The sequence below is a fragment of the Labeo rohita genome, chromosome 5, assembly GCF_022985175.1.
Source record: "Labeo rohita strain BAU-BD-2019 chromosome 5, IGBB_LRoh.1.0, whole genome shotgun sequence".
NCBI classification, from domain to species: Eukaryota; Metazoa; Chordata; class Actinopteri; order Cypriniformes; family Cyprinidae; genus Labeo; species Labeo rohita.
The window spans coordinates 9,853,240-9,996,921 of record NC_066873.1 but is presented as its reverse complement, the minus strand read 5'-3'; the positions used below and the strand labels follow the sequence as shown (position 1 = coordinate 9,996,921).

Here is a 143,682-nt window from a genome sequence, read left to right as displayed (position 1 = left end):
CAAATTATTTTTAGAAATAAAAAAGTTATAATATTAAATAAATAAATATAGATTTGTGCCTGTTTGGTTTGCTTATTTACACAAATGTGAAATAATCTGTTTTTCAGGATACGGAAATTAAGTATAACCAGCTACGCCAAAGGCTATCAGAGGAAACGGCTACTGACACAGAGGAAAACAAAGGTAGCGCATCTTTTGTACTTCCTGTTAATGGTTTGGTGTACTGTGCTGCATTTATAGATGCCCTAAAAGAGCTTTCATTTCATTTGGTGCCTATCGAATTTAGTCGGAACAATTATACTTACGAGTTAAATGCACATGAATATCAACACCAAGTCATAATTATGAGTGGAATTTCCCAGTTTGTACATGTCAGTGCGAAAACCTTCTCATTACGGTTCAATTAATAGCACCATCAATTTTTTTATTATTATTATTATTATTTTAATGTTCCTTGAGTACGTTACTTAAGTTTTTGCACACCAAAAAAAAAAAAAAAAAAAAAAAAAAGGGAAAATTATTATTTTCAACCCTCATTCTGAACATCTAAAACGAGCTGGTTTAATGGTTGTGTCCTTTAAGGCTTCTTAGTAATTGGCCACTTATGATTGGCTAATGTCATTGCACAAGAAACAGTATCATTGCCCACTCACTACTGCATGTGATTGTACTGAAAACATGATCAAAAGAAACTGTAATTTCCAGACAAAGCATTATGAAGTAATTTACTTACCATTTGTGATGCAGCTGCAGTCAGATCTAGTACCGCTTCATCTTTCAACAAATGTTTCTTTGTGAATTCTCCGTGACACTGTGTCTCGATTACAAACAAACTCCTCCAAACAGTCCTCAGACATGATCCGGCATGCATTTAAAAAAAAAAAAGCTATCTACTTGTTCTTTACACTGGGGTCCTTCTGATATCTATTCAAAAGACGTGAACGAGCTGTTTAAACCAAATGTGTCAAAGCAAAACGTTCTTTCACTCCATCTGTCCTACGGATAACAGACTCGAGCACATGGACTGTGTCAAACCGAACACGCATGTGTGTACTGTGTCCAGTTTGTGGAAGTCATTGTAGTTTCTATTTGCTTTTGACACGGCACCACACTCGCATTCAGCTCATTCAAGTGATAAGTGGGCGGGGCCTATGGTGAGAAGATGACTATTCGTCGATGCCTTGCTCTGGGGGCGGTGTTTATGCAAATGTTTGTGCCCAGAAGATGTCACCTTGCACCTCAGATCCAAACAAGCTGTTTTTGGAGCTTGATTAAATAAATGCTTTGTTTGTAATGAGGAGGACATGTTAAGCTATAGAACTTGCAGGATGTTTAATTGGTACAAAGATCAATGCAAATTTGATTTCTCATGTCATGATGCCTTTAATCATATCTTTGTAATTGTTGAGATGAACGCACCTCATGTTGTAACTGACTTCTCAACTTCTCTTATTTTGTTTCTCATTTATCCTTCTTTCAGATAAAAGTTAGTGAAGCAGAGCTCTTTTTCTGTTTATTGAGATGGGAGGAGACACAGAGACACTGGGCTGCTCCAGTCCTGCTCCTCCTCTACCAGCGCTCATGCATGGACAGAGACAGTCAGAATGGACAGCAGATCTGGAGTTTCTGTTCACACCACACTACAGGACGACCCCAATCACTCACTCCAAATCTCTGTCCATCTGCACACCAGCATGGTCATGGTACTTTGAGAAAGTTTGCCATATACGGACGTTTTACCATCTGCATTCAGAGGACAGAAGACACATCATTCCTTCAGCAGACCTCCGTCACTGTCAAAACCATGTGATTTGAGGGTAAACTCAAGCGTGGATCTATAAAACTTCCCCAGGTGCATGATATTTTTTCATGAAGTTTGATTGGATGACACTAGTCAATATTAGCCAATGAAAGTACAGCATGAGTGGTCACATGATCTTTGACCTGACTGGCATAATGATGTCAAACAGACAGATATTCACATAAACCAAACGCCTGACATCTGTTTTGATACGGCGTGCGGTATATGTGATTTTACAATGTAGAAACCACATTTGACATCGACGGTAAGTTGTGATAAACTTCTGATTGAAATCCTGTACTGCTAGAGCACGTTAATAGATGTGCAGAGAATATTAATTATCACGTGAGCCTAAAATGAGACGTCTTGAAGAGGAACTGGCGATGTTTGCTGACTGATGATGAAGGCAAATGATACTAGTAGGGTAATGGGTCTGAGGATGGGCTGATGATTGTGGTGGTGTCTCTCCTCATTCCTCCTCTCTTAATAAACCACATGCTATTTAATGAAGCTACTGAAAGCGTTTTCTCTGGCTCACGGCCACGGGAAAACCGGACCTTTCGCAATGTCGTCGGGTCGAGCTGACGCGACGCGTTTCAGGCAGCTCGGCCTGATCCGTCTTTCGGATTTTCTTGGTTTGGAGAATGAAGTTAAATAGAAAGAAGCTTCAATGCAGGAACTTGATGAAGACCCTTAACGGTCCATTTTAAATGTAATGTATTGTACAATTATGACCAACACTGCATCTCTTACAGAGACCCTTTTTTTTTTTTTCTTCTTTTGCGTTCTAAAGCGTTCAGTCATGTATTATTTTAACAGAAACTACTAAAAAAGAAGAAAAATAAAAGACTGCAAGGTATCCTTTAATATTAATGTAATCTGTATTTTTATTATTCTGTCTAGACGTTTGAGGTATTTTATTATATTATTGAACATTAATATGGTCTTGGCTTTCCGTTGAGAACATGAAATAGCTCTAATAGACGAGATTCTATTAAATTTGACTGAACTGATGTATTTGTTCAAAATGGAAAGAGGATATTGCACATTGTGTCTTCATTTTATCACATTTACCTTTTTGAGGAGAGTGGGAAGGATATTTTGTTTTGGATTTATGACCAAAAAAGGAAATTACACAACATCTGTAGCAAAAATGTATTCAATAAACTGGAAACACAAATGCTGATTTCTTGTACAAATTCTTCCTAATTGTTTCAGAAATGCACAAGCTGAAACAAACATCTAATAAGAAATAGTAATTCTCAATATGAGAAAACCAATATGCCATCTTTCAGCTACTCCCAGTGTATCTGGGGCATCCATTTCATAACGCTCCATTACTGAGGTCTTTTTGCTTCTTTGTTGCTTTCCCATCATCTTCCCACTTCCTCTTTCCCTTGGTTTTTGCCTCCTCTTCTCTGAACTGACGTCTGAGGAGGGAAAAGAGTGTCAATAATATATACTGCTATCCATAAAAAAAAAAAAAAAAAAAAAAAACTAATTCTTTTATAGAAATATTGTTTACAAAAGCAATTTTGTACTGAACATTTACATCAAGGGTGAGTTCACCCAAAAATGAAAATTGTGTCATTAATTGCTCACTCTTATGTCATTCCAAACCTGTAAGACCTTCATTCATCTTTAGAACACAAATTAAGATCTTTATGATGAAATTCAAAAGCTTTTTGACCCTGCATAGACACCAATGCAACTGAAACGTTCAAGGCCCAGAAAGGCGCTCTTGTAATCTCATATCGAAGACTGACAGTGAAGAGAAGAAATTGTTAAATAAAGTATTTTGTACAAAAAAGTATTTTTGTAGATTCATAAAAATAAGGCTAAAGCACTGATGCCACATGGACTATTTTATTAATGTCTTTACTACCTTTCTGGTACTTGAACAAGGTAGTTGTGTTGCTGTCTATGCAGAGTCAGAAAGCTCTTGGATTTCATCAAAAATATCTTAATTTGTCTTCCAAAGATTAATGAAGGTTTTGGTTTGGAATGACACAAGGGTGAGTAATTTGACAAAATTTTCATTTTTGGGTAACTATCCCTTTAAAGGACACAACGATCTATTATTAAAAACCCCGCAATGAAACAGCTATTGTGAAGTAGTTAGAGCTCACCTAGACTGCCAGCGCCTGCCACTATTCCACACACGTCCAAAAGATGGCAGCCAGTTGGCGTCAGTATGTGAGCTGTGGTCAAAGTTCGCACCCACACGGTTGGGCGGAAGCTTCTTGAGCTTCTCTTGCTCTTCTGTAATTCAAAATTCAAGATACATTATTGGAACATGCACATTTTTATATATAGGATACGACTTGGAATGAAATGTAAACCTGGCTAACTTCTTAGACTGTGCATTAAAAATATAAATAGTAAGATCAAACTAAGATACACCTTAAAAGAAACACAAATAAAAATATAGCTGCAAGCAGCAATTGTGGGGCCAAGCACAAAAGAGGCAGAATGAGAAGCTAAGCTTGGCAAGGAGCAACAGACTGACTACAACTAATTAAAGCCATTTTAGGATGATATCAGTTGAAATGGATGAAAAATCATAAATACAACAACTAATCATATAATTTAATGGGTTATCCCTTTTGACCAATAGGTGGTGCTGTTTTCAAACTGATGCAATGTGTTCTGTGTGAGGCGACAATGACACACAAAGTTTGGTGTCATTATGTCAAAGCTTTACAGACATACAGCCTCAGAGTCATTTTTCAAATGACTTTGTAATGGCGCTGTATGAAAACAGTAATGGCGCTCAAATTTGTAATGGCGCTGTATGAAAACAGTTTTGTCTATCGACACAAAATCCATAACTTTGTGTAAACACAGTCTGAAGATGATTTGAGTCAAATTTGGTGAAATCAGACCAACGGCCTAGGAGGAGTTTGAACAAGTAAGTTTTGTACACCAAAATGGTAGAAAAGGAAGTTGGGCTATCTATGTATAATTGGTATGTATGTTGTCAGCATGACCCAAAGAATATTTTTAGTTTATTACAATAGGCTAATCCAATCATAAGTTATTAGCATTTTTGTAAATTTCATTACAAAAAATTAAAATTAATTAATTAAAATGCAATATGGCTGACACCCAAAATGGCTAACATGGAAAAATTATGGTTTGAATCTGCATGCTTTGTGATTTTTGGCTGAAGCATTCAGAAGTTATAAGCAAAAATAGCCATTTTTCATATCTGTTGACCACTAGGTGGCACTGTGCTGAAACACTGCAGGAAACCTCAGGTCATGCCTGTTATAACACACACCAAGTTTGGTCTCAATACGCCAAACCATTGCAGAGATATAACCTTACATTCATTTTTGCGTGCTTTTTGTAGAATTCGTTTGTGCGTTATTTGAGAATGCTTTGACTAATCAATTGGAATTCCATAACTTTTTGCCAGCATGGTCTGAAGATGATCAGAGCCAATTTTGGTGAAAATCAGACAAACCACCTAGGACAAGTTCGAAAAAGTAGGGATTTTCAAAGATTTTCGAATTTCATTCGACTTGGCATGAGCCAAGAATTCGGAGGAAAATTTTCCATCTGTGCCTTACGGTTCAAAAGTTATTAGCATAAAATGATTGAAACTTTGGACAAGTGGTGGCACTAGAGAGTTTAAGAGTCCAAATTTGCTATGGTTGTTTAATGTTGGGACTGTCCTCTATCTGTTTTCCAAATTTCACAACTTTCCCACAAATGGTTCTATGAGCTGCCATACACTTGAGTGGAAAAAACGGACGAAGAAGAAGAATAAGAACGCCAACAGATACAATAGGTGCCTTCGCACCTTCGGTGCTTGGCCCCTAATAAAAATGGGCAAAAACATAAGAGGAAAATGGTTGATGACTGTGGAAGGTTTCATATATATATAAACATAAATAGAAAATTTTATTAAAATATAAATAGTTAATACCACTTTTGTTAAAAAAAAAAGAAAAAGAAAAATTAAAGATGACTACTGGATGCCACTTATTGAACTGAACATGCAACTTACAGGATTAGTTTACTTCCAGAACAAAAATTTCCTGATAATTTACACACCCTCATGTCATCCAAGATGTTCACGTCTTTTTTTCTTCAGTCGAAAAGAGATAAAGGTTTATGAGGAAAACATTCCAGGATTCCATTCCATGGAATTCAATGGGGATAAACAGGTTGAAGGTTCAAATTGCAGTTTCAGTGCAACTTCAAAGGGCTCTACACGATCCCAGATGAGTAATAAGGGTCTTATCTAGCGAAACGATCAGTCATTTAAAAAAAAAAACAAAAAAAAACACATGAAATAAACATTTATATACTTTTTAACCACAAACGCATCTTCACGCATTACATAATCACAATTGGAAAGGTCACGCGTGGTTAGTTCTTTTTCTGTGCAGTTTGTTCAAAAAAGGTAGGGGAAGGTGAAAAACTCAAAAACTCAGATCATTTTCTCCTCCAACTTTAAAATTGTCAGAAGTTGTTTTACCTTTTTTTGTAAAGGGCATTTGACTTTCTTTGCACATTCGCTTTGTCAACACTGGGTCGGTACTTCCACCTACATCACACATGACCTTTCCAACACAATTAAGTAATGTGTGAGGTCAAGCTAGTGCAAGACGAGCATTTGTGGTTAAAAAGTATCTAATTTTTTTAAATTTAGAAAATGAGCAATCGTAAAAATAAGTCTTATTGCTAGATAAAACCCTTATTCCTTGGCTGGGATCCTGTAGAAGCCCTTAGAAGCTGCTCTGAAACTGCAATTTGGGCTTTTATCTCATTGGCCCCCACTGAAGTCCACTATATGGAGAAAAATCCTGGAATGTTTTCCACAAAAACCTCTCTTTTCAACTGAAGAATGAAAGACATGAACATGTCAAATGACATGGGGGTGAGTAAATTATCAGGAAATTTTTATTCTGGAAGTGAACTAATGTGATGTGACTGTAAAAATATATAAATAAATAAAATAGAAATGGGTTGTTCACCCAAAAAGAACATTTAATCATCTACAGATCCTCATGTCATTCCACACCTGTACATCTTAGTTTCTTCTGTGGAACGTGAAAAAAGATATTTTGAAGAATGTTGGTAACCAAACAGTTTCAGTCCCCATTTTTTTTTTTTTTTTTTTTACATTGGGACATACAATTTTGTCTAGTCAGTGGGAACTGAAACTTTTGACTACCAGCATTCTTCAAAATATCTTGTCCTGCAGAAGAATGTCAGTCATATAGAGTGTGTAAATGATAGAATTTTCTTTTTTGAATGAACTATACCTTTAAGTGTTTTATACAGGGCGTGTGAGAATGAGAGTGAAGTACATACTGTGTTTGAGGAACTCCTGAAGTGAGGGGCCCATTTCCTGCTGTCCAGTGCCTGTGGCTTCATCAGGCTCGTCCAGTAGCCATGGCGGTACAGCTCCTACAATTTAACACAACCTGCTCAGTATCTCAAAGAATAAACTCTAACCCAAACTAAACATATTTTACTCACCAGTATGAACATTTCCACTGCTGGATGAGTCCTGCAAATAGAAGCAGCAAACCTAAATGATCCCTGACCTTGTTTATTAACCTAGTCCATCATTGTTGCATATATATACACACTGTGTAAGAAAGATTACCTGGTAACCAATGAAAGTTAAGCCGAGTCCTGGTTCATTCCACTGACTGTGTGAGGCGAAATCCTCATGGCTCGGTCCGGGTCGTGCATCCATTTCATAAGAGCGACTGTGGGAACTACTTATCAAACATCAAAACTAATGCTTTAGACATTACAAACTCTGTTAAGTTTCAGACAATATAAAGAAAACACATTCTGATCTTCTCATGACACTAAAGCAGCATTTAAACACAATTTCTGTTTTTACCTGGCTATGTGTTTATTGTTGTGCTGGTCCACTTCAGCAGGTTGTACCAGTTCTGGATCAGGCTAAGTTTGATTCAGGAAAGTCAACAGTAATGCTCCATATCTTTTTAACATCATTTTCCCATCAAAGGAATTACTTTGATAAATGCATGCTTTTTTTAAAGGCTAATTACTGTAGCATTTCCAATAATGTTTTCACCAAACAAACAAGTACTGAGATATGGATACGTTTGGAGCATCCCAGGAAAACAAACCTCTGATAATGACTGAAGGACTTCCAGTCTGTGCTGCTCCTGGGATCGGATCACTGCAGCTTGCTGAGGATGAAAGAGAACAAACGTTTTGTAGCTCAGATATGGTTAAATCAACAGTCATTAACATCGAAAGTGCCTGTAAAGTCTTTACCTGTTTAATAAACACATCCTCTTTTTCTTCAAACTGTTCCAGAGCCTTGGAAACCTCAGTCTTGAATCTATAAAAACAGCATTCGTCATTTATTTCTCTGTAGAACAATGTACTAATGTACTACAGAAAAGTTGTTTGGAACACATCCGTGTACCCAAACACAAACAAGCAAGCACTAACCTCTCAGTTTCCTCTTCTTTTATGATAAACTTGTCTCGCAGTTTGGGATCCGCTTTATTATCCCACCAGAACTTGTGTGTGTTTGTCCGATGCTCTGGGCTGAAACGAGAAGTACTCAGTAAATTCACTGCAAGCTCTGCATGACTTTCCACAGGTTTTGATGTGTGATCTTACGTGCTCATGTGTTCCAGCAGTCCTCCGTACAGCACACTGATGTTACTGTCAGTCACGTGTTTCTGCACCTCCAGCGCGCAGCAGTAACACCAGAACTTCTCATCATGATCAGGACTGTATTTCTCCACCTGAGGATTTTTAATGGTCCGCCGTGCTTCTTTGACCTGTAATAATATGAAGAAATGTTATAAAACATGCAGATGCAGAGATGCAAATACGTTTATTACAAGTCATGAGACCAAATAGTATTTCAACACTCAAGACACACTTACTATCAATGACATTAAGAGACATTTTGTGCTTTGTAAAGTTAGTTGTCAACCATAAGCTGAACTTGTTCTTAGTTTGAGGTATATCTGAACTGACTTCATAAATTTAAATCCACAAAATTTCTTTTAACCTTTATTTAAACAGGAAAAAATCTTTTACAGAAGTGTCCTGGCCTAAATAGGCAGCCTAATGTAACTTGTATACACAAAACCTATACAATCAAAACGTATGCGACATTAACAACATTTATAAAACATTGACTCATCCTCCAGTTCTCACTACCACAAAAAGTTACTTCCTCGCATGTGTTATTATTTTATATGTAAGCCAATGAAGTGCAAACATTATGTGTGGCCAAAGCGTATTTTGAGCCGCTGTTGGCAGCATATTTAGCTAGTTGTCTTGTTAGCAGGCTTACCTTCTCCATGAATTTGACGAGAATTACTTTAAGTTTGCTCTGGTGACTTTTCCCATAAATGTGTCCTTTTCCAGAAAAATCTGTTTTTCTGCAGATTGGGCAATAAAACGCGCCCATTTGGCTGTTTTGTGTTTGTCTCTTTAGCGACTGCAAACGTGATGTTGTCCAAACATAGTGACGTTATAAAATATCAAGAATGCAGTAGCGCCCTCTTGCGATTGGGATGATTTTTTGTCTTCTCGAATAAACCTGCATTGTTATTAAATCTCAACGGAAATAAATCAAAACAGCGGAGAGATAGAAAGAAATCTGAGAAGTCTTATTTGGTGCTCATGATTCATTTCTTATCAATTTTAAATATATTTGGGGTAAGATTTTAAACAATGTATACTTTTGATCTGCAAGGACAAAAATACTATTCTTTTGAAATTCTTATTCATCAAAGAAACCTAAAAAAAAAAAAAATGATCATGGTTTCCACAAATCTATTAAGCAGCAAAGTACCTAGTTCTAGGTTAGTTGATAATAACTAAGCACCAAATCAAAATAGTATAATGATTTCTGAAGGATCATGTGACACTGAAGACTGGAGTAATGATGCTTTAAAAAAAAAACAAAAAAAAAAAACAGCCTTGTCAACACACAAATTAATTGCATTTTAAAATACTTTTAAACCGAAAACGTGTTAATAAATTCACAATATTACTGTTTTAACCAAATTATATTGCATGGAAAGCACTTTTGCCTGCATTGGCTTAATTGGAAAACGTATATATTACACAGAGAAAACTTAACTGATACTTTTTTTTTTTTTTGGACCAAATGAATAAAGCCTTAGTGAGCAAAAATAAACAAACTAAAAAAAAAATTAAAATAAAATTAAAAAAAATTCCAAAGTACAACAAAAACAATCGTTTTTTATATACACTTTTAATATTTAAATTAACTGGTTTCTATTTAAATTTATTATAAAAAGTAAATTATTCATGTAATTAAAGCCAAATTTTCAGCATCATTACTCCAGTCTTCAGTGTCACATGATCCTTTAGAATTTTCTGTAGCGGTTTTTTTTTTTAAACAGCAAATCAGCATATTAGAATGACACTGAAGACTGGAGTAATGATGCTAAAATTCAGCTTTGAAATCACAAAAATAAATAACATCTTAAAATATATTCAAGCAGAAAACAGTTATTTTTAAATTGTAAAAATATTTCAGAATTTGACTGTTTTTGCTGTACTTTGGATCAAATAAATGCAGGCTTTGTGAGCAGAAAAGTCTTCTTTAAAAAAAAATAAAATAAAATAAATAAAAAAAAAACACATTACAAACAATTATTGATGAATGTGTATAGTTAATTTAGATTTTTTAATGCTTTAAGAAATTATTATTATTATTATTATTATTTTATTTATTTAGTTTCTAGCTATCAGCTGCTTTAAAGAAACTACAACAGCACATAAATGCATTTGTTTATTTTATAAGGCACAATGTGACAATGAAGAAAGAAAAAAAAAAAAAAAAAAAAAACAGACACAAAGAAAAGGTACACAATAATAATAGTAATAACAAGAAAAGTGCAAACATTCACAAGTTCATAAACAAACAAAAAAAAATTAATTCAGGCACAGCAGGTCCGGTTCTCCAGCTTGATGATGTCATTTGTTAGGAGTCAAAGTTGAATTACAGCTCTAACAGCGCTTGAATCATATCTGTAACATGGACACAATTGAGAGTGATGTCAGTTCAAATTCATTTTGCCATTTACCTCACCACTCAGCCCCTTTCAGATCCAAGTCCTGACCTGGATAGTTCATGCTCCTCTTCAGCATTCTGAAGGAGTCTCCCGTGAGTGTATTAATCTCATCTCTCAGTCTCTGTCGGCCATCCATGGTGAGGTGCCACAGACACGACTTCCTCTTGCCATCTCCAGATACCTGCTGTGGGGTCTTTTTAAAACTGTTGCTGAAACACAGATTATGGCGGATAGTGTTTTTCCACCCATCTGGAGCTGTTAGGAAAAAAGGGAAGTGCTCTCTAGAAAGACAGAAAACGGAATAATGAGAAACAAATCTTTCATAATTTGGGAGCGAAGACATACTGAAAAAGAAAATCAATCAAACAATCAATAAATAAATAAATAAATAAATAAATAAATAAATAAATAAAAATAATTTAGCCTCTTTATGGGCATTTTTGGTCCATACGGAAACTTCCATCCATGGAATCTTTCCATTCCATAAATTGTGCTTTATTGTAAAACTTGTTCTTTAAGGGCAAACAATGGTTCTTTGGGCAGCCAAAAATGAATGATATCCTTTGGCAACATTGCAAAATAATAGTTGAATTTATAAAAACAGCCCTGTTCAAAAGTTTGCCTACGCTTGATTCTTAATACAGTGTTGTTACCTGAATGATCCACAGCTGTTTTTTTGTGTGTTTGTTTGTTTGTTTAGTGATAGTTGTTCATGAGTCCCTTATTTGTCCTGAACAGTTAAACTGCCTGCTGTTCTTTAGAAAAATCCTTCAGATCCCACAAATTCTTTGGTTTTTCAGCATTTTTGTGCATTTGAACCCTTTGATTTTTAGATCCATCTTTTCACACCGAGGAAAACTGAGGGACTCATATGCAACTATTACAGAAGGTTCAAACGCTCACTGATGCTTCAGAAGGAAACAAAATGCATTAAAAACCTTTCTGAATTTGAAGATCAGGGTAAATTTAACTTATTTTGTTTTCTGGGAAACATGCAGGTATCTTCTGTAGCTTCTGAAGGGCAGTACGAAAACAAATGAAAACAAATGATATTTAGGCAAAATAATAAAAATGTACACATCTTCTATTTAAAAGATTTCACCCCCGGCTCGTAACGCATCATTTTTCCTTCTGGAGCATCAGTGAGTGTTTGAACCTTCTGTAATAGTTGCATATGAGTCCATCAGTTGTCCTCAATGTAAAAAGATGGATCTCAAAATCATAGTCATTGTTAGAAAGGGTTCAAATACACAAAAATTTGTGGGATTTTTCTGAAGAACAGTAGGCACTTTACCATTTCAGGACAAACAAGGGACTTATGAACAACCATCACCAAATAAAAAACACACCACAGCTGCGGATCATTCAGGTAACAACACAGTATTAAGAATCAAGTGTACATAAACTTTTGAACAGGGTAATTTTTATAAATTCAACAATTATTTTCTCTTGTGGACTACATGTAAACATCTCTTATGTGAAGTATCTTATTCAAGTCAGTACTAAATACAAAAAATAACATGCATTTCGTATGATCCCTTATATTTTGGTTAAATAATTAACATTTAGCATATTCTGCAAGGTGTATGTAAACTTTTGACCTCAACTGTATATAATAGAGACCTGGTAAAGTTATAGATCTGCTGTACGTTGAGACTGCCATTACGACTGCTGCTGAGGGCCATGGCGATGAGGATGCAGTAGTTAACAGGAGGCCGAGGCCACCCGCCGCTCTTCAGGTTGATACTGTCCTGCAGGGCTCTCTGAAGCCTCCTGTTCTGCGTCAGACCCAGTTTGCGAGTGGTCGCTTTGGGTGTCCTCCCCTTCCGTGCACCCTTCACCTTACGACAAACAGGCACATCTACAGAGGAAGCGTCATCTTCATCTGTGAGCTGGGACATAGTGGAGATGGATCAACTACATTAGATATCATCTATGTCTTTTTCCTAGACATAATTTTTTCAAGTTTATATGATGTAATATCAGGGTGACAAACAATCAAAGTATGCAGTGTTGCTTTACTCATACCTGATACTCGCTGGAGAGGGAGGTGTCGTGCATTGACTCATTCAGGCAGGTCTCATCAGGCAGTATCGCTGGGCGCAAACGGTGTTCCTGAACAGGTGTGGCCGTTCTTGGCAACGCTGACTGCGGTGACGGTTTTGGGGGTGTTGGGGTTTTAGGGTAATTACTAGGGTACTTTATGGGGCAGGCTAAACTGGGATTCACCATCAGCCACAGATTAGGTTGTATTTCAGGCTCTTTAAAAGACAGAAACGATTAAGTTTGAAGGGCACAGTAACAAGACTTTAAGAAACTGTTAAAAGGAGTTGTTCTTAAATCTTAAAGGCACATACACCAGATTCTTTTATAATAAGGAATCAATCAAAAAAATAAAAAATAAAAAATCTTAGATAATAAACGTATACGATTCTACAGAAACATCTGGAATTTTTAGAGTCTTACTTGGATACATTGTGTACTATTTAATACTACTTTAATGGAATAATCACATAAGGAACTATTTACCTTATTTTGCGGAAGTGAAGCCAGTGGGTGAGGCAAAGTGCAATAAACTGTACAAATATTTATCCTACAAACCAGTCCGTTTATAATTATGATGATGCATATCAATCATAATAACTGACTATAATAACTTTAAAAATAAAATGGACAGGAGTATAAATATCTATAGATTTTTTTCTTGTTGGTAATCCAAACAGTACTGGGAACAACAACAACAACAACAACAACATAATAAACAGTATAAAAAAACTGCTCCAAACAAAATGTATTATCTTGTATTTTTAATGATCATTTCGTAAATTTATTTGTGGTTTCTTGCATGAGAATAACAAGATATCATTTATTCTGTGTTTTGTTTTGTTTATTTCTTTTATTTGGCACCTCCCCCTTCCCACCTTCTTTCTTTTGTTTCATCAATGTTTAATTGTTTGCCCCTGCTCGTTATTTGCCTCCCAGCACTGTTGCATACACACACACACACACACTTAAATGTTATTTCCCCATTTACCCCTGCTCCTGCCAACTCTTAAAAAAAAAAAAAAAACAACACGTAACAGTCATCTATAAACACAAATAATTTAATTTATTCACTTTTATTTTCTGTTCATTTCTTGTTAGGTGTTCTCCAAACTCACCAGGGATTATAGGAGAAAATTCAGAGCTGTTATCTTGGGAAAAGGACTTTGCAATAACTGGGTGCCAATAATTGTGGCCAATGTGAACTAGACAAAAACATTTATTTCATAATGAGATTCTCCCCCCACTTATCTTTTTACTTTAGTGAAATATTAGAATTTTGTGATTTGTTTTAACGAAAGATCAAAAGGATAAACAGTACAGATTTATTTCCACAGCTGCCTTTGCTCATATTTACCAAGGGTGCCAATATTTGTGGAGGGCACTGTAAAATAATTTGTTTTATACATTTTAAACATAACACAACAAACATAATACATACTTGTAATAAAATAATTTATTTTTCAGTACTAATTTTATTATTTCTTAAAATAGTTTTTCCCAACTAATGTTACGTATTTGTGTGGTATTGTATTGTCTGAGGCATCTCATTTTGTAAAATTATTTGCGGTTTCCCACATGAAAATAACGAGATATTATTTATTGTCATCTATAAATACATCTGAAATTAATTTTAGACATTTATAAACAACACTACAAAAATAATACATAACATTTTCATTGTTTTTCAAATGATATATTTTCACAAGTAAACAACATTCAGTTGTGTTTTTCATAACTAACATTAATTTTTATGCATGATAATTATTTTTCAGGACTAACTTTTTTGTTTGTTTTATATATATATATATATATATATATATATATATATAAAAAAAAAAAAAAAAAAAAAAAAAAAAAAAAAATCACAGGTTCCAAAAAATATTTGCCAGCACAGCTGTTGATATTATCCAACATTGATCATTCTAATAATAAATCCGCATATTAGAATGATTTCTGAAGGATCATGTGACACTTAAGACTGGAGTAACAGCTGATAAAAATTCAGCTTTTCATCACAGGAATAAATTCTATTTTAAAGTATGTTAAAATAAAAAACATTATTTTATATTGTAAAAACATTTTGCAATATTACTGTTTTTTTTCTATATTTTTAATCAAATAAATGCAGCCTTGATGAGCATAAGAGACTTCTTTAAAGACTATTACAAGTCTTACTGACCCCAAACTTTTGAACGGTAGTGTATATATGTATATATGTATATTATATATATATATATATATATATATATATATATATATATATATATATATATATATTTTTTTTTTTTTTTTGTACACTGGTTTCTCGTAATACCTTGTACAGCAGTTCTTATTAGACATTTAAATGCATACAAATGCTCAGTACACAGCTAGTTAGTGTTATGTATTTGTGTGGTATTGTATTGTTTGAGGCATCTCATTTTGTAAAATTATTTGTGGTTTCCCACATGAAAATAACGAGATATTATTTACTGTCATCTATAAATATATAAATACATCTAAAATTTATTTTAGACATTTATAAACAACACTACAAAAATAATAATAACATTTTCATTTTTTTTCAAATGTGACCCTGGACCACAAAACCAGTCATAAGGGTCAATTTTTCCAAACTGAGATTCATACATCATCTGAAAGCTGAATGAATAATCTTTCCACTGATATATGGTTTGTTAGGATAGGACAATATTTGGTCGATATATAACTATTTGAATATCTAGAATCTGAGGGTGCCAAAAAAAAAAAAAAATCAAAACACTGAGAAAATCACCTTTAAAGTTGTCCAGATACAGTTCTTAATAATGCATATTATTAATCAAAAATTAAGTTTTTATATATTTACAGTAGGAAATTAACAAAATATCTTCATGGAACACGATCTTCACTTAATATCCTACTGATTTTTGGCATAAAACAAAAATCAGTAATTTTGACCCATGCAATGTATTTTTGGCTATTGCTACAAACATAACCCAGCGACTTAAGACTGGTTTTGTGGTCCAGGGTCACAAATGATATATTTTCAGAAGTAAACAACATTCCAACATTCAGTTGTGTTTTTCATAGCTAACATTAATTTTTATGCATGATAATTATTTTTCAGGACTAACTCTTTTTGTTATATATATATATATATATATATATATATATATATTTTTTTTTTTTTTTTTTTTTTTTTACACTGGTTTCTCGTAATACCTTGTATAGCAGTTCTTATTAGACATTTAAATGCATACAAAAGCTCCATTAGTGTGCTGTCATGAGCAGGCTAGTGTTGTATGAACACACCTCTGCTGCTGAGGGGCAGCTGGTAGCTCCTGTGTGCCGCTGCTGCTGCTGGTAAAGATCTTCTGGAGATTCTCGCGTAGTGCCATTGAGCCAGATACTGGTCAGTCCGCTTATCATCTGCCAAACCACGACACCTCAGCCATACTGGAAAACACCTCGGTTTCGCATATTTGAGTGGATTACTCACTAAATTCTTTTACCGTGGTAAAACTGATCAGTCGTCGTCGTCAACTTGATTTCCTCGTTCATGTCCCAGTCATGTAAACCGCTGGTTAAATGAAGGTCGAGGAATCTGCTTTTGGATTGAAGCTGTAAATACATTTTTTCGACTAAGAATAACCAGCAAATGTTTGTGAATAAAACGCAGTATCTCCTTTATTAGAAAACAATGAGGTCGTGGTATCAAATAAAGACCCAAACTGTGGCGATATCGTTCATTATAACAGGTGAAAATCATTACGCTTCATTATTAGCAATCAGGTGTGTTCAAACCTTACAAACAAGTTTTCACTGATCACTATTGTTTAGTATTACTTACTTATTTATTCATTTATTATTTTGAAAGTCAGTTTATCTGTATGCACGTACGTTTGACTATAATTGGATTTATTGTCCAGGAAAAATAGGCCTACATTTTTTTAAACACATGCAGATTGCACCGCTATGTATGTTTTTTAATGGCACAAATTTGAGTATTAGCTTACCTTTATTTTTAGTACTATAAATAAATAAAAATAATAAACAAACAAACAACAGAAATTTTATTTTATTACCTGTATTAAAAACAAATCATGTGACAACTTGCCCCACCCTGGTGAAAAAAACAGCATATGCTGGTTAGGTAGGTTTTGATGCTGGTTTAAGCTGGTCCTTTGCTGGTTCATGCTGGTCCTTGACCAGCAACATGACTAGCATAAACCAGCAAAGGACCAGCTTAGACCAGCAAAGGACCAGCTTAAACCAGCATCAAAACCTACCTAACCAGCATTCCAGCATCAAAACATACCTACCAGCATATGCTGTTTTTTTCACCAGGGCAACCTGACATTTATTAAAAAATCACCTCTCCCGAGAATGCATTTCAGTCTTTTTGTTAAAATCTGCTTTCCAGTTATGATGAAACGTCTTTATGTGTTAAAAAAAAAATCATCAAATTGCGTATTTAAGGAACGGAATTTATTTTGAAATGCAGTACACCACAATTTTTTAAAATTCAGTTTGAAATTTTAAAATATATACATTTGTGTAATTCCCTGTTACAATATAGACACATTGTTATTTGTATTGACTTAAAGTAAAAGAAAGTCATCTCTCAAAGAATCTGAAATATGTCTGAGTTCATTTTGAAATGAAACAGACAGCATATATATTGTTGAAGTGCATTGTGTTCAGCCTAGGAGAAGAAGATGCTAATAATGAGGCCAACGAGGAGAATCACCATAGCCAGAGACAGAATGACGGTGATGACCACCATGGCTCCGCTGCGCCTTTCAAGACCACTGTCTATCTGCTCGTAAGCAAGAGCTGGGAAGAAAGGCAAGATATATTACAATCATGTATCATGTAGGCCTACGTCATATATTACAAGATGCTTAAAAATGACTATATATATATTACTGTTACCGTTGGTAGTCGTCGCAGTCAAGTTTGCGCTTGTCTGATTTGTGCCTTCAATTTTGTACTCCATTCTGAAAGACAATTAGAATTGTTGTTTAGCCTTCAAATGATGAGATTTGATTTGCTTAATTGGTTACATGCACACGCACACACACACACAGACTGTAGACATTATAGTGAACTCCCATGGATTAAAAGGTTTTCATATTAATATAAGGGTGTTTATTAGAGTATAGCTACACCATATCCCAGCTTTGATTTAAATCAAAAGCTGATATGTGAGATAAACCCGTACAAACACACACTTACATGTATGTTGTTCCATTTTTGAGGTTTTGCAGAAGGAGCCCTGGCAGACTGGCAGTACAAGATGGAACGGTGAAAATCTGTGTTTCTGCAAGACACACAAGTCATAATGCTTAAGATCTAAACAACAACACGTGAGCCACATTCAGGATGAAAGTTATGCATACTGTTATCATTCGTTGGCAGTTCCGTGTACACCAGTCCAGCACTCCTGTTTCCGTAAAGAGTGCAGTCAGGCCACCTCAGCAGAAAAGCATTTGGGAATACATTTGCCACCACACCGTCATTTGTAGGATCCAGCAATTTAATTGGTATTTCTAAAATGAAAATCATAAATAAAACCTTAGAATAAACTCTTATTAAATGTTTAAACACTATTTGCTGACAACAAATATTAGGCAACAGTAGTAATGTGAAGCTGTAAAAATATTGTTTTCTACCTGCAGAGTTCAGGGGACAAAGCATCCCCAGGATGAAGAGAACAGCCAGCATGTTGTCACAGTCCAGGTGTGTGTACAACTCAGAATGCTCTGGATAAAACTGTGGGATGGAAAATAACAGTATAACAGTCTAGCCGAAACCGGACGAGCAGGACAGAACGGCATGATTGAGCCAATCAGTGGGCACAGAGAACAGGTTTGTCCGGGTGCGTATAAAATAGCAGCCCTTCCCTGCGATCCACCTTTGGGAGGCCCTTCAATCTGTATGTGTGTTTTAACTGACATGCTCAATCCTTCATTATATCAAGGCTATTTGAGGGACAGTGACTAACTAACATACGTTATATTCCGATCAAGTAACACCTGTTTCCGGAACAAGCAGGATAGTCACTTGTGACTAGGAGAAAAAAAAATGACACTTGAGTTTCTTTTACATTTTTCCAAACCTATGGTCTTATGTGGAACATAAAATGAGACCTTTTCAAGCTTCGAAAGCAGGTGCCATAAAAGTGGTCCATACAGCTAACACACTATATTCCACATCTTCTGAAGCCAAACCATAGCTTTGTGTGACAAACAGATCAGAATAATTATAGGGGAGAGCGTGGTGAGTTGAGCCAGGTGTTTAAAGTGAGCACATGACAATAATGGGTCCAACTTCAATATGTACATACATTTCAGGATGTGGTGCATCCTTGGGAATAATAATCACATTGGATCTAATATGAACTGCTTTCAAAATATGTCCAAAAAAAAAAAAGAAAAAGTGGTCTCTTGGCTCAACTTGCCCCCAGTGAGGGGTAAGTTGAGCCACACGGAGTTAAGCTGTGCTATTGATTATGCTGAAGTAAAACTAAATATTTTCACCTCGTGCTATATCAAAGGAAGAGAAATTTAAAAAAAATGACTTCTTAAAATCTATGTGTGAGCCTTGTGATGGATTGACCATCCTTACATTGTTTCCCCGCCTGTGGCTTAAGATGCTGGGTAGGGCACTAACTCCTTTAAGCACAAAGCAGTACGGATAATGGAATGAATGGATGGAAGACTTTGTTTTATTTAAAGATACAGTTCACAACTTTGAAGGCATTTGTTAAATTATTAAAACATTTTAGAGCAAAATACAGTTCAAATTGAAGAATTAAATAAAAGAAGGAAGCACTACAATTGACCTTACAGAACTGGCCAAATAGTTCTCAACATCCCACTTCTAAATGTTAAAGGGAAATACAATTACATAACTTCAGTGGGCAGTTTTTTTAAGTTATATATTTCTGGGCTTTTTTGTGGCTTTAATGGACAGGACAGTAGAGAGATAATAGGAAAGTACTGGACAGAGAGAGGGGAGCAGATCGACAAAGGACCTTGAGACGGAAATCAAGCTCGGGTCGCCGCAAGCACAGTTGCGCTATTTGTCGGCTCACTAACCACAAGGCTATCGGCGCCGACCAATGGGCAGTTTTAATAAACAAGGCCCAGTTAAAATTTTCAAAACAAAGAACACAATCAGAAATCTTTGGTGTAAAATTAATTAAATATTATCTAGAAGTACAGTAAAGTCATACTTCATAATCTTAAGAATGGGTGAGCCACTGGCTCAACTTACCCCACTGCTAACATTTTAACAAACTTGTATGATCCAGCAGTTTAGAACTAACGTCATGTTAACAGTATAGCCTCATATTACCTCATATTAACTTCATAAAGCACAAACACACAATATTTTTTTAGAATTGTCTGTAATTTTTCAGACACAGGAAGCATGAGTCTCTGAACATAAAAAATCAGTCTGAACAGCAAAAAAATGTTTTTTTTAACTTATGCAGTTACTAATTATTCCATGGGCCTCTCTCCATCACAGGGTGAGTAAAATTGGTAACTTAATATATTTGTGGTCATATCATTAATTTTGGTTAAGGTTACCTAAAAACTAGGGGTGGCTCAACCTCCCCACAGGCTCAAATCACCCTGCTATTGCAGGATCCATGTCTTGTGAAATTAGTATTGATTATTAAAAACATATCGGCTAATCTCTTTATTGCCATTATATGCTTAAGTAGGCCTAAAGTTACAGCTTGACATTTGTCGTCCTGTAATTTTTGTATTTATCACTATTTATTATCTCTGATAAATTCTAAATTTTTATGTTAGGTTGCATGCGATGGATTAATGGTTTGTCTAAGGATCATGTTAATTTACTCATGTTTTGTTAATGCATTAATGCCTTTACGTAGATGATGATTTGGTGGTTAAAGGTTGTGTTAAATCATTGTTACTATCATGTTATTTTATTAGAAAATTGTGTTAAAAGTCAAAATTATGATGAAAAATTGAAATGATATACAACTGAAAAAGTTGTAAGAAATTATACATTTGAGGTACAAAATCATAATTATTACAAAAAGTTTAATGTCATAATTTTGATTGTTTTATGTTATTTACCCCTAAAGCCTAGTCCCAGACTAAAATGTAAGTCTGAGCTGTTTAAATCAGAGGAATCTTGCACTAATTCATCTTGAAATATGTCAGTGCCCTTGTTTTGTCTCAAGATGCACACCAGGAATAGTTATTCTAATGCATGTTTATAAAAATTACTTTAATGTCTTAATTGAACTATGGCTTAATCCTGTCTTAGTCTTTAAAACCAGCCCTTAAACTTTTTATGTCACACTTACACTTAATATTTTATAATTTCTGCTTTTATCTCATAATTATGACTTTATATTTCATAGCTATAATTGGCCAAAGCATTGTTTTTTCTTATGTGGCAGAAATGGGCATTTATATGTGTGTATACAGAGCACAATGCAAAATTCCTCAGTTTATATAAAACAATCTGTTATATTACAACAAAGCACACTGCACTGCACCCATAAAACCATAACAACTTATTAATTGGAAGGTGTACACTACATTAGGGTTGAATAGTGTAAAAAAGAGACAAATGTAAGTGCAAATTTTAATAACAGTCAAACAGTGAAACTGAAATGTACAACAGTGTTATTCAATTTTTTTAAAAAAGCAAAGAACAACCAAACAAACAAACAAACAATATTTTGATAATATTAATCTTACATAAAAGCTAAAATGTGAAACTCAAAGGCACTTCAAATGTTTTGGACAATGTTGCATAAAAATAGTGTGAAATGCACGTATTCCACGCCAGGCATATAAAAAAATTTCCCTGCCAGAAATCCTTACAGAAACACAAAACTAGGTGTATGCTGGAAATATATTGAGAACTGTAAACTGTGTTGACTGATCCACTAAATGTTGTCTCAACATTACTGCACAAGTCAGAGCCAGCTGTTCCAGTTTTGACCTTGAGCAGGGCCAATAACGCTCAAGAGACACTAGCATATGAAACTTCATCACAAAAGAATCCTGTTACGTAATATAAAGCAACAGAGAAAAAAAAATCTAATAAAGCAGTATGTAAACAAGATATTCAAAAATCAGTGGTTTTGTATTTGGTTGCGTGCAGTTTTTTACATGAACGTTACGAATACACATAAAGCCAGATTTGAACCTTCATCTCCAAACAAATTGGCACAGCGATTTAGCACAGAAAGTAAAATAAGGTTTCATGCACAGATTTGTAGCAAGACTGCATATCTAAACAATGTGCCGTTGCATATTAGTGCTTTTTCCCTTCGGTAATTAGCGGTGAAGCTCTATTCACAAGCCCTTTGAACATTAGACCATGAGAAGCAGAGCAGTGGTTCTCTGCGTTCTGCCTCCTCATTTAGTGCTGGTTGTAAACATTACAGAATGAGTATTCCTCTCTCGTTTGGTGAGTTACGCAGTAAAGCTGTTGCCTTCAGAGGGGCTCAGTGGTGATATGATGTGGTGTTCCAGCGATACCAGGATCTGAGGAAGAGTCAAATTCATTTTTTTTGTAAATTTTACTCGTTCTCTAGTTAACTTAAGATGGTAGTATGTGTGAAGGTACTCGCTGTGGTTTTACCCTGTGTTGAACGTCTGGTTGACCCCCTGTGCGGTCAGTGGACTGGATGTAGTGGACAGAGTGCTGGGGGAGGAGCCTCGACTGGGGCTGCTGGGGGAGGAGCTTGATGACACTGCAGGACAAACAGTAATGACAAATTCATTTAGCCTACACAGCACTATTCACAATACGTTTAGTTTCAAAGCAGGAGTTATTCTGTTATGTTTTTAATGCCTGAGTGCTCAAACCTGTACCTGTACTTGTAATACCTGTGCTTTTTGATTGTCAAAATGTACGGGTATTACAGGGATAGTTCACCCAAAAACTTAAATACTGTCATTATTTACTCACCCTCATGTCGTTCCAAACCCGTAAGACCTTCATATTCAGAACACAAATTAAAATATTTCTGAGTAAATCCAAGAGCTTTCTTGTAAGACCCTGCATATACAGCAGCGCAACTGACACATTCAAGGCCCAGAGAGGTAGTAAAAATATTGTTAAAATGGTCATCGGATGCCCATTTTCCATAAGTTGAAAAAAAACCTCATACTCACTTCTGCTGTAAGTGAAGCTGGATCACGAATGATTTGCGCAAACACAGACGCATTTATGTAGATCGGGAGGCGCATGCCCTTCACAAACAAACATAACCCACTGCATCTTCAGCTGCTCAGATGTCGGGAGTAAATGACGCCCACTATGTTCATTATTACATCCAGCAACACAACACCTCAATCGCTCAATCTGAGATATTACAGGGAATTTACATCCCTGCTCCGGCATCGAAACAGTGGAGGTAGGACCGTTACAGGTGATGTAAGGCGGATCTGAGGTAAGACGCTCATGTCAATCAACTATCCTGGGAATGGCCTCTGCTGGTGTGATGCCACAACGACAGGCATCTGAGAATGGCTCGATTTGCAAAAGGGGATATTATTTTTACAGATTAATTAAAAACCACTGCATGGATTTTTATCATTGTAGGATAGATGTGTACATACACTGCCAACACACATTAATGTTCTGCTTTTTGTGTACAAAAATAACTTAAATTTCTTCTCTTCCATCATGGTTCTCTTGTGAACAAGCATCAAAGACTGACACGGAAAAGAAATTGTGAAATAAAGTCCTTTTTTTGTTTTCTTTGTGCACAAATAGTATTCTCGTAGCTTCATAAAATTAAGGTTGAACCACTGATGTCGACTACTATATAGATGTCCTTACTACCTTTTTGGGCCTGGAACGTGGTTAGTTGCATTGCTGTATATGCAGGGTCAGAAAGCTCTCAGATTTCATCACAAATATCTTCATTCGTGTTCTGAAGATGAACGGAGGTCTTATAGGTTTGGAACGACATGAGGGTGAGTAATAAATGACAGAATTTTCATTTTTAGGTTAACTAACCATTTAAAGTTATGATTGGATATTGCAAGTTTATTAATCTCCCAACATTACATTTTCCTTCAACGGCAAGAGTTTGGACTGTCGAGGCACCAGCTCAATACTTACCACCTCCAGTGGCGAGTGGACTGAACGAGCGAGAAGTTGAAGGCTGAAACAGGAAATGAAACTGATTAGTAGAAAATCAGATTTATTTTTTTAAATAAACAAACATCCCTTCAACCACAATCCTTCCAAAACATGGATGATAATCTTATAAACATGCCAGGAGGATATATTATTAATTTATGATTTATTATAACATATTGTGGCTATTAATTAATCTCATTTCATCATGTAGAGATAAAAAAAATCATGAAATACACTACACAAAAATACAGAAAAACAGTAATGTATAACTGTCTTTAAATAATGTTGCAAAATATTACAATTAAAAGTAATTGTTTTCTATTTAAATACATACTTAAAAATGTAATTTAATGTTGTGATGGCAAAGCTGAATTTTCAGCAACCATTACTCCAGTCAGCCTTAAGTGCATTTACTGTCACTTTTGAGCAATTAGATTTTTCCTTGCTGAATAAAAGTATAAATTTCTTTTAAAAAAGTCCTACGGACCCCAAACCTTTGAAAAATAAAATAAAATATTTAGGGCTGTTTTCTAGTGGAAGATATCACCAAATCTCAATGGTAAATTTCATAAATTTCAACATTCCTTAAAAAATGTATTTAATGTTTATTTAACAATGTATGAGTCATAATGATATGATTTTTCTTTTAGACCAAAAATCATTAGGATATTAAGTAAAGATCATATTCTATGAAGATATTTTGTAAATTTCCTACTGTAAGTATATCGAAACTTAATTTTTGATTAGTAATATGCATTGCTAAGAACTTCATTTGAGCAAGGTGAATTTCCCAATATTTGGATTTTTTTTTGCACCCTCAGATTCCAGATTTTCAAATAGTTGTATCCTGGCCAAATATCGTCCTATCCTAACAGGCCATCAATGGAAAGCTTTCAAATGATGTACTAATCTTAGTTTTAAAAAAATTGACCCTTATGACTGGTTTTGTGGTCCAGGGTCACATACAGTTAATTTCCTCTGAACTGGATTGAGGTATTCAAGACAGAGAGCAGTTCAGTACTGAATGCTCAGACTTACCAGACGAGGGTTGTAGTTGTGAGACTTAATGGGTGAAGTGGAGACGGGGCAGTATATCCTTTTCTCTTTCTGCCGCCGGTTGCAGAACCAAACCCGTACTACTTCCTTCTCCATGGATAGCTGCTCAGAGATAAGTGTGATCTCTTCAGAGTTGGGTTTTGGGTTCTGTATGGGGTAGAAAATGTGTTTATGTATCACAGCCGGCAGGGGGCGCTGCAAACAAACTGCTACACTTTGTCATCGCTAAATGCAAAGGACCTGTTACTCCATGTTAGTAAGTACAGTTTAACAGGAGCAAGCTAAGCTTACCTGTCTCGAGCAAGTAGTGACATCTTATAGTTTTCTAAATCTTACGATAGTTTAAGGAGAAGTCCACGTCCAAACCAAAGATTCACATATAATGTACTCACCCCCTTGTCATCCTTGATGTTTATGTCTTTCTTTCTTCAGTCGTAAAGAAATTATGTTTTCTGAGGAAAACATTTCAGCATTTTTCTCTATATAATGGACTGATATGGTGCCCCGATTTTGAACTTTCAAAATGCAGTTTAAATACGGCTTCAAATGATCCCAGCTGAGGAAGAAGGGTCTTATCTAGCGAAATGATCGGTTATTTTCATTAAAAAATACAATTTAAATACTTTTTAATCTCAAACGCTCGTCTTGTCTTGCTCTGCCTGAACTCTATGTATTCTGGCTCAAGACAGTTAGGGTATGTCGAAAAACTCCAATAATATTTTCTCCCTCGACCTCAAAAATCATTTCAAAATCATCTTACATCGCTGCAGAAGTACTGACACAGTCTTTGCAAAGTAAACATGCAAAGAAGATCAAACACCCTTAACAAAAAAGGTTAAACAGCGATATAGGACGATTTTGAAGTTGAGGGAAAACATGAGATGGGAGTTTTTCAACATGCCCTAACTGTCATGAACTGGAAAAAAACAGTCCAGGCAGAGTAAGACAAGATGAGCGTTTGGGATCGTTTGAAGCCGTATTTAAACTGCATTTTGGAAGTTCCAAATCGGGGCACCATATCAGTCCATTATATGGAGAAAAATGCTGAAACCTTTTTCTCAAAAAACATAATTTCTTTACGACTGAAGAAAGAAAGTCATGAACATCTTGGATGACAAGGGGGTGAGTACATTTAATATGAATGTTTGTTTTGGAAGTGGACTTCTCCTTTGAGATTAAACCTCCACATGCTAATATACAAAGCGGACGAAATCAACTTTAAGTAACAGATTATAAATGCTACAATATTGTACTATATTGCTATTAATTATAACTAATCTCTGTCCACACTAAAAATATAAATAATTTCTTCTTGCTCTCACTTTTTATTAATCAAATGCTCTCTGGATTGTGAATGTCCATCTCCTTAAGCAATACCACCTGACATGACAAGCATCTGAAAGTTGCTAAAATAATAGTAAAATACTAAAATAATACAGACTCACATCTATGAAGCGTTTCTCTAGTGTGAGTTTGATGTTAGTTTCAATGCTTGTTCTCTTTTTCCTCTTCCTTCCATAACCCTCCATGAGGGGTGGTAAGGTGGTGGGGTTGGTCATGGAGTCAGATGGCGAGTTCTCTGAGGAGAGGGAAGATAAGGTTTAATATTGCAGGTATTTATACTGCAGTCCACAAAACAAAGGGCTACCAATGCTTACAAATAAACGTTGGTTAGTTCTGTCCACAAGAGGGCAGCACCACATACCTGCATCACTCAGCCACTTCTCCAGCAAGGGCTTGAGTTTGCACATGTTTTTGAAGCTAAGATTGAGAGCCTCAAAACGTGAGATGGTAGTCTGACTAAAGTCATTTCCATACAGCTTTCCCATGGCCAGACCCACGTCACCCTGCAGCCACAACGCAGAAGAGTTTGAGAACTGGATCAGGTTCACAACAGGGTTGGGTAACATAGAGTAATAAAATAATTGGCTTCTTTTCAGATTAAATATGGGTTTCTAATACCCACAGACATTTGAAATTTAAAAAAGACATTGTTATATAATGTATTTTGTAAATATAAATCCAATCTAATAATACTTAATATATTTTTTATAGTACATAAAATGGTAACACTTTACAATAAGGTTCCATTAGTTAATGTTAGTTAATGTATTAACTAACATGAATGAACAATGAGCAATACATTTATTATAGAATTCATTCATCTTTGTAAATTAAAATACAGTTCTTTGTTATCTTAATTCACAGTGCATTAATTAATGTTAAGAAACACAACTTGTGATTTTAGTAATAAATAATTTAATAATAATAATAATTAATAAATGCTGTACTAGTAGTATTAGTATTCATTCTTAATTCATGTTAACTAAAGTAGTACTATATATACTTGATGCTAACTACTGAACCTATATATATATATGTGTGTGTGTGTATAGGTTCATTAGTTAGCATTAGTTATTAGTTAACTAATTTTGTTAACATCAAGAAACATGAACATTAAGAACATTAAAGAAAATGTAATAAAATACCAATAATAAAAAAGTCACAATATATATGAGTTTCATTGGTCTGACAATCACTAATGCTCCATAAATTTTGTAAATGTATTAAATATAATGAAATGTATTTTAATTAAATGCTAATTTCTATAAAATACATATTTCCCATATGTTGTGGTGTTGTGCAAAATGCAGTAAGAATGCAAAAAATAAAAAATAAAATTTACAGTGGTTATATGAATTTATGTAAGCATTGTTCTATTGCAAATATACTTCCTCAAATTCAAATATGAATTATAATTATGCATAATGTTTACTGCTTTACATTTAGTTTAATTTCAGGAACTGAATCAATGCTTTTTTATAAAAAGAAATGCATTTAACATGCGTTCTCAGTGCAGTTTTGCTGCTGTTATAACTTATAGTCTGTTTTCAGATAGAGCTGAATGAATGAAGAGAATAATAAATGAAAAGATGTTCATATAAATGGGAAACTGATGTTATTTATTATTAATGTAAAAAAGATTTATATAATCTACAGCTAAAAGTGTTATAAAATCAGGCACAAAGTCTGACCTGAGTAAAGCCGAGTTTGATGCGTCTCTGTTTGAAGGCTTTAGCAAACTGCTCGAGTTCCTCCAGGTCATTGGGTTCATCTTGAGGTGATCCCACATGTTTAGGCACCTGTAAGTGAGACATGTCCAGGTGTCCATCCATAGAGGACCCGCCCAGACCTGACCTGCCCATTGCCTTATGAGAAAATTAGAAATATTAGAGTGTAGGAAATCAGTTGTTATCATTTTGCTTACATGCATTTTTTTTTTATTTTCTCACGATCTTAAATATCATTCTTAGTAATCCAGCATTAGGCTGTGATGTACCTGAGGAGTGAGTGCGAGACCAGGCTGGTGTGGTAGGAGTCCTGTCTGCGACTGGGATTGCAAGGAAAGCAGGTTGGGCTGCAGCAGTGCTGTAGAAAACATTATACATATGTACTGTAGTTACATCAGACAAAAAGATTTTTCTCATTGATTGAAGCATACTGATGAACAGCGTCGTCCCTAATATAAGTCAGTACATCCACTGACCTTGGTGTCCTGATTGGGCCTGTGAGAGGAGAAATGATGAAGGAGAGGACAGGTGAGATCCAGGCATCAGGACAAGCTGGGGCAGAGGGTGCAGGGAGGGCAGCTCCTAAAAAAACACCAATCATCAGTCATTACGTGCTTTGTCTTTTAACACAATCACACTTTGTGCAAACTTTAGACTGAATCCCACAAAAACACGCTCAGGTCACATTTCAATCGAAACAAAAACAAAAAAGAGAGGAAAGTAGTAAACATATTTTGCATAAAGTCTATTAAGATGTTTTGCATCATAGCAATATTTTCAAGACAGTTAAAGGAGAATCCACTTCCAAAACAAAGATTCACATATAATGTACTCACCCCCTTGTGATCCAAGATGTTCCTGTCTTTCTTTCTTCAGTTGTAAAGAAATTATGTTTTTTTAAGGAAAACTTTTCAGCATTTTCTCTATAATGGACTGGTATAGTGCCCCGAGTTTGAACTTCTAAAATGCAGTTTAAATGCGGCTTCAAACGATCTCAGCCGAGAAAGAAAGGTCTTATCTAGCGAAACGATCGGTTATTTTCATAAAGATACAATTTATATACTTTTTAATGTCAAACGCTCATCTTGTCTTACTCTGCCTGGACTGTTTTTGTTCTGGTTCATGACAGTTAGGGTATGTCGAAAAACTCCCTTCTCATGTTCTCCCTCAACCTTAAAATCGTCCTATATCGCTGTTTTACCTTTTTTGTTAAGGGTGTGTGATCTTCTTTGCATGTTCACTTTGCAAAGACTGGGTCGGTACTTCTGCAGCAATGTAGGATGATTTTGAAATGATTTTTGAAGTTGAGGGAGAAAATATTATTGGAGTTTTTCGACATACCCTAACTGTCTTGTACTAGAATATATAGAGTTCAGGGAGAGAAAGGCAAGACGAGCATTTGACATTAAAAAGTATTTAAATTGTATTTTTTTAATGAAAATAACCAATCGTTTCGCTAGAAAAGACCCTTCTTCCTCAGCTGGGATCATTTGAAGCCGCATTTAAACTGAATTTTGGAAGTTCAAAATCGGGGCACCATATCAGTCCATTATATGGAGAAAAATGCTGAAATGTTTTCCTCAAAAAAACATAATTTCTTTACGACTGAATAAAGAAAGACATGAACATCTTGGATCACAAGGGGGTGAGTACATTAAATGTGAATCTTGAATACAAGACAGTGAAATACTAACAAGCTTTATGAATGAATGAATGAATGAATGAATAAATAAATAAATAAATAAATACATATTTAACTGAAATAAAATAAAATACGTAAAAACAAAAACCTCTTTAAATTCAGTTAGTTGGAAAATTACTTATTTTCTCAACTTGATTCAAAAAATGACTAAAACTGAAACTGAAATAAAAATGGATTACAAAAACTATGCAGACATATTATAAAAATGAAACTAATAAAAGGACAAAAACAACAAAATTACTAAAACTTTCAAACTGAAATATGAACAGAAAATATTAAGAAAAACATTATTCTAACATATTTTAAAAAGTGCATTATGACATTATTTTCAAGCACATTTCATCGAAAATCTCACTACCCCAGTGATTTTTCCTTTTTCTATTAGATTATATTTTGCTGTATTAAAACAATTTATTTTATTTCAATAATTCATTTAAATCATTACTAATACAAGACAATCTAAAAAAATAAAATAAAAAACATAAATAAAAAAAAAAATATATAAATATATATATATATATATATATATGTATTTTTCCCCCATAAATACCTAAACAATAAAAGTGTTTAATATCTCAGGTTTTGAATACTATAATGAATACTTGGATGATAGAATACATTTTTAATATATATATTTTTTAATAAAATGTGACTGTACTAGATTATCTTTTACTGTATTAAAACTGTATTATGTTTTTAAATTATTATTTTAGGAATTTATTTAAATAATTCTAAATTAAAGACAGTTAATAAATACTACCAAATTTGATAAATACTTGAATAATAAAATAAATAAACACTTGATACTTTAGAACATGTAATACTTCACAATGTGTCATTTGTTAACATGAACAAACAATGAACAATACATTTATTGCGATATTTATAAATCTTTGTTAATGTTATTAAAAATATGTTAATGTTAGTTAATAATGTTAGACATTCATCGTTCATGTTGGTTCACAGTTTATTAACTAATGTTAACAAAAACAACTTGTGATTTTAATAATGCATTTGTAAATGCTGAAATTAACATTGACTAAGATTAAAAATGCTATAGAAGTATTGTTAATTCTTAGTTCATGTTAACTGATGTAGTTAACTAATGAATCTTTTGTGAAGTGTTTCCCAATTGATTTTATTTAAAAAAAATATTTTAATAATTATGAATTAAAGACAGTTAACAAATACTACCAAGTTTATAAATATTTAAATAATGAAATAAATAAACACAATAAATAAATGTTTCTCAACAAACCTGAATTAGTAAAACAAATAAATTTTTAACATATCACCTTTTTTCTCATAAATGAATACATTTTAAAATTGGAATTAGTTGCTGAAGTGTTGTTTAACTATTATCACTGTTACAGTGCCAAAGAGTGTAGTGTTTTTTTTTTTTTTTTTTTTTTTTTTTTTTAACGAGAAACACATTTTTTTGTGTGAAATATATGACCTGAACAGGTTCTTGATGGATTTCATGATACCCTATGACAGGTTTGATAAGGATGTACCCCAGTAAGCTGTCCACCAGGCACGGGTGATCCCTGAGTCAAGTGGCATGTCTTATGTGACGATCCAGAATGAGGTGAATCATTCAGGTTCTCAGTCTTAATCTGTACATGAAACAAAGACTTCATTAGACAACATAAACCTGGCGTACATTTCAAGATGTGAAGCGGTTCGCTTTTATGTTTTGGTCCTCAGGCATGTGTGTTTATGCGTGTGTGTATGTGTATGTGCTCTTTGTGTGTACTCAGAGACCAGTAAGGCTGCTGGACTCGTTCTGCCAGAGAGGGCCTTTAACAAACATTCCTTCCCTTCCCGCAGGCACAGTATGCAAATGCCCTCACAAGCCCGAAGCTAGTTCCTGTGCACGAAACTTTTGACTGTCCTCGACACTAGATCATATGACAGGCTGATCTGATGCACTAATCGAGCACACTAGAAAACTTTTGTAATCTTTCAAGCTGTCGAGTTTCTCTTCATAAGAGCTGCTTTGAATACCAAACCAGTCGTTTTCAGATGACAAATATTAAGTTAAACAGTGTTTGTACTTACTTGTCTGGTGAAGTCAATGCTGTTTTGTTCAATGTCTGGAAAATGAAAAGACAATCACGTTTAGTATCAAACTAAGAGTTATGCATTTGCATTCAAGCTGTCTCCCACTGGATCCAGCTCGTTTTAGAAAACATTTAGTGTTTTTATCATGATTTCTTTCAAGGGTTTTTCATCATAATGGACCATACCATGAAAACAAACTCCCAAATGTTCCATTAAACCGAGCGAGGAGGGTTAGTCGGGGGTTCAAAGGTCGTCAATACCAGGTAATCTCTCTTCATTTGAAATTCAAATCTATCTCTATGAGGCCGTGGTTAGAACGGCACTCACTCACTCCACAATATGGAAATCTACCCTTCTCCTGAGCCAAACTTCCAGTATGGAAATCATCAGATCATGCAAATGAGTTTCCATGGCAACTTTTAGAGGCCTTCACATTTGAATACTTACAGACCTCCAGGTGCATCTCTCTCTCTCTCTCTCTCTCTCGCGTTCAGACACACACACATTTTTAAATTATACAATAATATGATTATAAAACCCAGCTGTAACCCATTTTCTGTTTTAATGACATCATATCCTTTTAAAATCACTGATTTTAAAGTCAGAAGATTTAAGTCACATGTGCTTCCATAGACATTATGCTACTTTTAAAATTATTTTAAATTTGAATTTATTTTTAAATTAAGTTCTAAATAAAAAAAGAGAACTGATACTGAATCAGTCTTTTAGAATTTCAGGCTTAATTCAGTCTGTTACTTGCTTTTTTCTAATTAATTGTAAAATTTAGCAATTTCTAAATGAAAGCTGTTTCTAAACCAAAATAATAAAATATTTAAAAAATATTTAAAAAAATAGATTTATATATATATATTTATATTAGATACATAATAAAATATACTTTAGTATTTTTCAGTTAGGGTTTATGCAACACTATTTGTAAACATGAACAACATTTTCGCTCAGTCCAAATATTTGTAGTTATCACGTGACCTGATGGGACATCTGATAGGTTTAACCATAAACCCTAATCCGTACTCAAACATTTCACACCACAGAGGTGATGGAACATAAATGAAAAATATATTGAACATTGAGTGACAATACTCTGCTCTCTCTGAATTGACATTTCTCCCAAGTTCCTCATTTAAAGAAGACGGTTCCGTACAGAAGCCATTGTAACCAGACCATGATTCAGTACCGCCTGAGGCTATGAGCGCTTCACTGCAAACAAACCGCCACATACATCCTGGTAGACTTCTCATCCATCAGCCTGCCCTCATCACGCACCTAGATTCTGTATTCAACTGAACTTCAGTTGCAAAAATAACTTTTTAATATCTAAGTGTCAAAATATGGGGAGGCAAACAAAGTGTAAAAAGCAAATGTAGAAATCCACATTAAAACAGTTGGCATAAAGCCACTTGCGCAGGCTTGCCTGAGAGCGTGACCAGTGTCCCATCAACACAAAGAGTTAAACTTTTGGTCATAACCACAAACGGTTATTGTGAAGAAGCCCAGTGGCAGTTCGTGAAATTATGATCCTCATTTCGAAGGAACATAAAACGGTATGCGAACATTGCGCTCGCAGTTAACCACAGATAACTGGAACAGACTCGATAACTGGAATTTGTGAGAAAATTTCTGCACCACTACCTGAAAAAATTCACATTTGGATTTAAAAGTAGTGGAATTATTTAAAATATTTAAGAACGTAATCACATAATATGTGTGATTGGGCATAGAACATTTTACATATACCTTAAAATTTTCAAGACATTAAAAGCGTGAACAGAAACTATAATTAGCATGTGATATTTCAATGTTATTTACTTTCAAATGTCATCGTACATTAATTAAAAGGTCATTTTAGCATTTCAAAGCAATTGACAATATTCCAGAGAGTGAAAAGTCTGCTTACCAGCTTGTTCATGCTGAGATTCTGTCTGTTCAACAGCCTCTGTGCTCATCTTAATATCTGTAATGATAAATACAGCTGATTTTCCTACAGGATCACAACTTTATGCAGACACTGGGGCAATTCATGGCATGGCCCAGCCAGTAAAATGATCTTGAGGTTTATTCTAATGTGTCCAGCTTTCAAATGGTCTCCTTTATGTAAAGGGCTAGTTGTAATATTCATAAGAGCAAGGGTATCCCCATTCACCATTCACCACAATCACTCTGTCTCTCCACCCTAATCTCTTCTAGTCAAAAACATTTAAATCTGTCAATATAGAGAGCTGCGAACAGGTACAATGCAAAACAATATGATTCCACAAAACGGTCACTGCTTGAGAAGAGAGCTGGCATTTGGGAAACAAGATAAAAAAACAAACTTGGAGAAGCACATCTAACTGTACGCTTACCTTATGGCAGGAACGCTCCACAGATCCAGGCTCTGTAGATTATATCCTTGCGCCCGTGGTGCTTTTCTCAGGTCTCCGATGTCAAACTGAATCAGCCTTTCTCAAAAAGGTTCAGAGAAACACATTTAACAAAGTGGGTTAGTAGAAGAGCAATCACCTCTTCAGTATCCCACACCAGCCGATAGACACGTCATTTGCATAAGGCCCTCGGTGTGTCCTATCCAGACTCTGACTTTTTGCATAAAACAACAATAGGCAGACAGCAAACTTCGAAAAGCTTGAGAATAAGAGCATGCGTGCAGATCTGCCTGTGTCTATGTACACTGGCAAACTTAAAGTGTGCTTGGTCTTTGATTGAACATTGCTCTATTTATTCAAATACATCACTTCGCATGGAGGCTGGAATTATGGTTGTTCTTTTCACTTAGTTTATATAAGACAACAGATTCGGCTGAAGCATTTTATATAAAACCCTGAAGCGATGTAATGTTTTAAAATGTGTAATAAGACATTCAGTAACACCTCAGAAGTATGTCTCATTATTCTGGCATTAAAAGGGTTACAGTTCATTGCTCAACAGAGACCAAAAGGTTGTTTCAGAGTTCTGCGGAAAGGATTTGGAAGCAAAACTGAGTTTTCTGGGGAGGTTGACTCCCAAAATCATTGAGAGATGACGTAATGCGATTCAGTTTGTATTTTATTCTCATTATTCACGTGTTGTAGTTCATAAACTGGATCCAAAGAGATTTTGTTTATATCCCCCCTCACTATTCCAGTGAATTAGCCCACTAGGCTATCATGACAGCAGGATGTGCAGGGGTGTTAACTATATTAGTGCTTTACTGTTAGGAAGTCTGACTTAATTTCCGCGAAACAGTTCTTTCGAGCAGTTCGTTTGAATGAACCGATTCGTATCCAGAGGGAGTTTGCGTCATCATTCCAGGATTCACTTTAAACGCTGTATAGGCGTTCTGATCAACGGCTATGGAGACTTACTGTAATAATAATTATAACAATACTACTGATAATATACATACATACATACTACTACTACTACTACTAATAACAATATTTATTTTGCTATATTAATTGGTGTATGTATTTGAAATGTATTTCAATTAATTTGATACCGCCATCTAGGCTTAATATCCATGTCACATGTGGTGACAACGTGTCATTTTATTGATTTTGTAGATTTTTTGACAACTAAACGTTTAACCCAACGTTTAAAAAAAAACGTTAACCTGTCATGAGTAACATCGGTTAGCTAGTCAGTGTGCACAGCTGCGTTTGGTTTGTCGTGGGTGGCGGAGCGTGTCTTTGTGCAGATTTACACTCTTTCTGGTAAGCTCCACCTCGACATTACATTCACGAATTAACCCCCTTTACGTTAATAAGTTGTAACTTTACCTTCTAAAGATGAATTTTACTGTCTCACCATCCAGAGTGAACATCACAGAGGACTTACACTAGAGGGCAGCAGTCAGTCTCTCAGGAGATGATGAGACACAGCATAACGCTCATCAGGTTGACAATTTAAGGAAAATATGGTGATATTAAATGTGTTGATGTAAGGACATTTTACAGCGGTATATACAGTATTATAAAAGTAAAAAAGTACGACACATAAATTGCCAGTGTACTGAATTAGATGAAGTGCAGTTATGCACACTTGCACAAGTTACGTTACACACATTTCTAATGTACATACATTACAGATATTCTAGTGTTGTAGTGTATCAGTTTAATCCTTTCCCTTTAAAACTGAAATTAAAAATTACCCTGATATTTGTGAAAATAGTAGGTAGGTACTAAAGAATTTTAAAATGTTGTATTTCAAATAATTATAATGCAGGTACCGCAGAATTTTGCTTTAAACACAGGGAAGACCGGACTAGTCGTGACCTTGAGATGTTGTTATAAAAAAATTAACACATTTTATTATTTATTTATTGCTGAATTAACCCTTACCAAAAAGCAGTATACTTCAAGTTTATTTTATTAAGTATACTTAAATAAAGTTCAAGTATGTTTTTAAGTTTACTTTATGTAGTAAGTATTCAAATATCAGCATACTAGTAGTATACTTTTCAGTGTACTACTTTAATACTCCTTGGGACTAAATTGGCCCACTTTCTAGTATATAAAAGTATGCTTTTAAGTATAACAGTAGTAAACTTTGAGTACACAACTAGTTTACATCTATGTTTTCAGTTTGTCATGCAAGTATACTAAAAGTGAACTAATAGGTATACTGATAGTTTACTTATTAAATACTTTCTATGCATTTTTAGTACACTTTGAAGTAAAATACTAGATTAGTAGTTTTACACTGCAAATGTACTCGTAAGTTTTCTTTAAGTGAACTTTATATCATACTTTAAGTATACTACTATGTCCCTATTTAGATATTAATTTGTATATATTTTGTTATATGAATATCTGAACATACAAAACATTATGAATAATATGTAGACAATGTTGTCTTTGTTTGTAAAGCATTTTACAAGATTAAAATATCCAGGGAATGGATGTAAGTTGTTGAAAGTATCTAGGCTTCAAAACTAGATACACAAACCTTAAGAACGGTGGCAATCAGCAAATATTAAAAAGATGAGATCTTTATGTCACAGTACAACAAATAACTAACAATAATGACAAAACAACAACAACAAAAAGTTTAAATGAAGTCAGCAAACAGCAAAACAATAATCATATAACAGTAACTGGATTATTTATTATTTATTGCTTTGTAACTTACAAAGCCTTAAAATTTCAACAATATGAAATTCTTTGCTCAGACAACTGTGTTTGACTAGTTGGGACAACATTTGCGTAATTTTGTTGGTCTGATAAGGGTTTTTAGTTTCAAGAAAATAGCATTTTTTAGTATTTGAGACTCAAAATGGTTCGTAAAATGGAAAATATGTATTTGCATTTTTTGCAGTGTGGAAGCATCTGTTTTGGTTTCTTCTTCACTTGTGTTTTGGAAATTTTGTACAGAACGTGTAATAGCATCGCTCATGTATAACAATGAAAACGGATTCTCAGAGCACAAGTATAGCTCAAATATATTTAGACTTTTTCTAAGTATAAATCAAGTATACTTAAATGTCATTTTAAGCATATTTCTGAGAAGTACATAAGTAGTAGACTAAAAGTATACTTTCCTATTTTTAGTTTAAAAGATGTATACTAATAGCACACTTGAATAAACTTCTTTTTTCGTAAGGGAAGTTATAGTTTAATTGAGTATATTGTGGAGTATATTGTACAATACTATTTTACTCTTTTACTTACAGAATGTTGTGTTTAATGTTTTACTTGTGTTTCAGTTTCTTTATAATAATTAGTGAAATTTACTAGAAATTTGATCTGAGAGTTGCAATAAAATATAAAACGAATAGTTCCGGTCCTTGATTCTGATTGGTTGAGCCGCGTTCTAAGTAAATTACTCTACAAACATACACCCTTGTTTACGTTTGTGTGTTGCTCAGCAATCACTTTGTTGCAACCACAACCTTTTTTGAGGAACTACATTGTTTGGTGGAAGAATAATGTTTTTATTAATATCATTACATTTTATTTGCTGTGCTTTATTTTATGAAACCTTAATACATATATGGAATAACCATATCAGCAATAAGCCCTGTAAGGCCGTGGTTTACGGTGAATTTGTAACAGCCAAGGGGGGTTTTAACACCCCTTAGCTGTTATAAATTCACTGTAATCCACGGCTTTACGGGGCTTATTGATTTTATTGTTCACTGGAAGCAGAAAGACAGACAGTGGATCATGCATGTTTCACTCAATCTGACACCTGTCAAAAAAAAAAAAAATGTGTGTGAAAGTGTAAAAGAATGTTTGTTTTTTTCTTCTTTTAAATATTTTTATCATAATTCACCATAGATCAAAACAACAACAACAACAAAACCTTAATTCTTGAAATTTGTTTGTTGGGTATGCAAATAAAAGGATTACATGCCGAGATGCTAGCAATCTTCTTTATTCTTATAAAGTGCAAAAAAATGCTCAGTGCATATTAAAATCAACAAATGTTACAAAACGTTTGTTGATTTTAATAAGAATATTTATATTAATATGCTCTATGGTGAATTATTTTATTGACTTGAAATTGTGTTACATGTGAATGGAAGCAAGCACAAGATCGTTCTTTCTTTTTTGACAAATATTTTTTTTACCAGTCATCATTATTAAATGCACAAAATTTAATAATGTGTGCATGAATGCGTGAGAGAGATATTGACCACAAAAAGAATATAAACAAGTTTGACCTAGTGACCTTGTGAAGACCTCGGTCAAGCAAGACACCCAGAGGGTCTCCGCAGAGTGAACAGGTGTTCAGTGTCCCAGACAGACTTATAAATGCAGATGAGGGGTCATGATGACACACCTGATTCAAACTAGACAGGATGCAGTCTGAGCTGACTCTGTTAAGAGTTTTGTGTCTAGACCGTTGAAATAAAGGGTTCAGAAATTAGTATCAAAGTGATTGCAAATATGTAATAAAATAACTATAAATGTATACATTAAATAAATGTAAAAAAAAAATAATAATAATACTGAGGCCTCTTGTCGTGAATTGGAACACAACATTTGGTACAGTTTTATAAAAAAAAAAATACTGCATGAAGAACCACATTAACCTATTATGCTTTATCTTCTAAATATTTTTCATACTATAAGAAAAAAAAAGTTTGGACAAAAAGAAGAAATTAGAGAAACTAGCACATAATTTTAGGACAGTGACACAAGAGAAAAGAGAGTATGTGGGCCGTATCTTTTGAAAGCTTTGCCAGACCGAAGCTCACACACCCATGTTGTATATCACAAACCAAAGCAAAAGACTCTTCATAAGACAGCTGCAATTGAAATGTAAATTAGAATTAGTCAAGGCTATAGAGAACAACTTAGCCGAGAATAAGAAATTTGGCATCTACTGAATAAATTTGCAATAAATTGACATCACAATATGCCCAGAGACACAATCTTAGCTGCCACTTAGGCCTTTTGTAACAGCTTTACATTCCTAGCTTTATAAACACAAAAATGTGAATTGTCTTGAAAATGTTTATGCTGATATTGAAAAGTCAATGCATACTTTGCACTAGGCAGAATCGCAAGCTTCTGCAATACTACTTAAAGCAATAGTTCACCCAAAAATGAAGAAAAAAAAAAATAGTTCTTACAAGCACATAGCTTTTGACTTCATAAGATGTTAATTGATGGACTGGGGTTGTGTGAATTACTTGTGGATTATTGTGATGTTTTTATTAGCAGTTTGGACACACATTCTGATGGCACCCATTTACTGCAGAGGATTTCTCCAAAACTGTTCTGATGAAGAAAAAGTCTCATCTCATCTACATCTTGGATGGCCTGAGGGTGAGTAAATTTTCATTTTTGTCTGAACTATTCCTTTAAAGTGAAGGCAATATGGGCATGAGCCTAAGTAAGTTAAATTACATAAAAACTAAACAGAAGACAAGAGCTACAATACAGCTGCCCTAGGCAGAGCTAAACATACAACTTATAATAACACAATTTCCTGCCCTGAGGTACCATTGTAATGATGTCAAAAAGTAAAAAGATAAATGGCTTGACAATCCACATCAAAATATCCAGTCTTTCACTCCAAAGGCATACAAATCAGAAAATGTTCCCTGCAAAGACAAAATTTATAGCTGCTTTCAAAACACTCAAGTGCACAAGTAATTTCTTTATAATCTCGTTATCACAATGGTTCCTTGGTTCCAAAATTGGTTTTATTCCAGAGTACCTTGCCAATATGTTTTCCACAAAACATTTTTTTGAGAAAACCAAACGAGTAAATGTCAGGAGCTGCTAAGTGTCCTCATCCCAAAGGCACAGCTGTTTATGAGGTGTGTAGAAGCTGAAGCGGTAGCCTTTGCTGCAGCTCTTAATGCCACACTTGTAAGGGTTCTGTCCCTGGCCCCGGCAGTACTTCAGCTGACAGGGGAACCACTCCAGGTTTAACCTGTAACTGCAGGCGCAGGGCTGCCATGGGTCTGTTGTGGAGCTGCAGCTCTGCAAACCAGTCACATTCAGACTCTGAGGAAAGACCTCAAATACTGAACCTTCGACACCTGTAAAGAGAAAAGGACTTGGTGAAAAGGCCCAGCATGCAGTCATGGTCTTTTTCAGAAAAAAAAAATGTTGTAAAAATACATTTTTAACAAAAAAATGTTGTTCTTAGCACAAAACAAACTGACTGTAAATAATGTATAGCCCTATATTTGCAGGTTGAGGATCATTTTTAGTACTTACATTCAACACCCAAGCATTTAGGCCTACATTATGGTAAACAGATAAAAATATATGAAATATAGGCCCAGTTTCACAGACAGGGCTTAGACTAAGCCCGGATTACCCCATAGTTCAATTAGGACAATTAAAGTGGAAGTGCACTTCCAGAACAACAATTCACATATAATGTACCTTGTCATCCAAGATGTTCATGTCTTTCCTTCTTCAGACGCAAAGAAATTATGTTTTTTGAGGAAAACATTTCAGGATTTTTCTCCATATACTGGTATGCACTGATATGGTGCCCCGTGTTTAAATGCAGTTTAAATGCAGCTTTAAAAAAATGAGGTTGTAAACGATCACAGCTGAGGAAGAAGGGTCTTATCTAGCGAATTTAAAATACAATTTAAATATTTCTTTAATCTCAAACGGTCATCTTGCCTTTCTCTCCCTGAACTTTGTGTATTCTGACTCAAGACAGTTAACAGTATGTCGGAAAACTCTAATCGTATTTTCTCCCTCAACTTCAAAAATCATTTAAAAATCATCCTATATCACTGCAGAAGTTCCGACCCAGTCTTTGCAAAGTGAACATGCAAAAAAGATCAAACACCCTTAAGAAAGAGGGTAAAACAGCGATATAGGGCGATTTTGAGGTTGAAGGAGAACATGAGACGGGAGTTTTTCAACATACCCTAACTGTCATGAACTGAAAAAAACAGGGTTGAGACAAAGTAGGACAAAACGAGTGTTTGACATTAAAAAGTATGTAAATTGTATTATTTTATGAAAATAACCGATCGTTCCGCTAGATAAGACCCTTCTTCCTCGGCTGGGACTGTTTACAACTGCATTTGAGATCGTTTGAAGCCGCATTTTGGAAGTTCAAACTCAGGGCACCATAGAAGTCCATTATATGGAGAAAAATCCTGAAATGTTTTCCTCAAAAAACATAATTTATTTATGATTGAAGAAAGAAAGACATGAACATCTTGGATGACAAGGGGGTGTGTACATTATCTGTACATTTTTGTTCTGGAAGTGGACTTCTCCTTTAAGTAATTTTTATGAACATGCTCAGAAAAAACATTACTGACGTACATCTTGAGACAAAACAAAGGTACTGATATATTTTTAGATCAGTCAGTGCAAGTTTCTTTCAGCTGAAACAGCTCAGACTTACATTTTAGTCTAGGACTAGGCTTAAGCTTTATTTGTAAAACCATGGGATAGAAAACTACTGTTCAAAAGTTTGGGGTGGATCTCTCTAAAATATGTCTCTTATGCTCACAAGGCTGCGTCTGATTAAAAAATACACTAAAACTGTGCTACATACATGCGAAATATTACAATTTAAAATAACTGTTTTATAATTTAATATATTTTCAAATGTAATTTGATGGCAAAGCTGAAATTTCAGCATCATTACTGCAGTCTTTAGTGTCACATGATCCTTCAAAAATCATTGAAATTTGCTGCTCAAGAAACATTTCTTATTATTAATGTTGAAAACATTAATACACACTAAATTGAGTTATATTACCACAATTTACTCTATTCTATTTACTCTATATCTATTCGAAGTACAATTTTTTTGCTAGTGACATGCAGCGACATGTAAATGAAGAACAGCTTTTGAGAGCAATAACTAAAAGTGATTTCACTGTTCTACTACTGTAATGATTGGACTGTAAACACAAACATGGATACAAGAAAGTAACACGTGAACTGTCAGCATTCTTCTGTTTGATTCATACATTGATAGTTTTTGTTCTTGTTTCTTCTGCTCAGATATTCAGATGTGCAGTCTCCGGATAACATAAGAACGGCAGCACTAGGAATGCGCATGAACAACATTGTATAAACACTAGTGGAAAGCTAGTCTTAACAGGGCTACAGTAACGATCCTCTCATCTAACCTTTGTCCAACCAGTATTTGACATCTTGCTGTCGTGTGTACACCAGGTCTCGTGCATCCCTGCAGACATTATGAATATGAGTGCTGAGGTGCCACGAGCGACTCATGTTGAGCACCACATTCATATTTAACTCTTCCACACCACGTCTCTCATCTGCACTCCGCACCACATGTGGGTTTTTCTGTTGGGTTCAAATAAGAAACACAACATCTAAGTTAATACTTAGATATTAAGACACAAAACACAAAAAATACTGACAATACACCATCAGTGTTTCAATTTCAATGTTCTTTGTGGTTATACTTTTGAATTTTTAACATTTATTCCTGTGCTATACCTGGTCCATATGCTGACACTGTAAGAAAAATAAGTTATTTTTGTCTATACATCAAAATTAAAAGGAACAAAGAAAGAAATGTATATAGATTTGGAATGACATGAGGGTGAGCAAAATTTTTGGGTGAACTGTCTCAGTCACAACCAGCATGAAAATTAGCCTAAGCTGGTCTTTTCGGCAGGGTGCCACAGATGGTGCTTAAAAACCTTTAAATTTTGACCTGTCTGAGTCGAGCCATGGCCTCACTAGGGATGAGCTCTCCATGATCCAAATGTGAGATGAAGCAGAGGGCCTGGTACTGAGATTGGCCCTTCTCTGGCTCCCCAAGCACCAGAGCACGAAAGATCTTCACGTGCTATTAGAAAAAAAAGAAAAAAAGAAAATGTGCACTTATACACACAATCATGAGGCAAACCCAAATTTCATCCATGAATTAGGGGATTGTATTACCAGGATGTTTTTCCAATGATATTACAGGACATGCAAATTTGAAGAACAGGTTTCTAAATACAGACATACACTATTTTCCAGTAAACAAAAAAAAAATGTAATCCTTAAATAATATGCATTTTCTCGGGATTCGTTGAGAAGCATACTGCATAAGATTATAAGAATAAACCTGAACAAATGCTGTTAGATATAATAAAGGAAATACAGCAAAACTACATAAAAACTAAATCATTTTTTTTAGTATATAAGTTTCAAAAGTTACACATTTTTCAAAGCCTTTATTTTGTGAACACTAAAACCAAACAAAGCCCCCTTTCCCACATGCAACTCTTACCACGACCCCGAGCATCAGCTGATCCACCAACCTACCCAGAGCAAAGCAGACTAACTGCTCCCATATGCACATAACCAAGAATACAGCCTCTCTTTCATGACAACAATACTGCTTTTCTTTGCCTCTAGCGGTAACTGCACTACAGCATTCACACTGAATATGACTGGAGCAGTGTGAACGTCAGCTCGAGAACAGGATGTTTTTGAAAGATCTGGTAGATTCAGTTACACACAGCGATACTGAAATCAAAGAAAAGTTGGCACTGCTTCACTCAAAGCTAATGGCTTATTGAATGTAGGGAAGAATGTGTGCGTGTGATGGTCAAACATGTTGTGAGCACATCAAAAGGACACTATATATAGAGTGGGAGGAAGTACTTCATATAGACAACAAGGTCCTGATGGATGAGATTAGTCAGAACTGCTGCTCTCAAAGGAATATTCTGGGATCAGTAGTTACGCACATAGTTATGCATTTGTGGCATAATATCGTTTACACCAATAAATGAATTTGACTTGTACAAACTCTTACACAGAAAAATGTTAATATTTGGGTTATTCACACAAAAATCATGTTAACAAATAATGCTTATATCTTGTAGGTACAATATTAAAACTGTATTTTAATGTTTAAAAATTGGCCCAATTCACTTGTAAGTGCCTTGCTGTAACTCAGTGTTGCCAAGTCTGCGGTTTTCCTGCGAAATTGGTCTACCTTTATACTGTTGCTGTGAGTTTTTTTTCCCTCCGCAGATTAAAGCAAACATTCACGCACTCCAAAATGCAATTTGAAAGAACATTTTTGAGTGATTTTGATTTCCCTGGAATGCAATTGGGCTAGATTTGCCGGTGATTGGGCTACTTTTAGGTAGCAATTGAGCTGGCAACCATACTGTAACCCAGATATTTCCTTAAGAAAAAGAGGGACAAGTGAGAGTAATTTAGTGGCAATCAACACTATGCCAACAATAACTTGTACTGAACCCAGAATATTCTTTTAAATGCATTCAAATCATGTGCTTTAACATTTCAAGGTAATTACTCTAAAAACCTCTTTAATCACAAATGGACATATGAATTTACTTATAATGTTGTATAATATATATATAAATGGAGTGTATGATTGTCCATGCTCTGTGTTTCTTTGGCTGCTTTGCATATTGCATGATGTTTCCCATACAGCCCACTGCATGACTTTGACTGCATGACTATCTGGCAACTGCCAGCTTGATTTCATCCAGCTTCCATGGATGAAGAGGAATTAGGATAGAATAAAATGCGATCCTGAAAAAAGTTTCAAGTATGTCTACTGGGGTGGAAAAATCAGTTTCAATGTCCTGAAAGTATCGTAACTGTTTTTATGGCCAAAATATGATCTTCAGGTAGTAATTTACATCAACACAAACAAACCTATCTGTTAGATTGACAGGTTAATATATCCAACAATTAAAAAGCTGATAAATATATATGTGACCCTGGACCACAAAACCAGTCTTAAGTCGCTGGGGTATATTTGTAGCAATAGCCAAAAATACATTGTATGGGTCAAAATTATATATTTTTCTTTTATGCCAAAAATCATTAGGAAATTAAGTAAAGATCATGTTCCGTGAAGATTTTTTGTAATTTTCCTACTGTAAATATATCAAAACTTAATTTTTGATTAGTAATATGCTTTGCAAAGAACTTAATTTGGACAACTTTAAAGGTGATTTTCTCAATATTTAGATTTTTTTGCACCCTCATATTCCACATACTGAAATAGCTGCATCTCAACCAAATATTGTTCTATATTGTTCTATCCTAACAAACCATACATTGATAGAAAGCTTATTTATTCAGCTTTCATTTGATGTATAAAGCTCAATTTTGAAAAACTGACACTTATGACTGGTTTTGTGGTCCAGGGTCACATACGTGTAGTGTGATTCATGAAAGTAGATCTGATGACATGCTGTAAAGATGAAAAAGCATTTTAGAAGCTCAGTTATTTAACCAAATGATATAAGTGCCATCAAGTAAAAAGAAAGTGACTTAGTGACTTAAAAAGTGGAATATCACCATTTGAAAAAATACCATGGTACAGTGATGGTATCAGATGGTAATCAGATGGTGCGTAGACCATGATAAGGATATTCATTTACCATAATCACAAAAAATAAAAAACAAGCATAAAACAAAATGAAATACCTTGGTACTTCTCAGAGGAATGCAACATCAGATAGTAATACAGGGTATTCTGAGATACCATGGTAATGAAATCCATGCCACATACCACAGTATTTTCTTAGAATACCAAAGTACTACAATGCATGTCCAAAAAACATAAACACCTAACTTTTGCACTCTTGACTTCATGTTTTGTTGCCTCAGAGTAATAAAGTAGTATTGTAGGGCTGCACGAGAACTAAAAGTGCAAGTCTTTGATTATTTTGAAGTTTATTCGCAGCTGTGGTTGAGTTGTATTTAGTTGGATTTATACTCACGCGTTTGAAATCAGACAGGAATGTGATGAGAGTCCCGTCTGTCTGTCTGAACTCCACTGTTATGATGTCCTTCTCACTATCAGCCTCTAATTGCTCCTCCGTTATTTGACCATCGTTGAGACGAACAAGTACCGTCAACTGTGAGCAAACACTTACCGATAACAGCAGCGTAAACACGACGAACGCTATCTGGACTGAAGCCGGTAAAGTCACTCTCGCGTTCATTACAAAAGAGCTCATTTAACACAACAATGGGACATATCGTCGTCAGAGTAAATTACAGACAACAAAACGGTGGACGGCGAATGTAAACTACTTTTTAGAGAGGTAGCTGACGGTCGATTATAAAATAATATAGTTAGTAAACTATACTTGCATCTCGGTCATGATCGCAGAAGTTGCGCCTCCGTCAACATTAGAATTTTCATCCAAGTTAATTGTTTGCTCGTGATTCAGAAAACACTGGCTTATTCATACACTAACAGTTTCTTCTTAATAGCCTTCTCTTTATACAGTTTTTTTCCCTGTTCGTTGAACTAACAACTCTTAAGGCTCCAGTATTCCCGTCACTTCCTCTGAACTTCAGTATTTTGGCTAAAGGCGCCTGGGGCTCCCAGCACTGCATGGGGCCACTTCTTAAAGACACAGGCTCGGATTTTGGACTGATAAAACCACTTATTACTCTATTTACCTTAGGGATGAGGTTTGTAAAAATGTTTTTGTTTTTAATATGTTCGCTGTAGTTTTTATAAATGTAATTCGTTAAATATAACCCTCAGTGGGCCATGGATTTCGGCTTACTTATATTTGAATAAAAACGTTTTTGAATTATTATTATTTCGTGTCCATTCAATTTGCTCTTTAATTTATTCTACAGATTACAGACTAAATATAATTAAATCTCTCAAATAATGTTTTTGTAGTAATGGGGAATCTCAAATAATGTTATGTTTAGTAAGTGGAGGAAAATATAGGTTTTGCACGGCAATTAATTGTTGCATTGTTCAAAATTAGGGTAAGAGTATTTGACAGTTCATAAGAGCTAGTTCACTCAAAAATTATAAACCCGGACATAATTTACTCAACCGGTGCCATTTCTTTCTTCATTTCTTCACACTAGAAGATTTTGGAAAAATGTTTGTTGCTGAATCTTAACTTTAACCTTAAAAAAAGTGTGTTGCCAGTGTTTACAGTTTTAAATAGGCCTCAGCCTCATGTCAAATTTGGGGGCCAGCAGGATGCTAGAAGTAGGCAGGTGACCTCACTTCTAGCCTTCTGAACTTTAACCTTTTGATCTTCTTAAGACTTTTGTAGGCTCACTTTAAACACACATTCCTGGTATGCACTACAATTCACTATAATAATGTGTAATAGAACAGCTGCACACCAGATTATTATTAATCTGTTACAAAACAGATTAAAATAAGATTTGAGATTTTTTTTTTAATCACAGATAAAATAATGGCCATTTATTTAAAGCTTCTGTAACACTTTATTTTTACAGTGTCTTTGTTACATGTTACTCATATGTAACAACAATAAATTATGCATGATTACATGCAACAAACCCTAAATCAGTAGTATGTTGTAATTAATTAACATTGCTCAGTACCCAAATGTATAATTGCACTATAATAAGGACACCTTAAAATAAAGTGTAAAGTCATGTAAAGCACACCTCTCTATATTTATGACATAACATCATGAAAGTTTGAGCTGTGAAAAACATGGCCTGTCTGGTAAAGTGTCCCCACTGAGCTACTTCTGACCTGTGACACAAGCAGACTGACTGTGAGGTTTATGAAGATTTTTACCCTCCTTGACCGCAAACTTGTGAATTCATTTATCACCAGACTCTCTGGAGTCATTTTAAATTAGCAGAGAGCTTAACTGCTGCAGGGGGATTCAGTCTAAAACTAGTGGCATTAATCACTGACTATAGAATGTTATTGTTAGAAGGTTATCCATTAGAAATGCTGTCTCTTTTCAAATCAGATATTCCAATATTATCATATTTTTGTGTTCTCAGGAAATTGGTGATTTTCATAAATAGATGAGAAAGTTGTCAAAGTGGTTTTAGAGCTTGTCAATATTTATTATAGATATGTTGTGATTTTATACAATGAATACATTTTAGTCAGTTCATTTTTGTTGGCTTTTCTGTTACCTTTTCCATTTTTTGCTGTAAGAAAAAATGTTACCCTGGATCACAAAACCTGTCATAAGGGTCCATATACCTTATCTGAAAGCTGAATAAATAAGCTTTCCACTGATGTATGTTTTGTTAGGGTAGGACAATATTTGAAAATCTGAAATCTGAGTGTGCAAAAAAATCAAAATATTGAAAAAATCGCCTTTGAAGTTGTCCAAATGAAGTTCTTAGCAATGCATATCACTAATTAAAAATTAAGTTTTGATATTTTTATAGTAGGAAATTTACAAAATATCTTAATGGAACATGATCTTTACTTAATATCCTTATGATTTTTGGCATAAAAAAAAAAAAAAAAAATTTGACCCATACAATGTATTGTTGGCTATTGCTACAAATATACTCATGGTACTTAAGACTAGTTTTTTGGTCCAGGGTCACAAATGTTAAACACTTGTATGTTGTTATGTTTTATTTTTATATTTATTATTATAATTATTATTTTTTTTAACAGTATTTCATATTCTATGTGATTTTTTTATATGAAATTGCTAATTACTAATTTACATATTCATATAGAGTGTATTCTTCTCAAATAGGAGCCATGAACAACAGGTTTCCATTATGACAACATTGAATTTTAAAAATAATTACATATATTGCATATTTTGGTAGTCATGCCTCCAAATGTGACCCTTAAGGTAATGCAGATATAATGTTTACTACTGTATCTCTTATCTGTTATTTTTCACATTGCATCAGAAAATAAAAGAAAATGAATAAAAGACACTGTCTTAATGTCTCAAAAGAGAATGGTGTTGTCTCACAAACTTTGATATCTTATATTTTTAATTGCATTTCTTGTATGTTGTTCAAAGTAACAGGAAACATCATCATAAATACAGTACGTAAGACAGGTGTTTCATTGCTTCCTCTGCTGGCAAAAACAGAAACATGTAAGTATTAAAGCTGTAATTCTGTGAGTGACGCTGTGTAACTGTCACTTCCAGATGCAGTGAGGACAGAGAGCAACAGACGTGTCTTTTGCACCTGCAGCGCTCGAAAACACCTGCGTCTTTAAACAGGTGTCTCAGACACATCGCCTTAGCAAATGCCTTTGAAACATGCCTTACCTTTATTTATTTTTTGCTTTTTAAAGAAATAGAAATGCACATTTTATAGCGTTCTCAGTAGAAAGCTACGAATTTGTACATTCCCATAAAAAATATAAACAACACCAATTTTGACATGCTTCAAGATTACTGTTTATTTTATTGATTTGCTTTCCTGTTTTTATTCATTTGTAAGGTTTTTCTGTTGGTACAATGCTTAACATGTTTTCCTGAGTTATTACTAAATACATTTTATTAATAGCTGCATTGGTAAAATCAGTTCCTGCAAAACTCACTCAGTGCCAGAGTTAAAAACAATACATATCAAAGTATAAATCAATATGTTGTCATATAATGCCATTATCTGATCAAGCATCTTCATCTTGACTGCTCATTTCCAAAAGGTGTTTATTGTAGTCTAGCCTGTGACAATAAAACAATATCTGAGGGCCAAGCACTTCATTTCAGTGGTTCAAACATATCTGTGAAGAATAATTAGACCAGCAAAATCAACAGAATCAGTCATTTTGACCCCCTCCTTACTACAGATGACCGCGTTTTCTGGACATTCTTGATGTCTCAAAACACAGAAGGGGGTCCAACACTCTCCTTCAGAAATAGGGTGCTTGGAGAGCCCAAACAGTTCAAAACCTCAGTTTTGAGGAAACTGGGAGCTGGATCAGCCTGAGATCCCTAGAGAAAGAGAACGGAACAGTGAGTCAAAATAGACTCAGTATTTTAATGGGTGAACCTTTAATATGTTCTGTCATTAAAAAACTCTTGATATGAATGAAGTTTTCATGCGAAGGCGAGAACAGAAGAATCTGAAGAATGACAATCTTCTGGCTGTTTTGAGAAACAGCAAGACTGATTGTTGTTCCTACATACCATAAAAGAAGCAGGTTGCCTATTTCTTCTTTCCACCCAAAGACATGCTTTCTGTTTTCTTCTTCTGTGCCTGAAAAGAGAGCAAACCATAATGCAACAGCAAAATAATAAAGTATCTTACACTCTTAGAAAAGCTTCCTTATTTGCATGTGTGGTTTTAGGGAGAACGTTTAATATCCGCAAATGGAAATGAGTTCAAAACCTTTATTTTTATGAGTGTAGATCTTCTGATTTCCGTTTTGAACACAAAGCCATTTACAAAGCTTTAGGACTTTCTTTGCAGCTCAGTTTCATTACCTCTGACATGGCATCGTCTATCTGCTTGAGCTCTTCATAGTGATCACGGGAGTCCCTCAAAGGCTGAACCATGATCTCCTCAATCTGTGGAAAGAGCTGAACACAAACACAGTGTTATGTTACTTCAATTCAAAGTACTGTTTCACATGTCAGTCTGTATAACGGGTGGACAAACCTTCATAACAGTCTCAAACATTGGGATGAGGACAAATTTAATAAAGCCAATTTGTGCTGTTGGTTTGGTGACTTTATCACGATCCATAAATGGGGCCACAGGAAGACCTTCTGACTTTTCTCTGTCACTCTGCCAAAACAAAGCAAAACCCAAGCGATAATATACAGATAAAATAGAAATCTTCAAGTTCTACTGGAAATAATCAGTTGTATGTTAAATGAAAGAAATTAAATGTTTAGGGTGTCCATGCTAATTAAAAGAAAAAAATCATACTGACCCCAAACTTGTGAACAGTAGTGTAAGCATATAATAAAGTAATAGAAGCATAATAAGCTTTTTACCATATTCATTTTCAAAGCACTTCATGAAGCGGATTGTATTGCAGTACCTGCATGAAGTACTCCTCCAGGAGACAGTCCACCCACGGCTCTGCCACCTCAGTGGGTCTGACCTCGTTGGAGATGTCACAACACTTGATCAACACCATCTTCAGCTGTAAAGACACAGAATTGCTTATACAGTACAAAGCCAACATGTTTTAGCACACAATTTAAATCATAATAGCAGGAAACACATACGCATTTAACATGCTCCTCATTGGTAAAGTCAAAGTTGTCCACTTTCTGTTTGAAGGAGTCCAGTATCTCTCCATGCCTGGCCATATCCGTCGCCAGGATTAGAGTAATGATCGCCTACAAAGACAAAAATACATCCATAATTGTATCCATAATGTAATGCACAGAAGCTAATTCTATAGAATGTCAGCAATTGTCCCATTTGTATGTTCGTTTAATATAGACTGCTATTCAAAAGTGGGGTCAGTACGTTTTTTTTAGTTCTTTTGTTCAGCAAGGATACATTTAATTGATCAAAAGTGACAGCAAAGACTTATGTTAATTAAATGCAGTTGTTTTGAACTTTCTGTTGATCAAAGCAACAAACCAGCATATTATAATGATTTCTGAAGAATCTTGATACTGAAGACTGGAGTAATAACTGCTGAAAATTCAGCTTTGCATAACAGGAATAAATGACCTTATCTTAAAATACATTAAAATAGGAAAAAACCCCAAAACATTTAAAAAAAAATGTTAATAATATTTGACAGCCTATTGCAGTTTTTACTGTATTTTTGACCAAACAAATGCAACCTTTACAAAATACTATAGAAACCATTATAATTAGCAATGCTGTCTACACTGGATGCGGCGCGACACAACAAATCCCAGACAGTAAACTGATGCCTTGTTATATTTATGACGTACTTACACAAAGTTCAAATTATTAACAATGGTCGCTTTTTGTCGCGTCCAGTGTAGACACGGTGTGAGAGACCAATCACAGACTTTTGAATAGTAATGGTGTGTGCACACCAAAAGCAAAATTAAGATGTGAATAGATGCGAATTCCAGCCAGCGATGTGAATGTCACGAATTGGGCAATGCAGTTGCCACAAATGCGCAATATTGTGTCTATGGAAGGCCAAATGGTTCAAAAACATGAATTTTAGCACGTCAACAAGACGTAAAATACGCACTTCAATTCACATTATATGTGTATTTCGCACGTTAAATACATCAGCTTGTTAAATACGTGCAAACAACATGTATTTAACATGTGGAAACCGTGTATAATACGCGTTAAATATGCATTAAAATTCACATGTTTTTGAACCATTTTGCCTTCCATATGAGTCTTTCAGGTAAACATTACGACTCAAGGGAAAAATTCGCATGACGTGTTGTCGCACAAACCAATCAGCTAAGAACTTATTGACAGGTCCAGTGTGACGCGTCCAGTTGTATCAGAAAATGGCGGAAAGCAATACATGATAATTTTATTTGCGCAAGTGACACGAAAAACATCCTGCGAGTAACCTACAGCGATAATGCAATGAGAATATTCGCTTCACATTTGGAGCGCACACGCCGTAAGTATAACTGGTTTAGTTTAATGAAGCTATGAAATATCAATCTCTGACCAATACACTGTTCCTCTGGGTAGAAACTGCATCTGCTACAAGAAATGTTAAATATGTGGGGTGGATTGGAGTTACCTGTCGTATCTGTTTGAAGGAGTCTGGCTCTACGTTGGCGAATATATTGCACTCGGGCATAGAGAGGATCTGGAAGGCCACAGCACAGTGATGGTTCTCCAGTGGAGAGATGTCATTATAACGCACGGCCAGCTCAGTGCGAGCGTTAATCTGATACCTGATTACAGAGAGCAAAGCCTTCATCAGTTCCTATTGTATAAATGATAGATACATCATAAATGCCCCCACACATTCAACTAGTCATTGGCAGACTAATAACGCAGGCAGTGTTGTCAGTGGTAGGCTTATTGTTCTCTGAGAGGGTGGATGTGTCAGTGACATACGTGTTGTTGTATCCCGGGTGGTCCAGGTCATGACACACGGCTGCAGTCATCAAAATACACATGTCTGTCATAGTCAGCCTCTCCTAGGGAACAAAAGCAAGTAGCATGTTGATCTGACAAATGCAAACAAGTACACTCTCTGATGGAGAGAGCTATGTGTCACCATGGCCTCACCTGAAGGTTACATAGATGGATCATTCCATACATCATCTGGCTCACACAAAAGCAGTGGCGGAAATTGTGGAAAGGGTTGTCTCGGTAGTTTTCTTGAATCGCAAGCTTTAATTAGCAAAGACACAGAAAGTGAGTTTTAAAGCCTATACTACAATTAAATTAAATATACAGGAAAGATCATCTTACCAGCCATCTTTTGAGGGTTATGGGGTTAATGTTAAACTCCTTAACCAGTCCAAGGTCATGATACATATACTCCAGACAGCTAAGCATCTGTAAACAGCATTCATTTTATTAAAATACACAGTTCACCAAATGAGCTGTCAGTGTTGCCAAGTCTGTGTTTCTCCATGAAATTGGGCTACTTTTACACTGTTGCCACATGTTAAAAGTGATCTCCTCGTATGAGGAGAAAACTGCCGAAAAAATGCGATTGGTCTAGTTTTGAATAGCAACTGGCTGGCTTTGTGTCACAGACCTGGCAACCCTGTGACCTGTAGGTCTAACAGCTAATGCTAATAACCATCATTACAAAGAGAAATTATAAATGAGATCTAATTCATATCAAGATTTTTGTGCTAGAAAGCACTTTGGCGAAGTGTGCCTAATTGTACTGAATGGTGCACAAATGTACTTACAGATAACATTAGTAAAATAAAAACCAGTTAAGTGTACTTAAAGAGAGTACATTTTCATATTTAACACCCCTAAGTGTACTTTTAAAAAGTGAACTGTGTAATAATACTTACTTAAAAGTTCCTATAATCTTTTGTTGTACTTTAAAGAAGTACACTTATTGGGATATGTCGACTAACATGCTAAAGCACAATAATTATAGCTGTAGTGTGATGTGAGATTAGATTTAAAATTAATATAGTTTAAATGTACTAAATTGCGACTTTAGCATTACAAATGCATAATTACAAACATACTAAAGGACATAAAAAAGGACAGAATAGGATGGGAATGATTTACATTAAAGTATATTTTAGCTTACCATAATGTCGGCAGTACACTTTAAAGGGGTCATCAGATGCCTATTTTCCACAAGTTGATATGATTCTTTAGGGTCTTAATGAAAAGTCTATAGTATACTTTTAGTTAAAAATTTTCAGTAGTGTAAAACAACACCCTTTTTAACCTTGTCAAAATGAGCTCTGCAAAAATCAACCCATTCTGATGGATTGTTCCTTTAAATGCAAATGAGCTCTTCTTGCCCCGCCCCCTCTACTCTCTGTGGAGTGACGAGCCTGTTTACTTTAGCCACATTTAGCTGTGAAACTTGCTAACTAGTACGTTATTAGGAAAGGTGATTGCAGAGATTCATTAAAAAAACCTGAGGTCTGAGGTAAGACGCTCATGTCAATCAACTATCGTGGGAGCGGCCTCTGCTGGTGTGACGCCACACCGACAGGCATCTGAGAATGGCTCGATTTGAAAAAGGGGATATTATTTTTATAGATTAATTAAAAACCACTGTATGGATTTTTATAATTATAGGGTAGATGTGTACATACACTGCCAACACACATTAATGTTCAAACAACATGTAAAAGTGAACTTTGCATCCGATGACCCCTTTAAACATGTTTCAAAGACAAAAGAATTGCTAAGTCCTACTTAGTTGGGTCAAAAATGCACTCCAATTTAATATAGATACACCAAAAATGACCTGTACAAGGAACGTCTACAAAAATAAAAACATGCATGTTTCAAGATACAATTCTTAACACAAAACAGGTTGACAAACCTCATTATGTTCCCAGTGCCAAACATCAAAGGTTGGCTTTTTTAGAGCTTCTATGGTTTCCTGAGAAAGTGTGTACTGCACAAACACAAAACACAGTATTACATATTATTACAGCAGCAGTCCAGTGGTTTATTTGGTAGCAGTATTTATGTAAGCCAAGAAACAAAAGGAGTTTGTTTGTTTGCTTGTTTATTTACCTTTGGGTAGCTTGGGACATCTCGCCTGGGAGACAGTTTTTTCCCATCATCCGTAAAGTTGTATTTGCAATTGCAGTTCACTCTGGTTGCAAGAGATAAATAAAAATTAATCAATTTCCAAATGGAATTACTGAGCAAAAATAAAATAAAATAAAATAAAATAAAATAAAATAAAATAAAACAGCTGTCTCACCTCACTCCTCCTCTAGAGGTCATTTCATCCCTTAATTTCTTCAGATCATTTTTACACTTCTCAATTTCCACCACTTTCAGTCCCTCCACTGTAATACAAATACTGTTAGCTCACAACATCAGATGTGAATTCTGACATGCATTGGACTTCGGAGCATCACTTACGCTCCACTCTCTTCTCCAGCATGGCCAGTCTGTTGGTCACTTCAGTCTTCAGCTCATTGATCCTGAAAGCCCTAAAACAAATATTACATTCATTACCATACACAAATTATGTAATTCCACACACTGATCTAAATCATCACATTTACCTCACAACAAATGTGAACTTATTTTGATACGGCACGGCTTACCTGCTGAACTGCTCTGCCACTTGTGACAGGACGTTCTGGAACATGTCTTCCTTCTCTTTTGAGGGAAACCAAAAACACTGTTTACTGTCAGTTGCCCTATTTCTACTCTAGTTTTACTTAACACATGTAATCAGGATTGCCTTTGGGTAATTTAACGAGTAAAACTTTTTTCATACCTCCTCCTTGGTTAGTGGAATGAGGCATAACCTTATATAAGTTGCTTGAAACAAAGAAAGAAAGAAAGAAAGTAAAACAATGAATGCTTCTGAATGATTCATTAAATTACATCAATATAATAATAACAAGAGGTTGTATTATTACTATGCTGAATTCTTACTTTGGAGTGTTTGCAGGCATGGTGGGGTCAATAGATATCAGTGCTCCTTCCGAGTCAATCAGAAGTATAGCCGTGTTTCTAGGGAGACACAACATATTCAAAACATATTTGAGACAATAATCTAGACTAAACGCTTCATTTATGAGACAATTTAGGAGACTGACCTGGCAATATTGGATGATGAGCAAAGAAGCTCCTTAATATCACATGGGCTACAGTGTCGACTGAAAATCACCTGAAAACATTAGAGATCATTAACACTACATAATAACTAAGGTAAGATTTTTTTAAAGATGATGACAAAGTAGAATATCTATGAAGAAAAATCAAAGAGCATTATTTGCTAAGAATTTAATTTTGATATTAATTAGGTGCTGAATACGTCTTTATAATACCGTGGCTCTAGTGAACGGGGTTGAATTTGCCCTCGGCAGGTGTCACAAGTGCTTGTTTGTGTCAAAGGCACCTGTCACTCACAATGACCCTCGATATATTTTTAACACAAGTAGTTATCCTAAAATGGGTGCCTGTCTTGAAATACATTAAACAATTAGAGCCTGTTAGTATAATTATACTAATATTAATCAAATGTTTTCCCTATTATACAAATAATCACACTACTATTTTGGGGTCGTTAAGATTATTTTTTAAAGAAAATAAATGGTAACACTTTACAATAATGTTGATTATTAGTTAACATGAACTAAAAATGAACAATACTTTTGCAGCATTTATTAATCTTAGTTAATGTTAATTTGAGGAATCACAAGTTATGTTTGTTAACAAACTAACAGCAAACAATGAATGGCTGTATTTTTATTAACTAACATTAACAAAGATTAAATAATTAGTGATTAATAAATAGTGTAATATATGTATTGTTCGTTAATGTTGGTTAATACATTAAGTAATGTTATCAAATGACACCTTATTGTAAAATGTTACCAAATAAATTAATACGGTACATTTATTCATTAAGGATGCATGAAATTGAACAAAAGTGACAGCAAAGACTTTAAACGACAAATGATTTCTATTTCAAATAAATGCTGTTCTTTTCAACTTTTTATTCTTCAAATAATCCTTCTCAGAAAGCTCAGAAAAATATTATGCAGCAAACTGTTACCAGCTGTTTCATAATAAATGAAACTTTTCTTGAGCAGGAAATCAGAATTCTGAAAAAAGGAGTAATGATCGCTAAAAATTCAGTTTTCATCACAGGAATTAATACAATTTTAAAATATATTCAAAGCTAAATAAAAAAATAAAACTTCATGATATTTTTATTGTATTACATAAATGCAGCAGTGGTGAATATAAGAGACTTCTTATGTTCTAAAACATTACAAATCTTTCCAAACTCAATCTGTTGAACAGTACTGTATATACAAACAGAAAACACATTTTACAATCTGTATTCTGCAGAGATTGTCCACGGTCACTCTAAAAAGTATTTGGACATTTTAGCATTAAAGTGTTAGATGCAAAAAAAATATCAAACTAATGACATTTATCTTTAAGAAAGCCAGCATAGGCAAGCATATTTTCAACCAGAAATTTCACAAAAACAAACAAACAAAAATATTTTTTTCAAGGATAAAACAATAAAAAAAGTTTTCAAAATTAAGAGAGTTTTTGCAGTTTCTGCAATTTCTGCTTGTCAAACTTTGGTAAATCATATTCATAGACAATGTAATGAACTATTCCTGCAGTTACTCTGACACCTGTGTAAACTTTCGAAGAACTACTTGTAGCCATTGCCACCAGTCTACAAAAAAATTACTGTAAAAATGACTCAAAGCTGAAGTTAATGTCAGATAATTTATTTACTAACCCCATCAGTCCATGATATTTATACATTTTTAAATGTGGCATCAAATTCTTTTTAGGTTCATTGAATGTTTGGATGATAACCTTACATATCTAATCATAAATTAGCAATTGCATTTGCAATTAAAATGCATCTCATCTTAAACAAGCAGCTTTATATATTTTAAATCTTGAGACTCACCCTTTGCACTTTTCCATCTACATCCAGATAAATAGTTTTAGGGGCATAAGATGAAGAGCTCGACCCCATGACGACCTCTGATATTGATGATGCTTTTGCAAAAGATCAAAAGATCACAATCTATGGCTACCTCCTTCTCTGGACCAGCAAAGGACACTTCAAAACAAATACAAAAAATCAGTTTGTACAAGTTGCAACTGCTTATTTGATACATAAAGTGGATTTATGGCATTAAAACATGCATTTGTAGAATGATAATTGACAGCACGCAAATAAAACCTGTTGCCTTACCTCAGCATGTGCCATTCAATCTGGTGCAGCCACTCACTCAGAGATGCTGATGGATGCGAGGTGTCGGATGCGGTCGTTTCAGCAGGAGTCACAGCCCTGCTCTTTAAGTAGGCTATCACTCACTCCCCTGCTCTCCAGCGTTGCCAAGGAACTGTTAGAGCAGAGAGCTGACTATGTACTCCATGTCATCTACTGCTTGGAGGCAACACACGTATCCATTACAACACTGTTTCTTTTCATGACACATGCAATATCTACCCATACTCAATAAACAATGCCTGAATGCCTGCTAGCTGTTAACTTTATATATGCATGTGTATACATATACATAGACACACACACACACACACATGGATAATATATTGAGGATTATTTATGTTATACACTGTAAAAATGAAATAGCTTCTTTATAGATTAAATATTCACACTTTGTCTGAAATTACAACAGGTTGTATGATGTGCATGTTTGACTGCACCATATCATTCTTTGAACACTATCTAGTACAGAACGGGATCATTTCACATTTTGCTTAACTCATCATAGACTAAATCTGACTGCCATAATGTTACTTTTTGCCACAAGAAATAGGGCTGTCAGGATTCCTCGATTCAATTCCAGTAACATGACTCGACTTAAATCTTAGAGTAACGGAAGTGGCGCATTTCACACAATCCATGAAAGGTATTATTAGACAATTTTCCAAGGCTGCATGATTTATTAAACCTATTTAAAAAGCATAAAGCAGAACGCTACGGTTCAATGAAAAAAAAAATATATATATAACGTTACCATGCAACAGCTCCTTTCACAGTAAATGATGCTTTACACAAACAGTTATTATTTACATATGTGGAGGTCTCAGACTCTATCTGCATACTATAGAGTGTTTTCACGTTACGTCATCAATCTGGAAGTTGGCCATTGCGGTGGCATTGAGTGTAAACAATGACATTGAACTGAATGGGACTCGCGTATAGGCTTGGCGGAAAACGAAGAAATAAAGTAATTCATTATGTCAGTCTAAGAAATAGAAGGAAGAATTATCAGAATCAGCAGCCCGTGACAACGGGGTCAGATCGTACGGTTGTTTACCACCTATTACAGGGCTGGACAATAAGGACTGCCCTGTGGCCCGTGCAAGTCGTGCATTCACTGCACTGCATTCGTGTTTCAAAATGTCATTTGAGTGGAAATATTATGTTATATTTATATAGTACGTTATTATTACGTTAATATTACAAAAGGTGAAAATACTGTAGCAGGCAGATCACTCTCACTGTTCACGATGCACGAAATATTGGAAGAAACCCATAATAATGAACTGGGGGTACGAGCTTTTATGAATGTGTCTCTGAGGGGAACTGTCTGTTTTTAGAAAAGTTTACATGGCATTTTCTTTTCATCTAGCATCTGTATAACGCGTTATAAAGCAGCAACCAAGGAAACACTATTGCCGCTCAGCATTGAGCCCTGTATTAACTTTAGTTTGTCAAAATAAAACAAACTTTTCTGTTTACTAAGTCCTTCTCTATATGATTTGGCATCTTCCACACATTTTCCGTGGTTTAGACAGCCTAAATTAGTAGAACAATGTCTTCAGTGGTACACTAACCATGCAATCAATGCTTCTGTTTACATATGAGTATCGCCACAATGGCCACGTATCCGGGTAACTGACCAGAACGTGACGTCGGTGCAAACCCTCTATAGTGTTCATCTAGGAACGCAACGTTCGCCATTTCATCAGATTTGAAGGTAAATAAGTTATAAAACCTACACAAACACAAGAGAATACATATCTTTCTCAACATGCTAACGTTAACTGTTCATCGCGATTTCAAAACGTTTTGATGTCCACATATTCGAGAAGAGTGGCTGTAGTATTTCTGACATAAAGAAATGCCCAAATAGTAAAGATTAAATGGACATTTGAATTAAATGTTATTTGGTCAATATTAATTAAGGATTTGACCGCGTTAGCTTTTGATATAATGCATAATGTATATTAGTTCTATTGTTTATAATACATTATGTATTTCCACAGTTTTGTTCAATTAAACTATATGATTACTTGCTTTTGATACTTTATCTGAACCAATTATCATTGCCTTGTTGTTATTATACATGTATTTTAAGTCATTTACAGGCTATTCTGTTAGCTTGGGTCTATTTTCATAAACGTTTTTATATCAGGTTCTGCTTCACCTGCTTCAAAATCTTAAGTTAAAACTGTGTGTGTGTATATATATATATATTTTTTTTTTTTTAATTTTTCGTTCGAAACAAAAAATAATTAAGATACAGTACCATTCAGGGTACGGTTTTTTATGTTTTATGTGTTTTTTTCCATCAAGCTTGAAATTATTTATAAAATACAGTAAAAACAGGAATATATTATTACAAATAAAAAAGGTTTTTCATTTTAATATACTTTTAAATTAATTTATTCCTGTGGTGGCAAAGCCTAATTTTTGGCAGCCATTATTGCAGTCAGACAACAACGAAACCACGGAATGGAAGTGTAGATTTTAATCAAAGAAGATAATTTTCATAAATGTCAGCTTAGGGCAAACTGAAAATGTAAGAATGTATACAGCTACAATTCACTAGTTAATTCTTTAATTACGATTTCTGTTGTCTAAAACAATGTTGTTATACTTTTATATGCTATCCTGTATTTTTTTTCCCAGTGTTTCATTTCTGTTTTGCTGATAAAAATTGTGCTGAAATCTGGATGTTGTATTGTACCAACTTGCCCTATAGAGTATGACAACGTGACCTGGATATTACTTTTTTTATAATCAGTATATTATTATTACAAATTAATAAAGTAACATTACTAATAATCAAAATTGAACATTTAAACAAAACCAAAAAAAAAAAAAAAAAAAAAAAAAAAGACTGAAAACAGCTTTTAGATTCATTCTTTTAGATCATAAATGTCTTCAGAAATGCTTAATCAAAGAGAATTATTTTGTAGATATGACTGTTTGGCTCAATTTGACAGAAGCTGATAATATCTATACCCTAAAGCTAGAAAACCAGCTACCAGTAACCTGCTTTCCTACATACAAAGCCTCAGAGAATAAAGCCTAGGGCTTCTCTTGGGATGCTTGGAGCAACCTGGTATTTTAATAAAGCTGAGGGTGATTAAGTGTGTATGCACGTGACTATGACCTCAATGAAATACATATTCAGGCTCTGTTTTAACCATTACCGCTGTTGACAAACAGGAAACGTAGCTGAACAGGAAATGTATGAATGATCATGCAGACACCACGCAGATAAAGGGACAAAGCACTGACGGCATATTTTAATGCTTAAAAGGTACATTTGTATTAAGTAGTCACTAAAAACATCCTGTATTAAAATGAAGAAGCTTAGTGATCCTCTTGTGTTTGTCCCGCTCAGGCCACGTGTGGACGAGGGTGTGTGTAACTCTCCTCCTCCTTCACCGCAGTAGCTGAGCTTTGTTCCATTGTCAGTATAAAAAGGATGAAAGTCTCATGTTACAATTTTCATATAAAATAACCCTTGGGCATAAAAAGGCTTGGTGTGTTGGATCAGTCCATGGTCCCTTTTTGTCGTTATGCTGCAGGTAATTTTCCACCACAGGTGTGATATTCTCTTGTTCGACAGGCAGCTCAGATCTCTTTGAACCTGAAAGAAAAGAGCAGATGAAACCACTGCAAAAACGTGGTGCAAAATTAAACGCTTCCCTTTTAATCATCAGATTTTGTCAGTGTAAAAAAATAAAAAATAAAAAATACAAGACCAAATAATTACCACCTGTTCATTAGACAAATGTCAAAAGCAGATACAGGAGACCATTAGTGTAATGAATGCATTTCAATATAATAATAAAAAAGCACAAAACTGCCTTAGCACAGACCAAGTTTTTCCTTTTGATGGAAAATTTGTTCAAGCCAAAAATGGACTGATAATTATAAGGGTGTCAGAGACGTAATGACATTGCACTCGAAGCGCATACATCATTTTCCACCTCGACACACAGATCTCTGCCAGTCATTTGGGAACACAGTGAAAACTAACAAATCCCGAGGCGGATCGCAACCTCTTAGAGTAATTGTGATTGCCTTGCAACCACTAAAAATAGGCTCCACTGAATCATATCGAGGGCAGGAAGGCCCAATTAATTCAAGAACAGCACCTCTTAGGTCATGACGCTCTACATTTTTGGCTGCCACTAATATCAAGTACACATAATGGCAATCAGCCCAAGCAGAATCATTTAGTATATTTAAAGGCCACTGGCTAAAAATAGAAGGTCACAAATAAACCTTAATAAAGCCATCTGCTAATAACGTCACAGCATGTTAGATTTAGTGCCCTAAAAATAAAATAAAAAATACACACAGTACCACTCAAAAGTTTGAAATAATTTTTTTAAATACATTAACAATCAAATTCTTTTGAACAGTAAGATTTTTAAAGTTTTTGTCTCACCAAGCCTGCATTTATTTGATCCAAAGTACAGCAAAAACATTTAGATTTTTTTTTTTACAATTTAAAATAACTGATTTCTATTTGAATATATTTTAAAATGTAATTTATTCCTATGCTTTCAAAGATCACAGGGATCTTCAGTCACATGATCTTTCAGAAATCATTGTAATAATTTTAAAAAAAAAAAAAAAAAAAAAAAAAAAAAAAAAAAACAGTAGAATAGAATTTTTTCAGGTTTCTTTGATAAATGGAAAGTTCAGAAAAACAGCATTTATCAGAAATAAAAATCTTTTTTAACATTATAAATGTATTTATCACGTTTCATCAATTTAAAGCATCCTTGATGAATAAAAGTATTAATTTATATAATTTCTCCCTCCCAAAAAATTAAATAAAACATTAGATTGACTCCAAGCTTTTGAATGGTATAGTGTGTAATGTTACAAAGCCTTTTTATTACAGATAAATGCTGATCTCTGGATCTTTCTATTAAATCAAAGAATTCTAAAAAACTCAACTGTTTTAAATACTGATGATTATGATTATGATAATAATAATAATAACAATAATGTTTCTTGAACAGCAAATCAGCATATTAGAATAATTTCTGAAGGATCATGTGACACTGAAGACTGGAGTAATGATGCTGAAATTTTAGCTTTGATCACAGGAATAAATTATATTTTAAAATATATTCAAATAGAAAGCAGTCATTTTAAACAGTAAACCTATTTCAAAATATTACTGCGTTTGCTGTGTTTTGGATCAAATAAATGCAGGCTTGGTGAGCAGAAGAGACTTCTTAAAAAAATAATAAAAAAATTACTCTTTTTACTGTACTATTCATCAAATCAATACAGCATTGGTGAGCACAAGACAAAAACTCTTAATCATTACAAACTTTTGACCGGTAGCGTATTTATATTAAGGCTTTTCTGAGCTTCTTGCATATATCGCCATAAATGCAAAGAACAAGAGTGAATTAGGGATGTTTACCCTCTCAGCCTTGTAGTGTATCCGCACCATCCTCTGACCTCCTTATACACGAGCCTGGACAATAGCTACACAAACAAAAACAAGAGGAGACAGTGAGACAACAGCTCGAAAATACACGTCCATCATGATAGCAGAAAATTTGCTATTATTTATCAGATCATTTTATAATATCTGACATCTCACCAGACAAGCCAGCACATCAGCAGCAATGAGCATGTAGAAAACATTATTCCACCCAGTGGGAGAGATCAGACCAGCCAACAGTGGCCCAACAGCGGCACCTAGAGACCATTTAACACATTACACAACCTGTAAGAGCCTTCACAAGACAGTGTAAAGTTTTCAAAACAAACACTTGTTTCTAAATGTTACATTTAAATTGACTGTCAATAACCTTTTAAAAACATTACTCGAATTGCAAATGCCATATTCTCCATCAGATTATATTCTGACTTCATTAGGTCAGTATCGAGCTCAAGAAAAAAAAAAAAGCCACATTCCCTGCATACCTATTGATCCAGTGCCGTCAATAATGGCGGTCACAGTGGACAGTGCTCTAGAGTTCCCTCTCAGGCACTCGTGGGTTCCCTAAAAGATAAGAAAAAAAAAAACATTATGAAATGTACAACGCAAAACGCTTGTTGCATTAGAAAATGGTTTATTGATCAGTTATTGATAGCCGGACTTCTAGGTTGGTGGCGGCGTATCTGTTTTGAACTTTTTTTTTTTTTTTTTTTAAGGCTTTACAAATGTCCATGTGAAAAACACATGGACAAAAGGTGCCCAGGACTTACGAGGTCAGCTGATACAGCAGTGGTGATTAGGGCGTATGGTCCATTCACGAGAGCACCGCACCAGAGCAACATGCCTGTAGGTCAGGGCAAAGGAGGAGAAACATAAAAGAGATTTTGTTTATTTTGTTTGTCTGTTGTCAATATGGCACCTTAATTGGTAATTCACAAGATCATCTGATCCCCTTCTACTCAATAATATAAAATATTACTTTATGTAATATTGCAGCCAGGCCAGTGTTTGAATTGAGGGGGGGGCTGGGGACTAGACTACAGCTAGACTGACTGTGGTCATTTAAGAGCGCGTTCTTTTACTGCATGATTCAGCCTAATAAAATGCATTTAGAATGTTCCCGAAATTCAAGGCATGTGGCAGAAAATGTATATTCATATCACTTCATATAGTTAATCGATATTACACGAAGAGTGTCATTTTTTCGCAAAAATTACTAATGTGATATTGATTTTACACAACAGTTCAATACACTATAAGTTAATATTAACATTACGCTTTAGACACCATATTGCCTATTTTTTCTATATTTCACCAACAAAAATGGTTCCAAACACAGCAACAGCACTGTTTTACATCTCTGAACAACATGATGGTTTTTCTTTCGTGAAGGAATCAACTGTTTCAATGACTCTGTTCAATCGCAATGACTTACTTATTAATAGCGACTTACAGCCACCTACTGGCGGTTTTAATTTCAAATTTAAAGTCCCTTATTTCTAAAAATAATTTCAGATATCAGCATTCAACGGTTTAGGATTAAAATGTTAAAACATTATTTATGCATTTAATGCATTCATGTCCTGTATTAAACAGTGGGTATTTACATCTGTCTGTGCTTCCTCTGCATTGAAAAGATGATTTTTGTTGATAATGATTTTATTTGTTTGGTAACGGTCTAAAATGTCTTAATATTTGAATTGACTTTTTTGATTAAATAAAAGAATTTGACGCAAAAGATAATGCACACTTTTAGAAAAAAGAATGACTTTATAAAAGGTAAAAAATGTCCATAAAAGGTCAAAGTCACTTTGAAATTGTTGGAAAACTGTGAACTGACCACACTGAATATGAAGAATATCAAGAACTTTAGGAGTCAGCTGTCTACGCACATTCCCTGGCTATGAATCATATTTATATAAGGTTTATTTATTGATTTATTTTTTAAGTTAGGGGGACCCTCCAAGAGCTTTGACACAATTCGAACACTGAGCCAGGCTAAATGAGTATAACAGTTTCAAAAGCAAACTTAAGATTTAAAAATGCATTTTATTCAAATTATTTTATTTAAAACTTTAATTCTAAACTAATCATTTACGCTGAAATGCATCCAAAAGCTGATTTAACCTTTCATACACTACCAGTCAAGAGTTTTTGAACAGTATGATTTTTAATGTTTTTTTCCGTTCACAAAGCCTGCATTTATTGGATCCAAAATACTGCAAATGCAGTAATATTGTGAAATATTTTTACTATTTAAAATAGCTGCTTTCCATTTGAATATATTTTAAAATTTTATTTATTCCTGTGATCAAAGCTACATTTTTAGCATAATTACTCCAGTCTTCAGTGTCACATGATTCTTCAGAAATTATTCTAATATGCTGATTTGCTGTTCATGAAATTATAGAAATTAATACTTTTCTTTTATGTAGCAAGGATGCTTCAAATCAAAAGTTATTAAAAATGATGGTAAAGATTTATAATGTTACACAAGATTTCAATTTCATATAAATGCTGTTTTTCCTACTTTCTATTCATCAAAAATTCTATTTAGCTGTTTTCAACATCTTTGAGTAGCAAATCAGAATATTAGAATTATTTCAGCAGGATCATGTAACTGGGGTTATGATGCTAAAAATTCAGCTTTGAAATCACAGGAATAAATTTTGTGTTTTCAAATTGAAAACATTTTAAATGGTAAAAATATTTCAAAATATTACTGGTTTTGCTCTACTTTGGATCAAATAAATGAGCAGAAGCAACTTACTGTTCCAAAACTTTTGACTGGTAGTGTATTTAAAACCATCTTTGGGAAAAAAAATAAATAAATATTGTCAAAACAAAAAACAGAAAAACCCAACAAAATCAGAAAACAAACAAAACTAACAAAACAAAACCCAGGTACTCCATACTCACCAATGGTGGTCGGCAAGCCGTTCTGCCCGATCTTATTGTACAGGAACAGCTTGAGGAAGAAAAGCAAACATGAATAAGCAGCAGATCTCGAAGGAATGAGAAACCAGCCGTCCATGCGTTTACACAGGTTCACAAGTAAACTCGAGCTTGAGGGTGTTGTGTGCACGAGATTACAGATGTCTGTAAAAACTCGGAGCAAACTTCAAGATGTACTGACACCACTTGAATGAACACTAAATTTTGTAGCTGTGCAAAACTAGTCAGTTTTGCTCTTATTTTTTTGCTCAGGCAAATAGTAATCTAGAAAGCACAATCTGTTACGACAAACATTCACAGACAAAAAATCAGCGCCACTAGACATAACCATTACACATTAAAACATAATAAACTTCCAAGTGTAAATGTTATGGTCCGTAAAGCTGGCAAATAAACATGCATCTGTTTTAATAATGTTTTTATGTACTCTTAATAGATGAAAACAATCTGCAATATTTTGTTAAAACAGATGTTTGCATTTGGTGGTCATTTGGCGTAAATTTTGCCCAAAGTCTGAGAAAAAAGGAAAAAAGAAAATAAGAGCAACTGTGACTCACCATAGGAGCAGCAATGATCAACATCGCACAACATGTAGTGGCTCTTCCTCCACTGTAGTCAGATATCAGCCCAGCCAGGATGCCACCTAACACAGATAAAAACAAACCTCATTCTCAAGAATCACTCTTAGATAATATGGCTAAAATTATTTAAATTTCACATGCTTACCCACAATTCCTCCAACATCAAACAACGTAGACAGGTCCCCAGCTTCTTTAGGATCAAAATGAGCTAAGGAAGAAAGCTGGATCAGTGACTTGTTGGAATTCATAGAGATTGTTTTTTCCTTGCACAATTTATTGCCAAGTGAACATGAGAGAATCTGAACCAACATTAGAGATTCTTACCAACATTAGCGATGTATAAGGGAAGCCAGTAGAGGAAGGTGTAGCTGACAAGCTTGGCAAAAAGCAAGCACAAGGAGAACTCCACCACACCCTGCAGGATGAAAACAACATGATTTTGCAACAATGACATCACAATATTTACTTCTGTCCTGGCAACTGAATGTAACTGTTATTGTTCTGCATCAACTTGTAGCTAGATTTGCAACATCACATTGCCTAATTTCTAACATTACTCATTAGGATGAATTGCTTATTTTGTAGCATTCCTCGTGTTAGTTACTACGCATAAAGAAGCAACTGTTAAATAAAAAAAAAAAAATGTAAATCCAAAAATTGTCTAAAAAATTAGCCGGGCTCAACAATAAGGAGCGTGAAAGACGAATATGTCACTGCCGCGTCTTCACGAAAGTTTGTCATTTGCACGTGTTTTTTAACCTTGAAAGCGTCTCTGACTGACAAATAGCCTACAAAAGTAGTAGCTTTGTAGCTTTAACAATGATCAATACATACTTGATTTATACAGTGGAGACAGATGCACTGATCGATCGGACATATTTCAACCGATCTCTTATTCTGGGCTTGCACACGAACTGCATGCAATATTCTTTCAAAATGTTATGTGTGTGGAAATACACTACGAACTCTTTAGACATCCGTTAACAGAGGCCAGAGTCGCTAAAGATGAACGCAAAGAGAAAAAAATACGGTAGCAGGCACAGCATGCAATGCGCGAAATATTGGAAATATTATCCTAAATATTAAAACTGTGGTTTATGTAAATATATATGGGGAACTAACTGTTTTAAGAAAAGTTTACATGGCGTTTTCTTTTCATTTGCCCATGTACGATGTATTTAAAGTAAAGAGCGAGTTTGCATTCTTTCAGTCCGTCTGCTGTTTTTCCCTAAAGCATCTTTTAAATTTTAATAAAATATTAATAATAATGAAACATTTTTTGAACAAACAAATAATGTTTGGACTTTAGTTAGGCTAGTAGGTTTAGGTGTGGTATCGAAATTGGAATCGAGAATTGTACAATTGTATTTGGTATGTAAAAATTTGTTGTCATATAAGCTTTTTTATCAAAAATAAAAGATAACATGAGTCAAAAACAATGATAACAGCAACCATTTAATTTTTTTGTAGCAGGGCCAGTGAAAATTTTGACCAGGCAAGTAAAAATTTGAACCACTGGCCTGACCGGGCCAGTAAATCCTAAGCATTGAGCCCTGATTAGTTTTAAAACATTTTTTATTAGTTTTTAAATTTTAGTCAAAATGACCCAGAGTATTATGGTTAAAGACCATTAGATAAGACTTTTATGGCCAGTTTTACTAATAGCTTGTGCCAGTGCATAACGTCCTTTTCTTAAAAATCGAACTGTCAGGTTTTACTAAAGATGCACAGTGAAGAATTTGCACTGAAAAGGTGTGCGCCTGACCTTATTGAATATGCATTGGAAGGAGTTTCCCATTCAGACGCAAAATTTATGGGAGGAAAGTATTCACATGAATCAAGCAACAAAATTACATCAAATTACTGGCATTTGCACTATTATTTAACGCCCAAAAAAAGCAGTCTTGAACTATGGGTGCAATTGTTGCTAGGTGGAGGAGGCACCGCAGAGAACAGAGAGTAGTGGTAGAGGGGAGAGGATTTTTTTAAAACACGTATTAATTTATTTGGAATGCCAGAAGAACACATTATCCGAACATATCATTTGCCAAGCCATTTTTAATTTGCTTCTAAATTAAAAGATGACTTGGAATGCTCAACTAGGAGTCACGCAATACCAGGTCTATCAAAACTTATAGCAAACCTTCATTTTTTAGCTCCAGTTCTTTTCAACATACTGTGGCATTCTTTATTTTTTTATTTTTTATTTGTAACTACGCTAATTTGCGCTGCACGTAGTATATTGCATTGGTCGATATGTAAATGAGACGCTGCGTCTGTGTTCTTTAATTTGTGCTTTGTTAGTAAATCATCCACAGAAATTCCTCTCCCATCTGCACTGTTTTGTAAGTGCGCTCTCGTGCTAATTTATCCCGTTTTGAAAAACTGGCCCTTAATCTTTTAAGAAAAAAGTAAGTTGGGAAAGCAAAAGCATGATTTTTGATCCAAGAACCCCAGACACATCACAGGATTAGCTTTTCTCTCAATCTCATACAAATAACACCTTATATTCGCAGACTAACAGCTGTGGGTGTGAAACTGAGAATAACAGGTCACTCACAGGAATCCTGAGCGCGCCGCAGAAGCTGATGGCTTCTGTGTGATCCTCCACCGGCTCCACGGCTGTGGAGGTGTTACTGCTGAAGATCTCCTCATTACTGGACGAGTTCCTGAGTAGAGGCTCCTGCTCCACGCTCTCCTAAACACATAGAGCCTGTTAGTGTTATATCAATGAAGGAAAACTCTGTCTGTTAAAGGAAGAACAGTAAGTGACAGTACTTTAAGTACATACTTTAGGCTGGAATACACTACACAACTTTTTTTTTTTTCACAGATTTTTGACCCAATTTGCAGTCTGGAGGAGTCAGAGCTAGTTGATGAAAGTCACAGCCTACAGATTTTAGGCAATCTGAGTTTCACAGAAAATTTTGTAGTGCATGATGGGCATAGACTCTCAATTTTTTTAGCTTCAGACTATGACTCCATTCAGTCAGAGAATATCAAACATGTTTGATATTTAGATTAAGTTTTTATTTGCCTTGAGTTTCCTATAAATGAGATACGTGTTTCTGTGTGAATTTATTGTATTTAGAACAATCTGAGAGTCTGTCAGTGTGTGTTGTTAAGTTTTTCAGATGTTGGCAAGTGTATAAAACTGTTCAACATAAAGCTTTATCATAGCTCTTCTCACGTTTGTAAAGTCATGCAGATCATTACATGTGATTCTCTTTATTTCTCTGTTCACAATTACTTCTGCTTTCAATTCTCAGGCCATTTCACAACCAAATTCACTACAGTGTTGTGTACTAAAAGTGCACAGAATGCATTCATTGCCTCAGTTGTCCAATTCTCCTGCTTTTGGCAAAAGATATTTTATTGATTGTAACCAAACAGCAGTCAAATGAGTGTTAGCAAGCCTTTTCACATGATTAATTTGCAAATAATGCCAAAATAAATAAAACTATTGAATGCAACTTCAGTGCTCATGAAAATCACAGAAACCCAAAACACAAACTCTGCTCATGAATGAAATAGCTGGGAGCGGAGCACTTCTGTTTAGCTGGTTATTCAAGTTTTGTGTGAAACAGTGGTTTTGTAACATGCAGGTAGCAGAGTCACACTGCAAAATATCTTGCATAGCCTATTTTTTAAGTGAACTCACATGGTGTTGTGGTAGAGCACAGTTAACATCCTCAGGTTCTGTAAAAGACAAACAATATTGTGATTTGGACAGCAAAAAATGAATCTTGAGTTTGTTGAAAATACCTTTTAAAACTGGAGATAAAGTTAATATTGTGTTTGTGTGGTCTTTATTTAGTTTCTACCACAAAATGGTAACTATCAGAAGTGGTTACAATTAAAAAAAAACAAAAAAAACAACAACACACCCATCTAGGTAAAAGAATGGCAAATTTATGTGCATGTAATTTAGTTGCACAATCTGTGTTCCTGTCTTTGTAAACAGCCTGCATGCATAAACAGAAAAATTCCCCACACATATGTAACATGTGTTACTTACTTTCAACCAGGAACAAAAAGCAGATGACTCCAGCAATTGCGATGATGATACCAGGCACAATGAATGACAGGCCCCACGCGGACGACACATAGACCCCAGCAATTAGAGATCCCAGAATGTTTCCAACTGAGGTGTGAGAATTCCAGATCCCCATGATAAATCCACGCCTGCACCAAGAGAGAATGATTTTGAATTTTGGAATTTAATACATTTTAATTTTTCTAAGTCTTTTACACTCACTCAAGGTTGCATTCATGTAATCAGAAATAGAGTAAAAACAATAATATTGTAAAATATTCTTCCAAAAACAGAACAGTTTTCTATTTTATTTATAGATTTTAAAGTGTAATTTATTACTGTGAAGACAAAGCCGATTTTTTGTATGTAAACGTGGAACCTGTAATATGACTTTTAGAAGAATTTTTTGATGAGTAAGAAATTTAAAAGCATTAGTTTGAAATAGAAACTGTTTATAACATCATAAATTACTGTACTGCCATTTCTGATCAATTAGTGAATCACTGATGCTCCAGAAGGAAACACGATGCATAAAGAGCTGGGGGGTGAAAACTTTTTGAATTTGAAGATCAGGGTAAATTTGACTTATTTTGTCTTGTGGAAAACAAGTATTTTCTGCAGCCTCTGAAGGGCAGTACTAAATGAAGAAATATGATATTTAAGCAAAATAAGAAAAATGTACACATCTTCATTCTGTTCAAAAGTCTTCATCCCCAGCTCTTAATGCATTTTTTTTTCTTCTGAAGCATCAGTGAGCGTTTGAATCTTGTTGTATACTTGCTTGAGTCCCTCAGTTGTCCTCAGTGTCAAAAGATGAATCCCAAAATCATACAGTCATTGTTGGAAAGAGTTCAAATACACAAAAATGCTGGAAAACTAAAGAATTTGTGGGACCTGAAGGATTTTTCTGAAGAACAGCAGACAGTTTAACTGTTCAGGACAAACAAGGGACTCATCAACAACTATTACTAAACAAAAAACACAGCTGTGGATCATTCAGGTAACAACACAGTATTAAGAATCAAGTGTATGTAAACTTTTTAACTGGGTCATTTTTATAAATTCAACTATAATTTTCTCTTGTGGACTACATGCAAAAATTTTTATGTGAAATATCTTATTCACGTCAGTACTAACTAAACAATAACATGCATTTTGTATGATCCCTCTTATTTTGGTAAAATAATTAACATTTTTAATGATTCTGAAAAAGGGTTGCAAACTTTTGACCTCAACTGTATCTTATTAAATTACAATTCATTAATGAAGTTGTTTAAAATTATGTCTAATAACTTGCTCTGCCATAAAAATGACTTTCTCTTCCTCTAACATTACTTAAGGCATGCAGGTTAATGGATAACGTTAATAAATAATTTATAAATAGTGATTTAGATATTATTTTACTAACTGAAGTTCATATCTGGCTTAGTTTTAAACTAAAATACCCAGTTTTCACAATCCAAATCATTTCTGATGGATAAAATGAAAACCTGTCATGTATTTTCTTGTTAAATATCCCATTTCACTACGAAATTTGTCATATTACTGAAGTAAAATGGGTTTCATGTTGGGTTTAATGCACAGTTCATGACAGACGTCTTCAGCAGGGATTGCGGCAGCAAGTGTGATCATTTAGCTCTGCATTTAGTTGTGTTTGTGGAAAATGCAGATACAATTCTGCAATGTCAACAGCTCACACACTGAGCAAGCAGCAAATAACACAACAGTCACTTACTTTCCCTTCCCAAACCAGTTCCCAACACACGCTACCACTGCCGGCCAGCCTGTAGTCTGCACCAGCCCATTTAAGGCCTGTAAAAGAAAAAAAAAAACATCAGTAATCAGCATTCTGTTGAGCACATGGGTTTGACATGTTGAAGCAAACTATTCCGCCTGATTCGGTCATGTGTTATCCGTGTGACTCACACCAACATGACTCAAGATTTACTATGGGCCAGAAAGACTGAAATACAACAGGCTAAGAAAAGAGAAAATGCTCAGTATGATGTACACGTCAAGTATGCACTGATAAGATTCTTATTTGATTTTATTCAAAAGTACTTTTAATTTCACTTTGAATACTCGTTCCTAACAAGAAACGTGCAATTGGAAAAGAATTACTTCTGTTTTTTTGGTTTCACATTGTGAAATTCTGATGGACTGAAACAACTTAGGTTGGTTTCAATTTATTAAGGAGAACTAACGTACCTGAACTAAGCAGTAATACCACAAAGAGTGGATTTGCCAGTAAAAGCCCAGGCCAAACAGAGCAGTGAAAAGGCCACTGAGAATCATCCCGGAGCTCAGGTAGTAACGCAAGGGCAAGCGCTCTCCAAATATCCCACTGTCAAAAATATTTCAAAACCAGGTGTTAAACCTCAAGCAAAACACACTAAGCAAGAAAGTCTAACCAAGAAAACCCATTACTATACCTAAAGAACATGCCAATAGCATATGCAACAAGAAAGCAGTTGTCCAACACTCCAAACAGGTTCTGGTAATTGTTCTGGTCTGGATTTAAAAAAGAAATACATTGATGGGTTAATATAAACTTAAATTTTTTTTTTTTTTTTAAAGAAATAATACTTTTCTTTAGCAAGGACACATGAACTGTTGATGGAAAAAACATTTATAATTTCATAAAAGATTTCTATTCCAAATATTTAGGAACTTTTTTTATTCATCAAAGAATCCTAAAATATGGATTAGTTTTTGCAAAAATATTAAACAGTAACATTAAACTGTTTATAACACTGATAATAATAAGAAATGTTTCTTGAGCACCAAATCAGCATAATAAAATGATTTCTGAAGGATCATGTGACACTGAAGACTGGAGTAATGATGCTGAAAATTCAGCTTTACCTTCACAGGGATAAATTATATTTAAAGTATTATTAAAATAGAGAACTGTAATAATACTTCACCATATTATAGTTTTTACTGTATTTTTGATTTAATACTTTTTAACAGTGGTGTATGGAGGGATGAAACGCATGTCTTACTTTATATTAGCACAGTTTAGGTACCCTGACAGATATAAATGCTTTATAAACTACAAAGCAAAATATTTTAAGAAAAGAAACTTACCAAAAGGAACCCAATCACACCAGGTGTCATTGTCAGTAATATTGAGGTCTGCTGGATGAATAATATTAGAGCAATTTCTGTGTAGCTGGCTCTGTCACAACAAAAAAAGATGCACAAATGTATTATTTAACATTTTGCATGTAATTTATTACATGCGAAGGCAATCACGTGATTTATCAATATAACAAAATCCTGTTCGTTGCATGCCTTCTTTTCAGGTCAGGCCTATCACACAGCTAGTTAATGTTTAGTTTCCAGGTCTTTGACTTTTTATTACCTTGACAATGCTGATAGGTTTTCGAGAGAGGTGGTAGGTGGTGTAGAAGACAAATGTGAGGATGAGGATGAAGAACCGGTACCTAATAAAAAGAAATAAGTCCTTATAAAGATTTACAAGTCAAAAAGCATCAACAGTGGTTAAAGCTAGCGAAATCTGGAGGTGTTAACGGTATTAAATAAAACAGTCAGCCACTGATAGAAATGAAACCACATTAGGGGAGTTACAGGAAAACAGCCTCCCCCTAAAGTAAACACATGCACACTGAATGAGCTATATGATTTTTTTTTACATTTCCTGTGGGGGAAGCATGCTTAACACAGTGTACATCAGTTCTGAGGGCTATGCATGCTGCAAAACAGAAACCTCTAGCATTTATGTCACAGTACTGTGCTTTAACTTGAGTACTGATCTCCCATTCATGAGGTAGGCTTTGTATTCATATTAAACATGATTAAACATGCCTAAAAGTAAAATAAAAAAATAATAACAATAAATGAAGTGTGGCTATACAAATTGTGGTTCAGCTCTCATAGCAAGTACATAATTAATCATTTAAGCATAAACACACTGAAATGTATATTCGCACTGACTGAAAACATTACAGATGATTAAAGAGAAACTTTTAAGCAGCGCTAAAAATCAATAGCATTTTAAAAAATCAATAATGATGTCTGTTACAATTAAATCCCACATGATGGGATACATTTAACATCACAGAGCATGTTATCTATATGCAAGTTTGTTGTGTTTACATGGGCCTGTTACTCACCAGCTGTCTCGAGAGAAAGAAGTAATGAGTTTGATTCCCGGCGCCAGAGATCGCATTTTTACAGTTACCGTTGTTTGTATCGTTGGGGAAAAAAAAGTTCTACTAAAATTCACCGACGTTATAAATGATATATATAAAAACCCATATCTAATAAGATTTCTAAAACACTATTTAGGATTAACAATAACAGCTAAAACACACAACGAAACTAGCTGACTAATCGATTTTTGGTCTCAGCGCTAATTTCTTACGAGCTAAAACTACAAATCCATACAATCGTGTTCGTCGAAAGCCGGCATTCCTAAACCAGATGTACCAGTTGCATTTAAAGAGTCTGAGCCGTGTTGTCATTTCCCAGTTCCATAGGTGGAAAACCTGTAAAGCGCTCTGAATTCCCAAAGATTTCCATGCTTCCGTTGGCCGGTGTCCGTCTGCTTTTCAAACCGGATGCTATTAATACCGGTTTGTCTGGTCTAAAAAAATCACATGAGTATTAATTGATCTTTAGTGTAGGCAGTGCTAGTGCAGCGTCTCCATTTTCCATACCGGGTTGCAGCATACCCTGGATCTGGCCGTGTAAACATGTGATGCATTGTGACGTCATCAGGGCTGAGCCTAACCCTTCCTTTATCCAAGCAATTTGGGTCTGACTTATGTTCTCATATATTTGATTCTGCCAATGTTGTACATTCCTTTAGTTTAAAAGACATTATTTTTTTATATTATAATAATACTAAATAATATATATATATACATACACTACCGTTCAAAAGTTTGGGGTCAGTAAGACTTGTAATAGTCTTTAAAGCAGTCTTTTATGCTCATCAAGGCTGCATTTATTTGATTAAAAATATAGAAAAAAAACAGTAATATTGCAAAATGTTTTTACAATATAAAATAATGTTTTTTATTTTAACATACTTTAAAATATAATTTATTCCTGTGATGAAAAGCTGAATTTTTATCAGCTGTTACTCCAGTCTTAAGTGTCACATGATCCTTCAGAAATCATTCTAATATGCGGATTTATTATTAGAATGATCAATGTTGGATAATATCAACAGTTGTGCTGCCAAATATTTTTTGGAACCTGTAATTTTTTTTTTTCAGGATTGTTTCATGAATAACAAGTTTAAAAAGTACAGTGTTTATTCAAAATATAAATATTTTATAACAATGTAAATTATTTATTATTAACTTTTAATAAACTTTTAATTATTAACTTAATACATCCTTGGTGAATAAAAGTATTAAAATGTACTGACCCCAAACTTTTGAACGGTAGTGTATATATATATATATATATATATATATATTTTATATTTATATGGTAAATTTTTCATTCACAAACAAAAAGTTGCAAATAGCTACCCATCCTATCCCCTTTTTAAAATTGAACTAAACTCACTTCTAATATTTCTTCATCTTATACAGAATAAAAAAAAAACCCTAAGATTCCAGAAATATTTTACAGAGGTATTTACAGAGGTTTTTCTTATGTGCGCTTGTTTGAATATATTTGTAATGTCATTGTAATGTCATTCACATTGTGGTGTTTTTATTTGTCATTCTTTATTTTTATTTCTTTATTTATTTTGGTAACAATTGTTTATGTTATTGTTAATGTGTAAGCGTTTATGTTTGTATTTTGTTTAATTTATAATTACTGGTTATTATTTTATAGTTTTGTATTTGATCCCTTGGCTATGTTCTTGTACTATCTGTTCAAGCATTAATAAAAAATAAATATTAAAATAATAATAAAAAAATTCTTCTGCTTTTCTCTTTTTTTTGTCAGCAGAACATGTCTGACCTAAAATATTTTCTTTAGTGTCCAGTGAATATTCATGAAGAACCCTCATAAGACAATAATTGTGCAATATTGTCGCACGGTTTTCTAATTTTGGATAATGACAAATAACATGCAGGTGAAAAATATGTTGGGTTTTTTTTTTCATTTTGTTTGCTATGGTTTTAAATTATTAATTTATCTTAATTTTACATTTCTATAAGGATGTTTAAAATATTTTTTACTATTTAAAATAACTGTTTTCTATTTGAATATTTTAAAATATAATTTATTCCTGTGATTTCAAAGCTGAATTTTTTGCATCATTACTCCAGTCACATGATCCTTCAGATATCATTCTAATATTCTGATTTGCTACTCAAAAAATATTTATTATTATTATGATTATTATCATGTTGAAAACAGTTGAGTGAATTTTTTTCAGGTTTCTTTGATGAATAGAAGTTCAGAAAAACTGATTTCTGGAGGATCATGTGACACTTAAGTCTGGAGTAATGATGCTGAAAATGTAGCTTTGATCACAGGAATAAATTACATTTTAAAATATATTCAAAACAGTTATTTTAAATAAAAATATTTCACAATATTACTTCTTTTGCTGTATTTTGGATCAAATAAATGCAGGCTTGGTGAGCAGAAGAGAATTCTTAAAATATGTAAAAATGTTACTGTTCAAAAACTTTTGACTGGTAGTGTAATATATGTCCTAGATTTTACTTTACCTGACCTATCATCCTTGACCTAAAAACCTTGACTAGAAAATAGGATGTTGCTTTCTGGAATGGAAGCAAATACTTCTTATTTCCACAGACAAAGACAGAAATAAATTTACTGGCTTCTCAGCCTGAAGCGTATGATCAGGGACTTTGTGTGGATAATGGCTGAATATGTGTACAAAGGTCACATACACATTTAGGTACATTTAGGTTAGGAAAACCAAGTTGTGACACATTAAACACTCAAAGCAGTTGAAATTCTCAATTCAGTAAGGTTTATTGTAACAGTAAAAACACTGGTTACATTGAGGTATGTCAGGTATTTCAAAACCATTCTTAAGTACAATAAAAAATATCACACCATGAAATCATTATGTTAATACAACATAAAAAGTTCAATCAGTCAAGTCTTAAAACATGTTCAATAATGACACTAAAGATGGAATACAATTACTTCCTTTGAAAATGGACATCCATAGTAGATGTCTTCCAGGTGGACGAACACTGTCCAAAGCCTCCTTCCTTGAGATCACAGCTTAGCAAGACAGACTGCAGAGCCTGAGCATACGCTGCAGAAAAATATCATAAATCATTACGGCCATTATTACCTATGCGAAGAAGAACTGCACTTAATTGAATGCGCACTTATAGTGTACTTCAAATCTTAAAAATATATTTAAAAAAAAAAAACAGTACTTGAAGAAAATATAATATTAATGAAATAAAAAGCCACTAAAGAACACTTTAATGAATATGTTCCCTAACACAATTATACTTTATGCACTTGTAATAATGCAAAATTAGGTTTATTTTAAAAAAACAATTTAAATTATTATGTTTTAACAGTCTTTGGTCATATTTAAAAGAAGTATATACATATATTGATGTGCTAAGATGCTAAAGCGCATGTAAAATACTTGATTAACTGTAGTGTTCAGTATTACATTTAAAGTTAATATGTGACCTTGGACCACAAAACCAGTCATAAGTGTCAATTTTTTCCAAAATTGAGATTTATGCACCTTCTGAAAGCTGAATGAATAAGATTTCCACTGACATATGGTTTGTTATGATAGGCCAATATTTGGACAAGATACAACTGTTTGAACATCTGGAATCTAAGGATGCAAAAAAAGTCTAAATATTGAGAAAATCGCCTTTAAATTTGTCCAAATGAAGTCTTAGCAATACATATTACTAATCAAAAATTAAGTTTTGATATATTTAAGGTAGGAAATTTACAAAATATCTTCATAGAACATGATCTTTACTTAATATCCTAATGATTTTTTGGCATAAAAGAAAAATCGATACTTTTTGGCTATTGCTACAAATATACTCGTGCTACTTAAAGGAGAACTTCACTTCCAGAATGTAGTTTAAATGCAGCTTCAAAGGGCTCTAAATGATCCTAGCCGAGGAAGAAGGGTCTTATCTAGCGAAACGATCGGTCATTTTTTTTTTTTCAGAAAATAAAAATGTTGTATACTTTTTAAGCACAAAAGCTCGTGTAGCACAGGCTCTGGGATGCGCATTCACAACGCTACGTACTATTGAATCACCTTGAGACATCATGCCGAACGTAGGTGGAACTACAGACCCAGTGTTTACAAAACAAACGCGCAAAGACTAAGAAAGTGCAAGTAAGTTTGTAAACACTGTTTACAAACAAAAAGGTACAACAATGTCCTCCTCTCAAGTTGTAGGTGTAACTAATGACCCATCACTAATTTGTAGCATTGTGGACGTGCATCCCAGAGCCTGTGCTACACAAGCTTTTGTGCTTAAACAGTATACAAAATTTTATTTTTCAAAAAAAAAGACAGTTTTGCTAGATAAGGCCCTTCTTCCTTGGCTGGGATCATTTAGAGCCCTTTGAAGCTGCATTTAAACTACATTTTGGAAGTTCAATATCAGGGCACCAATGAAGTCCATTATATGGAGAAAAATCCTGAAATGTTTTCCTCAAAAACCATAATTTCTTTACGACTGAAGACAGAAAGACATGAACATCTTGGATGAAAAGGGGGTGAGTAAATTATTTGTAAATTGTTGTTCTAGAAGTGGAGTTCTCCTTTAAGACTGGTATCGTGGTCCAGGGTCACATATATTTCAATCTTTATTACAAATATTTAAATGCATAACATATGAGTTTCATTTCATATTTTAGTTTATCACATGCTTGTCAGTTCAATCAGCAGGACACCTTGTCCATATTTCAAATGTACACAATAGAAATAATGATGAAATTACATATGAAGAGTTCAAATGCAAAAGCCTCTAAATACATATGACGTTTTTCGTTAAAATAAGCATTTCTTTCTGGCTACTTTGTATAGGTTTCTATGTAAGTACTGGTACTTCTGACTGGGCTGAGGCTGAAATTTAGCGAGTTTGAAGTAAAAGTATTTGATGGACATATACTATGTGTCAGGAGCATTCACTCAGTATCATTATCTCATTTTTAACCGAGATGGCTTTTAGCTGGTTTTGCAAAGACATGCTTAAGTTGAACTAATTGCTTAAACTGCTTTAAACTGTAATACATTTTCATGTATGTTAAGTATGCTACTAGAAGTACTCTTTTTCAAAGCATGCTGAAGTGTACTTCTCTTTCACAGGGGTATTTAAAACTTGTTTTTATCTTGTTATAAAATAAGATGTTCCTATGATGAACTAAACTCATGATTAAACTTCTGACAGTCTGGTGAAAATATGTATTGTTATACTATGTCATGGAAAGTGGAAAAACAAAAGACATTTGTGACAGAGGCCCCACATGCATTGTCTGTCAAGTCATGGTACTGTGAGTAAGAACATTTACGACATAAAAACAGGCACGACGTGACAAATTTCCAGCAACATTTTTGAAGTTCGGTCTACAGTTACGAGGAGCAGGATTTTTGACCAATGATGTTTCTCTGTGGGCGGGGCCATCCCACACAATGCCACAGAAATAGGAACCAGGCAACCAATAAGATGTTGTCACTTGTTGCTTGTTAGAACAAATACTTACACAAGAATTACACAATACACAGTGTAACAAGACATTCCAATCATTTTCATTGAAGGGAAAGCAGAACACTCTATTATCCTAAAATTTTAAATAAATTGGACACAGAGTGAGCAGTTTACCTTTTGGATTGTTGTAGAAGATGCAGTTGTTGGCACAGGTGTCAGGATGGCTGTCCCAGAAAGTGTCCCCACAGCAGCACAGAGGAGGCAGTTCCACTTTATACTTCTTCAGCTTCTCTTTCATTAGAGCCTGCATGGCCTCAATGTACCTGTCACAGAATCATCACATACAACGACAGCTCTTTACATATGATTGTCACACAACTCTATGATGCATTGATGTTATGGTTATAACATTATGGTTTTCACGAGTTCACGCTTACATATAATTAGCCGGAGTATAGTAATGCATGTTTGGCGTGCTGTCCGGGGAAGGGCTCCGAGCTCGGGAATGGCCCGAACCCAGAGAACCCCCCTTAGGTGTAGTGAGAACTCGGAGTGAGGAGATGGGGTGGTGGAGGGATGCTGATAAACCGTCAAAAGGATAGAGGTAAGTCAGCTGTATTTGAATGCATAGCGTTGATTGACTTGAGTGGACTCCTGTTGTGTTAATTAGGCTAGGTATCTGACGCGCTCCTCCCGAACCTTGTTAATAAAACATCATATAGTGTGGGGTCAATAATGTATATTTTATATATATATATGAATTAATGGGTCAATATCACTGTAGGGTGCCTTTTGGTGTCCTGTACATAAATGTACATAACCTGCACAAAACTCTTCTGCCATGAAAACTTGAAGGAGAAGTCCAGTTCTAAAACAAAGATTCACATATAATGTACTCACCCCCTTGTCATCCAAGATGTTCATGTCTTTCTTTCAGTCGTAAAGAAATTATGTTTTTTTAAGGAAAACATTTCAGCTTTTTTCTCCATATAATGGACTGATATGGTGCCCCGATTTTGAACTTCCAAAATGCAGTTTAAATGCGGCTTCAAACGATCCCAAATGTGGTTGTAAACGATCCCAGCCAAGGAAGAAGGGTCTTATCTAGTGAAATGATCGGTTATTTTCATTAAAAAAAATAAAATGTAAATACTTTTTAATCTCAAAGCTCGTCTTGCTTTTCTCTCCCTGAACTCTGTGTATTCTGGCTCAAGACAGTTAGGGTATGTCAAAAAACTCCAATCGTATTTTCTCCCTCAACTTCAAAAATCATTTCAAAATCATCCTACATCGCTGCAGAAGTACCGACCCAGTCTTTGCAAAGTGAACATGCAAAGAAGATCAAACACCCTTAACAAAAAAGGTAAAATAGCGATATAGGACGATTCTGAAGTTGAGGGAGAACACGAGATGGGAGTTACTGTCAGATGGGAGTTACTGTCATACCCTAACTGTCATGAACTGGAACAAAAACAGTCCAGGCAGAGTAAGACAAGATGAGTGTTTGACATTAAAAAGTATATAAATCCTATTATTTTTATGAAAATAACCGATCGTTACACTAGATAAGACCCTTCTTCCTCGGTTGGGATCATTTGAAGCTGCATTTAAACTGAATTTTGGAAGTTCAAAATCGGGGCACCACATCAGTTCATTATATGGAGAAAAATGCTGAAATGTTTTCCTCAAAAAACATAATTTCTTTACAACTGAAGAAAGAAAGACATGAACATCTTGGATGACAAGGGGTGAGTACATTATATGGGAACCTTTGTTTTGGAAGTGGAGTTCTCCTTTAACATAAAACTGACTATGAAAGGGTGTGTTAGGCTTTTTATATTCATAACAAAAGCATTACTTGGCTCTTTAGATACATTTTCTAGATTTTTTTTAAGTTTTGTGTAGGAGGATGCCTATTATTTTGCTATGTCCCATGCACTGCTCATTATTCATCATTTGAATGAGAGCAGAATATAATCAAATCATAAAATTGTACAGTTTTGCTCTCCTATTAATATTTTGTTAAATAAGAGATTACTCAGTTTGAGTGCATTGACCTTTTGGTAATAAAAACAATATTTTTATTTAATAAAAAAAAGTAAAGTTTGAATGGTTGTCCACCCTGTTGTATTGGGGAATCTGCCCCCTTTAAGAAAAGGCCGACAACAGGTTTTTTGTCTCTTTAGTGGCAGGAATTTCTAATGACTGAGGTGAGTAAGTTGGTGACTTGGTTGGTGACAAATTTTCTGCCTATGAGTTTGCTTACTTGCTTTTCCTAAGCTTAACATGTCCACCCTGTCGACATAAAATATGCCGGAAGTGATGAGAATACAGTATTTTCAAAATATGTAAGTTTAATAATACCAAATTCTCTTCAACAACCAGACTAAGTGTTTAGCTAGTCACAGTTTGTTGTAAGCTAATATGCTAAATGAAGCTCAAAATGTTCACCCTGTCAGCCACTTAGACTTGATAGGGTGATTCATTTATTCATTTACAGTTAATATTGATAAAAACTAAAATGAATGAGGGGGCGGGGTGTATATCAATGTGATTGAGAATGTAATTATACTGTATTATTGTTCTGCTTTATGTGTCCACACCGCTGTGTGCTGGTCCACCAATTTTCAAATATAAAATATCACAGTTTTTTCCAAATAAGAAAAAATACATGTGCAAATTGACTTTACTTTAAAAACACATGGTTTACATAAAATCTTTTATGTATTTAGAATTTGAAAGCAAACAAATAATCTTGGAAAGTGACATTATACCTTTCAGAAAATATAATTTGCATCCTAATAGTGCAATGAAAATGTATTTAACAGTAATAGATATCTCCATGACAGGGTGGACATATCTAATGGTTTATGCTTCAAATAATGGCCCATAATTATCTAAAAATGTGTGGGAGCGCAGCTAATATGTTTCTATAGTACTTGAGTGTCTACTATTTATGACATTACATAAAGCGAATGGGAAATTAAAACCAAAATGTTTGAGTGTGGGTTCTGTGAGGAGTTATGAGAAGGTTGAAAGGCACTCTATGGTGATATTGACCCTAATACTTTTATTCAGCAAGGATCAAATTGATCAAAAGTGAGAGTAAAGGCATGTACAATGTCACAAAAGATTTTTATTTTAAATGAGCACTGTTTATTGAACTTTCTATTCATCAAAGAATCCTGAAAAAAATCATCATGGTTTCTTCGAAATTTTAAGCAGCTTTTTAAAACACTGATAATAAAAAAAATGTTTCTTAAGCACCAAATCAGCATATTAGAATGATTTCTGAAGGATCACGTGACACTAAAGACTAAAGCTATGACTATTAAAAATTCAGCTTTGCCAACAGTTAAACAGATAGATTCTTATTTAATAACATTTTACAATATAACAGTTTTCACTGTATTTGTGTTTAAATAAATGAACGGAGAGCACAATATATTTTTTTTTTTTTAAACTTACCACACCAAACTTTTAGTGTATTTACTGTTATAACGAACATATTCATAAGATAACTTGTGCCATATATTGGCAGTATGTACCGTTTGCTTTCTTTGATCCTCTTTGTTTTCTCCCGTCTCGCTACCTTCTCTGCTGCCTCCTCCTCATCAAGCCTCAATCGTTCCAAAATCAAACACTCCCTCTCAGCCATGTCTTTTCTTTCTTCCTCCCGCTGTCGCTGCCTCTCCATCTTCTTCTCCTCGGCTTTTCTGAGTTGTTCTTTTTCATTCTTAATCCTACACACAGAAAAAAGTTCTCTGAGTTCATAAAAGAAAGCATAAAGCTTAACATGAAGTCTTTTGTGTTCTTGGACAACTTAATGAAAGAAAAATGATGTGTGGTTACTTGCTTCAATAGCACAAAAGAAATGTACTTAGGCTCAAGGCGAGTTACTAAAATAAATAAAAAAAAACCCCCACAACTTTTCATATTAACCGTAATAAATCTTTTAAAAAATCATTATAATGTTTAAATAAATTGTATGTAATTATGTACATAATATAAACATATAAATTAAGCTATTTTTAACTAAATTCTATATCATCAATAAAGGCTATACATTTTAACATACAGATCTTTTTCTCCTTGAATTTTTATTTGCTAATGTCATGCAGTGAGTTGAGTTACAGGAAAATGCATAATAGTTTAGTAGTGTAGAAGTTTAAAATATGCATATCTGTCACAGGAGTGACATTTTTGAGTAATAGTCATGTCTTTTTCATGTCATTGTGACGAAGACCTAGCACTCATTCTAGCAGTCTTATTTTAAGTCCAGTATTATCATTATTTTACAGTAACTAGTTAGTCATGTAAACTACTTACTGTAACCTGACTACAGCACAGAAACCAAAAGAGAAGTGAGGAACCATCATGTGGAAAGTAATGAAAATAGACATCCTCTTTAGTAGCATAAACGTGCTGGTGTTGTATAGAAGATACTTGTACACATGTGGTGAGGTTCGACCTTGCAGTTCTCTTCAGATGTTTCCTGTGCCTTTGATGCTCCTTCACTTGCTCTCGCTCAATGTCCATGAAGTGTCGTCGATACATGAGGAACTGAGACTGCCTCTGAAACAATACAGTTTCAGTTTTCAACGCTTTGAAGAAAACAATATTTATTTGGTAAACAAAGATTCCACCTATATCAAGACTAAATGTAAAGGATGCTATGAGAACTGAAATTTTTATTCATTTATGATGCATTAAAGGTATCAAAAGTGACAGTGACAGCATTTATTTAATATTCAATATAAATTAATTTATACATACTGAACTTTCTATTAATTCTTCCACAAAAAATATAAAACAGCACTACTGATTTCAACATTGATAATAATGATAAATGCTTCTTGAGCAGCAAATCAGGATAACAAAATGAATTTGTATAGATCACATGACACTGACTTTAAAATTTGTTAAAATAGACTAGTTATTTTAAATTTGAACTTTGATTGGCACTATTATAAAAATGAACACAGATCTTCAAAATAATAATAATAAAAAGAATAGAAATAGAGGAGACACCATTCTGAATAAAGCATGATTCCTCACCTGCCTCTTCAACTCCTCCTGATTCTCATGAGGCCAAAGCACTTGGGAAGCTCTGTAGTCAGTTGTAAAGAAAACAGTGGGATCTGGCTCATACACCTGCACAGACACCAATATGCATACATAAAATTATAAAATGCATTGTAATATATAATAATATTAGATTGTTGAAAATTTGAAATGGGTCATTTGGTATAAGACAGCTTAAACAGCACTGATTCAGTTTTTAGGGACACCTCATGATATTACAATCAAGCTCATTAAAATAATGGCACAGGAGTAGGACTAGAAGTAGGATTTTTGATACCAAGAGGGTCCTTATGGATTTGGTTTTTGACCACTTAAAATGTGTACAATTTAACAATTTGCTCTTGGAGCCATATTTAGATTCCAGTATCTCTGGAAATGAACTATATAGGGCTTTAAAAATGAAGATGCCAAAAGAAAAGTTTGTTAAGACCCGGGCATTATTATATATTTAATAGTCCAGTTAACAGTCATCCAAGAGTTACATGCACACAAACATTTGAGGAAAAAAAAACTTTAAAAGTGCTTTTTCTAATTTTTCAAAGGTCACCACTGGCATATAATGCAACAGAGATTGCTAAAGTCAACAGATTTTACTAATAGACCTACCAATCTCTGTGTAAAAAAAATCTAATCAGGCTGCCATCTTTCTAAAGTCATTTTTACCCTCCTGTTATTTGCCTACAAATCTCAGATGAAAAATTCATTTTCACTACAAAATACAAAATAGTACACTACTCAGTAAATATACAGGTGTGACATTTAATATTTTGGCTTTTATCAATATAGAGAAAAAATAAATATTGACACAATATTATTGAGAAAATTAAAAATTTGAGCTTGGGACCTCTGGTTGAGTTTGCACAGAATGACCTTCATGCATTTAAACCCATTTGTACTTTGTGAGAAGAATAATATGTGTGATATTATAAAGACAATAAAACTAAATCATTGTTTCCCAATTAAATCATTAGGTTTTATAATGTCATTGACTAAAGCCAATTACTATTTAATAATGTTTTCCTCATAAACTACATGCAGATTTGTTGTTTTTTTCCATTAATAAAAAAAATTGTGCTGTTAATAGAATAAAATAATCATAATTATAGTTAAAAGCAGAACAAAATAGTAATATCATCAAATTTGGAGAACATGAATGTGTAAAAAAGGGTTAAATGTATTTCACTAAATCTGTGAAAAAGTGTGGGAGCCATAAAATACATTTTACATTTTGTAAATCTCTATGCAGCTCCCCTAACATCCTATGCCAGTTTGAAAACCTCTAATACAGACCAGAGATTTTCAAACTGGGGTCCAGGGACCACCAGGGGTCTGTAAGGGAGTGCTAGGATTGTTTAGGGGAAAACAGTATAAAAAATTGTAATAGATTAATCTATTAAAAATAGATTCAATAAATAAATAATACATCTAGCAGTACAGTACAAGAAAACAAAAATAATTGCAAACCACTGAACCACTGATGTCACATGGACTATTTTAATGGTGTCCTTACTACCTTTCTGGGCCTTGAACGTGGTGTGACCTTGCATAGGCCCTGCTGTTTATGCAGGGTCAGAAAGCGTGGATTTCATCAAAAAATATCTTAATTTGTGTTCCGAAAATGAATAAAGGTCTTACTTGTTTGGAATGAAATATGGGTGAGTAATTAACGACAGAATTTGGGTGAACCATCGCTTTAATTCTTCATTGTCAAGATCCTATGCCGCAAGCCTCAACACTTTGTAAAATACTGTTTCTTCCACAGAAGCTGAATTGTACCAGCCAGGTCACTTGTAATCAAAGAGTACCGATAAAAACCTCAAAACTTTTTTCCACTGTATATCTATGAATGTGCGTGCGCCATCCGAGACTACATCCGAGGCCACACAAGACCTTACCATATCGTTCTGAAAAGTTACAGTCTTGCTTCTGTGGCGATGCAAATGAAGAGGCTGGTCATATTGCCCCAACAGCATTTCATCTTCCACATCAACATCCTGCTCATTTTCCTCTTCTCCATCATTTGTACTTGCAGTATACTCCTTCTGATCTCTGCAAGTGTGTGATTCAGTTTTCTGTATATAACAAAAAGTTAAGATATTAATACTACAACACTGAATGTTCAGGTCTCAAAAATGACCCAAATGCATCATGTATGACTCACATCTCTAGCTGGGGATGTTTTCCATCTCCCACCAGGCAGCTGTGAGAGTTCATCACCCTCTTGCACCGTCTGACAAGCAGCTAGTCTGTGTCTCACCTGCTTCCTGACTTTACTGACCTGGGCAAGCGTAAAGAAACTCACACTTACAGCTACATTCTGCCAAATCACACACGCAAAATGAATAACATAGATGTATAAGCATCATGCTCTGTAAAAACCCATACATTATGTGTAGTGCGATGTGAAGAAACAGCCTCTGTCCCCCTGAGCGCTGACACAGCGAGAGCTGGGACTGCAGATTGCTCGCTCTCCATGTGTCCAGGAAGGGAATAAATTGGTTTGAGGCATAAGACGATGAGCTGCTTTGCTGGCTTGTTGCAATACTTTGCTCTCACATTCAACCTGAAGATTGTGTTCAGACAAACGGCTTTATGAGTGTGGGTATTTTAGAATTTGCTAGAACAAATTTGGACTACCATATTAAGGTGCAGGTAAAGCAAAGCCAGTCTTTTTTTTTTTTAAAAATAAGGTGTCATAAGGTGTTTTCTTACTGTCTCATATGATTTCAGTAGCTGCTGTTGTTTGCGCAGACGGGCCTGTTGTGACACACGTTCACGAACTGCATCTTGAAATCGGCGCAGGCCCTCCTCTTTCTCTCGTCTGGTCTCCTCCAGAAGCTCTTCTGTGAGCAAAGCCCGGACCTTCCACACATACGCAGGGTTACATTTACAGGACATGTGTGGCTATGAATCCTTTAGCATTAGGTACCCGCTAATAGGGATTTTCCATAAATCTTCATCAGTCCTAAAAGATCATTTTATATTTATTTGGGTTTGCAATTTGTGTAACCCTAATTTGGGATTTTTTTTTTAAAAAGAAGTAAAATATATAATAAAGTCAAAATATATAATAAATAATATATATTTGTTAAAATGCACAATAAAAATAAAAGTAATGGCCTGTGGAATTTTATTGACTGATATAATATTATCATTATTAAGATTATTCAAAAATAAAAGTAATGACCTGTGGAATTTTATTGACTGATGTAATATTATCATTATTAAGATTTTTAAAAGTACTTTTTATTTTTCCAATTTATATTGTCAAGTAATTTTGTTGTGTTTTGTCATTATTATTTCAATTATTATTATTATTATTATTATTATTAATTAATTAATTAATTTTGAGTTATTTTAGTTTTATTTTAGTCTACAATTTTAACAAAAAATAGAAATAAGCTTACTATTTAATATTTTTTTTAATATCAGTTAATGTTTATTTTATTACAAGTTTACATTAACAACAATTTCACATCGTAGTTAACGATAATAACCCAGATACTTGCAAAATAACAGTTCTAGGGGTCATTCTACAAAATCGGTGCCTTTTCCACTTGGAAAATTTTAAAAATAAAATAAGATTAATCAATATTTTTTTTAAATATCCATGAAATGAAGACACCTTAAAATGACAAGAAATTGCACTGTACCATCTCAGGCTATGTAATTTATTACTTTATGATTATTTTTGTAGCTCATGTTTTTGTATTTTTGTCAACCCTGTTACCAACACAAGTGTTACTATATACTATAGTATAATTAGAACTCAAATGCCACTGAATAATATAAGCATTAGCTCAATAATATACCGAGGGGGACCTTTAAAATATTTACATTTTACACAGATAATCTTTAAAAACATGGCCAAACCTAATCAATGTCATCCCTGTTACCCACATGTCAAAATCTGTCACTCTGAAATGGTTAACAGTAAATTTGCTAATTGCTAGCTAATAGCCAAGTTCACAAAAGCACATACTGTACACTTTGAAAGGATTTAACTTGTAGATACTGATTATATTAAATGTAAGAAATAATTGTTTAAACTTACATTTTAAGAATGGTAACAGGATTGACATTGCATGATGCCCCCTCCTCAGTCAGGCCTCATATGTCATCAAAAATAGAACATTAGAGGGGTGAGAGAAACATGGTTATGTTTTAAGTGCTGGAATCCTGATTGAGAGATGATGTAGCCTCCTAGAAGTGATGTCACTTCATTGTACATTATTTTACAAGGGTTTTTGACGAAGGTAACAGGGCTGACATAAAATCAAGAGATCAAAAAAATAAATGATTCATATTTTATAGAAAACAATTACATATACCAAAAACATTGCTTAAAAACAAGACTATATGAACAATATGCTAATATGATTTTTATACCATTTGCCTTCATTTTGCAAATTAAAAATCCTGCTAAAAATCATACTGAGGAACAGGCCAAAAACCTTACCCTTACCAGCATAAATGCTATTTAAATAATTTAAAACAATATGTAATTTACTTTATTATGTAATGTTGATGAAAGCATACATAGTATTGTTATGTTTTTAAATTCCTCATTTATTTGTTTGTATATTAAATATGTTTGATTATTTCTTAGGGACTTATTTCATAGCTAGTTTGGGCTCAAATGTAGGTTTGTGATTACTGTTACTGTTATCTTTTTTATTTATTAATTTATTTTCTTTCTTTATTTTCCCATAAATTTATTTTCCAATGTGAGTATGCGTGAGTATGTAGTATGGGTACACTTAATGGGTGTCTCAATAGTGGTAAGTGTCAGTCAAGGAAGCTCGTTTTCAACAACATTTCTTACAGCTCTCATATTAGTTTAAGTTCTTACCGCGGGATGTTCCTGACTCTCATCTCCACTCTCAACCCAAACACCCACAGGCGCCACAGCCGGGTTCCTCTCTGCCAACACTTTCACATCTTTGGCCTTTCTCCTGCTTCCAGAGGTTATCCTTTTATTTTCTTTTAAGAGCTTCTTTTGTGTTATCGAAGATTGAACCTTTTCTTTAGCTGTTTTTGCTTGATTCATTTTCGTATAAAAACTGGTAGATATGAATGGGTATAACTGTCATTTAAGGCTTTTCGGGAGGCACTGATGTTCAGACCTTATTACCAAGCAAGACACCGTTCCTCTGAGGAAAAAACAAAACTTTACATAAATCTTTTTTTAGTGCAGCGGTTCACAATGCTGTTACTCTCCTAATCTAAATAACGTTAATTCTACTTCTGTAACTGTCAGAATTAAAGCTCCGTTGCTAATGACGCTAACAGAATCATAACCATGTTAGACCCGCCCATTTATGATTCTATTGGCTACAGCTTGTAAAGATAAGATTTTATTCGTCGAAAGTAACGCCATTCAAAAGTTGTAGCAATTAGGCCACGCCCAATGTGCTCTTAAATGTAAGTTCGATGGGGAAAACAATACCTGCTCGTTTAAGTTCCTTGACAATTGTAAGTTTATTCCTAGATCTGAAAGAATGCCAGCGACTGAAATTAAATATAGTGGTTTTACAGAGCATTCCATATCCCTCTAATTCATATGAATCTGTTTTATATTGTGTATCGATTTCAAACGGAGTTGTATTTATGATCATACGATATAACGGTCATGTTATCATGTTAAACGGCCATCCGCTTTTTAAGTGATGACGTCATGCGTCCATTGAATGCACCAACGAGCGCTGTTTCCCGGGTCCAAACCCAAACTCATTTCATTTGAGAGTACTCTCTCAGCAGCCAGAGGAATTTAACTATCCATGGACGTGTTCTGCTCTACAAGGCTGAGGGAATTTCAGCCTTTAATAATGATTATCAATTATGATAAGCCTAACACTCACAATAAAAATAATAAGGTCATATAGATCGTAACACAATCTCGGAGGTAAGAAGTGGATTGTCATTCACCTGAAATGTTTGTCTTTTCATCCTGAAATGCAAGGCAAACGTTGAATCACAATATTTAGGAACCACAGTTTCTACAAATCCCTTCACTCGACTGGGACGTTCTCTTTTATTCTGGACGGCAAGGGCAGTGACTATAAAATCGAGCATATTTTGCAGCATTAAATTCGAAAATTCTTCAAAAAGAACACAAAGAATGGCCTTCTCTCCTGCCATAGTTGCAGCTCTTGCGTCATCAGAACAGGGTGTTCAACGCACCACTGTTTCCGTTTAAAAAACGTTTTGCATCGTTTTGTTGGGACTGAACGCAGCCCTGATAGAGCGTTTGACGCTTGACATCAGTCTTAACAAGCGAATTGTTGTTATGAAATGTTTCTACACTGTAAAAAAAAAAATGAGTCAGCTTAAAATAATGTTACCCTGCTGCCTTAACATTTTAAGTTCAGTCAACTAAAATAAGTTTAGTCAACTTGAAATGTTAAGTTGTACTAAGTAACAACTTAGATATTAGGAATTTCGAGGCTGGTATATCCTGCTCTGTCTTTATATGTCAACCCTAAAATGTGCTCAGATATTGACAGGGCTTTGTTTAAGTTTATCTGGAAAAGCAGAACTGAATATGTGAAAAGAAAAACTATTATTAGACCTTTTTCAGAGGGTGGGCTTAATGACCTTGATTTTAGTACTCTTAATATTATTTTAAAAAACATTGCTTGGCCCAAAGTAAATCTATATGGTTTTATATCCCCAATCTATTAAAAGTGTGGTGTGTTATATTTCTACTATCATGTGACTTCAAATACAGTAAACTTTCCATAAAATTATCAAACTTTCATAAGCAATCACTAGAAGCATGGAAAATAGCCTTTAAATATAATTTCTCTCCACATTCATGCATACTATGGAATAACCAGTTTGTGTTGTCTAATAACAAGAGTATGTTTTAAAAAGAATGGTTTTAATAAGGGATTATATTTCTTTTTGAATTATTGAACACTAATGGTGAGATTTATACTTTTCAGCAATTTCTTTCTTTCTCAGGGATTGAATCTTGTAGTGATTATAATTTGGTTGTGAAAAGCATTTTCCCTAAATTGCTTTACCTTGTGAAAATACATCTCAGTTATAATTCAGCTGTCCGACAAATTCCAAATCTTGTTATTGGAGGTATTAATATGGATATTAGCACTCATAAATTGGAAACAATTCTTCTTCATACCTTCTACTGAGAAAATATGGTCGGCATCTAATAAATTTTTACTGTTTCCTGGAAATGGTGTGCAACGGGGTTTGAGATACCTTTTCTCTTGTTTGGTGGGTGTGTCAAAAATGTCAGCCCAATCAACTGCAACATGTTTACAAACCACGTGGTATTAAAGTGAGACAGCTCGCACAATGCATGCATTTATAGAATTTTCTACATCCCCTATGGAGCTGTAAATAAGCTGACACAAATCTTGCTATGGCCGTTGTTTACACACTGATGCACAAACTGCTATATACAATGGGAGTTTGAAAGTAAATGTAATTAACATCAAAATAAATTCACAAGAGCAAGTGTATTGTTTACACGTTTATTTACATTAAAGGCAAAATAACTAAAATAATTAAAGCACAAGTATAGATCTGGAACTTCTTTAAGTCTGTCTAATATCATGTAGTAATTGCAATGCCTTCTGGTCCATATCCTTTCCTTAGGAAGGTGTGCTAGACACTGATTAACATAACATAAAAATATACTAAACATATTTATATATTTTGCTATTGTATTGCAGAGTGACACTTTCATAAACTTTTCTATACTTTTATAATTGGGCTATATAATAGTAAATATTACAGTATCATAGCACGACAACAGTAATCAGCAATAATGATAAGCCTAACACTCACAATAAAAAAAAAATAAGGTCATATATATCGTACACAATCTCGGATGTAAGCAGTGGATTATCCTTCACCTGAAATGTTTGTCTTTTCATACTGAAATGCAAGGCAAACGTTGAATCACAATATTTAGGAACCACAGTTTCTACAAATCCCTTCACTCAACTGGGACGTTCTCTTTTATTCTGGACGGCAAGGGCTGTGACTATAAAATCGAGTGTATTTTGCATTATTAAACATATTTATATAGATTTCATCAGGCTCTTTTGAAAATTCTTCAAAAAGAACACAAAGAATGGCCTTCTCAGCTGCCATAGTTGCAACTCTTGCGTCATCAGAACAGGGTGTTCAACGCACCACCGTTTACGTTTAAAAAACGTTTTGCATCGTTTGTCGGGGCTGAACGCAGCCCTGATAGAGCGTTTGACGCTTGACGTTAGTCTTAACAAGCGAATTGTTGTTATGAAATGTTTCTACTTATGGAAGCTCGTTTTTGCAATGGAATAAAAACAAAAAAGTAATTGTGTATTCAAACTTTCGTGTTTATGTCTCACAGTTAGGACTTTCTTTGCGAGGTAATGACCAACTGAGAGATATAAATTCACAACTGTGAAAAAGAAAGAAAGAAAAATAAACAAACTCCAGATTGTAAGATAAAAAGTTGTAATTGCGGAAAGAAGCTTCCACACCTACTTATGCTAATCTTTTAAAACTTTTGTTCATGACTGGAACTGTTTTTGAAGCATTGTTTTTCCACAGAAGTAATCTATTAGCATTCCCTATGCTTATTTGGGTTTCTGTCTCCAACTTATACATTTATGCATGGGTATGAATCAACACAAGAACAGCCTGCTCCCTTTACAATGCCCGTTCTCAACGGCAGTGCCCGTGCATAACAAGGAGCCTACTGTGTCTTTTGTGTGAATCAGCATGCACATTGTCCCTCCCTTTTCAGGAACAGTATGAACTTTAGTGAGAAAGACATGATTACATAATGCTCAGATTATGAGCAGGAGAAACACTGGACGAAATTACATCAAATATGTGAAAGACTGCATTCAGGTCTTTTTCAAAGTTTTATTTAACATCTTCGCTACAGATCAACTCTATTTGCCATTTACTATCACCAAAATAAAACTGAAAAACTAAACAAAAGGAAACACAAACATTCACTGCTGACTTGACAAAGCCTTCCATTGAAGTGCGCAACAGTTGTTGTGTAGTTTGAACAAGTATAGTAAGTGTAGCTGCTGGGGTGTTGCTAGGGCACTGCTTGGGAGTTTTGGCTGGTTGCTGGAGCGTTCCTATGGTGCTATGGTGTTCTGGGTGCTATGGTATTTGAGCTGGTTTCTAGGGCAGGTATTTTCAAACTTTTTAAAACTAGTCCACCCAAAAAAAGAAAGTTCTGTCATTAATTACTCACCCTCATGTCGTTCCAAACCTGCAAGACCTGAAATCAGAGACCTTTCTGGCCCTGCATAGACAGCAACGCAGCTACCACGTTCAAGACGCAGAAAGGTAGTAAGGACATCGTTTAAAACAGTCTGTGTGACATCAGTAGTTCAATCTTAATGTTATGAAGCTGCGAGAATACTATTTGTGCACAAGGAAAACCAAAATAATGACAAATATTATGATAAAATTTCTTCTCTTCCATGTCAGCCTTCGACGTGTGTTCATGAGAGTATCTTAATGCATGGTGGTACAGAAATGCAAGACAAAATTAGAAGGCAGGCAACAGGTTAAAAAAAGGGTAAGCACTGGCAGTGTTTTTACAAGTTGAAGTATAATGGAATATTTCTAGACAGGTAAGCTAAACATAAAGTTCCTAAACATAAATATTCCTAAATCTGAACGCTGAATAAATAAGCTTTCTATTGATGTATGGTTTGTTAGGAAAGGACAATATTTGGCCGAGACACAATTATTAAAAATCTGGAATCTGAAGGTGCAAAAAAATCAAAATATAAAGTGTATGCATATTACTAATCAGAAATTAAGTTTTGATATACTTACGATAGGAAATTTACAAAATATCATAATGGAACATGATCTTTACTTAATATCCTAATGATTTTAGGCATAAAAGAAAAATCGATAATTTTGACCCATATTGTTGGCTATTGCTACAAATATTATCCATGCTACTTAGGACTGGTTTTGTGCTACAGGGTCACATATGTTGAAACTTTTGTTGAAAATAGCCTATTTTTATGTGTTGAGACATGCCTTCCATTTGATAGACCCTTAAAAGTTGTGTTTGTAATGTCTAAATCGTGAGGCGCAAAAGGGGCATTTGCTAAAGTTTTTTGAAAATTTGTTTGATTTTTGTAGAAAATGATTTCATTTATTACTCACTCTCATGTCGTTCCAAACCCGTAAGACCTTTGTTCATCTTCAGAACACAAATTAAGATATTTTTGATGAAAATTTCTGACAGTGCATAGACATCAACACAACTATATGTTCAAGGCCCAGAAAAGTAGTAAGGACATTGTTAAAATAATCCATGTGACATCAGTGGTTCAACCTTAATTTTATGAAACACTGAGAATACTTTTTGTGCGCAAAAAAACAAAAATAACGACTTTATTCAACAATTTCTTCTCTTTCGTGTCAGTCTTTGATGCTCATGAGAGTTCACAAGAGTACAAGGATGCAAACTGGTAATAAAAAACCCACTGTTGTAATTAAACAAATATAATTCAACTATAATTAATCTTTAGGACTGTGCTGAATTTGGTGAATTTAGCCTGAAGGCTTGGTCAAGCCAACGCAATCACAGTGAAATACTCAGACATCTCTGAGAGTGAAGAGATCCTAGCGTGTTAAATCAACTAAACATTCACAATGTGCTTTTGAAAAAGTGTCTTAACATGGTAAGGCTAAACAAGTTTGAAATGCATAGTTTTGGAGCATATACATGAACAAATTTACATACATTAATGCAAAAATATTTGTGCAGGTCAATAGAGTGTCTGTCTTTTCGCAGCATGTGGGCTCGGCAGACGCGGTCAGCGCGATCATCTATGATTTTGGGGAGCCTCTGGGTTCCTGTGGAGGGGTGGACGGATCCTCAGGTATCCTGGCTGGAGATGAAGCCGCAGAGTGCTGAGAGGCTCGACCAGACCCTCGGCCGCGGGGCGAAGACGGGGCTGGTGGGCTCTGACTGTGTCCCTTCCTCCGGCGATGGTGCGGTGGGGATTTAGTGGAGGTGCGAGGGTATCTGCGAGAGGAGCGCGCTGGCGGCTCGAGCGAGTCGGATGGAGGAGGTATTGAGCTGCTGTAACTCGGAGGGCTGCTGTTGTTGGAAGTGCATGTTTCACACGTTGACGCTGGCTCACCAGGAGGAGAATCCTGAGGATGTTAAGTGCAGGCATTTACAGTCTTCACACGCCTACATCAATGCACTTTCATATTATCAAGATGCGTGAAACTTCTAGGCTGTTCTTGTAGCACAGAAATGTGATAATCTCATAACCTATTCTGCTGTACAGTGCATTAGAATATGTGGTGAATATTAATGGCTAATGTAAAGAAATGTTGCAGTCAGGTGGTTGCTCTCTGACTTACAGACAGCTCTGTTGAGGTAATGAACCACTCATCCACTTGAAAGTCTATTTTTAAACATAAAGCAGATGTGATGGGAAAGGGAAATTAAATAATGATGTCATAATACCTTCTCTTTTAAGATGTAGAGTGATACAGGATTCCTGCGCTCATGATCAGTCATTATTGGGATGGCATCATCTAGAAACATAAATCAAAAATATACATATAATTATATTAACTATAATATAATATATACAACAGCTACTTCTGACCTTGCAATCTGATTGGCTGAGAGGTCTTTCTAGCCAAGTGTTATTCTACCAGTAACCACAGGAACTGTTTCACTGTTTGTATCACTCCACTTTCAGCACTTCTCACAGCGAGTGTAATGATGGACACACAAATCCACTATAATCTTACAAATAGGCCTACTACTGTTATTGTGTCACGGAATGTAGTGTATTATGAGTTTTTTGGCGAAAATCTAGTTGTTTTAACTTCAAATATGCGGTTTGTCAATAAAAATAGTGCCTATTTGAAAATTTGCTTTGTTTTCGTCTCCAGAGTGTTACCGGCCTTTCAGTGCTCATGAACCTGCCAAGAGCAGCCTTACCTTGGCCAATTCTTCTGGAATTTGCCGCTGATGTCTCTATAGTGGTTAAACATGAGATTAAATTCATTTTGGGCATATTGAATGGACAACACATAAAAATTAATACAAAATATTTCAGTAGAAATAAACAGTATTTACAATTGTCTGTCTAACCGAATATTTTTGCTTCTTTTTAAAAATAGCAGAATAAGACTTATTTTCTGTGGTAAACAATAAATCAGGCATTTCAACTATTAATGTTAATTTAATTTACATGATCAGACATTATTGCGATGACATCCTCTTGATATAAAAATGATAATTATATAATATAATATAATAATGCAGAAAAAATTATAAATATAAAATAAAATTAAAAATACAAACAACACATATTTTTTTTAAATGGGGGATAAGTCAAAATTATTTTCTGTGGTAATAAACAATAACAATTTAATTTAATTTAATTTAATTTAATTTAATTTAATTTAATTTAATTTAATTTAATTTAATTTAATTTAATTTAATTTAATTTAATTTAATTTAATTTAATTTAATTTAATCCTGCACTAATGTTCAGACATTATAGCAATGACTTACACATAATATAATATAATATAATAATACAGAACAATGTATAAATATACAATCAAATAAAAAAATCAATAAAAATACTAACTACATGTCTATTGATTCAAATTTTGTATTTTTTTCCCCTTTTGTTATGGTAATCAACAATTCGTCAGAACATTACATTTAATTCCTAACATACAGTTGAGGTCAAACGTTTAGATATACCTTGAAGAATCTGCAAAAATGTTAACTATTTTACCAATAGAAGAGGGATCCTACAAAATGCATGTTATTTTTATTTAGTACTGACCTGAATAAGATATTGCACAGAAAATATGTTTACATATAGTCCACAAGAGAAAATAATAGTTTAATTTATAAAAATGACCCCATTCAAAAGTTTACATACACTTGATTCTTAATACTGTGTTGTTACCTGAATGATTTACTGAATGAATTTAAATATCAGGGTAAATTTAACTTATTTTGTCTTCTGGGAAACATGTAATTATTTGCTTTTGAAGGGCAGTACTAAATGAAACAATATGATATTTAGGCAAAAATAAGAAAAATGTACACATCCCCATTATGTTCAAAAGTTTTCACTCCTAGCTCTTAATGCATCATTTTTCCTTCTAAAGCATCAGTGAGCATTTGAACCTTCTGTAATAGTTGCATATGAGTCCCTCAGTTGTCCTCAATGTGAAAAGATGGATCTTAAAATCATGCAGTCATTGTTGGAAAGGGTTCAAATATACAAAAATGCTGGAAAACCAAAGAATTTGTGGGACCTGAAGGATTTTTGAAGAACAGCAGGCAGTTTAACTGTTCATGACAAACAAGGGACTCATGAACTATCACTAAACAAAAAACAAAAAAAAACTTGTTGTGGATCATTCAGGTAACAACACAGTAATAAGAATCAAGCATATGTAAACTTCTGAACGGTATAGTAGTATAAATTCAACTATTCAACTATTTCTCTTTTGAACTATATGTAAACATCTTTTGTGTGAAATATCTTATTCAGGTCAGTACTAAATAAAAAATAACATGCATTTCGTATGATCCCTCTTATTTTGTGAAATAATTAATATTTTGCATATTCTGCAAGGTGTACAGTACGTAAATTTTTGACCTCAACTGTAATTCATTAAAAACGTAATGAATGAGCCTGTTTGGCCAGTCTGTATGTACTCTGTAAATCAATATGAAGTAACAAAATTACATTAATTACATTACATACCCTCCGGCTTGATGTCTTGATACCTGATGTGATGGTTTTGTGGAATGGGTCTTGGTTTAATAGTTTTGGACTTCTGTCTTTTTGACCTGTTAATGAAAGTATTTGTGGTGACACATCAGTTTACACTGAAATTGTTAACTTGAGGATAGATGAGGGGCAAAGAAAAAAAGTCATACTTTTTTGACGGCTTCCAGCAAGCACACATAGTTACAAGGGTGACAAGGAGGAAGATTCCCACTGTAGACAGTATGATATAAAGAGAGCTCCTTTCTGGAAACAAAAGAACATATTCAGCCATTTTACTTTTGCAAACATGAAACAAATATGTACTGAACATATAAAATGATGTTCAGATAACCCATTCTTACTGTAAACAGTGAGTCTGACTGGTAGACTTCTCATGCTACTAATAGGGTTCTCCACCATACAGCTGTAGATGTCATCATCAACCATCTGAACACGTGTGATGGTCAGGACTTTCTGATCCGCTGACAGCAGCAGACGGGTCTCGTTTAGTAACGGATGACCACCTTTTGCCCAGCCGTAGGTGGTCTTAGTGCCTGTTTCATGGGTGCAGTTTAGCGTGAAATTTTCAGTCAGTTCCAGAACGGTGGAGGTGAGCATGTGGACGTGTGGCTTAGAGATTGGCTCTGGCAAAACATCAAGTATGGTTTTATTGTTATCAGTAGATTATTATGATTCCAGTTCTGTAATGTTTGATTTTTCTTACCATCCACTGTCAGCTCGATGCTGCTCTCTCCAGTGAAGGTGTCATCGGTGATGGAGATCTCTACTTCATAAGTGCCCTCATCAGAAAGCCTGAGGTTATGGAGCAGCAGAGTACCATTCTCAAACACAAGGATGCGGTCTCGGTATTCCGGCCGCAGGTTACCGATGATCTCCGTGCCGATGGACTGGACCACTGTAACAGGTTTGTCCCTTTTCAGTTGCCATTTGATTACAGGGGGATCTTGACTGGTGCTTGTGTATCGGACGGAGAGCAGAGCTTCTCCACCCACCGTCCCTCTGATTAGAGTCTCGAGACTGGTGATGTTCACTCCCTGAACACATGCTGTGACAGGAACAATCTTGTTTAAACATCTGATTTATGAGATTAATGTTAGTTTGCCAAAATGTAAAGAGATCAAGTTAGCACCAGTGAACAACAAAACCCAATTGCCCAATTTACCCAATTTACCCTTTACCCCAATCTGACCAATCACAATGCCAAATCCACCGTTTTGTCCTACAAACAAACCAGTGAGTAGATTAATTAGTCTTACCGCAGTTGAAGTAAAATACCTTCTGATGTTAATTCATGTTTATTTTGTGTCTTAAGTAAAAAAGGCTCTGCGAAGGTTAATTGCTACTCAAAACTAGCTTAAAACTGGCCATTTTGGGGGGTAAAATACACATTTTTTGGTGGGGTTCCCCTGGTAAAATTTGCATTCCAGGGGCTAAATGTCAAGTTATTAGGATTGCTTCAACCTGCAGACATGAAAACAACCTGCGGCAACAGTGTTAAAGTATCCCAATTTCACAGGAAAATCAAAGGTCATTACCATTGTTGACAATATTTAGGCCTAAATTAAGTTTTTTTTTGGTTTTGAATTGCTTTTAAAATCTGGATTTAAACAATTGTAACACACACACACACACACACACACACACACAAAACTAATTAAACTAATAAACTTAAATGTGATGCATATTTGTCAGGCATACATTAATGAAACGGTTAATAACGGGTAAGATTCCTGTAGGAGCACAATCATGTTTACATATTTATCAATAATAAATCTAGCTTGTTCTACTGTTATACATTTGAACCAATTGAAAATAGCTCATTCCATATTTTAATACAGTTCATACTTTTTAGCTGAATAAATGTAATTGTTTTCACAATTAACAGTTTTATTCTGATTTGAATAAAAGCCATTTGAATAAATACATTACATTTTTTTTATATTATTAAAAAAATTGCATTAAAATATTATTTTATTAAAACAGATGCAAATAGTTTATAAACTGTCAACCCAATCTCACAGCAATTTGTACATATTTTATAAGGTTGCTAATTTGTACAAATGTTTATGATTTGTGAAAAATACGTACGTATACGAGGTGGCAAATTTGTAGGAATTCGGAGATGAGGCCACCTTATAGAATACGTACAAATTGGTTGTGAGCATTGCAAATCTCATTACATCTTTCATCAATCTATGACTAGTGTTGGGCAAGTTAGACTATTTACAAAATGTAATACATCATATATTACTAGCTGCTGTCTTTAAAAATTAATTAGTTACATTACAATATTACTGATTCTAAGTTGTCACACGTAACACTACTTTTAAGTTACTTTTCAATTACTTTCACCAAAATATCTACAGAAAAGTATGACTAGGCATTATAAAATGCCCAAATGTAGTTTATTGCTGCTCATTATTCCAGTGGAGGATAATTTAATAGGTCTATATACAGTGCACAGCATAAATGAGTACACCCCCTCTAAATTCACCAGTTACTCTTTATTTAGATGACATGTTAGGGTTCTTTGGAGATATACTGTTCCAACAAGCCAGCTTGATCAATTACCGAAGAAGAATGTCAAAATTATTTAGGAAAATAAGATTTTCTTATCAAAATGATAAAACGATGTGTTGCAAAAATGAGTACACCCTCATTAGTTACTAAATAAAACTAAAAAAAAAATTGATTTTTGATGAACAGGTATGTGTATTGAACCAAAATGTTTAAAGACAAGTCATTTTCTGACAATTAAAAGTGCTACATATCCTACTGAATCATACTCAGACTTGATGCTGGCAACAATGAAACCACTTGAGAGAAAACTGCAGGGTGATTTATTTCTTAGAATAAAAGAGGATGCCTCCCATATTCAATGATCCCAATAAAATATTCGAATAATATAATTGTAAAAAATAGTCTTAAAATCTGGACCCAATTTGTGCGTCATTTTAGTCTTCACAATACCCCTTTATTATTCCCAATACACTCCAATCCTTTGTTCTACCCTTCCATCCTGGATAATGCTTATGCCTCATGGAAAAACCCGTTTTGGTGACCTTTACATTGATGGTGTTTTTGCCTCTTTTGATCAGTTGATCTCTTGGTTTAATATCCCCAAAAGCAGATATTTCAGATATTTACAAACTCGAGACTTTGTGCGTAAAAATGTGTTAACTTTCCAAATGCTCCTCTTCCTTTGGTTCTGGACATCATACTGGGTGTGGACCTTTGTGCTAAAGGGTCAATTTCTAAGATAGTCAATATAATTGATAATTTGTAGTTTGTCTCGGATAACCTACACACCAGTTGGTCCCAAGACATTGGTACTACAGGCTAGCTCGTATCAACCCCTCTATTGACCCTGAGTGTGACAGGTGTCATTCTGGTCCGGCTACTTTAATCCATATGTTCTGGTCCTGTCCTGCCCTGTCTGCTTTTTGGAGGCAAATTTTTGTTTCATTGTCAGCCATTACTTTTGTCAATATTCCACCTTGTCCAATTACTGGTTTATTTAAAGTTCTCCCACCTGGCCTTTCTTTGCCTTCACAATTTTCAGATTCCGTAGCTTTTTTATCCTTGTTGGCTAGGCGTTTAATTCTGCTGAACTGGAAGAACCCTCATCCTCCTTCTCACACCCGCTGGGTAAAGGACGTTCTTTACTTTATGAAGTTAGAGAAAATCAGGTACTCTCTTCACCGACCCAGCACTATTTTTGTTAAACTCTGGTAGCCCCTTCGTGAACATGTCCAAACTCTCCAGCTTGACCCGGTTCTTTGAGACTGAGTCCCCCCTCAGCCTACACTCACAGTTTTGTTTGGGATACACTCTATGTACAGCTTGATCAAAATACTGTAGAACGGTATTTGCTGTATGAAGGATTGCACTAGGTTTTTGTTGTTGTTGTTATTTATTTATTTATTATGATTAATTTGTAAATTATTTATTTATCTTTGAAAAATATATTCTGGTGTATTTGTTCACTGCCACATACAGTATTTAAGTGTGCTTTTGTTGTTGTTATCCTGTGGCTTTTGTATTGTAATAAAAATGTATAAATAAAACAAAAAAACAAACAGACAAACAACAACAACAACAACAACAAAACACAAATATTCTAGCTCAAGGTTCAAAATCAGAGTTCATAATCAGAAGTTTGATGGTTTAAGCCACACAAGAATTAGCATGTGCCATTAGCCATTATGCTCTTGAGCAAAGCACTTCACCTCAGCCTCCTCTAAGAGGATCGTATCTATAGTAAGTGCATTGTAGGACACTAGGGATTAAAGTGTCTGCTAAATTACTATTTACATAATTAGTGCATACTGTTATTACATACATTAAGTATGACTAATGCTCAAATCATGGCATTTTTTCATTTAGCATTTCATCTCTTTCGCTATATAAAAGTAAAACTTTATAAACTTTATAATACTTTATAAACTTCAAACTTTATAATGCAGTGGGCAGGTGTTTCTCTTCAACAGTCCAAAACAAGTCTGATAAAGCACATCCATCCATAATAAAAAGTGTCACACACTGCACTGGGGAGTGAATAAAAGACTTCTGTAGTGGATCGATGCATTTTGGTAAGAAAAATATCCATATTTAAAGTGTAGCTGTACATGGAAGCAGCTCCAGGTGGATGACGTAGGACGTTTAGGAGTCTCGTGAAAACCAATGTTTGTTTACAGGAGCAAAGGAAGCAAAGGAAAACCAGTCTCCTTTTGGCTTATTTCGAAATCCTTCAACATTTTTCTTTACAAAGCCTCATTTTGTACTTCTAATTCGTGACCGGAGTTTTGTTTTGAGCTTTCTACTGCACATCTGCGTTTGTCAATGCTGACATCCTACGTCATCTGCCCGGAGCTGTTTCCGTGTACAACTGTTATGCTAGCTAGAGAAAATGATTATTCCATTTAAACAGACTTTTTCTTACAAAAATGCATTGATTTGCTACAGGAGGCCTTAATTCACCCCCCTGAGCTGTTTGAGACACTTTTATTATGGATGGATGCGCTTTATTGGACTTGTTTTGGACTGACGAAGAGAAACACCCGCCCACTGCATTATAAAGCTTGAAAGAGCCAGAACAATTTTTAATGTAATTCTGATTGCATTCGTCTGAAAGAAAAAAGTCATATACACCTAGGATGCCTTGAGAGGGAGTAAATAATGGGATAATTCTCATTTTTGGTTGAACTAACCTTTTACTTTGTCAATTTGGTAAGGCCTCACCCTGCCTTCTGTCTGACTTCACTGCAACCTGGTGCACATAAAAGCTGTAATAACACTCATCAGATCTCATTGCCAGAGAGGGCAACAACATAACTTACATAAAGTACACTTGCACAGTTCAAGACACCTTTTACTATCGAGCTCTTTCAGATATTGATGACTCAGATCACATTCAAGCCAAAAAATGGGTCACAACTCTGTTATGTTCAGTCTGTTCTGACAGTCTCACAGACAGCAAGAAAAGTAATGACAAATAACAAAATGAATCTAACTACATAATCATGCATAGATACTATAGCAATAAACACTACAATTTAAAAGTTGGGGGTCTGTGATATTTCTTTTAATGTTTTCAGAAGGAGTGTTTTATGCTTGCCGTGGTAGCATTTATTTAATTAAAAATGCAATAACAACCAACACTGTGAAATATTATTGCAGTTAAAAAAACAAACAACAACCAAGACTACATAATATGGGTTCACATATCACTGTCAATTTTCCTTATTGGCTTGTCTTATTGATGCCGTGCATGATATTAATAAATGTCAATGCTTCGTTTTGAATTTTGATTGTACTTAAAAAAAATTACATCTGTAATTAATTTCTGTGAGTACATTTATAATTACGCTATTGACCTATCCCTTACACCTTAACCCACCCTTAAACCTACCCAAAGCACCAAATCTCTCCCTAACCTTACCTGTATCCCACCTCAGTAGCAGCAAAAGTGTTTTGCAATACAGTATTAACACAATAAGTACACTGTACTTATTTTTTGAAGTAAGTATATAGTAGTTAAGACCACCTAATATAAAGTGGGACCTTGCACTGTATTTAGTGGGCCACCTTTTAAAGCTGTAAATATTGTAATATAAAGCATCAAAGATTCTCATTCTCTTTGTCTGATAACCAGCAGAATAAAGCCTGTGTGGAAACGGCCCATCTCCTTGGTAACTGCTTACAGTGCGAAAGGCCTGCCAGAGATGAGCACACAAAAGCTTGAATTGTTTGGCCCAATTTCCTGGCATGAAAAGGACCTACAGAGCGACAAACAATCAGTGTGATTAGATGAAAAGTGACACACGGGGCTCCTGTGACTCTGTTGATGACAACATTGGCCAATTGTACAACACAAACAGCTTCTAAAGTAGTCATGATGCGAGGATAGGAATGAGTTTTCATGATGTTGTAAATTGCAATATAAAGTACATTGTAAGTCATCTTTGTCCATTCAGTAACTTATTGTCTCAATGCTGCTACAGTATCCGCTCGGACACTGCTCCAGACAGGCACAGCATTACACTGTAATACTAGACTACAAAAACCTACACAAACTACATTTTTCATGTACTCAACATTCTTTTTTTTTGGTATAGCAATATTCCAGATATTTTTAGTCATTCTCATAATGAATTACTGTCACTGCATTACTGTATATAACCCAATATCAAATCAAATTGAATTTATTTTAACCCTGGATAGCCTGACATATGAAATAATAGTCAGAAAAAAATCCTTTTTTTTTTTTTTTTTTTTTTCCCTTTTTTTATTTTTGCATTGACTATAATATTTGATACACCAGGCATTTATATTATGATATATATAGAGCTTGATAATATGCAATTTGTTGCAGTTGCTGATATTTGTATGTCCAGAAAATAAGATGAAATTCTGAAAGCTTGTAATGTAAATCAATGAAATCCTGTATAGCAGACAACTTACATAAAATGCATATTAGTTGTCACCCTGTATCGGCCTGTATCACCCTTGTCTTATTTGAATGCTTAGTTTTATGACCAAAGCTCTGTAGTTTTTATTATGGGGGAAAATATGAAATACAATGCTGATTTAGAGACAAATAATTGTGCCTCAAAAGCCTGATGTGTGTGTGTGTATTTATATACATATATGGACAATCAAGTAAACTTAAGATGCCTCAGTCCAGTAAACATTCTTCTTGAAATATTACTGAAGTTATTACATTTACTATTTAAAAATAAAAAAAAAGAAAGCAAAAGACAAAAGACATGTATACCAATTTCAGAATTATACAAAAGTGCCTTTTACTTGCTAAAAAAAGTATATCAGTCAGACGACAAAAGTGTTGTAGAAGATTGTGTACAACAGTTTTTTTTTTTTTTAAGTTTTTGTGACCATGATGATCATTTAGAGTCATTTGCGTATAAAATATGATACAGGGTTAAGAAAGTACAAGAATACTTTTCAAGCATAACATTTCAAAAAAGTTTCAAGTGATAAAACAAAAGATATTTTGTTATTAAGATAAAAATGATTGTAACACATTTTGGATGCCAAACATCCACAAAAAAAAAAAAAAAAAAAAAAAAAAAAAAAAAATCACACTGACACCAGTTGTTAAAAACTAACAAGTAATAAGTGTTAAAAAGATTTCAGAAAAGCTTAAAATATGACACCAGTTCAGAAGAAAGCTTTAGCACTATTTGTTTACCACTTGATTTGATTTTTTTTTTACCTTATGAAATGAAATTCATACATCAAGTGTAGTACATAAGTCCAAAATGGTCTAAATACTGTATTTATTAGTTTGCACTAATATAGTTATTTTCTGGTTTCTATTCAATACAAAACCCATTGAAACTTAACATTGCCAATGACATAGTACAATATAAAAGGAAAAAGGCGTTTTATAATTTTTTTTTTTGAACTTCCAGCCATAACTACGCCATAAGTTCTCGGTCAAGACCAACGGTGCAGCATTGTCATTTGATAAAAAGCTACATTTGTTCCTCTTACCTGAATGAATCAGAACTGCAAGGACCAAGAGGAGAGGAGCAGCAAAAGCAGCTGATGCCCAAGAGAAAGCCTCCTTCTGTGCCTTCATCTTGGGTCTAACTTTCACAGTCTTCCCAAAACAATTAGCATGATTTGTTCACTCCGAGCACGTCCCCCAACTCAGAATCCGGCCATTCCTTCCGAGGCTGGGCTATGCTATGCTGCGGTCAAACACGCACACACACACACACACACACACAGAAGTGCACTCACACACACATGTGCATGTGTATGCATTCTCACAAACAGTGCACTATGATGGCATGTTTATGAGTCGTTGAATGGGTCTGTTTGTGTAAGGGGGGAGAAGAGGGTGCTAATATATGTGTGGGGAGGTTGTCGTTGCTTCACGGCCTGACTGTTTATTGTATTTCACAAATGAATTTTCTTTTGAACAATTATAATAATTACTACATAATTTAAAGCATTATAAAGCAACAAGATTCTTTAAAAAATGATAATGCAACATAACATCTCATGTTAGATTAATAAAAATTAGATAAATTGGAACAATAACATTGACAAAGAAGAACTGACAGTATTTTAAAGGGATAGTTCACCCTGTCAGGCGTTGTGTGTGGGAAGGAGGAGCAGGGACGAGGAGATAATGAAAACGTGCTTTAATAGCATAATCCAAACGGGAACAGGAACAAACTGGAGCAGCAGGGTAAACACAATCCAACACACCGCAAACTAACATATGGAAACATTAACAACATAAGAACAGACCAAAGACAAGGAACTGAACCAAACTTATATAGTAACACTAATGAGACACAGACAGGTGTACGTGATTAACCAGTGACGACTTAACAAGAAATGGAACAGGAAGACCAAATAAGGACACAGGAGGGAAAAACCAAGAAAACAGTCCACAGGGGTGTGACACACCCTAAAAATTAAAATTCTGTCATTATTTACTTGCACTCTTGTAATTTCAAACCTAAATGACTTCTGTGGAACACAAAAGATAGTGTAAAGAATGAAGAGAAATGTATTTAAAGAACTTTGCAACAGTTTCCATTTACTTCCACTGTATTTTTTGTCCATATAATGGAAGTCAAGGGGAACCAAAACTGTTTGGTTACCAACATTCTTCAAAATATCGTCTTGAAAATAGGCTCATTTTCCAACTCCCCTGGAGTTAAACAGTTGAGTTTTATCGTTTTCGAATCCATTCAGCCGATCTCCGGGTCTGGCGCTAGCACTTTTAGCATAGATTAGCATATATCATTGAATCTGGTTAGACCGTTAGCATCTTTAAGACTAGGGCAAGTATCTGCATCTCATAATATACTTAAAAAGAAAGAAACAATTAGAAGGGGCGACCAGACATAAGAAAAGAAATTCCGATATCACCTTGTGGGTGATCTGGGATCTAACTTGCCACCATAAAACTGACCACAAGGCATATCAAGAACCAAAACTGACTGATTTTAGATGGGCAATGGGCAATTGACAAATGACAGACAGAAGTAGTTTGTCAGATGACAGAAGACAGAAGTAGTTTGTCAAGATTTTAGGTTTAAATATCTTTTAATGTACAATTTGCATGTATTTAGATTTGGTCACCATTTTCTTTAGTATATTTATCAGCATTTTCTTGATACCTTTGCCTTAAATATTATACATCTGGTCATTAAACATTAAAATATGTAAATTATATGAATTGTGTGCATAATAAATATATTTATAATATTTTTATAGCTAGTTTTAGCTTTATAATGTCAAAGTTATCATATGCCTTGTCAACAGCACAAATGAAATTTCTTGATTGCAAGAAAAAAATAATTAGAAAGTACATTAAAAATGTATTCAAAACTGTAAAGAGGCAAACCTTAAAAGAGCTTCTTGACTGAATTTGAATTAAAATTTCATTTGTCTGTGATTTAATTAATTTCATTAATTTCCAGCACTTGATATGTAGTTTTTCTGAAAGAATTGGACTTGTCAGACATAACAAATACAGTCTGCTCAACTTTTTGCTAATTATTAGTCATCGTCTACATACAGTCTTAAAACCTTTGTATGATGTTGATACTGTCCATCAGTCTCTTTACAAACTTTGTTTGTTATAAGCTGCATTAATGTGCTTGTGTGTTATTATATGTGTGTCAGTTAAACATGCTGTAAAACTGGTTTAAAGATTTTGATCTGCAAAACTGCCTTCAACCTTAAAGATTATTTCAATGACAGTAACCTTTTAAAAACTATATATCCAGCTGTGGTTTCATAGGGCACATTTATACAATGCTGCCCTCCACTGGTTTGAAAGCACCAAATTGACCTTTCCTTCTCTGTCCCACTAAAAAAATGGACAGGGGTCTCAATTTTCAGGGTCTGCAGATTGACTTTTATCTCCGATAAAGGTGATTCATAAACTGGGGGAGGGTAAATAAATACATAGGAAATGAAATGTCTTTCCTATACAGACACTACAGGCAATAGGAGCTAATAGATTAAAAGCAAAGTTAACCTTATCAAAATTCACATTTACATATGTTCACATTTCCCTTTAACAACTCATGGGGAGAGGGAGAGAGTGTGTAAGGAGAAATTAAGCCAGTGACTAATTCATTTTTCATTATATACTGTAAGTCAGTGTAGGTGTAATGACCTCTTGTCATTAACAAGCTTGTATAAGTCAGCATGAACATGGTTTTTCTACCAAACAAAAGCCATATTTACCAACAAAAAAGAAAGATGAAAGGCGAACATATGAGCCTACAGAAGCAGGAGGCAACACTATAGCAGATTTTGTCAGTGTTGCCATTGGAAACCTGAGTGAAATTCATATTTCATAACTCTCCACCCCCGGCTGAGTCCCTGGACGTGTCAGAGCGAGTGGGAGCCAACGTGGGCGTAAAGTGGGCTCAGAGGCTCCAAAGCAACTTAAGGCTCTCATCCCACAGCGCAACACAGAGCAGGATATTTAGTTACTACTCATGGATTCAGACATGTTGGGGTTGTTGCTATGCTGAATTCCTTGAGCTGTGTTTTGCTTTGATATGAACTATGTGCCCTTAAGCGCCTATTTTTGAGAATGGCTCTTGAAGAGTATTTTTAGATCAGAAAATAGTATTTTTTTGGAGGTGTGTTAATATGTGAAAGAAAAGAAAACATTTTATGATAAACACACACTTCTGTGATATGCACAAGTACATTTTGTTCATATCATGCAAAATTAAATGCCACATCACAGAGACAAACTCTTTCAGCTCTTTAAAAAAATTCCCAGCGACCTAAATATGTGCCTAATGTAGTGATATCTAGATTAACTGGTTCCCTCTTAAAGCGGAACTTCAGCAGTGTGTCATGGAGTTGATGCCATGAGGAACTAAAGGGACATGGTTAGCTGCTTGCTAGTGGTAGCCTGTTACATTACAGTACATAAAACTTCACTTACCACATAAACAGAGAAAGGAGAGATGATTGATAGGACAATGGCAAATGATTTGCAGATCCTGAGCACCACTGACAAACATCTAATCTTGTAAAATGTGTGGTAAGTACTGCCACTCCGTAGTAACACGTGTTATCGCGAACCTCAAAAGTGAGAGTAAAAAGCGAGAGAGCATTTAAAAGCGATTTCAGTGCCCCGCATATTAATAGCGGCTCCCTGATGCCCACACGATTAATCGCATGTGATTGTCATGCACATCTTGTTAGTAAAGCCGGTTCTGTAATCAGTAGTAAATCTCCATCGTGCTTGCTTTCAGATGGAGCAGCATTTACTACACAGAGCCGTAGTTCACTGACTAGCTACGCAAAATCACGTTCATAATCGCAGACCATATAATCTCGTGATTATGAGATTGTTCTACAATAATTAAAGTTGTTTGTGTAGCTTCTCAGTGAACAACAGCTCTACAGTAAATGCTGCTCCTTCTGAGAGCACGTAAAAAATACCACATTTTATAACGTTTTTACTCCAGACTTGCTTCATAACGTCAGTCGAGTGTTTGAAATCCCTCTGTGAGATGATGTTGCTTCTTACACAGAATAAGGCACACAACATATTTCATAGTATTCTAAGCAATAATAAAGGCTATGTCGATTAGCATTGCATTATTATATACTTTATTATAATGAAAATGAATAGATAAATCATATATTTTCATAGTTGTGTGTTTATTAGTCACATTGAATCAATGAAAGCAGTTAAATCTTCGGGTTTTGTCAGATAAGAGGTGAGGTGAGCTAATCATAGACTAAAGACCCAGGTAAACAATGAATTCATCTTTTCTGTTTCTTATAGCATTGTAGTTTTGTCTTGTTTATAGTGTGATCAATGTTTGTGTAAGCAGTAGATGTGTTAGGGAGGTAACACAAAACATTTTAATTATATTTTGCTAAAATGAACGAAATGACTCGAAAAAAGATTTGTTCATTTTGCTGAACGAGACTCAAAGGTCTGAGTCGGTAAAATAATCTGAACTTCCCATCACTAATAGGGATTTCCTGGATTTCTTCTGGGGGAGTGTTTGGAGTTTCCACACGAGAGCGCCCTCTGGCCTTCAGATGGAGATTTACTACTAATGTGCCTCACTGACAAGATGCACGCATGACTATGGCAACTTTTGCCTAATTGCGAGTGCGATTTCATTGGAATTTATTGCGATTTATCATGCAGCCCTAATACAGTATAATTACCCACTGATATAATTATGAGAGAAAGCATTGAGATACATTTTTTGTCCTCCCATCTCGCATTTATTCCCTAGGGGTTCCGCAGAACATGTAATTTTCTTTCCGAACATGGTATTTAGATTCTGGCACATCCCTAGTTTGTTGTGCATGTTGTCCTTGTTATTAAACACCTGAGGAACCCATGACATGCAGGTTGTTTGCTTAAGAGTGGAGTAAACATGTTCAGCACTTGAGGGTGCTGGATAAGCTTACTGTGACAAGCTCACACTGAGAAAGCTCCGATCACACTTAGCCCTCTTCTCCAGGGATCAGGGTCAAATGTCTGCACCCCACGGTTTGGTTCCCACTGTTGCCGAGGCAGCTTGAAGACTTAAAGCCTGTTTCCACCTCAGTAACTTTCTCCAGGAACTAGGGTCTTTGGGGCGGTACTCTGTGTGTTTCTACCGCAGGAACCAGGATCTAAATAAAATTCCAGGTAAAAATTGGCTGCTCGTGAGGTAGCACTTTTTCAAAGGTCAGGAACTTTTGGGGGTGGGACTTGGGAGCTGAACATGCTGATTGGTTGAGTTCACTCATCATTGTATTTCAACCACCATTTATTTGCATAATTCTCAAAATATTACTGTTATTCTGTCATTAAAATTTAGTTTCAAGAGTATTTCAGGTAAGAATGTAGTTGTTAAAAACTCAGATCTCTGGTTTTATTATAAAGACTATTATAAAGTGTCTGTTTGAAAATGTGCTTCGGCGATTTCGGAGATGTGAGCTCCAGGCGATCACTTGGCGCTCAGTGCTCATATATCCTGCCCAAGAGCGCCAAACTTCTGCTTCTGACATTTGCCGATGGCTCTGATGTCTCTGTAGTGGTTAAACATGAGATATAATTCGTTTTAGGTAAATCTAACAGGTAATCTTTGGTCTCATCAATCTATTATTTGTTCCAGGTCGTTCTGGCTAAGGACTAAGTTATGTTTTTATAACTTTATATATTTATATATAAATGTATATATATTTATACCTTTATTAAAATGAAGCCAAGGCGAGCTGACTGACATCATCAAGTATGCTGCTGTTCCATTTGCAGAATTACCTGACTTCGGCCGCCCTGTCCCTGGGAGTTCACACTTCTGAGTCTTGTGAAGTCCAAACTACCAAGTACGCAAATTTCAGACTTGCGTCCTTGGTAGTTTGAGAAATGGCTCTGGACTGGGAAAAGCAGTCGCACGCAGTCTTTAACCATACTATTTGCCTAATCTTCACGGTACTTTAGGCCACAATGGAAACGCAGACAGCAACAGGTCTGGGGGTAAAAAGTTCCTGGGACAAACTGTTCCTGTATAGCAGGTCAAGCTGGTTTTCAAGGTTTTCAGACTGTGGTTGCTTTTTCTCAATCCTCGATTTCTGGCTTGAACAATCTGGTGGATCAGGAGGACCAGTCTCTGGCATCTTCTGATGCAGCAGAAAGCATGTTGCTGGTGCCATCTAGCTCTGAGGAACTGAATGTGGTTGGAGAGGGCAAAAAAACTGGTGTAGTTTTCTTCTATCAACCACACATGCAGGAACTGGACGTTATGGTCTGTGCCAAAACTAGACTGGATCTGTGTCAGGAAGCTATTTCTTCCAACTGCTCACACTGATGTTTAGAGATAATGGGAAAAAAACATACTAGGTTTGCCTATTTCCCTATCAGCAATCCAGTTATGCAAATGTGGAGAGATTGTGTGACCTGGGACACATGAAGATGTTGTGGAGATGCTGACTAACTATTGCTCACATTGTAAGGCAACCTCATTGAAGGCTCCGGTCTTGCCGTCTAAACAGGGCATGTGTAGCAATGGGTCAGGCTAGGGATGCCTTGCACATGATGGCCGTATTACAGGCATGCCTGATCTGTTGACTTAAAACCATTAGGCAGTCTTGGCCTAATGGTTAGTGACTTATAAGCCAAAGGTTGCGGATTCGAGTCTTGGTACCTGCAGGGATTGTAGGTAGGGGGAGTGAATGACCAGTGAGTATGAGACTTACCTACACGTCACGTTACTTTTATGAATTGTTCCCTGAATCGTTTGCACTGCACCACAGACTTGTCCATCCTTCGAACTGCACTGCACCACAGACTTGTCCATCCTTTTTTGTCCATCCTCTCAACACAAGAGGTTGTTAAGTGCTTAGGTTGATAACCTTGTGGGGAGTCCACCAACATACAGTACAGTTACATACAGCTATGGGTGTCCCGAGTTCGAATCCTGACTCGAAGACTTTTCCTGAGCACAATCTCTCTCCCACTTCACCTCCTGTTAGCTCTGATCTGTTCTGTCATAATAAAAAGGCAAAAATGAAACATGTAAAAAAGAAAGAACAGCTGAGGTAATGAATAAGAACAGGGGTACCTAAACTTGATTAGCTGGTTCAGGTGTGTCTAATTGGGGTTAGAGCTAAACTCTGCAGGACACCGGCCCTCCAGGACCGAGTTTGGGCACCCCTTGTTAAGAAGGTTGGTTGTAATGAGATGATGCATCCTTTCTGGTTCCACTTGCCTTAGAGTCTTGAGATTGAAGGAAGATAAAATAATTTTTTCTCTTGAACTTGTTCAGTGCTTCTAGAGGATTTGAGCCTCAGGAACTGATGACTGTGAGGTTTTGAGAATGGGCAGTTGGATGGTACACAGGTCCAGCAGTAATAAACATGGACTCTGCGTTGTCATTTGTTGTCCCTCCTAGAATTTCTTGCGGGATTCACAGGGACTGAGTAGGGTTTTGTTTTAGCTGCAATGCTCATGTACTTAGTGAGGTACTACAGAGCAATTGCTCTTGTCCTTTGCTCCCTCTTGTTAGGCTAAGGGGTTGAGCAAGGTGAACAGATTTATGTGGGGCAATGTAGATTCCTTCTACTTAGTTTACCTCTCTCTCCAACATCTGTTGGGTCTTAAAGTAGGGATATTTGTCACATACTGTGTTTTAGTACTTAAAGAAAAAGAGTTAGTTATAGTTCGTTTAGTTAGCTTGCCTTTACTCAAGGCAGGGTTTGAGCTGATCTCGCCCAGTTAAATTGGGGGACTTTAATTAGAGGCCTGAGATTCCCCATGGCTCGCTTGGGGTTTAGAACCTGGGTGATGAGAGTTCCTGGGCAAAGTGCATTATTTTTCTCTGAGCTCTGATCTTGGGGCAGCATAAGGCTAAGGCCGGTCTCACAAAGGAGGAAGGAAGGTGTAACAGACAGGACTTCCACTGTTATGCATCATAAAAGATTGGGAACCTTTTAGTAGAACCATTAGCTTAGATTCACATGGGATGCACCGATTGGGTTGACATGCTTCTGAGTCTGGCCGAGTAATCTGTTGAGTCAGTTTATGCTATGCCCACTATGTTTGTGCATATTCAGAGCTTAGTGAGACAGATGTTTTCTCAGTATGGTGTAGTGCAGGGATTCTCAACTCTGGCTCTCGAGGTCCACTTTTCTGCAGAGTTTAGCTCTAGCTCTAATCAAACACACCTGAACTAATCAAGGTTTTCAGGATAGAAAGTCACTGGCAGGTGAGTTTGATAAAGGTTGGAAGTTGGAGAACATCTGATGTAGTGGGTATTGGTTTCCCATAGCGTCAACTCTATGATGCAGCGTCCAAGTTCCAGTTTGAAAGGGAACATCTCAGTGTATGCAACCCGTTTTCATGAAAATGGGAATGAGATGCTACGTCTCGTTGCCATGCCTAGAGCTTGCCTGCATGTTTCCTTCAGCAAAATAATTGATGATGTGTATTGCAGGTGCCTTTACTCACTGGCAAGGGAATCATAATCGGGGAGAAAAGGGGGACAGAGTGCATAGGACCCAGAGGACCCTATAGCAAATTTTGTGCAATGGGCCCAGAATCCATAATGACTCATTGGTGCTCTGGGTGCTCTGACTCATGGGTTGCCAATGAATATTGCTGTGAGTTTATATGCGGTTCAGACACCGGTCACACTGATGCCGTTACCCATAGTGTCAACTCCATGACACAACATCTCATTCCAGTTCTCAGGAAAATACCCTTTAAAGCAGAGGGGTTTCAACCTCAGATCCAGAGACTCTCAGCCAACTTCTGATACATTGTGACTAACATCTTTTTCCCCAACAGAACTCCTGTAGAACCTTTACAGGCTCCTGTTGAAAAAGCTGGAAACACATTTTCACTTCTTACCATGAACTTTTATCCACATTTGCACCCTGATTTTTAACCCCATATAATATGTCTTTGCACACGCATAGCTTGCAGCAGTCTTGTGCCACTGCTCTATTTTAACTGCTAGATATCACTGAGGAGGCAGACTAGATGTAATAAAAACTCTGTCAGGGGACAGGGCATGAAGAGATAATTACAACACGCTCTACTTTCTCCTGCCCATTGTGAGTTGTGTACTGTAATTAAAACATGAGTTCTAGAGGCACTCTTTCAATGCCAACAAAGAGCACTCTGTGGGAAGAATGGGATGTCAGCTAAATAACCCGCTGGTAAAATGCCTGTTTGACCAAGGCATGTTAAAACCAGCAAGGTTTGGCAGATTAGCATGGTCTAGTTTAGAGGTTCCAAACCTTTTTCCAGGAAACCTCCTATTTTAACCTTCAAAATCATTAACAGAAAAAAATCACAAAATTAATTCAATTCAATTCAATTCAAATTTATTGAATTGAATTGAATTGAATTGAATTGAACAAAATTAGTCAGTATGGGTCATAATGGGCCAAGCATTTATAAAAAATATTAATTCTGATCCTAGCACTTATGATTCCAGAGTTACGGACCAAAATGCAAATGTATCCTAGTGTTGGGGGATGTGTGTATATGCACCTGAGTAGTAGTGCAATATTGGGACCATCCTTCTAAGTTTGGGGATAATATCCTTCTAAGGTTCAGTGCTTAGACCCCTAATAATGTAACATTGCAGTTGTCACAAATTCTTAGAGGCAAGATGTGAACTCCGGTGAACTACAACGGATTGAGGATGATGCTTGAGAGCCTGATGTGGGAGTAGTAATAATACTAGCTCACAGAAGCAAAATGTTGGCTGTTTTATCATGCAACAACCTTGCTTTTCCCTCCAGTGAATAACACATACAGACTAAACAACAAAAAAATTTAACCGGTTTGAACATTTGTGACATTCCAGTTAAAAAGGGCAGATAAAATAAACAGTGATTTAAATTTTTCAGATACAGTAGGGCTATTCAACAGCAGCACAAAATGAATAAATGAAGTTCCAAATGTAGGTTCAGGAGGAGCCTAATCCATCAGCCTTGTCAATCATCATTACGAGCATATAAGCAGCAGCCATTGAGCCGTCCCAGCAACAGCATCCCTTTACCTTCCAATCTCCTCCACTATTCCACTCTTTCTCTTTCTGTGTAATACCGCTGAGGGGGGTTAATTCGGTGCTTAAGCTGAGCCTCTGGATCGATCCTCCTTTGAGGAAAGCAGGAATATTAGAGTGCTGTCACTTTAGTTAACAGCTGCAGGTAGATAAGAATTGTGCAGAAAAACAACTGGCATATTCTGACTAAAGTTTATGTATGTATTCCAGTATTTAAATATACCATAGGTTATAATAGTGCTAAAAAAATAACAGAGATAACAGAGTGCTGTTTAAACAAGTAACCACTGCTATAAAACCACAACCGGAAAAGCTATTTAGATTATCTAGAAAAAGATAACATGTCCCACGACCCTGCAGAGGATAAGCGGTTTGGAGAATGAATGGATGGATAATGTTAATGTGATAAGTTCTTTTTTTTTTTTTTTTGTCAGGCATTACAAACAGCCACCCCTGAGGATTGGATTTTATGGACCTGTGGCATTTTTGCATATTTCTGCACTATATTGTGCTGCAAGAATGGCATATTTTTATAGGCCAAAACCCACAAACAAGTTAGCATTTCAGCACTTCCAGTTGCTTTGTCTTGAAATGATGACAGAATTTTCATCTTTGGGTGAACGATCTCTATAAGAGTACTTAAAGAAATTTTTGTAATGACTGTGTTTTTAACACACTTATCTTAAAAGTGGGCTTTTTGTAATAATTTCAAATGTTTTGTTGTGTTTTAAAGTACACATATTTTGATGTGTCGACTAACATACTAAATATTGTAAGGTACTTGATTATAATTTTAACTGTAGCGTGTTCTTCAATATTAAGTTTAAGTTAATTAATTTTAGATGTACTAAACTTCGTTGCAAATATTTCTAAACATAACATAAATACATATTTCTAAACAAGTAAATACAAATATGTTTAAGGGGATAGTTCACCCAAAAATGAACATTCTGTCATTAATCACTCAACCTCATGTCGTTCCAAACCTGTAAGACCTTTGTTTATCTTTGGAACACAAATTAAGATATTTCTGATGAAATCCAGGAGTTTTCTGAATATTTTTTATGCACAAAGAAAACAAAAATATCAACTTTATTCAACAATTTCTTCTCTTCCATGTCAGTCATGCGCTGTGGTACGTGATTTCACATCGAAGACTGACATGGAAGAGAAGAAATTGTTGAATAAAATTATTTTTTGTTTTTATTATTTTTGTTTTCTTTGCACACACAAAGTATTCTCATAGCTTTATAAAATTAAGGTTGAACCACAGATGTTGCATGGACTATTTTAATGATGTCCTTACTACCTTTCAGGGCCTTAAACATGTCAGTTGCATTGCTGTCTATGCAGGGTCAGAAAGCTCTCAGATTTCATGAAAAATATCTTCATTTGTGTTCTGAAGATGAACGAAGGTCTTAGGGGTTTGGAACGACATGAAGGTGAGTAATTAATGACAGAATTTCCATTTTTGATGAACTATCTCTTTAAATACACACTTTTCAGCAAATGCTTATCAGTATATTTGGCAGCACACTTCAACCATATTTCAAAGACAATAAAAGTAATTATGAAATTACATATATAGGTTCTACTCGAGCAAGGCAAAACCACTCTAGAATTTAGCTAATTGCATTTAAACTATAACAAATGTCATTTAACTGCAATTAAATGTCCGAAAACATGACGTTAAGGTTCGCACTTTTATATTCTATTAAAGTTTTTAAAAGATGGCACATTTCAAATCGTACTTCTGAGATTTCATGCACCAGCCAAGCAACTGCCATTGAAATGAATGCGAATGCTAACAGAGCTTTCTACAGGTATTACAGACCTCCTTGTTTAAAACCCTGAGCAATAAGTTCAAGAATGCCGTTCAGTGACATTTACATTGCATTTATCTGTATGCATTTCGCAGATGCTTTTATCTAAAGTGACTTACAGCACATCTGCCCTATACATTTTATCAGTATGTGACCTTGAGACCGCTAATGCCATACTCTACTAGTTGTGCTACAAGAACACAAGGTAAAAATGCTGTATTTTACCAAGAGATGATCTGATACAAATAGACAGGTAGACAGAAACACAAACACACAAAAAAGACATTCACACAGGCAGGGCCGCACGCAAGGAGTGCATTTGAGCAAATCCATTTTTAATGAGCATCTGTGCTATTTGAAGGATACAGTCGCACTGTTTGAAAGATTGATTAAGCCGTGGGAATACTTCATACTGAATCACATGGATCTGACACACACTGGAAATACGAACAATATTCTCAGTGTATTGCACAGCTTGCATATTTGTCAGGTAAACCACATCTTTTGACTAATTAAAAACATATTTGATCAGTTACTTTCCATCAGCTGTAATTAGCATATTTATTACCTTCAACACAACAAAAATGCCAACAGTAACAGGTCCAATGAACACAGAAAGCTGATATGTGGAACTTAATTCGCTTTATTAAACAGGCATAAACAAAATTTATGCTAGAAAAAACACTGACTTTTAGTAAATGCATACTTGTATATTGTAAGATTCAGTACAGCCAAAGAAGTAAAGCACAACTTCAAACAAATCAACAAATCTCCAGACAGAGTATTTGGCTTGCCTTGCTTGAAGCAACAAGAAACGCTTCAGATTTGAAAGCGGACAGATCACAAACAACCTTATCTATCTTAAAATGAATCAAATTTATAATGTCATGCTGTGAACCTGTTTCGAGTCAAAAACAGCCACTCAGATGCTAAAGGAAGAAGAGGAAAGTGAGCGAGTCTGCTAGTCAGGTGGCAAACTCTGCATGTAGTTTGGATGTCGATGCTTTCATATCATACACTGAAGGGTTCTTTTTAAACAAAAGAGCTCTGGTTATTGCAGTGATGTGCTATCGGGCGGTGGCGATGGTGGTCCTCTTAGCTACTTCTGCTCTCGTTGTTTCTGAAACAGATGACACATGTTTTTGTTTTGCATAAAACTCCTGAATGATGCTTATGAAAGGCTGGCATTTACAAGTGACTGCGTTGTGAAATACACCTGTTACGTTCAAACCAAAAAATGTAAAATTAATCAAAAAGACATTCTGTAAAATTGCTTTCTTTTGTGTAAAACATTACCGTACATAGGCACTACAACTGAGAAGTGCTCACATGACATTAACTGGGTACCATCTGTATTATTGCTTAGCAACAAGCAATTAAGGCGGTATTGCTAGGATACCATTTTAACCATACTGATGTCTGCTGGGGAAATTCTGATTCCAGACAGAAACGATTGTGTAGAGTTCCAAACAGTTCCAAAGAACCTTTAATGATAATTGTTCTTTCAATACATGATGGATTACAAGATAATGTAAGATTGATTAGGATTTCGATCAGCCTTAATTTCCCAGGAGGGAAAAAAATCACATATACATTCAAGCTTTAAATGGGATAATGACTTAATGATTTAAACATACAGTTGTATTTCTCTCTGCCATGCTCTTTATGGAGAGTTTTTAACTAGCTACAGGTTTTGTGCTGTTTCTAAGCAAGATCAGAGGTGGAAAGATGTGTTTCTACACATAAAAATGATGCTGGTACCCAAGGTGGTACTACAACTCAAAGCATACATACATAAAAGATCATTTTAGTAGTAGTAGTTTAAGAATATTTACAAATGTGTATCTAATGTGCAAATCAAAGTAGGTTTACATAATATATTAAATAATTTAATTTAATTCATATAACTAAAGTCACCCGTGGCAAATGTATTTTGATGTACTGCCCATGCTGCTAACCTCATCTCTAGGCTTGTCATCCTTCATTTTCTTCCTGGTCATGTGACCTCGAAAACCAGCTTGAATCTTAGCAGCAGCCTTGTTTGCGGCTGGGTCATCAAGGGGAATGTCCATGATGTCCTCGTCTTGTGGCTGAGTGCATCCTTCCTGCAGTTCAGATAAAACACAGTCAGCCATTTTAGCTATGACTACATGGCAGAAGAACAGTTACAGATCTTTGTCAAGATCGACACTTAAGCGTCAACGAACTTTCACACTCTGTAATGCCACATGAGACCAATCTGTATCAAGAACACCAAGTGTAAAATGATTGCAACAACTTCAGATATTGTCTCCAGTTCCTCTATTACACTATCACAATGGAAATGCTTTGAGGAAGGTATTCAAATTATATATTGATCTAAAGTACACAATAGGATATCTGAGGTCACATTTACAATGTGATTTGTACAGAAAAATAATTTTTAGAAAAAAAAAGCAAATTTCATATGAATTAGCCACCACTTTACCAAAATGTAAAATAGTTATGAATTGCCATTACAGTATGTTGGTTCTTCTAAAGACTGTGGTGGAAATTGTAGAATCTTTTCACTTTTACAGTGTTGTTTGCTGAGGTGGCTAATGGTAAAGTATTGTTACAGCATGTCAAAACCTAAAGTCGGCACTCTGTTGCTCTCAAAGGAACTGTTTAATGGTACTCTCACCAGCCCAGTTTTTGGTGAAAGTCCCATTTACAAATTCCTTTGGGAGCAACTGTGCACTGGCCTTAGGTTTAGATATTGGTAAAGTGTTTTCATGCACCTGTATGAGTTATTTTTGAATGTGTGAGCCTTTCAGGATTTGTGATTTATAGTACTACTTTAATGTCTTACCCTGGACCACAAAACCAGTCATAAGGGTAATTTTTTTGAAATGTCCATTGATGGTTTGTTAGGATGGAACAATATTTGGCTGAGATACAACTATTTGAAGATCTGGAATCTGAGGGTGCAAAAAAATCTAAATATTGAGAAAATCGCCTTTAAAGTTATCCAAATGAAGTTCTTAGCAATGCATATTAATAAATAATTTATATATATATATATATATATGAAGAGTTCAGATGCAAAGAGCTAAATCCATCTGACGTCTTTCTTTAAAAAATGCATTTTTATCAGGCTCAGATGTATAGGTTTCTATGTAATTACCGGTACTTCTGATTGGGCTGAGGCTGGTATTTTAGCGAGATTGAAGAAAAAGTATTTGATGAACGTATAATATGTGTCAGGAGCATTCACTCAGTATCATTATCTCATTTTTGACTGAGATGGATTTTAGCTGGTTTTGCATCTGAACTCTTCATATATATATATATATATATATATATATATATATATGTAATGTCCTAATGATTTTTGGCCTAAAATAAAAATCGATAATTTTAACCAATACAATGTATTGTTGGCTATTGCTACAAATATTCTTTCGACTGGTTTTGTGGTCCAGGGTCACATATATCCATCCTATGATTCCTTTTAGAATATAATCTTTTGATATTACTGCTTTATTTTGATTAAAACATGTAAACTGCAACAAATAAAACTCATTCAAGAAAATTCTGTCATCATTTAGGATACTCTTATGTCGTTCCAAACCTTTTGTTCTTCTCTTAAAAAAGATGTGTCTCAGTTATTTCTTTTGCCTATACTGTATAACGGAATTCAGTGTTCACCAAAATGTTTTGGTTACCAACAATCTTCCAAATATCTCCTTTATGTTTGCAAATGATGACAGAATTTTCTTATTTGGGTGAACTAAAGTTTCTTTCTGTAAAATAGTTTCTCTTTCTCTCAGAATCGACATCAATAAAATACACAGTATCTCAAAAGTAAATCATTATGTTTAGAGGAACGCACATTCTTTTAGTTTGATTTCTTGGATTCTTTTATTCTCCTCATCCAGTGGGATCCAAGTTGTCAGCGGTCCCTAGCGAGCCTCAAGTTTCCGACAGCTCGACTAATTTTCCCTGCCTGCTGGGGGTGCGTCATAGTCAAGGGACTGAAGCTGAAAGCATTCGGAGCTTCACAGGCTAACAGTGTGAAGATCCAGCTGAGTGAGGTGGAAAGCCTGACGCTCCTCTGAGGTTTATGCAGGGATAAACAATGATCTATTACACAACAAACAAGGACCTGAGGGCTTTTTACTGTGATCATTCCTCATAAAGCCCTTCAACAAAAGCCTTTGATATTCTACCTACATGCTCTTAGGTTTGCGTTCAACACCAAAGATAAGAAATAACTACATTTCTGAGAGTTCCTAGCAACAGAGCTTTCTCAAGCATGACAGGATGAGACCAATCATCAATCAAGGAACATCTTGTGTGAACCTTACTTGTGAGAATGTCTCATCACAAAGATCTCCCATCAGTTTGGAACATGCAAATGACCATCTGTCTCATCAGTCACAGCCACATCTTCAAATTATACACAGATAATTGCTGTTTCTAGAAAGTTCTGAACCCTCCCACAAACACACAACTCCAAGCCCACGCAATGGATGACTTGTGTAACCACCCGACTGCTTGTACTCCTGCTGTACAGAGAGGTAAAACAAATGGGAAGGAACCATTTTGACATTAACCAGTCACAGCTTTCAGTCTTTATTTGATCACTTTAATCTAAATAAAATGTGGAAAAGGTAGCACAAAGCTTGTGTTTGAGCTTGTAAAGATGAACTGATCAAGCATTCAAGTGTTCTATCTTTAGACACAGACATGTCACTTCTGAAAATCAGCACTTATGAATGCACAAGACCAGACGTCAAACCAGTGACCCTTCTCCCCACACACAACTGCAAACACAGCACATCTCCTTTATGCATTTCGGTCTTTTCATACTGTAAAAAAAGCCTGCGGAGAAGTATTTTTCTGAGAATTAAGTGTCATTCTCAGTACTGCTGATATAAACAGATTTAAAACATGACCGTTGTTGACATAAAGTCGAAAACTGTTTTAGTATTCCTTAAATATCTGTTTAAGTTGTGAATTCTCTGCTATGAAATTAATACAATTGAAACATGTTTAAAATCCTCCTACCACCCACACCAGGTTCTTTGTTAAATCCTCTTGTCAACAGTCACTTAGATAATGGTTGGTTTTAGCTGATTAATCTGGTTCTGTAATCATAATGCACATCTTTCCTCATTCACTTTTTTAATTAATTTGTAAACTTAATATTTTAATGTAATTGGTGTTGGTAAATCCTAAAATATTAACTCTAACTAAGTTAGTCTTCTTGCTGGATTATGTAACGACAACATTTCAAGTTCAATTTTACCTTAACTGTTTTGAAACCACAGCCTGATGATATTTATAAAGTATTGAAAATGTATAGAATATTTAATAACACTTTAATATAACACATACACTTAATCTGTTGTCACAAATAACCGAAATCTTTAATATGCATAATTCGTAAGTTTCTTTTTGAAGCTATACAAACATAAACATGGACTTCACTTACGTTTCGACAATCCATAGCGATCTGAGATGACAGGTTTGTGAAGTTTAAGATTTGTTGTCCAGTAAAACTATGACTGGAGAATATATCGGTAAAGATGTTGCCTCTCTCTCTTTCAGTGTGTTGAGCTCTCTGAAGGCGCTCCGGCTCTCTGTAGATGATGGGCGCCTCGACTGAATGGACCAATCAGAACGCGCGACACATTACACATCACAGACGACCATTTATCACACGCCTTTCTTCATACGGATTATTATCGATTAAATATTGTTTAAGTATATATTAGGTACAAACACTCCATAAATTTCGCTTAAATATATATATATTAAATATTAAATGTATTAAAACTAATAAGCAATCAGTGTAAGAGTTAACCATTGTTGTTTAACTTAATAATTTTGTTGCCACGCCTGGCACATATTATAATTAACACATTTTGTATCATAACATCCATGTTTTTTTTAAAATAATGTGTCTCAAAACTGTATACACATATTCAGAAATCTACAACTTATCCCTAAACAAATACAAATGTGCTGTTGTAACAACCTTCACCACTATCAGAAGCAATTTAGATTTTAAATATTTACTGTTAATAAAACGTGAACATTTTTATTAGCCATGTCATTAGCCATTAGCCAAGTCACCACCCTCCGCCCTAATTTCATTTTAAACATTTTATTTAAAAAAACAAAAAAAAACAAAAATGAAACATTTTAATTAAAAAGAGCAAATTAAATTAGAAAACAAATACCATAAAACATAGGCTAACAACTCTAAAAACACAACAGACAGCGTGGGCGTGTGTTAGTCACTCTCACAGTTGTGTGAAATCTAGCCTACTGTAGCTATACACTGTCCTAATCTGTGAACCCTTTGTGGATCCAGCAGATACACTGAAAAGTGTTACAACCCTCTCTGTCTGGTCAAATAAGATATTTCTAGTTGTGTTCGGATGTAAATGAACAGCTTGTGTGGATGTTATATAACAAATTGAATGAGAGAACCTGATGATTCAGATGTTATCAGTTCTGTCGTCCACATCCACTACCATGAGAGCAAATTATAATATAAATCGTACATGAAATGATACTTTCTTACCCCATAATTGTTTTTTCATTCCATAAACTCTTGATTCTTTAGAGAATTACTAGAGCGCATGAGTGCCCTCAACAAGTTTCCTCCTATGGCTACCAAGTCGAGGATTCTCTGAACTGTATGCACCACAGTGGGTTGTTTTCATATATTCATATATACATATATTTCATATATTGCAAAAAAGCATTATGCTTTTTAGACAAGTATGGTAATACCATGGTATTCCTGAAAGTACCATGTACTTCCATTCAAAGGTTTTTGAAAGAAGTCTTTTATGCTCATCAAGAATGCATTTTATTTGACTTAAATGCAATAAAAACAGTAATACAGAGAAACTGTTTTGTCTTTTAATATATTTTTTGAATGAAATTTATTTCTGAGATGGGAAAGCTGAATTTTTAGCAGCTATTGCTCCAGTCTTTAGTGTCACATGATCCATCAGAAATACTAATATGCTGATTTTGCTGTTTAATATTGTGTAGAAACCATATTACATATGTACTACTTGGCAGTTAGAAAGTTTAGATGAACAGCATTGATTTGAAATAGAAATCTTTTCACAGTATAAATGTGTTTACTGCCCCTATTGATAAATTCAGTGCGCCTTCGCTGAAAAGACAGAGAAAAAAAAATCTTACTGACCTCAGACTTTTGAGTAATAGTGCAAATGCCATGGTAAATATTAAGTACCACACAGTAGTAAGTATTTTAAAGTATGATATCATCTGATTCCATTAGTGTGCCATGGTACCATTACAGTTTTAAAAAAAGACATACTACCCTTAATTTGTAGGTCATAGCTTAATGTATTATTCTGTGCTGACAGGTTAAAATTAATAAAGCTAATGTCTTACGCAAGCTGCTTTAGAGTGCTGTATCTCAAATTACATGCTTAATTCCAGTTACACATGTACTGTACAACTAATGCATCTTGTTTAAATGGAAGCCTTATCTTTTATCTTCTTCATTCTTGTTATAAAAGGACATTTTGCTACTTCATGCATGTTTAAATATATAATATATAATTCAAGAAACTTATTAACCAAAAACTTAATGTATTTACATCAGCCACTATGAATTTATAACAACGAAAAGATTATTTATCACAACATGTACACTACTGACATTGTTTCAAGCTAATAGTGTCCTTATAATATGTTGCATGACTAAAATAGCAAGTCGAACATCAAATGCTCTAAGGCTGAACTGTCTTTGAGAAGGTGGCAGGCATGTTAGGCCAGAATCCTTCAGGCACACATACAGCCGTGTTTATGTGCTGAAACTGTTTCATGCGAGCACACGTCACAGATTGCTATAATGGATACAAGCCAGCGTGTCTGTAAAGATAAGCGCTGCTGTACATTTATTCTGCAAGTGTCATTTCATCACATCCTAGATTAATTCTGATTAAAGAAGCATCAATCAAGCATCACTTTGTAAACAACATGTCACTCTGTATTTTAAAACCTTTGTGTTGTTGCATTTATTTTGTCAATTATTTGACATGCTGATTTGGCATTACACACCCCCACTATTTACACATTTAAACGTGTACATGATTAAACACACAGTGCTTTCTGAATTGGTGATAAAAAATGATGTGCAAAGCAGCTTGGTTGATAGGTATAAAAGAACTTAAATACCTATTGCACACCCACACTAATAAACTAATTACACTCTAAGAAAAGTCCAAAAAGGCCCAATGTTTATGTTAATATGACAGAAATTTCTGCATTTATTTTTCACAGATGTGTGTGTATATATACAGTTGAAATAAAAAAAATTACATACACCTTGCAGAATGTTAATTATTGTACCAAAATAAGAGGGATCATTCAAAATATTTTTTTATTTAGTACATAAAAATAAGAAAAGAAGTTTTCATACAGTCCACAAGATAAAATAATAGTTGAATTTATAAAAATGACCCTGTTCAAAAGTTTACATACGCTTGATTCTTAATTCTGTGTTGTATCCTGAATGATCCACAGCTGTTTTTTTTTTGTTTGTTTTTTGTTTTTTTTCCGTGACTGTTGTTTATGAATCACTTTTTGCCCTGAACAGTTAAACTGCCTGCTGTTCTTCAAACAAACAAACAAACAAACAAAAACTTCAGGTCCCACAAATTCTTTCAGCATGTTTTTTCAGCATTTTTGTGAATTTGAACCCTTTCCAAGAATGACTGTATAATTTTGAGATTCATCTTTTCACACTGAGGACAACTGAGAGACTCAATATGCAACTATTACAGAAAGTTCAACTGCTCACTGATGCTCCAGACGGAAACACCATGCATTAAGAGCATAAAGAATGTTCAAATACACAAAAAATGCTGAAAAACCAAAGAATTGGTGGGACCTGAAGTATTTTTCTGAAGAACAGCAGGCAGTTTAACTGTTCAGGACAAACAAGTGATTCATAAACAATGATCACGGAAAAAAACAAAAACAAAAAACAAACAAACAAACAAACAAAAAAAAAACAGCTGTGGATCATTCAGGTAACAATACAGAATTAAGAATCAAGCGTATGTGAACTTTTGAACAGGGTCATTTTTATAAATTAAACTATTATTTTCTCTTGTGGACTGTATGTAAACTTCTTTTATGTGAAATATCTTATTCAGGTCAGTACTAAATAAAAATTAACATGCATTTTGTATGATCCCTCTTATCTTGGTAAAATAATTAACTTTTTGCAGATATACTAATATGCTATGATTGCTATGCAGATATTTTTTTTCTTAATATTGCACTTTTATTGTAAAATAACAAAGAAAGTTAATTAATGTTATTTAACAACAAGTTAACAAGTACTTTTAGCTATAGCCTAAAAATTGAGTTGTAGTGATATTTATGAGTATACTGCCATCCAGTGGTACTGTCATGAAAAATAACAATAATAAAAGTCTTATTTTGGGGCTTGTAAATCCCAAGCATCCCCTATCTCAGAAAATATGGCAGCTGCTAACATTAGTCTGGTGATCATTATGATGATGATGAACATTATTCTTGTCTCATCATCCAAAAATGGAAACAAAAAGACTACAGCCAAGAAGGAGGAAATGATCCTTTGCAGAACCTGTGGGTAAAAGTTAGGCACTCAGTTAATAAACTAATATCATCTCAAAAACAATACCCATGACATTTTATTAAAGCTCTTTGAGTTGAAATTCTCTATTAACTGAACACAATTACATACATACCTGACTGATCTACTTTGCCTTTCGGTAATTCAGCAGAGAGATCTAAACATATTATAAGATTTCACATCGTGAGTTAGTACGGCATTCAATCTAAAGGTAATTGCATCACTGTTCACTAAAAAGATATTAATGTGAATCTTAATTTAATGCACTGTTCTCACCTTCCTTCTGGTATAATTCAATGCTGAAGTCTGAGAATTCATGAAGCTTGCTTACAGAACACACATGCCTCCCAAAATCCTCCTGCCTCACCTCAGCGATGATGAGAGTAATATTCCCTGGGATGTAATGCACTGAATATCCAGCTGTGCAGTTGCTGTATGTTTTGTGCTTGATCAGGTGACAGAGGAGCTGGTTCCTGGGGCTTCTCCACTGTAGAGACAACTGCTGGATACTTCCTTGAGTCTCGTATTCATATTGACACGGCATTTTAATCATCCATCCGGGAGAAGACCAGAGCTTTATGGCAGTTACTATGGGTTATGGGGAATAGATAAGTCCACATATTCAGTGCAATTCATAATTTAGTACAAAATGAATGGGTTAAAACGATGAAACAGAGTGAGGGAAGACAAACATATCAAACTTTTGTTCAAACAAAGCAATAAGAGAGTAATTTAAGAGTTCAAATGCAAATCCCTCTAAAAGCCACATCAGTTAAAAATGAGATAATGATACTGAGTGAACGCTCTCGACACATATACGTCCATCAAATCCTTTTACTTCAGACTCGCTAAATCCCAGCCTCAGCCCAATCAGAAGTACCAGTACTTAGGTAGAAACCTATACATAGGAGCCTGATAAAAATGCTTTTGCATCTGAACTCTTCAACTATACTGTATACTGTGTATAAAACAAATTATTTGTAATATAAGATTGTAATCCCACCTTTTAGAATGAAGTAGAGCAATAGGAATCTCAGCATTTGGTAAGCCATTTTCACTAGCTCCTTCAAAGACCCATAAAGTCATCACATTTGAATGTTCAAAATAAAATCTTTTTCAGTTCGAATTTCTTTTGGATTTCTTTCAAATTTTCACTCTCCAGCTCTAAAATTAAAACGGGAATCACTTTTGTTTTCTAAAGCCTGCCCTTACATGGCTGTTTCTATGTTGTATAATTTGATCCAGGGTTCTTCCAAATGGATAGCAATGTCTCTTCCCAAAATGATACAAGATATTAAATGGCCTCATTAATTTGAGGGGATTTTGTCATTAAATATATGGTACATTAACACATGAAAAACTTTCCAACTTTCTCTCTTTGAAGCATACACATAGACTTCTTTTCCATGTGTAGACACTCATACAAAAACACACAGACAAAGTCTTTTCTGTGCATAGATTGTGCTGCTGACTCTTGTAATTTCAGTTTCCAGCATTTGTTCTTCTGGAGACTCTGATTTCACTTTCCACAAACACAATAGAGCAGTAACAATTATGATATATTTAACAATCCCCATGAGGCAATAACACATAGAAGGTTGCACAGATGTGGAAACATCTGTCCAAACATATGAGAGTTTTTCTGTATGCATTCATCATGCTCAAAGTGGCCTAACTTATGCTGCCTTCACATATCTGACATTTCCTACTTCCTGGTTCTTAAATTTTAACTATGAGTTTGTTATGTTCAAGTGCTTTGTTGTTTGAAAGAACAGGAGGCGGATGGCCCATTCATGAGTTCATGCTTGCCTATTTCTCACAGAACTCTTATTGAAGCCAAAAGGTATAGAAAATATTTAGCAAATATCCAACAGGCTTTGAATAAAAGTTTGTGAGGCAATTGATGTCTAGAAGTTGGAAACTTGTATTTCTGGTAATTTGATAGCATGTGGAGGCAGCATAATGCTAGCATGCTGTTTTCATTGAATACCTGGGTATCCACCTTATTTTTTTTTTTATGTCAGAGCAGGTGTGGCCATTTGTAAATTTAATGTATCTGGCTTCCAGTGTCATCTGCTTTCAGCTATTTTTAGCTGTACAAAACATTGTATTGTCTTAGTTGTAAACTTGCTGGTTTGTAGCGTAACAGTTTTACAGTTTACTGCATTTTGTAATTCTTCTCATTATTTCCCTACAGTGGCTAATATAAGGTGGATTGTGTTTTCTGGTTCTTATTTGAATTGTTTTTTTTTTTAAAAAAGCTGTTCTTTTCATTGAACCAATTGAATCAGTACACCAAACTGGACTAAACAGTTTGCATCCGGAGTTAGCACTGATCACAGACCACTCGATAAATGAATTAAAGTCTCTCAAATGTGTCCAAAATTCCAGCTCGAGTTGAGATAAAGTTTTGCTTTTGATAACTTTAGATAAACTAACATTTGTGTCCATTTTTTTTTCCCTGAAGAGTGAACTTGCATAAATGTACTTTTCTTTCAGCCTGAGGTGAATTCATTTCACTTTTGGTGTAACAGGGCTTTTACATTAGAATTATTTTATATTAAAAACAAAGAAGCAAGCCCTGCCCAGATTTAAGTAATGTAACGCATTACTTTCCATAAAAAGTAACTAAGTAACTAGTAATTCGTTACTTTTTCAGGGAGTATCGCAAAATTGTAACATATTAATTTTAAAAGCAACTTTCCACAACACTGTATGTTAGTATTTAAAAGTTGCTTGTGATGGGCTTTGGTTCATCATGTGACTTTCTCATCTGCTTTTGGTGGTTATTAGTGTATTACAAAGGTACAAAACAGATTTCAGTACTTCCATAGGTTGGTATCTTAACATAGTATCAGTTAAATGAGTTAATGAGTACTTAAATGTAAATTTAAGTTAAATCTGTTCATTCAACACTATGAAGCGCGAACCAGTTCAGAGTGTTTTACTGACCTTTTGAGTGAATCATTGAAAAGAATTCAACAAGAATTGAACAAGAGTTCAACAGAGTGATTGTTTTGAGCTTACTTCTGATCTTTGTGACCTTCAAACAATATGATAAAAGTGGATGAGATCCAGGCCACTTTATTAGCTTGTATGGTTAAACGGTGAGCTCTGAGGTATGCTGGGTAGAGTATCCAACCCATTATTTGTGTCCCATTATATGTGTTATATTTGTGTCCTATATTATCTGAGCTTGTGACTTGTAACTGCTCTATGTTACCATATTTATTTGCGTGTTTCAGAAAGCCTTTACTTTTTCAATTTTTGGGCCCAAATATGGGTAAACCCATGCAAAATCTAGGCAGTGAGGCTGGAGCTTCATTTGGCCACTGTGCCTTGTGAACATCCGTAGATTGCATGGGGGAAACACTGGAATATTTGGGCCATTTGCAAAGATTGAATCATCTGTCTCCATGTCACTACTACCAGTATCACTGCATACAAAATGCATAACATTCTAATGCAAGCAGACCTCAGGTATGACCCAGAACCCGGATTTGTTATCTTTATCTCCCACCATAATTTATTTATGTTTCTTTAATTACGACTTTGGGGGATATATTAGGGGTGATATTGTAGAGCTTGATGCCTTTTTTCTCTCCCAAAGTGCATGTTAGGAACTTTTGGAGCACTATGAAATGTGATCAAATTATGTTTTGCTCAGAAAATGGTTATAAGGAGACATTTACCAACAAAGGTTTAATTAAGTTAACAGTTTTATTTATTTGCTAGTATACTAGTATATAGTATACAGTATTTTTACTAAAACACCAATAATAACCAGAAAATCGAAATACAAGATAAACAACTCCGAAATACACAGTGGCTCTTATTTTGTACATTTTTGGGTTACTACTTTTAACAGTTCTTTTATAAGGATGACAAAGATAAAATATGCATTCTTACAACCATCTTTAACATATTACAGTATAAACACCAAAAATAAACATAGTCATAATTCATCAGCAGACCATAAGCAGTCTGGCATAAATGTACAATTCATTGAAACTGCTCTGAAATCACAAACCTTCAACTTAATCACATTTAACTGAATCATAGCCTTCTGAATGTTAATAATCACATTAGCCCATATCATGATTCCTGTTTTTCCATCTTAAAACGGCAATTAAGACTTGTTATAGCATACCATTTGGGTGTTTATGACTTTTCATGACCTTAAATACAACTGAATTGAAGACATTTTATATTTTTTACATGCTTTAGTTTTAGTTACTAACGAGAGAGTAATTATGCATTATATTAAGAAAATTGCTGATTCTGTTTTTTTTTCTTTCTAAAAAGTAACATGCTTCAGTCATTTCTCATTAATAACATGTTGTGTACAATGCAAATTCATTAATTGAATAAATTAAATAACTGAATATATAAGACAGTCTGTAAAAGTGTACTGATTAATTTCTTTAATGCCTCTGTAGTCCAACTTGGTAACTGGTAGAAATGCAGTCAGTGAAATGCCTCTGGCTGTCTGGCTGGTATCAGCTGCTTGGCACAGTATGATCTGTGCCCATCCTAGAATGACTGGTAAAGATGCAAGCAGTGGTCTGTGAAGCATCCCTTTTTGTCTGGCTAGTTTCAGATGTATGCTGGCACATTATAGTCTTTGAATCCCATCCCAAAATGACTGGTAGAGATGCAGGAAGTGGTCAGTGAAGCATCCTTCGCTATCTGTCTTGCATAGACTGCAGTTGGCAGTAGGCATCGCTCAGCAACACAGACGATGTGGGATGGGTATCCCAAGAGAGAAGAAGAGAAAACAAATGAGATAGTGTTTGTGTGAGAGATTTATTTATTTATTTTTGTGCTGAAATAAATAACTGAGTAATTGAATATGATGAAAAGTCCCATACAGTACATTGCTGGGTAGGCTATTCAAATATTAGAAATCATATCGGAATAGGCTTAACCACCTATTTTGTAACAGCATGTTTGTGACCTTAATGAGTGTGATGAACTATAGCGTGGTAAAAAATCACAGAGAAGCTAGAATATTAAGACCTTTATATGTAATTAATATGTTCTAATCAATTTGAATCATATATTCAATTTTGATTCAATGTTGAATCAAAGCTGCATTTTGAATTGGATTTGTGTATGGAGACTACAGGATATCCTGCCAGTAATGCATTACAATAATCTAGAGGTCATTAACACATGCAATTTTTTGTACCAGAAACAGAGAGCATGTTTTGTAACTTAGCAATGTTCCTAAAATGGAAGAATGTTGTAAAAACTGTGGAAAAGTGTTCTTTGCAAGACAAATTGCTGTCAAGCTTGACACCCATGTCTGATGACAATACACATATGCCATGTAGATTTTCATCTAATGTAACATCTTGTCATTAGATGTTTTGCTCTAATGAACAATACCCTTGTTTTGTCAGAATTTAGTAGTAGGAAATATCTGGTATTCCAGTCCTCCCATTGTCATTAATACACTCCACTAGCTTGGAAAATTGAGAAATGTCATCTGGCTGAAATATAAATGTGAATGTCATCAGCATAATAATGAAAGTTTATTCTGTGTTTCCTGATAATATTTTATAAGGTAAACATGCACACAGAAAACAACAGAAGACCTAAGACAGAGCCTTGTTGGACGCCATATAATTGCTTGTGTAGGATTTGACAATTCATTTACACACAAAAAATGGTAATGGTCATGTAAACAGGACAAATGCAGCAATGCGTGTCCACAAATGCAAACATAATTTTCCAATCTACCCAAGAGGATGTAATGGTCTATTGATCTATCCATGGCCTGTAATTTACCAATTGACAAGGATCGATTTTGTGGTTTCTTGGTAAGAGCTTTAATATCAGCCAAGTTTTTGGGACATGGGAGTTAATAAAATGAAGAAAATGCTTTGCGATCTTAATTTTAAGATACAAAATAGAGTCACAGTAAAAAAGGGAACATTCAATACAGTGTATAAACAGTCAGTTCAGCGTACCACTGTTTTGCAACCAAAAGAGGTAGGCTGCCTATGACATTAATCTTGCTGTTAAAAATGTTTGTTGAATACACTTTCAGAAAAAGCTGTCACTTGGGTGATAAATGTACTAATATGTACCATTTCTGTACTAACATTTACCTTTAAGGTATAAATATACACCCTTTAAGGGATATGACAGCTTTGTTCCCTTTTTTCGTATGGTTTCACCTATTATTAAAACGAATACTTTGACTGTGACATGTGGTAAGCAGTATGCTAGTATTCCATCCTACAAACACTGGTGATTCTGCATGCAAATGTAAGCAGGGTCATATCCTGTCAAATCAGTGACAAACTGTTATTTTAAGATCAAACCAGACTCTAATGATCCTCAGTGGCCATTTATGCCATATCTTTATCAACCATGCGAACAGCGCCTATTTAATCTTCATAGCAGTGGATTTTGAAGTGAGATTAAATCGCTATAGCAGCATGTGGGGCCATAGACCCCAGCTAATTTCTTCACAGCTGTTATTAGATTTCACTGCTGTGCGCCATTACTCCTAACCCCCTAGAGAGAGGGAGCGAGCGCCCAAGAGCTTATACACATCCACAAACGCATACACATGCCTACAGTCATTAGCTGTGCTAGGCTGAGAAACCGATTGTGGATATCAGTCATTTCAGCAACATTAGCAAACCTTTCTACCATTTCATGACTCAAGCCTAATCACTGGCTGGCGAGGTGTGACTGAGGCGTGCAGAGTGCATCGCACAGCAAGATAGCACCAAAATTAGAAGGCCAGAGAGCCAGACTGGTAGCACTGTCGTACATCGTATTCACCACTGGAGGGCAAAGTACCCTCATACATTCCCTAGATGTCAATATCACAGCGGTTTGTTTATAGAAGAAATGTCAGGTAGTCGATGGACGCTCCTTAGTGTATAAGAGAATGTCGGTCTATTCACACTTAACATGCATCAAGTTGTCTTAGAGAGACATGAAAACATCCTCAAGTGTATAGGCACTGTTTATCTCGCTTAATCTAAATGTAATCCTGCAGACACATACGGATAATGCATTCTAAATGACTACAAAAGCTTTCATCAGGTGATGATCAAGAGTTTAGCTTGGCTTATTAAATGAATTTATGACAAAGCACAGACAATTTAGAAGCTAAAGGAGGTAACCTGTGTCAGAAGCAATTTCGGCGCTTCACAACCATCAGATGTAGTTTGAACAAGGGTCTGTTTTAATGACGAGACCAACAAAGTCTATTAGCATCAAAAGCTGGGATGAACAGATCAAAGCTGTTGCAAAATAAGCATGTTAACATTGAATCGCTAACCATACCAAGGGACTGAAAATCAATTATTCTCTTCTGTAATTGTTTTAGGAAGGATCTGTAAAAAGGTTATATAGTCATGGGAAAAGGAGAGTATGATTTGCATGTAGAAAACAATGCAGCATATGTTCCCAAGAGCTTGTCTAAATATAGGTAAAGCATTTTTTAAAATGAGGCTTGGAAGGGGCAGATTTTCCCAAGGGAGTGAGTCCGTACTGAAGATGAACACTTCCATAGCATGCAACATGAAATTGTTTACCCGCATTTTATCACCATCACTTGGCAACAGCTTTGTGCTACAGTATATTATTGATCTGTTGTTGTGTTGCATTGCATGTAGTACTTACGTCGCATCCCATCTGGCTATTGCATTGTTTCTTCCTTTCACTTGTATGTAAGCAAATGAGAGGATGAATGACCGCTTCTCATGTGGTGAATTTATTTGACGGGTAGAAATGGATTTTGTGAATGGTTCTTGTCAGGGCAAAGGATTATACCTGAAACTGCTATTGAACTAGGCATGCACATATTTATCAAATGATTTTAACTCGTTATGTCTTTATCCAATTGACATATGGTCAGGAAGGCTTTCATACTGCAGGGAATAGTTTGATGCCATTTTGACAGTCAAACGACTGCAGAAAAATAATTAGCAGGAAGGAAATCCATTGCAAACTTTACATTTAAAAGAACAGTTCAGCCAAAAATGAAAATTCTGTCATAAATTACTCACCCTCATGTCGTTCCGAACCTGTCAAACTTTCGTTCACCTTCGGAACACCAATTAAGATATTTTTGATGAGAAACCTGTGCAAAAAAAGTATTCTCGTAGGCTCATAACATTACGGTTGCACCACTGATGTCAAATGGACTACTTTAACAATGTCCTTACTATCTTTCTGGGCCTTGAACGTGTCAGTTGCGTTGCTGGGTCAGAAAGCTTTCGGATTTCATCAAAAATGTCTTCATTTGTGTTCTGAAGATGAATGTAGGTCTTACAAATGAAACTGAAGAATGAAATTATGCACTGTGTCCCAATTATACATTACTTATAATGTAAAACAATGGATTTTACAGTAACTGAGAGCACTCTAAAACTCATAAATGATCTTCCTTAGGCGCATCACAACTTGATAGTAATGCATACTTACCACCTTCACTTATGGCCTGCTGGGAACATCAGGCCATTGCTTGGTTGTAAAGAGTCCCTTGTGGAAAGAAATGCATTTTAGCATGTACTTTTAAAAAGAGTACTATACCTAAGTGTGTGCAGAATGTAATGCTTTTGGTCACTTAATTGCATGCTGATTGCAGTTAAATGAAAATGTTTTATAGTCTAAAAGTAAATTAAATTCCATTAGGTAAACTTCAGAACCACTTACTGTAAACAGGGCTTGGAAACAGCTTCATATGTAATTCATAATGACTTCTTATGGTAAGCTAAAATACACTACCAGTCAAAAGCTTTTGAACAGTAAGATTTCTAATGTTTTTTAAAGAAGTCTCTTCTGCTCACTAAACTTGCATTTATTTGATCCAAAGTACAGCAAAAGCAGTAATATTGTAAAATATTTTTGCTATTTAAAATAGCTGTTTTCTATTTGAATATATTTTAAAACGAAATTTATTCCTGTGATCAAAGCTAAATTTTCAGCATCATTACTTCAGTGTTCAGTGTCACATGATCCTTCAGAAATCATTCTTATTGGGATTAATTGTAATTATTGAAATTAATACTTTTATTTAGCAAGGATGCTTATGATTGATCAGAAGTGATGATAAAGACATTAATAATATTACAAAAGATTTCTATTTCAGATAAATACTGTTTTTCTGAACTTTCTATTTATCAAAAAAATCTCAGCTGTTTTCAACATAAAAATTATAATATTTTTATATTTAAATTTTTGAGCAGCAAATCAGAATGTTGGAATAATTTCTGAAAGATCATGTGACCAGTGATGGAAATAACGGCATTATAAATAAACAGCGTTACTAATGGCGGTTTTTATAACTTTATTATAATTTTATTTTCCATTTCATCTGAATGGATGTGCAGCGTACCTGCATTTGATGAACCGTAAACTCTAGTGTGAAGGCACACAACTAGCCGTCGCTTTGTCTCACACGCACGCAAAGAAAATACAGAATTTTAATTTTTGTGTGAACTATCCCTTTAACTTGTAATTGTATATTACAAAGTACACTGTTTTAGAAGTGTTACAAGTGTGTTTAGAAACAGTCATGAAAGTGTACTCTCTTTAAGTCCACTTAAATGGCCTTGAATGTCATTAATATTATCTGCAGTTACAGTTTTTTAATGTGCTTCGGCCATATAAAACCATGAAATATATAATATTTGAAATACACTACAAACGCACATTCAGTGCAATTAAGCACACTTCTTTTTCACAAAGAGGATGTTTACTTTTCTTACAGAATGCACGGTCTGATGCTTTTGTTTAGTCTAATCCTTCAATATTTCCCATTGTCAAAAACTAAAAGGTCTGTGATACTCTTTGATATGTATATCTATCTAAAATTAAAAAGAAGCAAAAGATGAATCAGCCAACATTTGCATGAGGACAAATGTCTGGAGCTGCAAAGCACTACTCCCTCGGATTGAGCCTGTATTCAGAATTTCAGTCTGTAATGCTGAGCTGAAAGCTAATCCTACACACTGCCCACTTATTTTCCTTCAAGGAGGGCATTTCCTGTCCAGAACAAGTGCATTGTTTACAATCAATTAGCAGGCACAGAAGCCCTAACGAATCCATTTATTCCTGCTTTTGCCAATTACACCAGCTTTTTACCCTGACTAATATTTAAAAACAGCTTCAGGAGTCCTTAAATGCACCTTGAAAATGGTATCTGGACAGTTATTTTTATCCTGTCACCAACGAAAGTACAGCAATCAGCATCGTAATGAAATTTTCATGTGAGTCATTATAACTGCTTGCTTATTTTGGTGAGGCAACATTTTGAGTTTAGGGAAACACAGTTTTAATACACTTTGAAAAAATAGCTATAGACCTCATTTTCCACTAGCTAAAAGATGACTTTTATCCTGAAAGCCATTTCCATAAGTTGTGCCTATTTTTGGTTGACCCTGATACAGTCAGGAAGAGAGGTGGGCTTTTCCTTCAGGCAAGCGAGTAGGACACTACCCAAGAGTAACCATGGTGACGTGTCAGTAGAACAATGGTCATGTTCTTGTACGGCAGCTCTCTTCTTTTAGTGCAGCAAAACCACCTACTTCTACCTCCGTGGATCAGCTTATGCTTGACATGCCTTTTTAGAGTATGGGAGAACAGATGCAGCCATATGATAACAGGGTGGATCTCATAAAACCTGTCAAGAACAAGACTGGGTCATATGTCATGTTTTTATTTTGATTAGGGCTGTCAGTGTAATGCAGTAATTTAATTAATCAGTTATGAACAAATGCGATTAAACATTTTAATGCAGTTAACACACTGGCCCCGCCCCCAGACCTGTACGTCATCTTATATGTCATATAGTTGACTGTTAACAAATGCAGTTATCCCCTAAAATTCAAGATATTGGTGCAAAAAATACTCCTGTATGTGTTTTGTCTTATATATATCACACAATATCACACGGGCAGCAAGACCAATATGACACAAGTGCTGACTTTGTCCTGATCTATCACAAGCTTAAATGTGATTTTATACAACAGTTCAGTCATTAAGAAGTTGATAATGTGTTATATTTTAAACAAAATATTATGTTTTTGCTCAGTTTTGCAGAGAACATATTACGAAGCCATAGCAGAATTGTTGCACGTCTCACAGCAACACAGCCGTGTTTAGTTTCTGAACGAACCCGCATTTTGAATGAATCATGTGAAACAGTGATTCAAAGGCCCATTCATAAAGAGAGCCATTTACTTCATTCCTGAATGAATCAGCCGTTTGAACGAATCAAATGAATAACTAAATAACTCATAAAGACATTTACTGCTGGCGGATTTAGTTTCTTATTTATAGTGTCATTTCAATAAATAAATAAATAAATATTTTTACTTGCCCTCATGTCGTTTCAAACCTTTCTTTTGTGGAACATATTTGGTATAAAGCTGTTTTGAACAAAAAAGGTCACAGTTTATATTAGGTGGTGTTAACTATTATGTATTTACATAAAAAAATAAGTATCATGTATTTATTGTGTTCATATTGTGTTGCAAAACACATTTGCTGCTATTAAGGTGGGATATGGTTAAGGTTAGGGGCAGGTTTGGTGGTATGGGTAGGTTTAAAGGATGCGTCAACAATGTAATTATAAATGTAATTACAGAAATTAATTACAGATTTAATTACGTGCAGGTATTTTTAAAATATAAGTACAATGTAACAACACATATGTACACAGTAAGTGCATTATGTCAAATGATTAATTTAAATGTAAGTACATAGTAGTTAAGGCCACCTAATATAAAGTCGGACCACAAAAAATACTGAGATGTTTCCCAAATTATTGTCTTTTATGTTACATAGTTTATGTTAGGCTGTTGCAGCCTAAATGTTTGTGTAATAAGTTCTTTGTTGAATTAAATAAAATATTTCTTTCTAAAGCTACAATTTGTAATGTCTACTTGATACTTTCTCATTTAACACAAAAATAGCTTTAAATAATCTTTTGTGGGTATTTTCACAGTCAAATTTATTTTGCGATTAATTAGATTAAAACATGTAATTGACTGACAGCCCAGATTTTTATGTATTTATTCATTTGCATTGTGACATTATTTTAATGATATTCTCAGTACCTTTTATTAAATTGTCAATACCAGATTATGAGATTCAATTAAAAATAATAAATTATGTAATTTAATAAAATGCTGTTTTTTTTAAGCATGTGCTATAGCATGGTGGTAATTGTTGTTCTGCATTTTAATTCTGCTTAATTTGATTAACAAATTGTTGTATGGCAGCATTTATTTTTGTAATAAAGTAGAAATACTGATGATAATGTAATTGTCAGGAAAAATTCAATGCAAAAATCAATAATTAAAAAATAAATAATGTAAAATAATGTTACATAAATAAATAAATAAGCAAGCTTTTTTTTTTTTTTTTTACTAAAATAAGCATTTTATGCTAAATGTGATCATTTTTGTTATTTTATATTATTTGGAATAAACTGTGACCTGTTGTGTTTTTGTTAGATCCCAGCAATGTATAAATCTCTCACTCTTCCTGGCTATTTCTGCCTTGTGGATCATCTCATGGTTCAGTTGCTGTTGTTAGACCGTGAAAGTTATTAAGAACGAAATGCCTTTTGCTGTGACTGTCTTTTACCACTGACACACTCTGTTCCTCAGTCAGTCACGCTATCTTTACAAAGCAATCAATGAGTGTTGCTCAATCAGCTATTCTGTGTGTGCTAGTTATAGCTAATACAGCAAAATGTTCAAATAATCTTGCGGAAAAGGTACGCAGTTATTGTTATCTCATTATTGGATAAACTTTAATTATACTGCAGCACACATAAACAACTCTGGAGGTTGATTAGCTTGCTCCTAGTTTTCTGCTGCAATACGTTGGAAACACAGAATCTAACCGGCACAAAACAGTGAAAACAGAGTAGTGTAAGGTGTGAAATTCTCATTATTATGCTGTTGCGGATCACTGAACTCTGGTTAATCATGTCTTAAAGCCACTGAGAAACAGTATGGCTGCCATCTGGTTGAACAAAGAAACTCTATAAGTGCTGAGGTTTTACTTTTTGAACTGTTTTCCGGAAATATAAATGCATTTCACCTAACCTTGATGAAAAGACCACAATTTAATTTAATTTAATTTAATTTAATTTTATGCAGTGAAAATCAAAGCTAAAATCTTGGTAACATTTCACTTAAGCCTTTTTATATAATGCATTATAAAAGTCGTTTTAATGCTTCAGTTATGCCCAGTAATGGACCTTATAATGCATTGCGTGATCTCATGAATAATTGTAACCACCACTGTGATACATTTTAATTCTCATCTTTTCATTGTTACGACTTTAGAGAGTATAATGCATTAAAACACATCACAAACCTTCAAATATTATAATGCATTTTAACTTTGGTTTCAGTTATTTATGAAAAGATATAATGCATTGCAATGTAAATTATGAATACTTTTATAATGCATTATACATAAAGACTTTAAAAATATTTATTTGCAAATATGGTGGCATGAAGAACCTTTAACATCGATGAAACATTTCCATTTCATGAAAGGTTCTTTATTAAAAAATGTCTGCAGTGTTCTTTTAAGAACTTTTTTACTAAAAGGTTCTTCAGGAACCCAAAATGGTTTTTCGGTAATGGTTTTTAGTATAGGGAAAAATTCTCACTATTAACTAGTTACTTATTAGCATGCCTATAGTTAACATATTTATTGCTTGTTTATTAATACTTATAAAGCACCTATTCTGCATGACCATATTCTATTAACAAGCAGCAAATTAGCAATTTATTGGGGCATTTTTAAGTTGTATTTTGCTGAAGGAAGAAAGTCAATTCTGGCCTTAAAGAGTGAGGTGAGGGATTTTTTAAATGTGTGTAATGTAGATACGTCTACTTTACAACAAACAAGCACACTACACACTTCATTGTGAATTCAGTGACACGCTCTTGCATGAGATTCAGTTGCATACAACAAACAGCTTTCCGTGTATTTGGGAATAACTTACCCCCCACTCATGGCACAATAAATACTAAGGCTTTGAGGGGAAAACTGCATATATTACCACAAATGTACTGGAAGATCTCAGATCTCTTCACAGGAACAGAATGATACTAAACCCTTTCTATGTCAGCCTGAATGTGCTAATCTGTTTGATGTGGATG

The 143,682-nt window shown here is 34.8% G+C and overlaps 11 protein-coding genes across 22 annotated transcripts in view; 1 reads left to right on the top strand and 10 right to left on the bottom strand.

Annotated features, from left to right (window-relative positions):
* Positions 1-2,575, top strand: part of arhgef12b (Rho guanine nucleotide exchange factor (GEF) 12b) — a 98,572-nt gene extending 95,997 nt beyond the window's left edge. For all 7 annotated transcript variants that reach the window (XM_051109352.1, XM_051109351.1, XM_051109354.1 and 4 more), the window contains 2 exons: positions 108-183; positions 1,481-2,575. In XM_051109352.1, coding sequence (XP_050965309.1) covers positions 108-183; positions 1,481-1,491 — 87 coding nt within the window. In that variant the 3' untranslated portion in view covers positions 1,492-2,575. The remainder of the gene's footprint in view (positions 1-107; positions 184-1,480) is intronic.
* A 367-nt stretch (positions 2,576-2,942) lies between these two features.
* Positions 2,943-9,293, bottom strand: cenatac (centrosomal AT-AC splicing factor). Its single transcript, XM_051109355.1, has 11 exons — positions 9,120-9,293; positions 8,432-8,595; positions 8,258-8,356; positions 8,078-8,144; positions 7,927-7,989; positions 7,674-7,735; positions 7,428-7,542; positions 7,298-7,328; positions 7,130-7,225; positions 3,931-4,063; positions 2,943-3,231 (listed from the first exon to the last, which is right to left on the bottom strand). Exons 1-11 carry the CDS (start codon positions 9,234-9,236, stop codon positions 3,126-3,128), a joined length of 1,053 nt encoding a protein of 350 aa, XP_050965312.1. The 5' UTR covers positions 9,237-9,293; the 3' UTR covers positions 2,943-3,125.
* Positions 9,294-10,579: 1,286 nt separating this feature from the next.
* Positions 10,580-16,643, bottom strand: foxr1 (forkhead box R1). Its single transcript, XM_051110567.1, has 6 exons — positions 16,413-16,643; positions 16,213-16,329; positions 12,904-13,136; positions 12,499-12,767; positions 10,924-11,156; positions 10,580-10,831 (listed from the first exon to the last, which is right to left on the bottom strand). Exons 1-6 carry the CDS (start codon positions 16,531-16,533, stop codon positions 10,803-10,805), a joined length of 1,002 nt encoding a protein of 333 aa, XP_050966524.1. The 5' UTR covers positions 16,534-16,643; the 3' UTR covers positions 10,580-10,802.
* Positions 16,644-17,379: 736 nt separating this feature from the next.
* zgc:194948 (uncharacterized protein LOC796981 homolog) lies at positions 17,380-18,723 on the bottom strand. Its single transcript, XM_051110797.1, has 5 exons — positions 18,576-18,723; positions 18,303-18,452; positions 18,139-18,223; positions 17,836-17,900; positions 17,380-17,736 (listed from the first exon to the last, which is right to left on the bottom strand). The coding sequence occupies exons 1-5, from the start codon at positions 18,625-18,627 to the stop codon at positions 17,606-17,608; spliced, it is 483 nt and encodes a 160-aa protein (XP_050966754.1). The 5' UTR covers positions 18,628-18,723; the 3' UTR covers positions 17,380-17,605.
* A 2,974-nt stretch (positions 18,724-21,697) lies between these two features.
* pou2f3 (POU class 2 homeobox 3) lies at positions 21,698-35,793 on the bottom strand. Of its 4 annotated transcripts, none has more exons than XM_051109009.1 (14): positions 35,724-35,793; positions 34,314-34,409; positions 33,866-33,922; positions 31,945-31,979; positions 31,398-31,499; positions 28,658-28,763; positions 28,451-28,539; positions 28,146-28,319; positions 26,816-26,957; positions 26,556-26,689; positions 25,093-25,257; positions 24,034-24,076; positions 22,543-22,654; positions 21,698-22,445 (listed from the first exon to the last, which is right to left on the bottom strand). In XM_051109009.1, the coding sequence occupies exons 3-14, from the start codon at positions 33,912-33,914 to the stop codon at positions 22,406-22,408; spliced, it is 1,191 nt and encodes a 396-aa protein (XP_050964966.1). In that variant the 5' UTR covers positions 33,915-33,922; positions 34,314-34,409; positions 35,724-35,793; the 3' UTR covers positions 21,698-22,405. The 4 variants fall into 4 exon arrangements, with proteins under 4 accessions (XP_050964966.1, XP_050964967.1, XP_050964968.1 ...); XM_051109010.1 differs by having other exon boundaries at positions 35,752-35,774; XM_051109011.1 differs by lacking the exons at positions 34,314-34,409; positions 35,724-35,793 and having other exon boundaries at positions 33,866-34,018.
* A 2,731-nt stretch (positions 35,794-38,524) lies between these two features.
* Positions 38,525-46,705, bottom strand: oafb (OAF homolog b (Drosophila)). The gene is made up of 4 exons (XM_051111278.1): positions 46,127-46,705; positions 43,078-43,212; positions 42,521-42,701; positions 38,525-40,441 (listed from the first exon to the last, which is right to left on the bottom strand). Exons 1-4 carry the CDS (start codon positions 46,364-46,366, stop codon positions 40,179-40,181), a joined length of 819 nt encoding a protein of 272 aa, XP_050967235.1. The 5' UTR covers positions 46,367-46,705; the 3' UTR covers positions 38,525-40,178.
* A 2,439-nt stretch (positions 46,706-49,144) lies between these two features.
* Positions 49,145-58,513, bottom strand: pde9ab (phosphodiesterase 9ab). 2 transcript variants are annotated; one of them, XM_051108941.1, is made up of 20 exons: positions 58,435-58,513; positions 58,144-58,299; positions 56,297-56,367; positions 56,133-56,210; positions 55,972-56,015; positions 55,796-55,850; positions 55,608-55,678; positions 55,444-55,531; positions 55,251-55,332; positions 55,054-55,128; positions 53,490-53,576; positions 53,304-53,408; positions 53,130-53,212; positions 52,807-52,963; positions 51,329-51,442; positions 51,139-51,243; positions 50,751-50,879; positions 50,576-50,671; positions 50,279-50,348; positions 49,145-50,083 (listed from the first exon to the last, which is right to left on the bottom strand). In XM_051108941.1, exons 2-19 carry the CDS (start codon positions 58,210-58,212, stop codon positions 50,298-50,300), a joined length of 1,560 nt encoding a protein of 519 aa, XP_050964898.1. In that variant the 5' UTR covers positions 58,213-58,299; positions 58,435-58,513; the 3' UTR covers positions 49,145-50,083; positions 50,279-50,297. The 2 variants fall into 2 exon arrangements, 1 of the variants encoding a protein (XP_050964898.1); XR_007827705.1 differs by lacking the exons at positions 49,145-50,083; positions 50,279-50,348; positions 50,576-50,671 and having other exon boundaries at positions 50,791-50,879; positions 51,028-51,243.
* A 3,207-nt stretch (positions 58,514-61,720) lies between these two features.
* On the bottom strand, positions 61,721-76,223 carry slc37a2 (solute carrier family 37 member 2). Its single transcript, XM_051110672.1, has 18 exons — positions 75,634-76,223; positions 74,862-74,943; positions 74,585-74,675; positions 73,927-74,005; positions 73,703-73,838; positions 73,230-73,306; positions 71,477-71,643; positions 71,120-71,157; positions 70,019-70,156; positions 67,783-67,873; positions 67,604-67,666; positions 67,435-67,520; positions 66,842-66,890; positions 64,693-64,766; positions 64,408-64,486; positions 64,082-64,179; positions 63,899-63,963; positions 61,721-62,095 (listed from the first exon to the last, which is right to left on the bottom strand). The coding sequence occupies exons 1-18, from the start codon at positions 75,687-75,689 to the stop codon at positions 62,080-62,082; spliced, it is 1,485 nt and encodes a 494-aa protein (XP_050966629.1). The 5' UTR covers positions 75,690-76,223; the 3' UTR covers positions 61,721-62,079.
* Positions 76,224-78,425: 2,202 nt separating this feature from the next.
* Positions 78,426-91,508, bottom strand: ccdc15 (coiled-coil domain containing 15). The gene is made up of 10 exons (XM_051110643.1): positions 91,058-91,508; positions 88,918-89,067; positions 88,591-88,768; positions 88,367-88,483; positions 88,101-88,277; positions 86,179-86,274; positions 85,592-85,695; positions 84,669-84,863; positions 81,295-81,443; positions 78,426-78,728 (listed from the first exon to the last, which is right to left on the bottom strand). Exons 2-10 carry the CDS (start codon positions 88,923-88,925, stop codon positions 78,610-78,612), a joined length of 1,143 nt encoding a protein of 380 aa, XP_050966600.1. The 5' UTR covers positions 88,926-89,067; positions 91,058-91,508; the 3' UTR covers positions 78,426-78,609.
* A 3,569-nt stretch (positions 91,509-95,077) lies between these two features.
* hepacamb (hepatic and glial cell adhesion molecule b) lies at positions 95,078-108,332 on the bottom strand. 2 transcript variants are annotated; one of them, XM_051110641.1, is made up of 8 exons: positions 108,021-108,332; positions 100,708-101,049; positions 100,346-100,627; positions 100,154-100,247; positions 99,978-100,063; positions 98,180-98,215; positions 97,694-97,764; positions 95,078-97,371 (listed from the first exon to the last, which is right to left on the bottom strand). In XM_051110641.1, the coding sequence occupies exons 1-8, from the start codon at positions 108,106-108,108 to the stop codon at positions 97,042-97,044; spliced, it is 1,329 nt and encodes a 442-aa protein (XP_050966598.1). In that variant the 5' UTR covers positions 108,109-108,332; the 3' UTR covers positions 95,078-97,041. The 2 variants fall into 2 exon arrangements, with proteins under 2 accessions (XP_050966598.1, XP_050966599.1); XM_051110642.1 differs by lacking the exon at positions 98,180-98,215.
* Positions 108,333-120,502: 12,170 nt separating this feature from the next.
* Positions 120,503-125,493, bottom strand: nrgna (neurogranin (protein kinase C substrate, RC3) a). Its single transcript, XM_051108722.1, has 3 exons — positions 125,336-125,493; positions 121,836-121,982; positions 120,503-120,997 (listed from the first exon to the last, which is right to left on the bottom strand). Exons 1-3 carry the CDS (start codon positions 125,348-125,350, stop codon positions 120,977-120,979), a joined length of 183 nt encoding a protein of 60 aa, XP_050964679.1. The 5' UTR covers positions 125,351-125,493; the 3' UTR covers positions 120,503-120,976.
* Positions 125,494-143,682: the final 18,189 nt, after the last annotated feature.

What these genes read in the sequence shown, in the direction of transcription:
- cenatac (XM_051109355.1), bottom strand. Translation starts at nt 9,236, where the DNA reads ATGGGCGCGTTTTATTGCCCAATCTGCAGAAAAACAGATTTTTCTGGA. An exon ending in TAACTTTCATTGGTTACCAG is followed by an intron (nt 7,329 to 7,427) that starts GTAATCTTTCTT and finishes TTCTATTTGCAG; the next exon opens with GACTCATCCAGCAGTGGAAA. An exon ending in CAGTGGAAATGTTCATACTG is followed by an intron (nt 7,226 to 7,297) that starts GTGAGTAAAATA and finishes GTTAAATTGTAG; the next exon opens with GAGCTGTACCGCCATGGCTA.
- foxr1 (XM_051110567.1), bottom strand. Translation starts at nt 16,533, where the DNA reads ATGTATTTACAGCTTCAATCCAAAAGCAGATTCCTCGACCTTCATTTA. An exon ending in GACTGATCAGTTTTACCACG is followed by an intron (nt 16,330 to 16,412) that starts GTAAAAGAATTT and finishes GTGGTTTGGCAG; the next exon opens with ATGATAAGCGGACTGACCAG. An exon ending in CCCTCTCCAGCGAGTATCAG is followed by an intron (nt 12,768 to 12,903) that starts GTATGAGTAAAG and finishes ACTATGTCCCAG; the next exon opens with CTCACAGATGAAGATGACGC.
- zgc:194948 (XM_051110797.1), bottom strand. Translation starts at nt 18,627, where the DNA reads ATGCTGGCTGTTCTCTTCATCCTGGGGATGCTTTGTCCCCTGAACTCT. An exon ending in AAAAATGGAACAACATACAT is followed by an intron (nt 17,901 to 18,138) that starts GTAAGTGTGTGT and finishes ATTGTCTTTCAG; the next exon opens with AATGGAGTACAAAATTGAAG. An exon ending in GACTGCGACGACTACCAACG is followed by an intron (nt 17,737 to 17,835) that starts GTAACAGTAATA and finishes CTTTCTTCCCAG; the next exon opens with CTCTTGCTTACGAGCAGATA.
- pou2f3 (XM_051109009.1), bottom strand. Translation starts at nt 33,914, where the DNA reads ATGAGCACAGAGGCTGTTGAACAGACAGAATCTCAGCATGAACAAGCT. An exon ending in ATCTCAGCATGAACAAGCTG is followed by an intron (nt 31,980 to 33,865) that starts GTAAGCAGACTT and finishes TTCATTTTCCAG; the next exon opens with ACATTGAACAAAACAGCATT. An exon ending in GTCTCGCACTCACTCCTCAG is followed by an intron (nt 28,320 to 28,450) that starts GTACATCACAGC and finishes TTTTCTCATAAG; the next exon opens with GCAATGGGCAGGTCAGGTCT.
- oafb (XM_051111278.1), bottom strand. Translation starts at nt 46,366, where the DNA reads ATGAGCTCTTTTGTAATGAACGCGAGAGTGACTTTACCGGCTTCAGTC. An exon ending in TCCTGTCTGATTTCAAACGC is followed by an intron (nt 43,213 to 46,126) that starts GTGAGTATAAAT and finishes TTTTTCTAATAG; the next exon opens with CACGTGAAGATCTTTCGTGC. An exon ending in CCATGGCTCGACTCAGACAG is followed by an intron (nt 42,702 to 43,077) that starts GTCAAAATTTAA and finishes TGAACCCAACAG; the next exon opens with AAAAACCCACATGTGGTGCG.
- pde9ab (XM_051108941.1), bottom strand. Translation starts at nt 58,212, where the DNA reads ATGGGGTCGAGCTCTTCATCTTATGCCCCTAAAACTATTTATCTGGAT. An exon ending in TAACCCTCAAAAGATGGCTG is followed by an intron (nt 53,409 to 53,489) that starts GTAAGATGATCT and finishes TGCTAATTAAAG; the next exon opens with CTTGCGATTCAAGAAAACTA. An exon ending in CCTTCAAACAGATACGACAG is followed by an intron (nt 51,443 to 52,806) that starts GTAACTCCAATC and finishes TTGTCTTTGTAG; the next exon opens with GCGATCATTACTCTAATCCT.
- slc37a2 (XM_051110672.1), bottom strand. Translation starts at nt 75,689, where the DNA reads ATGCGATCTCTGGCGCCGGGAATCAAACTCATTACTTCTTTCTCTCGA. An exon ending in GCTATTGGCATGTTCTTTAG is followed by an intron (nt 73,839 to 73,926) that starts GTATAGTAATGG and finishes TATTTTTGACAG; the next exon opens with TGGGATATTTGGAGAGCGCT. An exon ending in GGTATTACTGCTTAGTTCAG is followed by an intron (nt 73,307 to 73,702) that starts GTACGTTAGTTC and finishes TTTCTTTTACAG; the next exon opens with GCCTTAAATGGGCTGGTGCA.
- ccdc15 (XM_051110643.1), bottom strand. An exon ending in AAACATCCCCAGCTAGAGAT is followed by an intron (nt 88,278 to 88,366) that starts GTGAGTCATACA and finishes TGTTATATACAG; the next exon opens with AAAACTGAATCACACACTTG. An exon ending in CTTCTACAACAATCCAAAAG is followed by an intron (nt 78,729 to 81,294) that starts GTAAACTGCTCA and finishes ATTTTTCTGCAG; the next exon opens with CGTATGCTCAGGCTCTGCAG.
- hepacamb (XM_051110641.1), bottom strand. Translation starts at nt 108,108, where the DNA reads ATGAAGGCACAGAAGGAGGCTTTCTCTTGGGCATCAGCTGCTTTTGCT. An exon ending in CATCGAGCTGACAGTGGATG is followed by an intron (nt 100,628 to 100,707) that starts GTAAGAAAAATC and finishes ATGTTTTGCCAG; the next exon opens with AGCCAATCTCTAAGCCACAC. An exon ending in TGCTGGAAGCCGTCAAAAAA is followed by an intron (nt 100,064 to 100,153) that starts GTATGACTTTTT and finishes TTTCATTAACAG; the next exon opens with GTCAAAAAGACAGAAGTCCA.
- nrgna (XM_051108722.1), bottom strand. An exon ending in ATGACAAGCCTAGAGATGAG is followed by an intron (nt 120,998 to 121,835) that starts GTTAGCAGCATG and finishes CATCTGTTTCAG; the next exon opens with AAACAACGAGAGCAGAAGTA.